General features: G+C 42.0%; 2 protein-coding genes across 5 annotated transcripts; one reads left to right on the plus strand and one right to left on the minus strand.

Moving 5' to 3' along the window:
- Positions 1–21,882: 21,882 nt before the first annotated feature.
- Positions 21,883–94,042, plus strand: LOC139383984 (leukocyte receptor tyrosine kinase). 2 transcript variants are annotated; one of them, XM_071128613.1, is made up of 30 exons: positions 21,883–21,915; positions 22,037–22,110; positions 52,545–52,634; positions 55,646–55,795; positions 56,055–56,283; positions 58,265–58,404; positions 58,511–58,651; positions 64,281–64,430; positions 67,682–67,782; positions 68,082–68,242; positions 68,519–68,613; positions 71,938–72,036; positions 72,299–72,473; positions 73,453–73,603; positions 73,820–73,939; positions 74,330–74,486; positions 74,977–75,159; positions 79,629–79,727; positions 80,331–80,483; positions 80,753–80,866; positions 83,328–83,514; positions 83,682–83,772; positions 89,421–89,485; positions 90,942–91,071; positions 91,242–91,339; positions 91,432–91,524; positions 91,770–91,871; positions 92,017–92,151; positions 92,293–92,383; positions 92,471–94,042. In XM_071128613.1, exons 2-30 carry the CDS (start codon positions 22,056–22,058, stop codon positions 93,500–93,502), a joined length of 4,587 nt encoding a protein of 1,528 aa, XP_070984714.1. In that variant the 5' UTR covers positions 21,883–21,915; positions 22,037–22,055; the 3' UTR covers positions 93,503–94,042. The 2 variants fall into 2 exon arrangements, with proteins under 2 accessions (XP_070984714.1, XP_070984715.1); XM_071128614.1 differs by having other exon boundaries at positions 21,904–22,110; positions 80,756–80,866.
- A 990-nt stretch (positions 94,043–95,032) lies between these two features.
- On the minus strand, positions 95,033–118,800 carry LOC139383450 (inositol-trisphosphate 3-kinase A-like). 3 transcript variants are annotated; one of them, XM_071127996.1, is made up of 7 exons: positions 118,047–118,800; positions 106,706–106,805; positions 101,125–101,338; positions 100,179–100,383; positions 99,854–99,955; positions 97,783–97,854; positions 95,033–96,091 (listed from the first exon to the last, which is right to left on the minus strand). In XM_071127996.1, the coding sequence occupies exons 1-7, from the start codon at positions 118,467–118,469 to the stop codon at positions 95,852–95,854; spliced, it is 1,356 nt and encodes a 451-aa protein (XP_070984097.1). In that variant the 5' UTR covers positions 118,470–118,800; the 3' UTR covers positions 95,033–95,851. The 3 variants fall into 3 exon arrangements, with proteins under 3 accessions (XP_070984097.1, XP_070984098.1, XP_070984100.1); XM_071127999.1 differs by having other exon boundaries at positions 95,035–96,105; positions 118,047–118,737; XM_071127997.1 differs by lacking the exon at positions 97,783–97,854 and having other exon boundaries at positions 118,047–118,762.
- Positions 118,801–144,179: the final 25,379 nt, after the last annotated feature.

Consider the following 144,179-nt stretch of genomic DNA (forward strand, 5'->3'; position numbering starts at 1 on the left):
TTTTTATGGCACCACTCCACCGGGGTCCTCACCTCCTCCCTGTAGGCTGTCTCGTAGTTGCTACCACTGTTGTGTCATCTGCAAACTTGATGATTGAGTTGGAGATGTGTGTCTGCCAATGGACGAGTCTGGTGCCCTGTGTCAGCGGGGGTCATAAAGTCATTATGGTCATAAAGGGAAAATTCGTCAGCCACCCGGGGCAGAAGGCCATGCAAAACGAACTCGCTCACTGGCACCTAGTTTTCAGGTTACATGTCCCTCCCATTTGTCCCCTCCAATTAGGCCTCTCACTCAGACCACTTGTTTTTGCTGAAAAGCTATCCATGGTTACGGAATTGCGCTGACTAAGATGTTTCACTTTAAAATGAAAGCCAAACAAAAAACATTGATTTCAAAGTTCAACAAACCATACAACCCTATGCACAATGACTACTTTAAATCATTTACAAAGAACATATACAAAAAAATAAATTTACTTTGCATTTACTTTGCAGCTATGTATGACACCACACCTTGACTTTGAATTACAGTAAGTAACTTTATTGAATTACAGTAAGTGAAGTGGAATAACACACGGTAACAAAATTGCGCTAACAGAATTTCATCCTGGGTTTCTGATCTGTGCTTCACAGAAATGCATAACTATGGATATTAATGTAATTCTCTTCATGGTGATGTATCCTAAATAGGTACACAAAGGTAGAAATATGCAATATCCTCCTTTGCATATTTGGGTATTAATATATTAATGAGCTCTGCCCCCAAACAATAGTAAATTTGGTTGGTCCTGACCGGACCTGTAACGGCTGTCTTGGGTGGAAGAAGGATCGGCGCAAAGCGCAGCGTGGTAAGTGTTCATGATGATTTATTCAAAACGAACTGAACATTGAAATACAAAACAATAAACGATGTGAACAAAACGAAAAACGAAACAGTACCGTGTGGCCCAAACACTCACACGGAAACAAACACCCACAAACCAAAAGTGAAACCCAGGCTACTTAAGTATGATTCTCAATCGGAGACAACTAACGACACCTGCCTCTGAGAACCATACTAGGCCGAACACAGAAACCAAACATAGAAAAACAAACAGACTGCCCACCCCAACTCACGCCCTGACCATACTAAAACAAAGAATAAAATAACAGAACTATGGTCAGAACGTGACAGGACCAAATTTTAACCAGTCATAGACGTCTCTGTTTCACAAATTTGGTCATCAAAGTACAGCACAATAGAGTACAGTAGAGTATAGTTTAGTATGGTATAGTACTGTACTATAGAGTACAAATACAGTCCATTATAGTGTACTCAAATCTAGTGTGATCTACTGTGTACTGTACTGAACTCTACTCTACAGTACAGGACTGTACTGTACTGAACTCTACTCTACAGTACAGGACTGTACTGTACTGAACTCTACTCTACAGTACAGGACTGTACTGTACTATACTTTTTTTTCTTCTTTTTTTTCGATCTTGCCTCTCCCTAAATAGCAGGAAGCAGCAGATTGTGCTGTCAACTTTCCTGACAGTTCTTGACTATGGTGATACCATTTACTAGATTGCAGCAGCTGCAACTCTTAAACCTTTGGATGCTGTCTACCATAGCACCCTTCGCTTTATCACAGGTGATAGTTTAATACCTTTGTTTACAAAGCTCTACTACACAAGCTTTCCTACTTACCTAACTTTGCTGTTAAAATATAAAAACATGAAATATCAAACCTGTTCACAAGATTGGTTAACTCTTGAGGTTTTCTCGAGTCTCCACTGAAGTAGATGAATGTACTTTTACTTTTAAAGCACCTCATTGCTGGAACCAAATGCAAAATACACTGAGTGTACAAAACATTAAGAACACCTACCTAATATTGCGTTGCCCCCCCCCCCCCCCCCCCACACACACACACATTTTGTTGTGTTACAACCTGAATTAAAAATGTATTACATATTTTTGTTCCACCTTTCTACACACAATAACCCATAATGACAACGTGAAAATAGGTTTTTAGAAATGCATTGAAAATTAAATACAGAAATATCTCATTTGCGTAAGCATTCACACATTACTTTGTCATTACTATGTAGAAGCACCTTGGGCAGCGATTACATTCGTGAGTCTTTCTGGGTTAGTCTCTAAGAGCTTTCCACACCTGGATTGTGCAACATTTCCCCATTTATTATTTTCAAAATTGATAGAAACCCATTTTCAGGTCTTGCCATAAATTTAAGTTGTTTTAAGTCAACTGTAACTCGGCAACTCAGGAACATTCACGGTCTTCTTGGTAAGCAACTCCAGTGTAGATTTGGCCTTGTGTTTTAGTTTATTGTCCTGCTGAAAGGTGAATTCCACTCCCAGTGTCTGAGGGAAAACAGACTGAACCATGTTTTCCTCTAGGACTTTTCCTGCGCTTAGATTCTCGTTTCTTTTTTTATACTGGAAAAACTCCCCAATCCTTAGGAATGATACTCTAATGTATTGGATTGGATTTGCCCCAAACATAACACTTTGTGTTCAGGAAAAAAGTGAATTGCTTTGCCACATTTCTTGCACTATTACTTTAGTGCCTTGTTGTAAACACAATGCATGTTTTGGAATATTTTTCTTCTGTACAGGCTTCCTTCTTTTCACACTATCAATAAGGTTAGTATTGTGGCATAACCACAACTCTGTAACTGTTTTAAAGTCACCATTGGCCTTATGGTGAAATCCCTGAGCGATGTCCTTCCTATCCGGCAACTGAGTAAGGAAGGACGCATGTATCTTTGTAGTGACTGGGTGTGTTGATACACCATCCAAAGTGTAATTAATAACTTTACCGTGCTGAAAGGGATATTCATTATCTATCTTTTTTTTTTTTTTTTTTTACCCATCTACCAATAGGTGCCCTTCTTTGCGAGGCATTGAAAAACCTGTGAAATTCATATCTTGACTGAAGGACCTTGCAGATAGCTCTGTACCCCACACATACAATTACTGAGGTAGACATAAAAAAAATACTGTTAAGCACTATTATTGAACACAGAGTGAGTCCATGCAACTAACTTAGACTTGAAAGGGGTTGAATACTTATTGACTCAAGACTTTTCAGCTTTTCATTTGTAATTCATTTGTAAAAATCTGATAAACATAATTCCACTTTGACCTTATACAATGACAAAACCTCTCAAATTCAGGCTGTAACACAATTTTTGCGGGAAAAAGTCAAGAAGTGTGAATAATTCTGAAGGCACTGTAAATCTGTTTTGTTTTGCCAATTCACCCTCTGAATGGCACACATGCACAATCCATGTCTCAGTTGTCTCATGGCTTAAAAATCATTCTTCAACCTTTCTCCTCCCTTTCATCTACACGGATTAAAGTGGATTTAACAAGTGACATCAATAACGGATAATAGCTCAGTGTACATTAATTGGAGTTTTGGTGCCTCTCGGGCAATTAAATATATTGATTGGGGACCTTTTTATTGAGGAATATAATTGTTTTTCTTGAATATTTCTGTCATGCTGTAATTTACTTGTTTTATATTGTGTTCGATTTTTGATTTGTGTTATCAATGGTGACACCCTGCTTAAATAAAGGTAAAATAAAATAATAATTTAAATAACAATTTTAAAATGTGAAACATTTAAATGTTTTACATTTGAGTCATTTAGCAGACGCTCTTATCCAGAGCGACTTACAGTAGTGAGTGAATACATTTTCATACTCTACTGTGCTGTGCTCTCCAAACTTGTGAAACATAGATGTTTAGATTGTTTGTTTGACGACCTTGTACCTAGCTGGTGTGGATTCCGGTGGGGTACCCCCACCCAGGTAGTGGCAGTGCTGGCAACACTAGCTGCAGTAACCCATGGAGAGTGTTTCACTCTCGGACATTCAAACAGGGGGCATATTATTGTGGCCCTGGTGGCACAAAATCATCAAAGGTCTGACTGCACAGAGATGCTTGGGAAAATGGTCACAACGGGGGACCACGTGTGCATGTTTCAGGGGAAGGGGGTTTATCTGATCTCCATCACCTAGGATGTGACTATGGTTAATTAAATCTCCCCATTTCTGCCCATTTTTGATAAATTTTGCAGGCCTTCTCATACAGCTGTAACTGTATGTGCATTCGTAAATCAAGGCCTTTCTTGAATTGGGCTCTGGGATGGAACAACTGTTGAGCATCTGAGTGTATGGTTGTTGTGTGTGTGTATCCCACAACTGTTGCTAGGGAGTAAAGATGTTAAGGACAATATAGGATGAATCACAATAATTGTTTGCTAAAATAATAATCTCTTGCCAGAATGTAATTTGTATTAACCTATCTGGTCGAAATAATGATGCGCCACTGAAAATATCATAATTTATCAAACCTACAAGCAACACAATACTCTATTACTATGGTGGGAGATTATAAAACACACTACAAACTATCACCCTCATGCGCTTAAGGAAATCATGAATGTCATGGATATATTGGAATTAGTGGATATATGGAGGCTTAAATACCCTGACCTACTGAGATATACATGGTGGAGGCTTAATCAAACTGGTCGTCTTGATTACTTTCTTATGTCATTCACTCTGGCACCAAAAGTAAAAAATAAAATAAAAAAAAAGCTTTATCAGCAACCATCACTCCTGTGTTCCAATGGCATAATTTTAAAAGGCTAATTGATCATTAGAAAACCCTTTTGCAATTATGTTAGCACAGCTGAAAACTGTTGTGCTAATTAAAGAAGCAATAAAACTTTCTTCTGAAACCCATCAGTCTATTCTTGTTCTGAGAAATGAAGGCTCTTCCATGCGAGAAATTGCCAAGAAACTGAAGATCTCGAACAAAAATAAGTGTACTACTCAATTCACAAATCAGTGCAAACTGGCCCTAACCAAAATAGAAAGAGGAGTGGGAGGCCCCGGTGCACAACTGAGCAAGAGGACAAGTACAGTAGTGTCTAGTTTGAGAAACAGACGCCTCACTAGACACTGGACAGAAAACAATAAACACGAAACACAAATAACGCACCGACATGAATAAGAGTCAATAACACCTGAGGAAAGAACCAAGGGGAGTGACAGATATGGAGAAGATAATCAAGGAGGTGATGGAGTCCAGGTGAGTGTGATGAGATGCTGGTGTGCTTGACAATGGTGACAGGTGTGCGGGATAATCATATGACCTAGATAACCTGATGACCTAGAGGCCGGAGAGAGAGTATTCGTGACAAGAACACTATGAAATATCTGGGAAACCAGGTCTGGTATTCATTGCTGACTTTGAAAAGGCCTTTGATAAAGTATGATTGTAATTTATATATAAATACCTGGAATTTTTCCATTTTTGGAGAATCACTTATTAAATAGGTTAAAGTTATGTATAGTAACCCTAGGTGCAAAATAGTAACTAATGGCTACATCTCAGAAAGTTTTAAACTGTCAAGAGGAGTAAAACAAGGTTGTCCACTATCGGCATATATATTTATTATGGCCATGGAAATGTTAGCTGTTAAAATCAGATCCAACAATAATATCAAGGGATTAGAAATCCAGGGCTTAAAAAAAGGTGTCATTGAACGCTGATGGTTCATGTTTTCTTTTAAATTCACAATTAGAATCCCTCCACAGCTTCATAGAGGATCTAGATACTTTTTCTAACCTCTCTGGATTAAAACCAAATTATGATATTGGATCACAAAAAAATAAAACTTTTACATTACTGTGTAGTTTACCAATAAAATGGTCTGACGGGGATGTGGACATACTCGGTATACATATCCAGAAAAAATGAAATGATCTCACTCCAATACATTTTAATAGAAAGTTGGCAAAAATAGACAAGATTTTGCTACCATGGAAAGGAAAATACCTGTCAATTTGTGGAAAAATCACCCTGATTTAACTCTTTAGTCATATCACAGTTAACCTATTTGCTTATAGTTTTCCCAACACATCGCGACCTGTTTTGAAATTATAAGAGCACAAAATATTCTATTTTTTATTTTAAATGGCAAGCCAGACAAAATAAAAGGGCCTATTTATATCATTAATGTGAATTCGGAGGGCAGAAATAATAAAATATTAAAGCATTGGACCTCTCACTAAAGGCATCAGTCATACAACAGTTATACATAAATCCGAACTGGTTCTCTAGTAAATTAGTAAGAATGTCTCACCCCATGTTCAAGAATGGCCTTTTTTCCTTTACTCAGATTACAACCGCTCACGTTTGGTTATTTGAAAACTAAATCATCCACAAAATATTGCTATTTTTTAACAAGCCATAGAAAGTTGGTTGCAATTTCAGTTTAATCCACCTGAAAAGACAGAACAAATAATACAACAAATATTGTGGTTAAACTCGAATAAACCTATTTTAAATGGTATAATCTTTGTGAATGATATCATAAATAGGCCAGGTGGGAGTTATGTCATGCATGTAGCGAACACAGACATATGGACATGTTTGCTCTACCCAAAATTAATTGGGTATTAATTGCAGCATTAACACAAAAATGGAAGAGGATAGTGGAAAGGGGGAAAGGTAAGGAACTTGTCTGTCGGCCCTGCATTAAAGACCAAAATTGGTTAATGAAAATAGTGATAAATAAAAATATATACCAGTTTAATTTAAGGACCAAAGAATCGACAGATGTGCAATATAAATTGCAAAATAGTTGGGAAGAGATTTTCAGTGTACCGATTCCATGGCACATAGTTTATGAATTGACACGCAAAACGACGCCGGATTCAAAACAACCTATTTTTCTATTTAGATTATTATAGACAATTCTTGCAACCAACAGAATGTTATAAATATGGGGATACAACCTTCCCACCTCTGCAGATTTTTCAGCGAGGAGGCAGAGTCATTAGATCATTTATTTTGGCACTGTCCATATGCACCTCGTTTTCGGCCACAGGTTCAGGAATGGCTGAAGAATTGCAACATTTACCTACAGCTAATGCTGGAGATAGCAATACTGGGTGATTTGAAAAGTCAGTCAATCGATCAATAATATAATTATTTTAGCAAAAATGTTTATCTTTAATTTGCAATCTGTAGAAACTATGAGAATAGATAGGTTAAGAACTTTTGTGAAGCATCACAGCACAGTTGAAAAATATACGGCAAATAGAAATCCAATATGGATGATGTTAAGAGATAGATGGGAGGGGTTGAATGGAGCTGAAGGGTGAGACGAATAACAACAAGATATCAAATTAATAACATATAGGGTCTGTAAAATCTATATAGGTTCAGAACTTTTGTGAAATAGCAGAGTGTATCGACAAATTTCCTCTTCTTCAAGGATCGGACCAAAACGCAGCGTGGTAAGTAACCATGTTGTAATAGAAAAACTGAACATGACAGAATACAAAATAACAAAGTGAAATTAAACTAAACAGTCCTGTGTGGCACAAACACTGACACGGGAAACAAACACCCACAAACCAACAGTGTAACCCAGGCTACCTAAATATGGTTCCCAATCAGAGACAATGACTAACACCTGCCTCTGATTGAGAACCATATCAGGCCAAACACAGAAACAGACAAACTAGACATACAACATAGAATGCCCACTCAGATCACACCCTGACCAAACAAAACATATAAACATACAAAGAAAACTATGGTCAGGGGGTGACACACAGTTACAAATATATGGCAAATAGAAATCAAACTGGATGGAAATAAAGAAAGGCCAGGACTAAAAACAAACAAAATATAACTATTGTAAAAATAGATTGTGTCCGTAAAATGTCTATAGTATATACCGTTGAAGTCGGAAGTTAACATACACCTTAGCCAAATACATTTAAATTCAGTATTTCACAATTCCTGACATTTAATCCTAGTAAAAATTCCCTGTCTTAGGTGAGTTAGGATCACCACTTTATTTTAAGAATGTGAAATGTCAGAATAATAGTTGAGATAATTATTTCTTTCAGTTTTTATTTCTTTCATCACATTCCCAGTGGGTCAGAAGTTTACATACACTCAATTAGTATTTGGTAGCATTGCCTTTAAATTGAACTTGGGTCAAACGTTTCAGGTAGCCTTCCACAAGCTCCCCACAGTAAGTTGGGTGAATTTTTGCCCATTCCTCCTGACAGAGCTGGTGTAACTGAGTCATGTGTGTAGGCCTTCTTGCTCGCACACGCTTTTTCAGTTCTGCCCACACATTTTCTATAGGATTGAGGTCAGGGCTTTGTGATGGCCACTCCAATACCTTGACTTTGTTGTCCTTAAGCCATTTTGCCACAACTTTGGAAGTATGCTTGGGGTCATTGTCCATTTGGAAGACCCTTTTGCAACCAAGCTTTAACTCCCTGACTGATGTCTTGATGTTGCTTCAATATATCCACACAATTGTCCCCCCTCATGATGCCATCTATTTTGTGAAGTGCACCAATCCCTCCCCCAGCAAAGCACCTCCACAACATGATGCTGCCACCCTGTGCTTCACGGTTGGGATGGTGTTCTTCGGCTTGCAAGCCTCCCCCTTTATTCTCCAAACATAACGATGGTCATTATTTAATCTTTATTTAACTAGGCAAGTCAGTTAAGAACAATTTTTTATTTTCAATGACGGCCTAGGAACAGTGGGTTAACTGCCTTGTTCAGTGGCATAACAGATTTTTACCTTGTCAGCTCAGGGATTCGATCTTGCAACCTTTCCGTTACTAATCCAACGCTCTAACCACTAACCTCCCTGCTGCCCCATACATTAAAACTGCCGCCAAACAGTTCTATTTTTGTTTCATCAGACCAGAGGACATTTCTCCAAAAAGTACGATCTTTGTCCCCATGTGCAGCTGCAAACCGTAGTCTGGCTTTTTATGCCGGTTTTGGAGCAGTGGCTTCTTACTTGCTGAGCGACCTTTCAGGTTATGCCGATATAGGACTAGTTTTACTGTGGATATGGATACTTTTGTACCTGTTTCCTCCAGCATCTTCACAAGGTCCATTGCTGTTGTTCTAGGATTGATTTGCACTTTTCGCACCAAAGTACGTTCATCTCTTCGGAGACAGAACGCGTCTCCTTACTGAATGGTATGATGGCTGTGGTCCCATGGTGTTTGTACTTGCATACTATTGTTTGTACAGATGAACATGGTATCTTCAGGCGTTTGGAAATTGCTCCCAAGGATGAACCAGACTTGTGGAGGTCTACCATTTATTTTCTGAGGTCTTGGCTGATTTCTTTTTATTTTCCCATGATGTCAAGCAAAGAGGCACTGAGTTTGAAGGTAGGCCTTGAAATACATCCACAGGTACACCTCCCATTGACTCAAATGATGTCAATTAGCCTATCAGAAGCTTCTAAAGCCATGACATAATTTTCTGGAATTTTATAAGCTATTTAAAGGCACAGTCAACTTAGTGTATGTTAACGTCTGACCCACTGGAATTGTGATACAGTGAAATAATCTGTCTGTAAACAATTGTTGGAAAAATTACTTTTGTCACGCACAAAGTAGATGTCCTAACCGACTTGCCAAAACTATAGTTTGTTAAGAAGAAATTTGTAGAGTGGTTGAAAAACGAGTTTTAATGACTCCAACCTAAGTGTATGTAAACTTGCGAATTTAATTCCATAAGCTGGAAGTAGAAGCCTAAGTGTTATTGTTTATTAGCTTACTCCAATGAGGGTAGGGGTTGTAGGGTTTGCTGGGAACAATAAAGGAAAATGTATTTTAAAAAGATGTGTATATCAGTGGAGGCTGGTGACTTGAAAAATTGAGGAGGATGGGAGACATCCACACAAAGTGTGTTTCAAAAATCATCAGAGACTAATTATTTTAACCTAAAGCATTTAATAAAGACATTGATATTACAATAGTAAGGGGAGAGGGAATGAGAGGGCTCCAAAGGTGCAAATTAAAAGTGAGGGTCTGACCTCTACCTGAGATCAGTTTCATTAAGAATGATGAAAAGGTAAGGGCATTCTTTTTTGATACTTCAGTGGTATTGTTAACAAACATTCCCCATAAAGAAAATGAGAATTCAAAACAGGTTCAGCCCGTGATATTGCAGAGTCACTCCACCTCAAGAATTACATTTGGGGAATGGCTCAGCTGACTGGCTATCGTTCAGGCAAATGAGAAATAAGTGCACTCAGGCTATCCGGGAAGGCCAAAGTTAGTTACTTTATGGAGCAGTTCTCTCTCTGTGGGTCTAACCCCAAGAAGTTCTGGAAAATGGTTAATGACCAGGAGAATAAACTCTCCTCCTCACAGCTGCCCATGTCTCTTAGTGTTGGTGATGTGGTTGTTACTGACAACAAGCACATGGCTAAGCTCTTTAATCACCACTTCATTAAGTCAGGATTCCTATTTGAGTCAGCCATGCTTCCTTGCCGGTGAAACATTTCCTCATCTCCCACCCATTTTAATGCGACAATCCCTGATGCTTCTCCCTCTTTTTCCCCTGCCCCGCTACAACATTTATCTCTGGAGAAAGTCACTCAGTCTGAGGTGCTAAAGGAGCTCCTTAAACTTGACCACAAAAAAATATCTGGGTCAGATGGTTTAGACCCTTTCTTCTTTAAGGTTGCTGCCCCTGTCATCGCAAGCCTATCGCCAACATTTTTAACCTGTCTTTCCTTTCTGGGGAGGTTCCCATTGCTTGGAAGGTAGCCACAGTTGATCCTTTGTTTAAAGGGGGAGATCAAGCTGATCCTAACTGTTATAGGCCTATTTCTATATTGCCCTGTTTATCAAAAGTGTTGGAAAAACTTGTCAATAAACAACTGACTAGCTTTCTTGATGTCTATAGTAATCTCTCGGGTATGCAATCTTGTTTCCCCTCAGGTTATGGATGTGTTACTGCAACCTTAAAAGTCCTCAATGATGTCGCCTTTGCCCTTGATTATAAGCAATATTGTGCTGATATTTTTATTAACTTGGCCAAAGCTTTTGATACGGTAGACCATTCCATACTTGTGGGCCGGCTAAGGAGTATTGGTGTCTCTGAGGGGTATTTGGCCTGGTTTGCTAACTTCCTCTCTCAAAGAGTACAGTGTATAAAGTCAGAAATTCTGCTGTCTCAGCCACTGCCTGTCACCAAGGGAGTAGCCCAAGGCTCAATCCTAGGCCTCACGCTCTTCTCAATTTACATCAACAACATAGCTCAGGCAGTAAGAAGCTCTATCATCCATTTATATGCAGATAATACAGTCTTATACTCAGCTGGCCCCTCCTCTGAGTTTGTGTTAAATGCTCTACAACAAAGCTTTCTTAGTGTCCAACAAGCTTTCTCTACCCTTAACCTTGTTCTGAACACCTCCAAAACAAAGGTCATGTGGTTTGGTAAGAAGAATGCCCCTCTTCCCACAGGTGTTATTAATACCTCTGAGGGTTTAGAGCTTGAGGTTGTCACCTCATACAAGTACTTGGGAGTATGGCTAGACGGTACACTGTTCTTCTCTCAGCACATAACAAAGCTGTAGGCTAAAGTTACATCTAGACTTGGTTTCCTCTATCGTAATTGCTCCCCTTTCACCCCATCTGCCAAACTAACCCTGATTCAGACGACCATCCTACCCATGCTAGATTCCAGATACATTATTTATAGATCGGCAGGTAAGGGTGCACTTGAGCGGCTAGATGTTCTTCACCATTCGGCCATCAGATTTGCCTCCAATGCTCCTTATTGGACACATCACAGCACTCTATACTCCTCTCTAAACTGGTAATCTCTGTATACCCTTATAAAACACTCTGAGGCCTCACTCCCCCCCTATCTGAGATATCTACTGCAGCCGTCATTCTCCACATACAAAACATGTTCTGCCAGTCACAATCATGGACACTCTTACTGACAGCTTTGGTTGCTTTGCGTGATGTGCGTGATGTATTGTTGTCTCTACCATCTTGAACTTTGTGCTTTTGAGTGTGCCCGATAATGTTTGTACAATGTTTTGTGCTACATACATTGTGTTGCTACCATGTTGTTATGTTGTGTTACTACCATGCTGTGTTGTCATATGTTGCTGTGTTGTTGTCTTAGGTCTCTCTTTATGTAGTGTTGTGTTGTCTCTCTTGTTGTGATGTGTGTTTTGTCCCATATATATATATATATATATATATATATATATATATATATATATATATATATATATATATATATATATATACTGTATTTATTATTTTGTTTTTAATCCCAGGCCCCCGTCCCCGCAGGAGGCCTTTTGTAGTCCGTCATTGTAAATAAGAATTTGATCTTAACTGACTTGCCTAGTTAAGTAAAGATTAAATAAAATAAACACATCGAACCCCCATAATGCTCTGTGGCACAATCCCAATACAACACACTAGGTTCATTCTCTGATCATACATCTATGATTGGATGGACAACATGTCAGTTCATACTGCAAAAGCTTTGATTGGTTGGAGGACGTCCTCCGGAGGTGGCCATAATTACAATGTACAGTTGAGTCGGAAGTTTACATACACTTAGGTTGGAGTCATTAAAACTATTTTTTTAACCACAACACAAATTTCTTGTTAACAAACTGTAGTTTTCGCAAATTTTTCTAACAATTGTTTACGGAGAGATTATTTCACTTATAATTCACAATCCCAGTGGGTCAGAAGTTTACAGTGCCTTGCGAAAGTATTCAGCCCCCTTGAACTTTGCAACCTTTTGCCACATTTCAGGCTTCAAACATAAAGATATAAAACTGTATTTTTTTGTGAAGAATCAACAACAAGTGGGACACAATCATGAAGTGGAACGACATTTATTGGATATTTCAAACTTTTTTAACAAATCAAAAACTGAAAAATTGGGTGTGCAAAATTATTCAGCCCCCTTAAGTTAATACTTTGTAGCGCCACCTTTTGCTGCGATTACAGCTGTAAGTCGCTTGGGGTATGTCTCTATCAGTTTTGCACATCGAGAGACTGACATTTTTTCCCATTCCTCCTTGCAAAACAGCTCGAGCTCAGTGAGGTTGGATGGAGAGCATTTGTGAACAGCAGTTTTCAGTTCTTTCCACAGATTCTCGATTGGATTCAGGTCTGGACTTTGACTTGGCCATTCTAACACCTGGATATGTTTATTTTTGAACCATTCCATTGTAGATTTTGCTTTATGTTTTGGATCATTGTCTTGTTGGAAGACAAATCTCTGTCCCAGTCTCAGGTCTTTTGAAGACTCCATCAGGTTTTCTTCCAGAATGGTCCTGTATTTGGCTCCATCCATCTTCCCATCAATTTTAACCATCTTCCCTGTCCCTGCTGAAGAAAAGCAGGCCCAAACCATGATGCTGCCACCACCATGTTTGACAGTGGGGATGGTGTGTTCAGAGGGATGAGCTGTGTTGCTTTCACGCCAAACATAACGTTTTGCATTGTTGCCAAAAAGTTCAATTTTGGTTTCATCTGACCAGAGCACATGTTTGGTGTGTCTCCCAGGTGGCTTGTGGCAAACTTTAAACAAAACTTTTTATGGATATCTTTAAGAAATGTCTTTCTTCTTGCCACTCTTCCATAAAGGCCAGATTTGTGCAATATACGACTGATTGTTGTACTATGGACAGAGTCTCCCACCTCAGCTGTAGATCTCTGCAGTTCATCCAGAGTGATCATGGGCCTCTTGGCTGCATCTCTGATCAGTCTTCTCCTTGTATGAGCTGAAAGTTTAGAGGGACGGCCAGGTCTTGGTAGATTTGCAGTGGTCTGATACTCCTTCCATTTCAATATTATCGCTTGCATAGTGCTTCTTGGGATGTTTAAAGCTTGGGAAATCTTTTTGTATCCAAATCCGGCTTTAAACTTCTTCACAACAGTATCTCAGACCTGCCTGGTGTGTTCCTTGTTCTTCATGATGCTCTCTGCGCTTTTAACGGACCTCTGAGACTATCACAGTGCAGGTGCATTTATACGGAGACTTGATTACACACAGGTGGATTGTATTTATCATCATTAGTCATTTAGGTCAACATTGGATCATTCAGAGATCCTCACTGAACTTCTGGAGAGAGTTTGCTGCACTGAAAGTAAAGGGGCTGAATAATTTTGCACGCCCAATTTTTCAGTTTTTGATTTGTTAAAAAAGTTTGAAATATCCAATAAATGTCGTTCCACTTCATGATTGTGTCCCACTTGTTGTTGATTCTTCACAAAAAAAATACAGTTTTATATCTTTATGTTTGAAGCCTGAAATGTGGCAAAAGGTCGCAAAGTTCAAGGGGGCAGAATACTTTCGCAAGGCACTGTACATACACTAAGTTGACTACGCTTTAAACAGCTTTTTTAAACAGCTTTAAACAGCTGACTTCATTTGAGTCAATTGGAGGTGTACCTGAGGATGTATTTCAAGGCCTACCTTCAAACTCAGTGCCTCTTTGCTTGACATCATGAGAACATTGAAAGAAATCAGCCAAGACCTCGGAAAATAAATTGTAGACCTGCACAAGTCTGGTTCATCCTTGGGAGCAATTTCCAAACGCCTGAAGGTACCACGTTCATCTGTACAAACAATAGTACGCAAGTATAAAACCATAGGACCACCTAGCCGTCATACAGCTCAGGAAGGAGATGTGTTCTGTTTCCTTGAGATTAACGTATTTTGGTGTGAAAAGTGCAAGCAGCAGACTAGTAATTAGTATCAAAGTTTTGCTCTTATTCTGTCGGTATCGATAGTCTCAGCGTTTCAACAACCATTACAACCTTAGCTTATACTCAGGTTTACGGTCTCTACTCAAACCTTAGCCCTCTCGGTATTCGAGGTAAGCTGGTCTGACTAGGAAATTCCTCCCGGTGGGGGTTACATTCGTAACAGGAGAAAGGGGCTGTCCCATGATGCCAGATCCATGTCTGTGCTCATGGGGCGGGCCTATGACTTAGTTAAACTCCAAAGGTAATTGGAGTTTCCTTCATTAACTTGTTTGGGATAGGGGGCAGCATTTTCACTTTTGGATGAATAGTGTGCCCAGAGTGATCTGCCTCCTACTCAGTCCAGATGCTAATATATGCATATTATTATTAGTATTGGTTCGAAAACACTCTGAAGTTTCTAAAACTGGTTGAATGATGTCTGTGAGTATAACAGAACTCATGTGGCAGGCAAAAACCTGAGAAAAAATCCAAACAGTAAGTGGGAAGTCTGAGGTTTGTAGTTATTGAACTCACCCCTATCGAATATGGGTTATTTTGCACTTCCTACGGCTTCCACTAGATGTCAACTGTCTTTAGAACGTTGTTTCAGGCTGCTCATGTGAAGGGGGGCCGGATGGGAGCTGTTTGACTAAGGCGTCTGTCTACAGCCTCGTTCTCAGTCACGCGCTTTCACTTGAGAGGTAGCTCTAGTTCCATTGCTTTTCTACAGACAAAGGGAATTCTTTGGTTGGAACATTATTGAACTTTTATGATAAAAACATCCTAAAGATTGATTCTATACTTAGTTTGACAAGTTTCTTCGACCTGTAATATAACGTTTCGTCCGAATGGACCAGATCGCGCTTTTGGATTTGTTTACCAAATGCTCTAACAAAAGAAGCTATTGGACATAAATGATGGACATTATCGAACAAAACAATAATTTATTGTGGAACTGTGATTCCTGGGAGTGCATTCTGATGAAGATCATCAAAGGTAAGTGAATATTTATAATGCTATTTATGAATAATGTTGACTACCCAACATGGCGGATATTTTTCTGGCTGGTTTGGGCTCTGAGCGCCGTTCTCAGATTATGCTTTTTCCGTAAAGTTTTTTTGAAATATGACAGCATTAAGGAGAAGTGTATCTAAAGTTCCATGTATAATAGTTGTATTTTCATCAACATTTATTATGAGTATTTCTGTGAATTCATGTGGCTCTCTGCAATATCAATGCATGTTTTGGAACTACTGAACGTAACACTCCAATGTAAAATAAGATTTTTGGATATAAATATGAACTTTACAGAACAAAACATATATGTATTGTGTAACATGAAGTCCTATGAGTGTCATCTGATGAAGATCATCAAAGGTTAGTGATTAATTTGATCTCTGTTTGTGCTTTTTGTGACTCCTCTCTTTGGCTGGAGAAATGCCTGGGTTTTTCTGTGAGTTGGTGGTGACCTAACATAATCATTTGTTGAGCTTTCGCTGTAAAGCATTTTTTAAATCAGACACTGTGTCTGGATTAATGAGAATTGTATCTTTTAAATGGTGCCTAATACTTGTATGTTTGAGAAATTTGATTTATGAGATTTCTGTTGATTTGTATTTGGCGCCCTGCAATTTCACTGGTTGTTGGCGAGGGGTTCCGGTCCTAGACAGGTTAAACAGTTTAAAATCACATTAAATAATTTCACAAATAGTTTCATCTTTACTCATTCGTTTTATACAACAATTAGATGCAAGCCTCACAACTGAGACTCTTGTATAAACAGAGTTTTGGTATTGTCGCTGTATTGTCTCTCATGAGTTTCACAAACATTAAATGAAATGGACCGGTCATAGCTGGATTTTCCCCCATACCGTGTACACATTCTCCAAAACATGGACATTGTTCAGTTCTCAAGTTCTGTGATGTGGAAGAGGTTCCTTTGTTCTCCTGTGAAACTCACTCTCTCTATATTGTCTGGCCATGAGGAGAGAGACGCCTCTAGGAATTTATGACCTTCATAACAGAGCCTGGGTGTAGGGGGAAGAGAGAGAGGTGGTGAGAGAGGGAGAGGGGGATGGTGCAGAGAGAGGGTGATGGTACTCGCTATCCCCAAAGAGGGCCACGTCATGACACTCAATACTAATTGAGTGTATGTAAACTTCTGACCCACTGGGAATGTGATGAAAGAAAGAAAAGCTGAAATGAATGATTCTCTCAACTATTATTCTGACATTTCACATTCATAAAATAAAGTGGTGATCCTAATTGACCTAAGACAGGGAATTCTTACTAGGATTAAATGTCAGGAATTGTGAAAAACTGAGTTTAAATGTATTTGGCTAAGGTGTATGTAAACTTCCGACTTCAACTGTATGTCTATGGAAATGGTGAGGCCTACCAGCCTCCTAGGTTTTTTATTGAAGTCAATGTAGCCAGAGGATGACGGAAAGTAGCTGTCCTCCGGCTACACCACGGTGCTAATCCAGACAGTGCTGTTGAAGTTATTGTAGACCTTCATTGCAAACACTGTATTTTAACCAATTATTTGGTGACATATGAATATATTTAGTTCAGTTTTATCTAAAGAGGATAACTTTTTTTTACGTTTCACTATTTTTATTTTTATGAAATCCCCTCCCTCCTCTGAGGGGTCTCCACTGGTGTATATGTATATATGTATGCATATTTCTATGTATGTATATGAATGTGTATATGTATGCATGTTTCTATTTATATATGTGGGTATGTTTATTTATTTATGCTGCAGTAGTTTATGAGTTGGGGGGCTAGGGTCAGTCTTATATCTGGAGTATTTCTACTGTCTTATCCGGTGTCCTGTTTGAATTTTTGTATGCTCTCTCTAAATTCTCTTTCTTTCTTTCTTTCTTTCTTTCTCTCTCTCGGAGGACCTGAGCCCTAGGACCATGCCTCAGGACTACCTGGAATGATGACTCCTTGCTGTCCCCAGTCCACCTGGCCGTACTGCTGCTCCAGTTTCAACTGTTCTGCCTGAGGCTATGGAACCCTGACCTGTTCACCAGACGTGCTACCTGTCCCAGACCTGCTGTTTTCAACTCTCTAGAGACAGCAGGAGCGATAGAGGTGCTGACCTGTTGCACCCTCGACCACTACTGTGATTACTATTATTTGACCATGCTGGTCATTTATGAACATTTGAACATCTTGGCCATGTTCTGTTATTAGCTCCACCCGGCACAGCCAGAAGAGGACTGGCCACCCATCATAGCCTGGTTCCTCTCTAAGTTTCTTCCTAGGTTTTTGCCTTTCTAGGGAGTTTTTCATGGCCACCGTGCTTCTACATCTGCATTGCTTGCTGTTTGGGGTGTTAGGCTGGGTTTCTGTACAGCACTTTGAGATATCAGCTGATGTAAGAAGGGCTATATAAATCAATTTGATTCGATTTATGCATGTGTATATATATATATATATATATATATATATATATATATACTCCCCCCTCCAAAAAAAACAACATATAAATATATATATATTTACTCCCCCCCCCCCCCACCCCCCCCCAAAAAAAATATATAAATATATACAGTGCCTTGCAAAAGTATTCGGCTCCCTTGAACTTTGCGACCTTTTGCCACATTTCAGGCTTCAAACATAAAGATATAAAACTGTATTTTTTTGTGAAGAATCAACAACAAGTGGGACACAATCATGAAGTGGAAAGACATTTATTGGATATTTCAAACTTTTTTAACAAATCAAAAACTGAAAAATTGGGCGTGCAAAATTATTCAGCCCCTTTACTTTCAGTGCAGCAAACTCTCTCCAGAAGTTCAGTGAGGATCTCTGAATGATCCAATGTTGACCTAAATGACTAATGATGATAAATACAATCCACCTGTGTGTAATCAAGTCTCCGTATAAATGCACCTGCACTGTGATAGTCTCAGAGGTCCGTTAAAAGCGCAGAGAGCATCATGAAGAACAAGGAACACACCAGGCAGGTCCGAGATACTGTTGTGAAGAAGTTTAAAGCCGGATTTGGATACAAAAAGATTTCCCAAGCTTTAAACATCCCAAGGAGCACTATGCAAGCGATAATATTGAAATGGAAGGAGTATCAGACCACTGCAAATCTACCAAGACCTGGCCGTCCCTCTAAACTTTCAGCTCATACAAGGAGAAGACTGATCAGAGATGCAACCAAGAGGCCCATGATCACCCTGGATGAACTGCAGAGATCTACAGCTGAGGTGGGAGACTCTGTCCATAGGACAACAATCAGTCGTATATTGCACAAATCTGGCCTTTATGGAAGAGTGGGAAGAAGAAAGACATTTCTTAAAGATATCCATAAAAAGTGTTGTTTAAAGTTTGCCACCTGGGAGACATACCAAACATGTGCTCTGGTCAGATGAAACCAAAATTGAACTTTTTGGCAACAATGCAAAACGTTATGTTTGGCGTAAAAGCAACACAGCTGAACACACCATCCCCACTGTCAAACATGGTGGTGGCAGCATCATGGTTTGGGCCTGCTTTTCTTCAGCAGGGACAGGGAAGATGGTTAAAATTGATGGGAAGATGGATGGAGCCAAATACAGGACCATTCTGGAAGAAAACCTGATGGAGTCTGCAAAAGACCTGAGACTGGGACGGAGATTTGTCTTCCAACAAGACAATGATCCAAAACATAAAGCAAAATCTACAATGGAATGGTTCAAAAATAAACATATCCAGGTGTTAGAATGGCCAAGTCAAAGTCCAGACCTGAATCCAATCGAGAATCTGTGGAAAGAACTGAACACTGCTGTTCACAAATGCTCTCCATCCAACCTCACTGAGCTCGAGCTGTTTTGCAAGGAGGAATGGGAAAAAATGTCAGTCTCTCGATGTGGAAAACTGATAGAGACATACCCCAAGCGACTTACAGCTGTAATCGCAGCAAAAGGTGGCGCTACAAAGTATTAACTTAAGGGGGCTGAATAATTTTGCACGCCCAATTTTTCAGTTTTTGATTTGTTAAAAACGTTTGAAATATCCAATAAATGTCGTTCCACTTCATGATTGTGTCCCACTTGTTGTTGATTCTTCACAAAAAAATACAGTTTTATATCTTTATGTTTGAAGCCTGAAATGTGGCAAAAGGTCGCAAAGTTCAAGGGGGCCGAATACTTTTGCAAGGCACTGTATATTTACTCCCCAAAAACATGGGGGATTGGAAGTGAGGCCGACAATTACATTGATGGAAGCGACAATCTATCCGCAATATTAAAGCTGATCCACCCCCTAAAAAAACGGTGTAGTACCACAGTGGTGTGCAGAATGGCATCTCGGAATGCACAGCTCGTCGGTCCTTGTCACGGATGGGCTTTTGCAGCAGACAACCACACAGGGTTCCACTCCTATCAGCTAAAAACACAAAGTATCTCCAGTGGGCACACGATCACCAACAATGGACAATTGAGGTTCCTGTTGCGTCATGCTGATTGCAGTCAGGATTTGGTGAGGCAGAGTCCATGGCCCATCTTGCATGGTGTCAACGGTATGGTGGCGGTGGAGGCGGTGGTGTAATGGTGTGGGGAATGTTTTTCTTGGCACATGTTAGGTCCCTTCATAACAATTGAGCAAGGTTTCCATGCCCGAAGAATTCAGGCTGTTCTGTAGCCAAAGTGGGGTCCGACCCAGTACTACATGGGTTTACCTAATAAACTGGACACTGAGTGCATATATGCCTCAATTAAAAAATATATATATAGACCCTTAGCTTTTATTTGACACAAGATTTGACAAGCTTGTATGAACTTCCTTTTACAAACATATACAATAGATCAAAAGCACTGTGATGTGATTATTAATATACAATATATGCCCATTGCTTTAAAATAGTAATGCACCAACATCATTTGAAAAAATACAGATTAAGCATGCATCGTCTTTACCTCGACGTTACACTCAGACGCCCCTTATTAGCATTATGCTGAGATAGCTGTGGCCTTTGATCTTCACTGATCTTTGTAAACACATCAAAGGCAGGAAACCTCTATTAGCAGGTTATTACGAGGTGACAGGCGTAACCATATCCTGTATTAAAAACACATCAGACACGACACATGGACACTCAACATAGTCAAGTTCTATGTTACAAGAAGAGGAGCACTGGTGAATGAAAAGGAATTAAATATGATACAGTAAAGAAGAAGAATCCAATGGCATAATGGGTTCATGTAGAGGAATGGACTTTTGCACTTTGCAATAGAGACTTTTTCAGGTGTTCAGAAATGTGGGTTTGTGAGACCTAACAGATTACTTCCTATTTATTTGTCTCAAACCGAATCATAATTCGGATGTCTTTCAGTCCAAGAAGGGAAACAGTGAGTTCCTGTGCTTGTAACCTTTAATTTCATAACTAGTACCCACCTTTGGTAAAAATGTATAGTTACAGAGCCTCTCATGATTGAAAACTGCTCAATGAAGTACCCCAAATGCTACTACTCTAGGCTCATCACTGGTTCCTCTTGATACTACAACTGGAATTCAATCACGCAAGTACAGCTAGAAAGCTCTACTGTGGAAAAATCATATAGATTCTGTGAAACAGGCATTGTTTTTCTCTAGCTTTCTCTTGCTTTTCGTGCAAATCAACCTGGCCTCAGAGCATTTCGTATTATTATTGTGTGTAAATCTTGGAAGTTCCATTTAGTATGATATGTTTGTGGATGTCCATCAATAATTTCACATGATATGTTACAAATGACAATTCTTACTATATATTAAGAATTTGCAAAACATACTATATGTTAACTTGCTAATGTTAGCTAGGCTAGGTTTTCTGTTTTAGGGTTAAGTTTAGAAGTTAGGTTAAAGGGTTAATGTTAGGGTTAGGGTGAGCTAAAAGGATTAAGGTTAGGGGAAGGGTTAGCTAACATGCTAAGTAGTTGCTACTTTTTAGCCATTTTGCAAGTAGTTCAAAGTTGCTAATTACAATCATGCTAAAGATGAGATTCAAACTTGCAACCTTAGGGTTACCAAACTTTACATACCGTATCATACTAATTTAAGTATCCTAGATTTACATTTACTATGTTACGTCTATTGTATGAGACCAGGCTGTGCCAACAGTAAAACATGACCATACCAACCGCCATATGCACAAAGCTCTCTGCAAAGCAATAATATACAGCATGTACCAGGGCAGGCTTTAGGACCAAGTTTCTAAGTAAGCAGTGGTAACCCAAAGAGAAGGAGAAGGCATTCATTCGGGAGTGAGTTTGAGTTGGTTCACCAATTCAGACCGAAACGCTGCAGCATCAGCATCGCCACTATTACAGCAAGGTGAAGTAAAAACTACGCTCGCAAAAAGGCTGCACGTCCTTGGGACCTGGTGATCTAAAACTTGTTTTTGGTTGTTTATCATTTGTTAACATTAATAAATAAAAGTGGCAACTCTTTCCAGGATCCTTCCAAAAGGAGCCATGGATTGTATAAGAAGACACACTTTTATTAATATCGCTGTCAGCGTTTTGATAGGTAAGTAGACTATAGTAATTTATTTACAATTTCCTTAGCTATATTGCGGCACTGAGGAGTCAATTTCAGTAATGTTTTTTTTATTTTGAAATCTCTTTAGTTTGGTCTAGATACACAGGAATATACTTCATTCGAAGTTTCAGTATCAGTTCTCCTCACGGTCATGATATGTTCTTCTTCTATGATAGGCATATTAATCAATTCATTTTATTGTGAGATTAATACACATTCCTGACCGAATCATTAAGGTTAACATACTTTTAGAGTCATTTAGAGTCATTCTTGCACCTGGAAAATTCAGAACGACACATTTCCATTTGTTAGGAAAGGTTGTGGCAGTCAACTTGTTTACTCAACGGATTTCTCTAGAGGAATATTGCTATTAATGTGTGATCATAGGTTTTAGGAATAATCGCCTGAGATGGTCAGATAACCATTTTGCGACCTATTGTAGCTTCAGATCAACTGTGATTATTAACATTACTGCCATTGAATAATTCTTTGCTATTTGACATTGTGATTCTTGGCACCCTGAATATTTGGAATGGTGCTGAATTATTTGAAAACAATATTCACATGGATAGTCCATGTTGTCAATATTTCTTTGACTATGCCTCACTGCATTTCCTTAAAGAGTAAGCCTTCATTATCCTTACAGCCATATGCAAATTTTCGCAATCTTCATAATCCATAATGTCTCAATCAAAGAGTTCCTGAGGAACCTGCTTGAATATGTCTGTTTTAACTGTAGTTTACATTTCTGCATATGCTGTACCTGTATAAGCACACGACATTTACACACGCCATCCCACTGATTTCTGAGTAATTATGACTGCACTCCCAGACAAATTTATTACAAATAAAAAACTGAAATACCATTTTATTTTTTTATTTTATTTACTTAAAAGTAATTGTGGCAGTAGAAGCAAATGTGTTCCTAATGCTAAATCATGCATTAGGAGAACACAATTTGTGTTAAATAAATATGACAGGAAAACACTCATGTAAGATTCATGAAGCTCAAATGTAAGTTCAATATGAATAATTTATATAATGTTGTTTTGGCTTGGTTTTAAAACATGTTTTACTTGCATAAAACTCTCAACTTTTTAAATGGAACAATTATATGAAAAACTGTCTTAATCAACAAATTATAGTAGGTGGTTTTGCTCTCCTTTTATAGTGGCTTATTAATTCATGCTTAATGCAATCGCTCTTGCTATATATCACGGCAGAATATTCCTTAGATGAGGAACAGTGAAGTATTTGACATCAAATGTGTTAATTACATCAGAACAAATTAGTAACTACACTGTAATAAAGTGGTATCAGCGGAACCAGAACTATTTTCACAGACCTTTATTACTTGAAATAGTGCAGCTTCACAGATTCTATTATTTTGGTAGTCATCCATGTGCTCATTACAACTGAAAGCATGTCTTGTAGATGGGACCAATCACCATAGTGCATCCAATACATCTTATTGTAATATATTCATTTATTTCCCGAAAATGTATTTCTTGTGATGAACTTTTGGTTTAGTCAAATAGAGGCAGGGAATTCCAAGCATGTATATATTATTTTGATAACAGGTTTATAATTTAATCGGGTCTGAAAGCAACCAAAACAAATGCAGATTTGTAGTGTGCACATTTGTAGATAATCTAGTTTGCACGTTTGACTGTGCTGGCAGCTGCTACCATAGAACTACACAGATTTTCTCAATATTAAAACTTCAAATCACCAGCTTGCCCCTTATAATAAGAAGTTTACCTATCTTGAAATGTTGTCTGTCTTGACTATTTTCAACCTACAGTGGTATCTTAAAAATATCTTAAAATCAGGTTAAATATGTTCAATCTTTGACCTTGATGCAGTACCTTATAAGACAAAGGAGCTAATCGTGGACTACAGGAAAAGAAGGGCCAAGCATGCCCCCAAACACATCGACGGGGCTGTAGTGGAGCATGTCGAGAGTTTCGAGTGACTTGGTGTTCACATCACTAAGGACCTATCATGGTCCAAACACACCAAGACAGTTGTGATAAGGGCACGACAACACCCCCTCAGGTGTCTGAAAAGATTTGACATGGGACCTCAGATCCTCAAAAAGTTCTATAGCTGCACCATCGAGAGCATCCTGACTGGTTGCATCACCGCTTGGTATAGCAACTATTCAGGCATTCCGACCGCAAGGCACTACAGTGTCAGAGGAAGACCACAAATATTGTCAAAGACTCAAGCCACCCAAGTCATCAATCAATCAATCAAATGTATCATCAGCTGATGTCACAAAGGGCTGTACAGAAACCCAGCCTAAAACCCCAAACAGCAAGCAATGCAGATGTAGAAGCACATAGACTGTACTCTCTGCTACCACACGGCAGGCGGTACCAGAGCGCCAAGTCTGGGACCAAAAAGGCTCCTTAACAGATTCTACCACCAAGCCATAAAACTGCTGAACAGTTAATCAATAAAATGCAAATGAATTACTTAAAAATCATACAATATGATTTTCTGGATTTTTGTTTTAGATTCCGTCTCTCACAGTTGAAGTGTACCTATGATAAAAATGACAGACATGCTTTGTAAGTAGGAAAACCTGCAAAACCGGCAGTGTATCAAATACTTGTTCTCCCCACACCGTATAGTGCAATCGGAATGTATTCAGACCCCTTCACTTTTTCCACATTTTGTTATTAAAATATTTTTCCCTGATCAATCTACACACAATACCCCATAATGACAAAGCAAAAACAGGTTTAAAGAAATGTTAGCAAATTTATTTAAAACAAATCTGAAATACCTTATTTACTTAAGTATTCAGATCCTTTGCTACAAGACTCAAAATTGAGCTCAGGTGTATCCTGTTTCCATTTATCCTGTTTTTATTTTTAATTTCACCTTTATTTAACCAGGTAAGCTAGTTGAGAACAAGCTCTCATTTGCAACTGCGACCTGGCCAAGATTAAGCATAGCAATTCGACACATACAACAACAGAGGACACATGGAATGAACATACAGTCAATAATACAGTAGAAAAAAAGAAAACAAAGTCTATATACAGTGAGTTCCAATAAGGTCAACTAAGGGAGTTAAGTCAATAAATAGGCCATGGTGGCGAAGTAATTACATTATGGCAATTAAACACTGGAATGGTAGATGTGCAAAAGATGGATGTGCAAGTAGAGATACTATGGTGCAAAAGGAGCTAAATAAATACATACAGTATGGGAATGAGGTAGATAGATGGGCTGTATACAGATGGGCTATGAACAGGTGCAGTGATCTGTGAGCTGCTCTCACAGCTGGTTCTTAAAGCCAGTGAGGGAGATGGGAATCTCCAGCTTTTTGCAGTTCATTCCAGTCAGTGGCAGCAGAGAACTGGAAGGAAAGGCGACCAAAGGAGGAATTGGCTTTGGGGGTGACCAGTGAGATATACCTGCTGGAGCGTGTGCTACGAGTGGGTGCTGCTATGGTGACCAGCGAGCTGAGATAGGGCAGGGCTTTACCTAGCAGAGACTTGTAGATTGAAAGTCCCCAAGAACACAGTGGCCTCCACCATTCTTAAATGGAACCACCAATACTCTTCCTAGAGCTGGCTGCCTGGCCAAACTGAGCAATTGGGGGAGAATGGCCTTGGTCAGGGAGGTGACCAAAAACCCGATGGTTACTTTGACCAAGCTCCAGGGTTCCTCTGTGGAGATGGGAGAACCTTCCAGAAGGACAACCATCTCTGCAGCACCACCAATCAGGCCTTTATGGTAGAGTGGCCAGACGGAAGCCACTCCTCAGTAAAAGGCACATGACAGCTCGCTTGTAGTTTACCAAAAGGTACCCGAAAGGACTCACAGACCATGAGGAACAAGATTTTCTGGTCTGATGAAACCAAGATTGAACTATTTGGCCTGAATGCCAAGCGTCACGTCTGGAGGAAACCTGTCAACATCTTATGGTGAAGCATCAGCGGCAGGGACTGGGAGACTAGTCAGGTTTGAGAGAAAGATGAACGAAACAAAGTACAGAGAGATCCTTGATGAAAACCTGCTCCAGAGCGCTCAGGACCTCAGACTGGGGTGAAGGTTAATCTTCCAACAGGACAACAACCTTAAACACACAGCCAAGACAATGCAGGAGTGGCTTCGGGACAAGTCTCTGAATGTCCTTGAGTGGCCCAGCCAGAGCCCGGACTTGAACCCTATCTAACATCTCTGGAGAGACCTGAAAATAGCTGTGCAGCGACGCTCCCCATCCAACCTGACAGAGCTTGAGAGGATCCGCAGAGAAGAATGGTAGAAACTCCCAAAATACAATTGTGCCAAGCTTGTAGCATCATACCCAAGAAAACTTGAGGCTGTAATCACTGCCAAGGGTACTTCAGCAAAGTACTGAGTAAATGGTCTGAATACTTATAAATTTCAGTTTTATTTAATTAAAAACCTGTTTTTGCTTTGTTGTAATGAGGTATTGTATGTACATTGATGACAAAAAAATACAATTGAATCCATTTCAGAATAAGCCTGTAAAGTAACAGCATTTTGAAAAAGTCAAGGGGTCTCAATTCTTTCCAAATGCACTGTACTACACTGAAAGTGGTAATCGGTGCCGTTAAAAGATGAGGGAGGACAGAAAAAAAGTGTGAGCATGGTCTTATTTCTATTACAGCATATTTGATGACTGTCATTCATATTTCATGCACCCAGATCAATGTAACATTGAAAGGTTTAGGCTACTACATGATTCTAAAATTCTCCCTGTATCCATCCATGAGGTTGCTACAACCTAACCTCTGAATGAACATCTAAAAAGTAGGTGCACAGGTTGAGAGACATTTGAGTAATCAAGGTGACAAACATAGACACATTCAATACCACCTTGCACAATTTAGCTAAACTAGGGTTTAATCATTAGTCCAACAGTTGCAAACGAAAGCTTCTATTGGACAAATTCAGGTATGTTTATCCCTGTTTCTATCCATTTGCTTCTGTTTTAAGAAATATTTTTTCAACAGAATCAGCAGAATGAATACATCCCTGATCACACGCAAACACAGTTCACTTTCATAGCGGCTACATACAAACAGCTTTCCAAGCCAAACCTTCATATCATATCATCACACTAACCACTACACACAGTCTACATTGTTTCCACCATAATAGCTAACGTCAAGTCAACATAGCTAGTAGAACTAACACGTTAGTAAACCCGCTACAATCATGCAGTACAGTGTATAGTCAGCAAGCAGTTGAGCAGTTACACCGGTGGGCACCGGTGGCAATAAATTCATAAAACCAAAAGCTTACCTTGACTTGGAAGAGTTCCAGTGCTGGATAGCCATAGCCAGCTAGGTAACATAGCATCCCTCTCTGTTTGAGCCGGGTCTTTGAGTATGCTAAACTAGCTAGCTGCATTCGCTAGCTAAGTAAGTGAAAGTGAAAAAATATGAAATATAGCTAGCTCACTCTCTCTTGTTTCTCCTTAATTTTTGAAGAAATTGTTCAAAACTGTTCAACTATTGTCTTTTCTCTCTTTTTGAGTCAATTATTCTCCACATTTTAAGCACTGCAGTGCTAGCTGTACTGTATGCTTTCAAAACAATATTCATTGTCTGATCCTTGGATTGGGTGAACAACGTCAGTTCATGCGGCAAGAGCTCTGATAGGTTGGAGGAGGTCCTCTGGAAGTCGTCATAATTACTGTGTAAGTCTATGGAATGGGGGGCCTCCTAGGTTTTGTGTTGAAATCAATGTACCCAGAGGAGGATGGAAACTAGCTGTCCTCCAGCTACACCATGGTGCTACCCTACAGAGTGCTGTGATGTTGAGACTACTGTAAACCTTCATTGCAATTTAGTATAGTTTTATCAAAAAATGATATTTTTTTACGTTTCACAATTTTTATTTTTAAATTCTCCACACACACACACACACACACACACAAACACACACACACACACACACACACACACACACACACACACACACACACACACACACACACACACACACACACACACACACACACACACACACACACATTCACTATTCTTCACCCTCTTCACATACACTGCTGCTAGTCTGTTTATTATCTATGCATAGTCACACCACCACCTACATGTACATACACTACATTAGCAAAAGTCAAGGATTGGTAGGATAGTCAGTTTGGCAGCATGAGTGAAGGATGATTTGTTGCGAAATAGGAAACCGATTCTAGATGTAATTTTGGATTGGAGATGCTTAATGTGAGTCTGGAAGGAGAGTTTAGGTATTTGTAGTTGTCCACATATTCTAAGTCAGAACCGTCCAGAGTAGTGATGCTAGACGGGTGGGCGGGTGCAGGCAGCGATCGGTTGAAGAGCATGCATTAAGTTTTGCGTGCATTTAAGAGCAGTTGGAGGCCACGGAAGGAGTGTTGTATGGCATTGAAGCTTGTCTGGAGGTTTGTTAACACAGTGTCCAAAGAAGGGCCAGAAGTACACAGAATGGTGTCGTCTGCGTAGAGGTGGATCAGAGAGTCGCCAGCAGCAAGAGCGACATGATTGATGTATACAGAGAAGAGAGTCGGCCTGAGAATTGAACCCTGTGGCAGCCCCATAGAGACTTTGACACACTGAACTCTATCTGAGAAGTAGTTGGTGAACCAGGCGAGGCAGTCATTTGAGAAACCAAGGCTGTTGAGTCTGCCGATAAGAATGTGGGGATTGACAGAGTCGAAGCCTTGGCCAGGTCAATGAATACGGCTGCACAGTATTGTCTTTTTACTATGGCGGCTATGATATCATTTAGGACCTTGAGCATAGCTGAGGTGCACCCATGACCAGATCAGAAATCAGATTGCATAGTGGAGAAGGTACGGTGGGATTCTAAATGGTCGGTGATCTGTTTGTTCACTTTGCTTTCGGAGACCTTAGAAAGGCAGGGTAGAATAGATATAGGTCTGTAGCAGTTTGGGTCTAGTGTCTCCCCCTTTGAAGAGGGGATGACCGCGGCAGCTTTCCAATCTTTAGGGATCTCAGAAAGAGAGGTTGAACAGGCTAGTAATAGGGGTTGCAACAATTGCGGCGGATAATGTTAGAAAGAGAGGGTCCAGATTTTGCAGCTCTTTCAGAACATCAGCTATCTGGATTTGGGTAAAGGAGAAATGGGGGAGGCTTGGGCAAGTTGCTGTGGGGGGTGCATGGCTGTTGACCAGGGTAGGGGTAGCCAGGTGGAAAGCATGGTCAGCCTTAGAAAAATGGTTATTGAAATTCTCAATTATTGTGGATTTATCGGTGGTGACAGTGTTTCCTATCCTCAGTGCAGTGGACAGCTGGGAGGAGGTGCTCTTATTCTCCATGGACTTTACAGTGTCCCAGAACTTTTGGGAGTTTGTGTTACAGGATGCAAATTTCTGTTTCAAAAAGCTAGCCACAGGATCGACTATTCGATGCTAATGCAGTACGCCACAGGATGTTTTTGTGCTGGTCAAGGGCAGTCAGGTCTGGAGTGAACCAAGGGCTGTATCTGTTCTTAGATCTACATTTTTTAAATGGGGCATCCTTATTTAAGATGGTGAGGAAAGCACTTTTAATTAATAACCAGGCATCCTCTACTGACGGAATGAGGTCAATATCCTTCTAGGATACCCATGCCAGGTCGATTAGAAAGGCCTGCTCACTGAAGTGTTTTAGGGAGCTTTTGACAGTGATGGGGGTTGGTCATTTGACCGCGGACCCATTACGGACGCAGGCATTGAGGCAGTGATCGCTGAGATCCTGGTAGAGGTGTATTTAGAGGGCAAGTTGGTCAGGATGATATCTATGAGGGTGCCCTTGTTTACGGATTTAGGGTGGTACCTGATAGGTTCCATGATAATTTGTGTGAGATTGAGGGCATCTTAGATTGTAGGTTGGCCAGGGTTTTCACCATATTCCAGTTTAGGTCACCTCACAGTGCAAACTCTTAATTCACATATGGTGTCTAGGGCACAGCTGGGGGCTGAGGGGGGTCTATAACAAGCGGAAACAGTGAGAGACTTATTTCTGGAAAGGTGGATTTTTAAAAGTAGAAGCTCGAACTGTTTGGGCACAGACCTGGATAGCATGACAGAACTCTGCAGGCTATCTCTGCAGTAGATTGCAACTCCACCCCATTTGACAGTTCTATCTTGGTGGAAAATGTTGTAGTTGGGGATGGAAATTTCAGAATTTTTGGTGGCCTTCCTAAGCCAGGATTCAGACACAGCTAGGACATCAGGGTTGGCAGAGAGTGCTAAAGAAGTGAATAAAACAATCTTAAGGAGGAGGCTTCTGATGTTAACATGCATGAAACCAAGGCTTTTATGGTTACAGAAGTCAACAAATGATAGCGCCTGGGGAATAGGAGTAAAACTAGGAGCTACAGGGCCTGGGTTAACCTCTACATCACCAGAGGAACAGAGGAGGAGTAGGATAAGGGTGCGGTTAAAGGCTATAAGAACTGGTCGTGAAGTGAGTTGGGTACAGAGAATAAAAGGAGCAGATTTCTGGGCGTGGTAGAATAGATTCAAGGCATAATGTACAGACAAGAGTATGGTAAAATGTGAGCACAGTGGAGGTAAACCTAGGCGTTGAGTGACGATGAGAGAGGTTTCATCTCTTGAGGGACAAGTTAAACCAGGTGAGTTCTCCGCATGTGTGTGGGGTGGGATGAAAGAGCTATCCAAGGCATTTTGAGCGGGACTAAAGGCTCTACAGTGAAAAAACAGTAAAACTAGCCAAGACAGCAGTAGACAAGGCATATTAACATTAGAGAGATGCATAAAGCAATCACAGGTGTTGATCAGGAGAGCTAAGACAACAACGGGTAAATGTCGATTAATGCGCAGAATGGGTCAGTTAGGTACATACAGGACCTGAGTTTGAGGCTGGGGCCGACAGGTAAACAAAATGAGGTACCATGTTATTGAAACAGTCCAGGGGGCATCAGCTGTGTAGCTGAGTGATCACAGGGTCAAAAGAGCAGCAATAGGTGAGTCAAGGTGCTGATCGGTAGTCACTATTACGCTAGGCGAGCAGGGGACACAGCGTTCAGAAAAGCTAGCGGGTCGAGGCTAGTAGCTGGTTCTTCGGCGACATCGTAACAGAATAGCCTGTTGAGACCACATCGGGCAATCACGTCGGCAGTCCAGTCGTGATGGATCGGCGAGGCTCCATGCCATCTCCTGATGGAAGTTCCAGTTATAAGAAATAGAAATACAGATCCGTACCACGTTGGGTGAGGCGGGTTGCAGGAAAGTATATTTAGTTCATAGATAGAATGTGAGATTAAGATATATACAAAAAATACCGGCTATTTACACAGGAAAAGACAAAAGACAAAGACAGAGACAGATACACATACACACGTCCTACCTACTGCACCGACATCTTGGGAAAAATTAGGTCAGGGCACTGTGCAGGCCAGTCAAGTTCTTCCACATGTTTTAGACAAACCAATTTCTGTATGGATCTTGCTTTTTACATGGGGGCATTGTCATTCTGAAATAGCAAAGGGCCTTCCCCAAACTGTTGCCACACAGTTGGAAGCACAGAATGTCATTGTATGCTGTCGTGTTAAGATGTCCCTTCACTGGAACTAAAGGGCCTAGACCAAACAATGAAAAACAACCCCAGACCATTATTCCTCCTCCAACAAACTTTACAGTTGGCACTATGCATTGGGGCAAGGTAGCGTTCTCCTGGCATCTGCCAAACCCAGATTCGTCCGTCGGACTGCCAGATGGTGAAGTGTGTTTCATCACTCCAGAGAACGTGTTTCCACTGCTCCAGAGTCCAATGGCGGTGAGTTTTACACCACTCGAGCTGATGCTTGGCATTGCACATGGTAATCTTAGGCTTGTGTGCGACTGCTCGGCCATGGAAACCGATTTCTTGAAGCTCCTGACAAACACTTATTGTGCTGGCGTTGCTTCCAGAGGCAGTTTGGAACTCAAGCTACTCGCTTCGGCACTCGGCGGTCAGGTTCTTTGAGCTTGTGTGGTGTATATCTCTTTGCCACTGAGCCGTTGTTGCTCCTAGATGTTTCCACTTCACAGTAACAGCACGAGTGTGGCTGAAGTGGCCAAATTCACTAATTTGAAGGTGTGTCCACATACTTTTGTATATATAATGTATTACCTCAATTACCTCAACTAACCCGTACGCTTGCACATTGACTCGGTACCGGTATCCATTGTATATAGCCTCGTTATTGTTCATTTATTGTGTTTCTGTTTTTACTTTAGTTTATTGAGCAAATCTTTCTTACTTGCTCTGCATTGTTGGTTAAGTGCTCGTAAGTACGCATTTCACGGTAAGGTCTATTTGGATTGGTTTTACAAAGCAAGAGACATTAAAAGTGAAGCCATGCTTCTCTACTGATTTTATGTATTATTTCCTGGCATTGCTTAGATAGCTCACCAATGGCATTGGTTTTCTGGTGCATAGTTGATTCGCTGCCCTTATTATCCACATAACTGATTAGATAACCTATCCAATGGTCATCACAGTAAAATCACAAAAAACACATATTCCGTAAGGGAAAACAGGACACAGTACTCACTCTGAATTAGCAAATATTGGTATCATTTTCACCGCTGTGGCACAGTCAATTAGTTCTTATTCTAGCGTACTAATGAAAATAGCCCCTCTACAACTTAGTCTGCAGAACATGTTTGAGCATTTGTTGTTCTGCAAGATGACGGAAATGTTTTCCTGTAAATGCCAGTTAACTATTACCAGAATTATGCCTCTTTGTCTAAGTCTAAATAGGCCTGTGCATTGTTTGGGTTTGACTTTTGCTTTTAGTATGATTGAAGAAGCAACTGCGAAAAGTAAGGAAGGAATCGAAACCTGATTTGAGGTTACTTTATGAAAATATAATTGATTCATCAAAATAACCATGTACGACTCAGAGACACTCTCATTGGAATCATTGAGCTATACTGTAGGGCTTTTTGTTCACTGTAGACTTTTCAATAACCAAGGCGAGAAAGGAGGCTTAACTTAATTTGTGTTTTAATAAGAAGAACCGCAATTAACGTCTGTCCCCCCCCCCCTCCAGTAATGCTTAGTATTCTGTCTAGGTGAAATTAACACCAACAGCAGACAGCAAAGGGAATATCTCTATATGTTGTCTTTGAAATCTACTGTCCTTACTTGCTGAAGCTTCACATTTATTTAAATGACTTGTACTCTAACTTAATTTGATTGTTTTGAATTGATATACAAGCTGAATGAATTCAATGCAAGTGCCAGTTACCTTTTTCTTGAAGCAGATCCAATCCATAAAATAATAAACTCATGTTGATGTGACGTCTAGCAGGCATGTTACATGAGTAGAGTGGTACATTGGTTACGCATTTCCTACACGACATGTCTACTGGGGAAAATTGTCTTTATACTATACCACTCAGAGGAGTGTCCCACACTACTGTGTGGGACAAAGTGGCTACAAAGTGGCTTGGGAAAGAGAGTACTGAAGCTAGATCACTCTCTTTACACTACAAAACTATGTGTTGTGGAACTAGTATGTGTCGTCAAACTAGTGTAGTGTAAAGAGGATCTTCTATAGAAGAGCTGTTCAGGCCATTGTGAAAACCTGTCTGTGCTGTCATAGCTGATTCAATATGCTAACTTTATGCTATGGTAATATAGTTAACATTAGGTTGGAGACTGGATTTTGGGGAATGTTGGACTTGGCAAGAATATATAGAGTGCATTGAGAAAGTATTCAGACCCCTTGACTGGGTCTTCCAAATGGACAATGACCCCAAGCATACTTCCAAAGTTGTGGCAAAATGGCTTAACGACAAGGTACAGTATTGGAGTGTCCATCACAAAGCCCTGACCTCAATCCTATAGAACATTTGTGGGCAGAACTGAAAAAGTGTGTGCGAGCCAGGAGGCCTACAAATCTGACTCAGTTACACCAGCTCTGTCAGGAGGAATGGGCCAAAATTCACCCAACTTATTGTGGGAAGCTTTTGGAAGGCTACCTGAAACATTAGACCCAAGTTAAACAATTTCAAGGCAATGCTACCAAATACCAATTGAGTGTATGTAAACTTCGGACCCACTGGGAATGTGATGAAAGAAATAAAAACCGAAATATATAATTCTCTCTACTATTAGTCTGACATTTCACATTCTTAAAATAGTGGTGATCCTAACTGACATAAAACAGGGAATTTTTACTCTGATTAAATGTCAGGAATTGTGAAAAACGGAGTTTAAATTTATTTGGCTAAGGTATATGTAAACCTCCGACTTCAACTGTACATAAGTATTCAGAGCCTTTACTCAGTACTTTGTTGAAGCACCTTTGGCAGCGATTACAGACTTTAGTTTTTTTGCTAATGCCTCAAGCTTAGCACACATGTATTTGGGGTGTTTCTCCCATTCTTCTCTGCAGATCCTCTCAAGCTCTGTCAGGTTGGATGGGTAGCGACACTGAACAGCTATTTTCAGGTGTCTCGAGATGGATTCAAGTCTGGGCTCACTCTGGCTGGTCACTCGAGGACATTCAGAGACTTGTCCCGAAGCCACTCTTGCGATGTCTTGGCTGTGTGCTTAGGGTTGTTGGCCTGTTGGAAGATGAACCTTCGCCCCCGTCTAAGGTCCTGAGCGCTTTGGAGCAGGTTTCCATCAAGGATCTCTCTGTACTTTGTTTCGTTCATCTTTCTCTCAAACCTGACTAGTCTCCCAGTCCCTGCTGCAGAAAAACAACCCCACAGCATGATGCTGCTACCCCCATGCTTCACCATAAGATGTTGCCAGGTTTCCTCCAGACGTGACGCTTGGCATTCAGGCCAAATAGTTCAATCTTGGTTTCATCAGACCAGAGAATCTTGTTCCTCATGGTCTGTGAGTCCTTTCGGTACCTTTTGGCAACCTCCAAGCGAGCTGTCATGTGCCTTTTTCTGGTACCCTTCACCAGATATGTGCCTCGACAAAATCCTGACTCGGAGTGCTGTGGAAAATTCCTTTGACCTTATTGCTTGGTTTTTGCTCTGACATGCACTGTCAACTGTGGGAAATTGTATAGAGACAGGTGTGTTCCTTTCCAAATAATGTACAATCATTGAATTTCCTACAGGTGGACTCCAATCAAGTTGTAGAAACACTTCAAGGACGATCAATGGAAACAGGATGCACCTTATCTCATAGAAAAGTGTCTGATTAGTTTTGTAAATAAGGTATTCCTATTCTTAATTTGTAATACATTTGCAAAAATGTATAAAAACCTGGATTTGCTTTGTCACCATGGGGTATTGTGTTTAGATTGATGTGGATTTAAAAATGTTTTAATTAATTTTAGAATAAGTCTGTAACGTAACAAAATGTGTTCAAGGGTCAAGGGGTATGAATATTTTTCAATTACGCTGTGCTCTATAACCTCCAATACTTTGATTCTCACTTGAATCTGTTTATTATGATGCCATATTAATAGTTTTATTTTTTACTGAATGAATCGTCAATGTAATTGAACAGATGGGCTGTTCATTTAAGTAAGCAGCTAATTGTGAATCCTGTCTCAATTAGCAATTAACGCGGTGTGTGAATATATTTGAATAAAGAGGAAGAGTACGAAAACTCTTTAAAGACTCAAGGACATTTTAGAAAACACAATAATATACTGCAGATGGTGCCTTTGATGCAAATCATTTTGTAGCTTGTTGCTCCTAAAGCTCAATTAGTGGGAAATAATGAGTGATGGCATATTCAGACATGTTCGAATTCTTAAGTAGTGAATGACAACGTTTTACTATCTGATGTGCTTTACATCTGCTAAACACATGGCCCAATATTTTTTTTCTTAACTAGGCAAGTCAGTTAGGAACAAAATCTTATTTATTTTACAATGACTGCCTACCCCAGCCAAACCCTCCACTAACCCGGACGACACTGGGCCAATTGTGCGCCGCCCTATGGGACTCCCGAACATGGCCAGTTGTGATACAGCCTGGGAACGAACCAGGGTCTGTAGTGCCTTAGACTGCTGTGCCACTCAGGAGGCCCGCTATATAACATCTTGTTGGCCAGAAGTAAGAAAGCAATAACAAGACACTAGCTATCACCTCAGATACCAACCATCCAGGACTAGACCAACATAACCAACGAAATCCAAGATATGGAACAAATAACAGCTAAAATCCAATTGAAACCTGACCCCTTTGTAAATACCTGGACCTACTGGACATCATTTTTAAACCAAAAAACAACAGAACACTTCTAAATAACAGACCAAAATAACTAGACAATAGAAGAACGAAAGACAAAACAGGAAGAAGGATAATTCACCAGAGTGAAGATGATGGAAATGTATTTTTCTTAAACAAATATGTATTAAAGTTGTATTAAATTGTATTTTATTAAATAAAGTAGTGCTCCCAATAGGTAAGCATCTGATTTAGTGTACAAAACTGTCCATGGCATGCTTCTGCTCCTTCATAAGCCAGTGATGAGCCATTTCCAGGTGGATAATCAAAACCAGGCTGTGAAAATGTATTTACCCCTTTTAGATATTATTCTAAATGATAAAGACTTTCAACATGTTTTCAGTTAAACAATCCCTAAATGTATGTTAAGTGAATGATTGAAGCAGTTAGATTGCAGGCCTCCCTGAATGGAGTACAGACTGACACGTCTATTAAATGATGACCTTCTGTACCGTAGATTGCATGACTCACTATGGAATTGTTGATTTTAATGCAGAATTTAAAGGTTCTCACCATTTCTAACCAGATGATGCCATCTACAGTGTATATATACAAAAGTATCTGGACAACCCTTCAAATTAGTCGATTTGGTTATTTCAGCCCCACCCGTTGCTGACAGGTGTATAATATCGAGCACACAGCCATGCAATCACCATAGACAAATATTGGCAGTAGGATGGCCTTACTGAAGAGATCAGTGACTTTCAATATGGCACCGTCATAGGATGCCACCTTTCCAAGAAGTCAGTTTGTAAAATGTCTGCCCTGCTAGAGCTGCTTTGGTCAACTGTAAGTGCTGTTATTGTGAAGTGGAAACGTCTAGGAGTGACAACAGCATAGCCACGAAGTGGTAAGACACACAAGCTTAAAGAATGGGACCGCTGAGTGCTGAAGCGATGTCCTCGGTTGCAACACTCTACCGAGTTCCAAACTGAGTCTGGAAGCAACATCAGAACAAGAACTGTTCGTCGGGAGCTTCATGAAATGGGTTTCTATGGCCGAGCAGCCGCACACAAGCCTAAGATCACCATGCGCAATGCGAAGTGTCGGCTAGAGTGGTGTAAAGCTCGCCGCCATTGGACACTGGAGTAGTGGAAACGCGTTCGCTGGAGTGATGAATCACGCTTCACGACTGTTGAAGGAAGAGGACCAAGGTGCAGCGTGGTAAGCGTACATTTTCTCTCTATTTGGAAAATGACGCCGAACAAAACAATAAACACTACAAAAACAAACCGTGAAGCTAAAGGCTCTGTGCCCTAAACAAAGTCAACTTCCCACAACCACAGGTGGGAAAAAGGGCAGCCTAAATATGGTTCTCAATCAGAGACAACGATAGACAGCTGTCCCTGATTGAGAACCCTACCTGGCCAAAACATAGAACTACACAACATAGAACATAGAATACCCACCCCAAATTAAGGCCCTGACCAAACCAAAATAGAAACATAAAAAGGATCTCTAAGGTCTGGGCGTGACAGCTACTTGCCCCAATGCATAGTGTCAACTGTAAAGTTTGGTGGAGGACAAATTATGGTCTGGAGCTTTTTTTTATGGTTCAGGCTTGGCCCTTTAGTTCCAGTGTAGGGAAATCTTAATGCTACAGCATACAATGACATTGTAGACGATTCTGTGCTTCCCTACCTGGCTAAAACATAGAACTACACAACATAGAACATAGAATACCCACCCCAACTCACGCCCTGACCAAACCAAAATAGAGACATAAAAATTATCTGGAGCTTTTTTTCATGGTTCGGGCTTGGCCCTTTAGTTCCAGTGAAGGGAAATCTTAATGCTACAGCATACAATTACATTGTAGACGATTCTGTGGTTTATCGACATCTGTGTGAAAGAATGTTACTGGCCTGCACAAAGCCCTGACCTCAACCCCATCAAACACCTTCGGGATGAATTGGAACGCCGACTGCAAGCCAGGCCTAATCGCCCAACCTCACTAATGCTCTTGTGGCTGAATGGAAGCAAGTCCCCACAGCAATGTTCCAACATCTATTGGGAAGCCTTCCCAGAAGAGTGGAGACTGTTATAGCAGCAAAGGGGGACCAACTCCATATTAATGCCCATGATTTTGGAATGAGATGTTCGACGAGCAGGTGTCCACATACCTTTGGTCATATAATATAATTTGACCAACATTATGCATAGTCTCGGATATCCCCGAACTTGGAGCAGCGTAAACCTATAGGCAACGGCACAAAGTCTGGGGAGAATGTCAGCTTTTCTCTGATATTCAGCAAATAATTCTGGGGAGACTCCTCAACTCTCTCAAGAAGTCACGAGTTTGGGTAGGCGGGTCTGTAAATACAGGTGGGAATTGTGCTCATGTTTAGCTAAGGTAACAAGCGAATACGGCAGTGGTGCTGCAGTGACCCATTTCCGACTCGTCCTCACACCCAAACTTATTCCCGAATTTGTCCAGATGTGTTTTTATCAATCTTGAATCTCTGATGTATGTCATCATAGCATATAGATTTCAATGTGTTAATGGGAAAGCGAGGTTGTGGTGGTTGTGATGGCTCATATTTCCTTCCTGTCCCTCCTGAACAAAGTCCTCTAAAAATGGCCAATTTCCACTGACTAGGGCAAGAACTGAAGATTATATAAAACCTCACTTTACAATGTATTAATGGGAAAGCGAGGTTGTGATGAGGTGAGTGGATGGATGGGGGATAGAGAGGATGTGTGTGTGTGTGTGGGGGGGGGGGGGGGGGGGGGCAGAATGTCTGGATGATGTGGGCTTTTAGTGTAAATGGAAGGACAGGGGTCTGAGGTCTGAGGAACCCCTGAATCTAATTCAAGCCTAGCTGCAAGCAATTAAATTATAAATTGAATTATGGTGTAATTTTTGGGAAATGCCAAAAGCCTGATTCACTGCATATGAATAGGTCCTTAGAAGTGGGGAGGGAGAAGACCAGCATTTTGCTCCAACAACAGACCCTGTATTTTGTTATGGTCTTGCGGTGCGGTAGCCATGTTTTTCCTAGTGGTCAAATAGTCTCTCTGGGTAGAAAAGGATGAGACAAGTTGCAGCACAGACCCTGTCCCCAGTTGTGTTTAGTTTGAAAAACAAAGAGGAACTTATTACAGCTGGAGGCCTGGATATTTCCATCCTGTCTGTGGTCTGTCCAGAGCTAGGGTTCCCCCTGAACAAACGCCTTTGGAAATTGCCAATTTTCACTAGCATGAAACACTGTCGTGGTATTTTGGCTGGCTGATTAACAGAGAGCAGATTCTGCTGAGTTTTACCTCTGGGCTCTTGAGGATATCTGTAATCACAAGAGCCCAGTCTCCTGTGTACTTGATTTTCTGCAGAACCGTTCTCCTCGATGTGTCAGTGGCGTGCGTCAGAGTTCTGGTGGACAGCCCCATACGATATGTCTGGAATGAGCAAGAAAATAAAACCTAAAACACAATTTCCTGTGGTGGGTCATGACCATGTTTTGGAATTCAATGTTCTGTTGTCATAGGTTTGGTTCTCTATGTCTAAAAACATGCTCTAACTTCCTATTAATAGGGCTTGAATTCTTCAGATTGACATCTTCCTCGTCTTTTAGAACAATGAGTTTCAGCAAATATGTTTTTGGTTGACTCCAGAGCTCCTTAAGTCTGTAACCACAGTAAATCTAGTACCAGTCACAGACTAACAGAGTAGACCTAATTAACATAGGCTGACAAGTTAAGTTGCTGGATTTTGTCAGTCTCCCTGCTGTAGTGGAATAAATGAAAAGGGCAATATTCCTCCCTGAATGGATACCAGTCAGGAAGAGCCATATTAACCTGTTTTCATTCCACTAATGTACAGTATAGTGTTTGAAGGAAGTTGACTGCAGGACATAATCCCTTGTTATATTTGATCATTATTACCTCTATACAGGGTAAGGAACAGAACTGCTTCATCTCAGCTCTATTTAATATGACAGGAATGCAAAAGCCTTCAGTTAATGAGGAAAACATTCCTGTTGACAGGCTTGGTGAAGAGCGCGGTGCGGTTTCACTGTCCTGGAACCTAATGAATGTCAAGCACTTCTAATGAAGAGAACAGATGTGTTCAACAGATGTGCTTTCAACACATGTGCTGCTCTGTTTATCCGTGACTCCACTGTCTGTCTCCTCTTCTTCCAAGATACTCCTTAGCCTCTGGAGCTGGTTTGAATTCAAGGTCAAACATAACTGCTTCACTTAGGAGGACACTAATGGCTCTGAGTTAGATCATGCTGTAGATATTATATTGATGCTGAAGCTGTATTGTACGAGTCCCTAAGTATGCGTGGATACACAATATACAGTATCATAACATTTTAGAATAGAAAAGGATTACACTTGGAATCAAATCGATAATCTATTTTTACAAGGGAGCCCAATGTCCAAGAGTTACTTCCTATTTTAAGCTCATGGGAGTCTTATCCCTCCTCGTTTTCGTTAAATGGTGATAAAGTATACCCTTGTGGTTCAATGTGTTTGAAGGAAGTGTGTCGGATCAGCACCAAACTCATTTGTCAGGTTTAAATTTCCTGGCCACATCACTACAGAAATGTTCCTTTGTGAATACTGAAGATTCCATTTGGCAAGCCTTGGTACGTTCATCAAAGTCGTAGTTATTGGCTAAATGAAGACTACTACTTGGACCTTCAGCTAATTCAATCGAGCACAGGCCTAACCGAATGAACAACAATGACGGAATGCGTTATGACATTTTAATAAATGGTTTGGGGAATGGTCTTGTCTCCAAGGGAAGATCCTCGGAGCCAGATGATGTGATGGCAGGTAGCCCTATGCGGGTCTGCTGGTTTCCATCTTTGGAACTCCTTTCCCCCACTGATGACAGGCCTTAAGGTTATTATAGCTGGTGGTGGTGAGGAGGTGGATGGTTGTCGAAAAGTGAGAGAACGAGCGTAGGTGGACATTTTTAAATACATCCCAAGATTTAAGCCCATTGGCTGAGAGAGAGGAAGGTGCTAATTGCAAGAGTGAGCCCGGAGGTTAAACAGCCAGCGTGATGAATGTGCATTATTGTGCCGTGCTTAAAGGCTATGAGGTAAATAGGTGAATGACATTCCACACATGGCTCATAGGAACGAGGAGAAGAAACAAGACGCTATGTTGATGATACATTTGTATTCATTCCCAATACGCCCGTAGAAAAGGAAACAAAGTGAATTATGTTAAGCCTACTGGATGAAGTTAAATGAGCATTCGGACCAGCCTTCCTGATTGAACTTTCTTAAACTAGATTAGAAAAAGGCAAGACTGATGCTCAGAACATTTGTGATATGATTTTGGACTCTTTCTCTACCAGAGCTTTTTTATTTTTGCCTTGATAGTAAATTGAGGCTTTTCTGGCGACTTAGGAAAGATGGTGACGATGAGTGAGTTGTATCACTGTGACAGGCATTCAATGGTCCATTGGAAGAATAGCACCATGGTTTATGCCTTTTAGCGTCAGTAAATTGCCCATGCACTGCCAAAGCTTTATTATTAGGATATCCCTCTGGACATACCCTCTTAGTGGGTACAGCACCAGCTCCTGTACATCCTGCAGAGCTTTTAACACCAACATGTGTGAGACATCTGATATGTTTAGGCGTTTCTGCATGAATAGACAGTGCATGACTTAAGCAGGATGTAAACTGGTGTCAGTTGGGAATGATGCAGACCACTGATTCTAGTTGATGTCCCTTTACAACAAACCATGCCTTAGGATGTGGATTTCATTAAAACAACATTGCAAAAAAATTGCTCCCTTCTAAAGACATTTTCTGTGAATGAGTTAATTTTCCTACAGATGATATCAAGTATTATACGTTTTGGGCACTCCTTTGGTCAGAATACAATTTGGAAATATCTGAAATAGCTCAGTACTGATGTATTACCATATCATAATCCACTATGTACTGGAACCCTTGGAAAGAACAAAAGACTGAAAATATAATGAGGAAAACGCTCCGGTGTGAGAATGTACTGTAAGCTACAGTGTTCCCTGAACTAAATATCTAGTCCATTTTGTGTGACAATTTAAATGTTTTACTGTAGGTGTTTGTTCTGTTTCACAGATCTCAGAGCATGAAAGGTGTGAGGTGAAATGGAACACATGTAAACCATTCAAATCGCTCAAACATACACAAAAGGCTGTTATCAAGAGTAAACATTTCTACCAAGTATGGGGTTTTTGTAGTGCGTGCCCGGTACATCAGGCACTACCTTTTGAAGTTGAACTAAATCCAGGTTTGTGTAATTGAGTTGAAATGCTGTGGAATACCATCTTTGTCTTCAGACCGTGGGGTGTTGTCTTAGATCATGGGGCTATAGTGTAAGTTGACATTACTCTTCCCCAGAGGGGATAAAGCCTTTCGGAAGCAGGCGGATGCTCTTCCAGTGGATGACTCAGCAGGGAACAGAGGATGTAAGAAGACGTTGTTCTGCTGCATGATGTTCTGAGAAGAGGAGTAGAGGAGAGACGGGTCTGCTTAGGAGCGTGTTGGCAGTGTGGAGCCATGGAGCTGGTTGGCTAAGCAGGCCCAGCTGTCACCGTCAAATGTGCTCCGTTGCCTGTGCAGCTGGAGTAGCTTGCACACGACACAGCCTGGACCTGAATCACAGATTCTGCTTTGAGGCTGGGCCTGCACTAGCTAATGAGCCAGATCATCCATTCCTTTCATTTCTGAAGATGACCAGATATCCTGTGGTTGATGATTGAATATATTTTTCTTTTGTTACATTTTTAGAGCCAATCTTAGGGCGTCATCTCAGCTTTGAACCGCACATGTGACGGTAAACAGTCAAACAATCCCTTACTCTGGAAACATCTTTGCTTCATTTGATAGTCAGTAGCTAGCGAAGAAGCCAACGCCCCCAAAGTAAACATCAATTTATGCATTTTAGTGTCTTCAATAAAACATGCCAACTGTTAAATTGAACCAACAATTGCTTTATTTTGAAGCCAAATGGCAAATGGTGTCACTTGTATAGAGAGGAGTAGGCAGGAGGCAGTCGCAGGTTTACTGAATTTATTTAAGCACCATAGATCAAAGCCGGACAAAAACCAAATGCCGTTGTGCTCAAAATATATCTTCATAAACAAAAAGTCACAGGGCGAACCTGTCACGGATCCCTCTGGAACTTTCATTGCGCACACCTAGCCCCTATTCCAACTGATTGTATTTGTATATAAACTTCACAGATCTTCATTGTAAAGTGTTCAATGAACATGCACCTGTGGAACTGTCGTTAAGGCACTATCATCTTACAGACGGTAGAAAATTAAGGTCACAGTTATGAAAACTTAGGACACTAAAGAGGCCTTTCTACTGACTCTGAAAAACACTAAAAAAAGATGCCCAGGGTTCCTGCTCATCTGCGTGAACGTGCCTTAGGCATGCTGCAACGACGCATGAGGACTGCAGATGTGGCCAATAAATTAAAATGTCCGTACTGTAAGATGCCTAAGACAGCACTACAGGGAGACGGGACGGGCAGCTAATCGCCATCGCAGTGGCAGACCACGTGTAACAACACCTGCACAGGATCGGTACATCCGAACATCACACCTGCGTGACAGGTACAGGATGGCAACAACAACTGCCCGAGTTGGAACACCAGGAACACACAATCCCTCCATCAGTGCTCAGACTGTCCACAATAGGCTGAGAGAGGCTGGACTGAGGGCTTGAGGGCCTGTTGTAAGCCAGGCCCTCACCAGACATCACCGGCAACAATGTCACCTATGTGCACAAACCAACCGTTGCTGGACCAGACAGGACTGGCAAAAAGTGCTCTTTGCTGATGAGTCACGGTTTTATCTCACCAGGGGCCGATTCGCGTTTCTCGCTTCTGTTAGTCACGTCTGTGGAACTTGTTCAGTTTATGTCTGTTGTTGAATCTTATGTTCATACAAATATTTACACGTTAACTTCTTGACCATACTTGAGACGCAGACGTCTCAAGTATGCCCCTGGAAATGCAAATGCGCTACGCTAAATGCTAAATGTACTCGTTACAACTCAATCTTTGATCAAAATTCACAAGCAGGGTATTGAATTAAAGCTACACTCGTTGTGAACCTAGCCAGCAAGTCAGATTTTTAAAATGCTTTTCGGCGAAAGCATGAGAAGCTATTATCTGATAGCATGCACCCCCCAAAATGCCAGCACGACACGTAAACAACAGATTTTGCGGTAGCCGGCGCTACCCAAAACGCAGAAATAAAATATAAAACATTCATTACCTTTGACGAGCTTCTTTCTTGGCACTCCTATATGCCCCATAAACATCACTATTGGGTCTTTTTTTCGTTTAAATCGGTCCATATATACCCAAAATAGCTTTGTATGGAAGCTGTGTCATTCAGAAAAAAACATCGTTTTTAAACGCTGCGTAATTTTTTTAAATTAAAAAAGTCGACGATAAACTTTCACAAAACACTTCGAAATCCTTTTGTAATCCAACTTTAGGTATTAGTAAACGTTTATAATCTATCAAAATGATTACAGGGCGATGTATTTTCAATAGGTCTTCGCTTGCAAATCAATGGCTGCTAATGTCTTCATCAACTACATCCGGGTGAAGACTGGGAAAATGGATGCCAGATAGATGGATTTTCCAACAATTAATTCAATTGAAAATGACGACAATGGCGACATCGTGTGGAATTTGTATGAATTGCAGGCAGGTCGATATTAAATTCTGTTCTCTTTTAACAACTCGTGGAAGTGACTTATGGAAATTATTTTTAGCTTTCAGAGAGCAGTTTTTCTTGCGTTTTTCAATGAAACACACGATCTGTTATAGTCACAGCCGTGATTTAACCAGTTTTATAAACTTCAGAGTGTTTTCTATCCACACATACTAATCATATGCATATACTATATTCCTGGCATGAGTAGCAGGACGCTGAAAAGTTGCGCGATTTTTAACAGAATTTTCGAAAAAGGAGGGGGTAGAAGTAAGAGGTTTTAAGTCTTCTGAAAAAAACACAGTTGACAGCGGAGAGGACTTTTCTTTTTTGAGTTTATGTGCCCTTTGTTCACCATGGTGCTGACGATTATTGTTGCTATGTCCGTTGGTGCGTGTAAGTACCTGTGTTGTGTGTTTTGGGCTTTCGTGCCCTTGTGGATTGTGTAGATGATTACGGGTCTTGTCCCGTGAGATAATCATTGTGCCCGTGTGTATTTATTTTATGGTACTCCTGCCTCTTTTGTTTGGATTTCAACCCTGTGTTTTGTGTACGTGTTTGTTTGGTCTTTGTCCCCGTGCCTTTCTACGGCACACCGTAATTTGGGCTAAATAAAAACCCTATTACGTCTGCGTCTGTCTCCCGATCCTTCATGCCAACGTCACAGAATAATCAACCATTAAGGGAGACAGCAGGAATGGCCCGTCCGACGACGCTGCGACAGGGTACTGTCACAGATCCCTCTGGAACTTTCATTGAGCACACCTGGCCCCTATTCCCACTGATTGTATTTGCGTATATGTGCCCTTTGTTCACTATGGTGCTGTCGATTATTGCCGAATGCTTGAGCTGGACAAGAGGGGGAGCCAAAGCAAAGGCTGGTGTGACAGTAACCCCCGCCCCTCCCCCGAGGCGCTGCTCCAGCAGCGGTGCGCTGCCGACCTTGGGGATGACCCCGGAGACGCAGTGCTTGATGGTTGGACGATGCCGCGGTGTTCCATACCTCCTCGGCGCACTGGAACCAATCGTCCACCGCAGGAACCTTGACGATGCCGCAGTGTTCCATACCTCCTCGGCGCACTGGAACCAATCGTCCACCGCAGGAACCTTGATCTCATAGCCTAGAACACACTGAAAGGGTGTGAGGTTAGTGGAGGAGTGACGGAGGGAGATTTGTGCGTATTATTCCCGAGGCAGAAACGCAGCCCACTCCCCTGGCCGGTCCTGACAGTAACTACGAAGGTACCTACCCAGTTCCTGATATACCCTTTCTCCCTGCCCATTTGATTGGGGACGGTACCCTTAGGTGAGGCTGACCATGACCCCCAGTCATTCCATGAAAGCCTTCCAGACACGGGAGGTGAACTGAGGACCAGGGTCAGACACGATGTCCTCCGGGAACCCGTAGTGCAGGAAGACATGAGAAAAGAGTCTCCTCAGTTTGCAGGGCCGTAGGGAGACCAGACAGGCTTTGGAAAACCGGTCCACAACAACCAGGATGGTGGTGTGCCCCTCTGAGGGGGGAAGGTCTGTGACAAAGTCCACGGAGAGATGAGACCAAGGTCATTGTGGAACCGGCAGTGGGTGGAGTTTGCCATAGGGGAGGTGCCTAGGTGTATTGCTTTGTGTGCAGGTCGAGCAGGAAGAGACTTAAACCTGGACGTCCCAGGCCAATGTGGGCGACCAGTACTTGGCGAAGAGCCAGTTGATAGTATGGGCTATACCCAGGTGCCCCAAAAGTGCTGTATGTGCCCAGGGAGGAGACGGCATGTAGATACGCCCCTCGGGACAGTGGTTAGGTGAGGGCTCCTGTCGCAGTGCTCGACGGATGTCCCTGTCCACATTCCACACGACAGGAGCCACAGTGCAGGACAGGGGAATAATGGGTGTCACTTTCTCCCTCCGATCCTCTGTGTCATGCACCCGGGACAATGCATTGGCCTTAATGTTCTTTGATCCCAACCGGTAGGAGAGGGTAAAGTCAACCCTGGCGAAGAATAGGGCCCACCTGGCCTGACGCGGGTTCAGTCTCTTCGCTGCTCGAATGTACTCCAAGTTCTTGTGGTCCTTCCAGACAAGGAATGGGTGTTTATCACCCTCCAGCCAGTGCTGCCATGTGTTCAGCGCCTTCTTGACGACCAACAACTCACGATCCCCCACGTCGTAATTCCGCTCTGCGGGAGACAGCTTTCGTGAGTAGAAGGGGCATGGATGGAGTTTAGGCGGCGATTCAGTGCGATTGGGATAGAACAGCCCCAACTCCAACCTCAGAGGCGTCCACCTCCACGATGAAGGGCAGAGATGGGTCAGGGTGAGCCAGAACAGGTGCGTCAGTAAAACGTTCCTCGAGCGCACGGAAGGCTTCGTTGGCCTCCCCAGTATAGCACAGCTGTCGAGGACCTCCCTTCAGTAGGGAGGTGAGAGGGGCCACCACTGAAACCCCTAATGAAGCGCATGAAATAGTTAGCAAAACCAAGGAAGAGCTGCACCGCCTTGATGTTGGATGGAACAGGCCAGGACAATACTGCACTGACCCTCTGCTCTTCCATCTCCACTCCCGCAGTGGATATCCGATAGCCCAGGAAAGAGATCGCCTGCTGAAAGAATAAGCACTTCTCCGCCTTGGCGTACAGGTGATGCCCTCTCAGCCTCTCCAAAACGGACCTGACAGGAGACTTGTTGCTCGCGTGTAGTGGAGTACACCAAGATGCGTCTATGTACACCACTACCCAGCAACCCAACATGTCTCTAAACACCTTGTTAATAAATGATTGAACCACTGATGTTGCATTTGTCAGGCTGTAGGGCATTACCCTGTATTCGTAGTGCCCGGTGCTGGTGCTGAAGGCGGTCTTCCATTCATCCCCCTTAGCACCGTGCATCTGTTCGATCACAGTAGGTATGAGAGGCAGGGGATAACTGAATTTAACAGTTGCTTTACTCAGTATCCGGTAATCGATACAGGGGCGGAGACCTCCCTCCTTCTTCACACAAAAGAAGTTGGAGGCGGCCGGAGAGGTGGACGGACAAATTAATCTTTAGTCCAGCGCCCCCTGGACATAGGCCTCCATGGCTTCGGTCTTTGCATGTGAGAGAGGGTAGATGTGCCCACGCGGGAGGTTAGAACCAGACAGTAGGTCGATATTGCAGTCCCATGAGCGATGTGGGGGGAAAGCACGTGGCACGAGTCTTTGAAAAGGCCACCTGTAGGTCCCGGTGCTCCATAGGGTTAGGGACGTGGGTGGTTTCCACAGAGGTGGCACAGATTGACACAGAGACACCTCCCCTGAAACCTAAAACTGCACGGTGTGCAGGAGAGTTTAAGGTGGTTGTGAGTAAATGTGAGGGAAATGGGAATCGTGGTCTGGCACACCAGTCCTGTTCCGAGGGGACGGTTGTCTAGGGCAAGGACTGGGATAGGAGTTAAAAAGGGTCTAGAGGAATGCGTAATGATAAGGCCACTGACCGGTCTAGGAAATTGCCTGCAGCACCCGAGTCCACTAGGGCAGGACTCAGTGGGGGGCCAGGATAGTCAGGGAAGGTGACAGGGAGAAGGACGGGCTGGGTGGACAGAGAGGAGCAAGGCACGTCCACGCCTACCTCTGAAGGTGCAGGAGTGCTCTTCTGCCTGTTGCTTAATCACCTGGTTCTCCTTCTGGGACAGGTGTTCCAGGGGTGGTCCCGCAGTAGGAGCAGAGACCCTGTTGATGTTGCTGTTGGCGTCCCTCAGGGTGAAGGTGCGTCGTGCCCACCTCTATGGGCTCAATCTCGCTACAGGTTCCTGGGAGATACCCGAACCCCCGGGATGGGCGGCAAAGGGCATGCAGGAGATTGTCATGGCAATGAGCTGGAACAGCGTGAGGCCCTCATCGCAACAGGCCAGCTCGGTCTGGATGTCCGCCTGTAGTCGGCTAAGGAAAACCGTCAACAGGGCCTGGTCATTCCAGCCAGTGGACGAAGCCACCGTCCGGAAATCCAGAACGTACTCTGACGCTGTTCTGTACCCCTGGCGTATACGGAGGAGACGCTCACCTCCCTCTCAGCCCTCTGTAGGGTGGTTGAAGACGGCACGGAAGCGCTCATAGGACTGCACTTCTGGTCCGTCCCTCTCCCAGATGATGTGCGCTCACTCCAGAGCCCAGCCTGTCAGCACCAAGATCACCAAGGCCACCTTGTCCCTCTCAGAGGCCATCCCGGCATGACGGGCCAGGTGGTGGTCACACTGCAGGAGAAACCCCCTACAATGAGCTTGGGTGCCGTCAAACCCCTTGGGGAGCGGCAGGTGGATATTGCTCATTGGACTAGGTGATGGTGGTGGGGTGGCTGGAACAACCGCGGGGAGCTGGGAAGGTGGTGGTGTAGCCTGTATTTGGCGTACAGCCCGAAGCACCTCGTCCATGGCAGTCCCGAGGCGCTCCAGGCACCAGTTGTGGTGGTGGAGCTTTGCTCATACAGCTGAGAGGTCGGGATGTCCTGCTGCTTCCTGTTTTCTTGGGTCGGTTATTCTGTCACTGGTGTAGAGAGGAGTAGGCAGGAGGCTGTCGCAGGTTTAGAACTACTGAATTTATTTAAGCACCATAGATCAAAGTGGGACGAAACCCAAACTTTGTTGTGCTCAAAATATATGTTCATATACAAAAAGGCCCAGGGCGAACCCAAAGTGCAAAATGTAAAGTACTCAGGAAATAGTAGGAGAGATTCCTCTCAGGAAAACAAGTAACATTTACAATGTCCGACGAAGACAAATGACAGAGGGTGTATATATACAGTGATAGAGTGGGGATTGGAACCAGGTGTGTGTAATGATGACGAGACAAGTACGGGGTGGATGAGTGAAGGGCGTTTGCCGGCAGTAGGTTCGGCAGCAGCTAGAAGGCCGTCGACGCCTAACGCCTGAGCTGCACAGGAGGGGGAGCCAAAGCGAAGGCTGGTGTGACAAACGGCAAATAAGGCATCTAAGCTGAGAAAATATGTTGGTGTTTGCAGTGAAACATCTGTTTTTATACAATATTAAAAATGGCATCGTAACCAATATAGTTACAGCCTACTTCATTTAGTGAGCTGCTTTTTTTTACAATCCAATTTCACAAGCATGGCCATGGCTCATATGTTTTTCTTCAGCATCTGGCAACATACAGACTGTCTATTGTCATGTGAGCTTTTCATACAGGCGTCAATCTTTAGAATGACGCGATACTAGTATTGGCTTATTTTTATTGTCTCTTTTGTCCAGTCTTGTGAGGTTGAGTTATGCTGACCCCCAGTGAAAACCCCTATTCCTGTTAGTGTGTGTTGATCCTAATTGGACCGTGGGGTGTGTCACATGATTTGTCCATTACCCCCAGGGCTCTGATTGTTGGCGTTATGTCCTGTTTCCGGCCCTCTACTCCATTGAGCTAAAACTGTCATGTCGAGTTTATTTTTGTGTGACTTTGTAGTTAAAAATCGTCAATCGTTGTTTTGAATCGGGCTTGTTGTCTATAATGAATCTGTTTATACACATTTGATTTGTTTCAATCACTTCGGCTGAGTTCCTGTTTGGCGAGTCAGAGATGTAAAGCGTGTCGGTAGCCTGGAGCCTTGAGTCAGAGGGATCAGGAAACTTGAGTAGGGCTTTATTCAGGTCTTTGTGTTAGAATTCCTAAGCCTCGAAGGGTTTACTGTAACAGTGCTGATGTTGCACCCTGTTCAGAAAGAACACGATGCATATAAAATAGAGTGTTTGGGAGAGGAGTGCTTTCTGTGGGCTGTGTATGAGGCAACTCTTCATGTTGTTTGCATAGATATTCTTGCTGGTATTCTTATTCTGCTGCCTCTCACTGTGTGAAACTACTGGTAATGTAGGCCTACTGTATATACCTTGGTAAAACAGAGCTCTCACACTTGCAATATTCTCTGCTGCCTGATCTTGTTTATGGCCCTTCTGTGAATAGTTTATTTATATATATATTTTCTTTTTAACACATTCTGAAAACCTAGCTGCCTTGAGATCCCGGATTACCTTGTATGCTTCCTGTGGTAGAAGATTAAAGGGCATTTAAATATGTTTTCCAGAATTTGTTTTTCCAAGTGTTTTATTTGAATGTAAATCTCACTGACCAGGATGTATAAATTCAAGCCTGATCCCCCTCCACCCTCATTTAACTGAGTAAGTGTGGACAAGCCGTAACCAAAGGGATTACTTGATAATTAAGTTCAGCTGATGTTATTGAAATCTAAGGACAGACAGATTCAGGGAGGAGGCATTCCTAACTAATACGATTAAGATACATATCTTAATGTTCAATCCTCTATAAACAAGTGGAGGTTTTATTGCCAAGATTAAAACAGGCCCGAAGACAGGAGGTGGTGATAATAATGTATATAGCAATGCGAGGACTCAATATACTGTATGGCAATCCAGAGAGAAGGTTCTGAGCTGTTCTGTAATGGTTACCTTGTATTGAACTTATTGTCCCGGTTTTTCATGAGAGCTAAATTGGGCTATTAAAAAATAAATGGGTTCCATAAAAATGACTTATTTCAAAACAGAGCTTAATGTAATAGTACCAATAGTTGATCTACTTTGATCCTACTATCCAAAGCAATGTGTGCCCATTTCAAACATGGCAAAGGAGTTTTTAATAACCCTTTTTGGTTATTCTGTAGAACTCAAGCCATGTTGTTAACAGATTGTTAACTTCAGCCCATGTAAACAAATGATCAAATCAAAAAATCAAATCAAATGCATTTGTCACATACACATGGTTAGCAGATGTTAATGCGAGTGTAGCGAAATGCTTGTGCTTCTAGTTCCGACCATGCAGTAATAACCAACGAGTAATCTAACTAACAATTCCAAAACTACTACCTTATAGACACAAGTGTAAGGGGATAAAGAATAAAGAATATGTACATAAAGATATATGAATGAGTGATGGTACCTAACATTCTAAAGTAATGTTAGGTAATTGTGCTCAAGTCAAAATACTATACTGTACCTCTTAAGTTTTGTATTTACAACCTGTTAATAATGCCTTATAAATGTTATGAACCTCGTGTTATTACAGTACAAACTCACCTTTTACAAACATCTTGTTCATATGCGTAGGCGACAACAACTCGTTGTGAACTCAGATGGATCCTTCCCAAAGTTATATGACAAGCAATTATCTTCTGTGGCCTTCACACTCATTATTGAAACTGTAGGACAACAAAAACATCAAGCATTTGGCTACATTCATCTGCTACATTATATTCAACATGTCAGAGTGCAATTTCTATGTAAAGGCCTCGTCAGAGAACACTTGAGTAAGCCACCTATCCTCTGGTGTCGGGACACACAGTCAATAACAGCAATCATCTAACCACTTGTTTCTCTCTCTCGCTCTCTCTCTCTCGCTCTCTCTCTCTCGCTCTCTCGCTCTCGCTCTCTCGCTCTCGCTCTCTCTCTCTCTCTCTCTCTCTCTCTCTCTCTCTCTCTCTCTCTCTCTCTCTCTCTCTCTCTCTCTCTCTCTCTCGCTCTCGCTCTCGCTCTCTCGCTCTCAGTTAGCAGCTCCAGCCATGCTTTATTGGACAAGTCCCTGGAGGAGAACTTCATGTTCCCCCATCGCTTGAGGCCTGAGGACGAGAGCCAAAGTAAGACTATTCACTTAGACACAGCCACAGCAAGCTGTTTGTCATTAGCAGACCAGGAGAAGAATTCATTATTGACTTATTGACATTATTGACACAGTTGCGTAGAATACTCTCCCCTATCGTTAGTGAAATATGCACAGTGTGTACGGAACCCAACTTATTAAGTGTCATTAATGGTCATGTGTGTCAGGGTCATTAAGGCTCAGGTGTCTGTCGTTATTCATTGTTTGCCTTATAGGGCTGCCATTTCTCTTAGGTAGTAAGTAGTTGTCACGCCCTGACCTTAGAGAGCCTTTGTATGTCTCTATTTGGTTTGGTCAGGGTGTGATTTGGGTGGGCATTCTATGTCCTTTATTTGTGTTTCTATGTGTTGGCCGGGTATGGTTCTCAATCAGGGACAGCTGTCTATCGTTGTCTCTGATTGGGAATCATACTTAGGTAGCCCTTTTTCCCTCTTTCAGTGTGGGTAGTTAACTTGGTTTGTGGCACTAATGCACTGTAAGCTTCACGGTTGTGTCTTTCGTTTGTTGTTTTGTTGGCGACATTTTGAATAAAAAGGAAAATGTACGCTCACCACGCTGCACCTTGGTCCACTTCTTTTGACGGCTGTGACAGTAGTATGTGTGGTCTGCAGAGAGTGAATTAAACCATTGAAAGCACTAATCTAATACAGTGTTTGTCACAGCTTTTACAACATTGTAATGTGTTCGTCTTGAAATTTAGTGTAACACAAAAAGCCTCATCTGCCTTGTTTATTCATGTCAAAAGCATGCTTGTATTTATAGTAACCCATCAAACTGCATGCAATAAAAACAATTTTATTACATTTTCAACCTAACCACTTCTATTAGGATATTTCCGCGTCCCAGAAGAGAGGGATGGTGTCACGTCCTGACCTTAGTTCCTTTTTTATGTCTCTATTTTAGTTTGGTCAGGATGTGAGTTGGGGTGGGCATTCTATGTTTTTGTTCTATGTTTTGTATTTCTGCTTTTGGCCTGGTATGGTTCCCAATCAGAGGCAGCTGTCAATCGTTGTCTCTGATTGAGAACCATACTTAGGCAGCCTGTGTTTCCACTATGATTTGTGGGTAGTTGTTTTCTGTCTCTGTGTCTGCACCAGACAGAACTGTTTCGTTTTCGTTCGTTCTCTTATTATTTTTGTTTTTGTGTGTTCAGTTTAATTAAATATTAACATGGACACGTACCACGCTGCATATTGGTCCGATCTTTCATACTCCTCAGAAGAGGAGGAAAGCCGTTACAGATGGCTTTCTTATATTCTTATATATTTTCCTCTTCCAGACTGACATTCCCTTCTGCTGATAATGGAGTTGTTTCAATGTCTGATCGTTCACAAATGACAAGCTTCATCAGACACAAAGCAGCGTTGTTAGTTTGAACTATAAAATGCTTTTGAATTGTTTTGTTGGTGTCTTATTGGAGAAATGCTAGATATCTCCTGCACTACACCTTAGGCAAGTTCAAGCGCAAATGGAATTAGTCTGAAATGGACAATAACAGCTCCAAACACTAAGCAGGGTTTCTAAGGTCATTTTAGTCAATTCTGGTTGATGAGAAGAAACTGTACTGAATATGTACTGACATGAGTAATTTGTGCATGATTGTGTGAGTGTAGCAGACTCCAGACACCAAAGAGTTAATTAAATAGTTAACCAATAGCTACCCAGACTATCTGCATTGACCCCCTTTTACACAACTCTTTTGACTCATCACATACGCTGCTGCTACTGTTATCTATCATATTATCTATCCTGTTGCCTAGTCACTTATATGTACATATCTACCACAATTACCTCGTACCCCTCCACATCGACTCGGTACTGGTACCCCGTGTATATAGCCAGGTTATCGTTACTCATTGTGTATTTATTCCTCATCTTGTTTTATCTCTGCATTGTTGGGAAGGGCCTGTAAATAAGCATTCCACTGTTAGTCTACACCTATTTTTTACAAAGCATGTGGCAAATTTGATTTGGATTTGATTTTTAATGATGGCCTTTTGTTAAGGCTCAGAGATGCTTTATAAAGAGTTTTCAATGTCAAACTAAATAGAAATGTTCTACTGAATATGCTGTATCTGGTTTGGTATCTGCTGTTCTTGGAGGTAGGCAGAGTTGTCTGTTTATTGCCATTATCGGAGTCTGGTAAATGTGCTCTCAGATAATGCATGTCAGAGAGCTCCTTTGGTATGAGTGGAAAATGTCACTGACCCCTGTGAGGTTACCACTTATGTGGATCACTCTGCATTGCTTGTCTGAATGTGTTCAGAATTACAGTAGAAACAGTAATGCCCACAAACTGTGGTATCTGTGCCGAGGATGTGTCAGCAATCATGAGATTATCACTCCAATTCTATGCTGTCGTTGAAGATGAAGTCTATACTGTAGCTAATTTACTGAAACCATAATGTTTCAAATGATAATTGCGCTGGGATTTGGTTCATTTCTGCATATTTCACCCATGGGCATTTGGAGTTTCTTCTTCCCATCTAAGGAACTATTGGTGGAGTGGAGTACACAGTTAAGGAGTTGTGGCGCAGTGGTCTAAGGCACTGCATCTCAATGCTAGAGGTGTCACTACAGACCTGGGATCGATCCCTGGTTTGATCCTGGGCTGTATCACAACTGGCCATGATTGGGAATCCCATAGGGCAATTTGTTCTTTACTGACTTGCTTATTAAAATAAATAAAAATCTCGTCATACTTCTGAAGCAGGATGCCATGTTGGCCTAAATTGGCATCAGATAAGGATAATTATTTCCGTGGGTTGTGTCTCCATTTCATTCATTTGTATAAATACTGTCAACTCATTTGATTACAAATCTATTTCAGATGTAGTTTCCCTCTTGAGTTCCATGTTGACGTCAATGAATACAGTACAATGTTAATGGTATCATACAGTTACAGTGGCCAGTGTTGAGCAAGAATGTGTGACAGGTCCATAGAGTCAGTCTCAGACCTAATGAAACTCTTTATCCTCACTCCTGCAGTTACCTCCTGTGATTTTGAATCGCCTTGCTCCTGGAGCTTCTCCAATCACAGCAGCAGATATGATTGGAGGGTCACATCACCACAGCAACACAGATCCAGCACACAGGCCATGAGACCGGTCAGCGACCATTCGGAGGGGAGCTCTGATGGTAAGGGAGGAAGCACAGTCACAAATTGTGTTTTTTACTCACACTTTTAATGTGGTACTCCTTTTATCTCACAGAGAGCATGGTGTAGTATACTGTATTCAGAGAGACGTAATGGAGTCATTAGATAGATGGTGTTGAGTGCTGGGAAAACAGGCAAGAGAGAAGGGGAACAATTTTAAAATGTTGTTTCGCTCTATAATCAACTATTTTTATTTTTTTTACTTCTGGGAAATTATTGTCTGGTTCCCTCCCTTTCTAGGTCACTTCCTGCTTTTGAGTGCCTCTGCGGCCTCCAGGGCATCTAGAAAGTGTGAATACCACATCACTAGTCCAGTGGTCTACAGTAGTGGTCCACTGTGCCGTCTGCAGCTGGCCCGCTTTGAGTCAGGGCCCACCGCTGGAAACCTCTCAGTCTTAGTGAAACCAGTCGACTCGGCATCTGTCATCAGCACAACAGCTCTCAGTGGCAGAGCCCAAGATGGCACCAGGTCAGCAAGGCCTTATGATTAGATGTTATGCTCATGTTTAGCCATTTGTGTTTCAATTATATGCTTGTTCACTTGAACATTCCACACAACTTTTCAACTATTTCTATTTTGTATGCTTACAGTAGTAGGATTTACTGTACTAGCTCTACACTGCATCCATGTGTAACTCACTTACGGTACCTACGGTACTCTACAATGTATCTTGAGTACGTTCTTAGTGATGAAATCTGGCAGTGAACTCAGAATCCTATACACATCCACCTAATACAGTAGTGAAAGAAAGGGGCCAGCATTGCATTGAAACACTGCTAGTAACTATAAGGTACTCAGTCTGTTGATGGATTGAAGTGGTTGTTTTAAGAAACACATGGATTATTCTGCTATAATGCACTGAAGTGCAGGTCCTTGGGATGCCTAGAGGGACTTGACATACAATAAGCTTTAAGTATGGCATGGAAATACCACTACATCCCTTGACATGGAGAGAGATCATCTTTGTGTAACTATTGTTGGGCAAATGTCCTTAATATTGATCTAATGTTGGGCACAGGCATTCTGGGACCAGATAAAAGCATTTTGCTTCCAAATGCAGACCCTGAAAATGAATTTGGACATAATTGGCCTGGACAGTAGCGTGGAGGGATGGGCTATGTCTATGCAACAAGGTTATACCCTGGCCTCTTTATTTGGAGAGTAATGGAGTGCTTGTCCATTATGAAAAAGGTTTTAACTCACAGACTGTAAGATGGTGAGTACTGGGGATGACAGGTCACCTTAATCTCCACTGGAAGCAAGACATACTGTATAAACAGGGGTGGAAGGGGTGGAAATATAGAAGAAACAGATGGAATGAATGAATAAATGAATGAAAGCTTTCAGCTTGACAAGTTGTTTTTTCACAGAATGTACAGCACTGTGTAATGTTCAGCACTCACCCACCGTAATGTGCAGAGACATTTGAACCTATTAGCTGAGGTAGTAATAGAAGTGAGCTTTTAAGAGCATCTCATTTGGGGGGGGGGGGCTCACGTGAATAGATGGTTGTTGTATGGCAGAGACAGCATAGAGTTAATATGAACAGTGTATACTATATGTTGTCAAGAAAGGATGGAATCTAGACAGTTTGAAATGAATTTTATTTGGGCAAAAGATATACAGAAATGTTTACAATGTGTCGCCAGAGGATAGCACATGATTAATTAAAACACTTGTTTCTAAAGTGATGTAAAAACATACATGATTAGACAAAATGACAAAGAAAGACATTACATTCACATTTCCATCCCAAAAAGTGCCACTGCAGATTGCACTTAAAAATAGTTTGAATGAGCAGATGTTGAGATGGTGGACATAATATGTTACGTTATGCTGACTTCAGTTGAGAGGGAAATGTATAAACCTCCATTTAAAATGTCCTAATATAATCTTTAAGTGTAGTATAATGGTTGCTTGGGTATGAAGATGCAACACATTCCTCCCATAAAAGTGAAGTTGTTTGATGACCAGAGACTGTTTGTGACATAGACAAGGCTGCTTAGATGTTTATTTGAACAGAAAGTCCTTTCAAGATTTTGCTGCCCAGACAAACATGCCACAACCTCACACACACACACACACACACACACACACACACACACACACACACACACACACACACACACACACACACACACACGCACACGCACACACAAGCACACGTTTTGTTCTTCTATCTTCGTGGGGACCTACAGTTTTTTCTCCATTCAAAACCCTAACCCTAACCATTAACCCCATACCCTTACCCTAATTCTAACCCTAAACCTAATCCCTAAGTTTAAAATAGCCTTTGTCCTCATGAAGACGTGGGAAATGTCCCCACAAGGGAGAATGTTCCTTGTTTTACTATCTTTGTGGGGACTTTTGTTGATTTTATGTCCCCACAAGCGTAGAAGAGCCAACCCACACACACATGCACAGTTAACCCTCTCTTTGCTTGGAACAGGGCCCAGTGGGAGGTGCTGGAGACGGTGATTGGAGAGGTGGATGAGCCCTTCCAGGTGACCCTGCTCTACTCCACTTGCCTGGGGAAGGATAGGGGGACTCTGGCTCTCGACTCCCTGGAGCTCATAGACTGTGACATGGGTAAATTCTGAATTACATCTCCGAACGTTAATAGAAACATAAAAATGCTATAATGTTTTTCCGGGAACTAATCTGGAAACTAAATGTGAACTCTTTCTTGTTCCAGGACACCATGAATTACAGCTGGGCACAGACTGTGACGAGATCACTTCTTTCCACTGTGAGCTAGGAGGCTGCATTGACAAGACTAGAGTATGTGACTTCCACAGTGACTGCCCCCTAGGGGAGGATGAGGGATTTATCTGTGGTGAGTCTAAGGCCTTAAAGGGATACTGCGAGATTCTGGCAATTAAGCAGTTTTTCTACTTTTTCTACGCAGAGTCAGATGAAAAGTAGAAAAATGTATTGATTACCAGAATCCCGCAGTATTCCAAAGAGCAGCTTCAACAGTGCAACAACGTCACATGACATTACTGACGTTGAATTCAGGGTCCAGATTTTTCATGGTCATCATGTGGCTAGGACAAATCCTGGGCCCTATGTATGTGTACCTTGCATCTGATCTTTCCAAGAAAGATGTTGTCGAATATGTGTGTATATTTCATCCAAACATCATACTTTGAGAAATCTGAATAAGTTGTGTAACATTCTGAAATTTCAAATAGGCCTTCACCATAATTCATTGCCAGCTTAGATTTTTTTAAATCTTATAAACCTCACCAAAGTAAATCTTATAACGTAGTGATCAGATTATGTTTGAAACAGCTAACCCTAAAGGAAAAATAGTTTCAGCATCTTAAATCACATCGTTTTTGGTTGGGTATTCTCATTGGATTAAATTAATGCAATTAGAAGTGACGAGAGTGATGTGACAAGCCACAAAGACAGAGTGTGGTACCACTGGCAGGGTGCATGCCACCTGCATTAACTGTATTAAAGTTTAAGGCCATGATGAATTGTTAATCCTTTCACTGGAGGCAGTGGATTAGCCAACAGTAAGTGCTCTCCTTCTCTCTACTGTGTGTCTCAGTCAGTTCCTTCTCTCTACTGTGTCTCAGTCAGTTCCTTCTCTCTACTGTGTGTCTCAGTCAGTTCCTTCTCTCTACTGTGTGTCTCAGTCAGTTCCTTCTCTCTACTGTGTGTCTCAGTCAGTTCCTTCTCTCTACTGTGTGTCTCAGTCAGTTCCTTCTCTCTACTGTGTCTCAGTCAGTTCCTTCTCTCTACTGTGTGTCTCAGTCAGTTCCTTCTCTCTACTGTGTGTCTCAGTCAGTTCCTTCTCTCTACTGTGTCTCAGTCAGTTCCTTCTCTCTACTGTGTGTCTCAGTCAGTTCCTTCTCTCTACTGTGTGTCTCAGTCAGTTCCTTCTCTCTACTGTGTGTCTCAGTCAGTTCCTTCTCTCTACTGTGTCTCAGTCAGTTCATTCACTCTACTGTGTGTCAGTCAGTTCCTTCGCTCTACTGTGTGTCTCAGTCAGTTCCTTCTCTCTACTGTGTGTCTCAGTCAGTTCCTTCTCTCTACTGTGTGTCTCAGTCAGTTCCTTCTCTCTACTGTGTCTCAGTCAGTTCCTTCTCTCTACTGTGTGTCTCAGTCAGTTCCTTCTCTCTACTGTGTGTCTCAGTCAGTTCCTTCTCTCCACTGTGTGTCTCAGTCAGTTCCTTCTCTCTACTGTGTGTCTCAGTCAGTTCCTTCTCTCTACTGTGTGTCTCAGTCAGTTCCTTCTCTCTACTGTGTGTCTCAGTCAGTTCCTTCTCTCTACTGTGTGTCTCAGTCAGTTCCTTCTCTCTACTGTGTGTCTCAGTCAGTTCCTTCTCTCTACTGTGTCTCAGTCAGTTCCTTCTCTCTACTGTGTGTCTCAGTCAGTTCCTTCTCTCTACTGTGTGTCTCAGTCAGTTCCTTCTCTCTACTGTGTGTCTCAGTCAGTTCCTTCTCTCTACTGTGTCTCAGTCAGTTCCTTCACTCTACTGTGTGTCAGTCAGTTCCTTCGCTCTACTGTGTGTCTCAGTCAGTTCCTTCTCTCTACTGTGTGTCTCAGTCAGTTCCTTCTCTCTACTGTGTGTCTCAGTCAGTTCCTTCTCTCTACTGTGTCTCAGTCAGTTCCTTCTCTCTACTGTGTGTCTCAGTCAGTTCCTTCTCTCTACTGTGTGTCTCAGTCAGTTCCTTCTCTCTACTGTGTGTCTCAGTCAGTTCCTTCTCTCTACTGTGTGTCTCAGTCAGTTCCTTCTCTCTACTGTGTGTCTCAGTCAGTTCCTTCTCTCTACTGTGTGTCTCAGTCAGTTCCTTCTCTCTACTGTGTCTCAGTCAGTTCCTTCTCTCTACTGTGTGTCTCAGTCAGTTCCTTCTCTCTACTGTGTGTCTCAGTCAGTTCCTTCTCTCTACTGTGTGTCTCAGTCAGTTCCTTCTCTCTACTGTGTCTCAGTCAGTTCCTTCACTCTACTGTGTGTCAGTCAGTTCCTTCGCTCTACTGTGTGTCTCAGTCAGTTCCTTCTCTCTACTGTGTGTCTCAGTCAGTTCCTTCTCTCTACTGTGTGTCTCAGTCAGTTCCTTCTCTCTACTGTGTCTCAGTCAGTTCCTTCTCTCTACTGTGTGTCTCAGTCAGTTCCTTCTCTCTACTGTGTGTCTCAGTCAGTCAGTTCCTTCTCTCTACTGTGTGTCTCAGTCAGTTCCTTCTCTCTACTGTGTGTCTCAGTCAGTTCCTTCTCTCTACTGTGTGTCTCAGTCAGTTCCTTCTCTCTACTGTGTGTCTCAGTCAGTTCCTTCTCTCTACTGTGTGTCTCAGTCAGTTCCTTCTCTCTACTGTGTGTCTCAGTCAGTTCCTTCTCTCTACTGTGTGTCTCAGTCAGTTCCTTCTCTCTACTGTGTGTCTCAGTCAGTTCCTTCGCTCTACTGTGTAACAACCACTAGATGGGCATTGCATTAAGAGACAGAAATGTGGCAAAAGAGTCATTCCACTAAGGCTAATTTTTTTATTTGGACCATTCTCTGTGGGTTTAATACATGTGCTGTTTCTCCAAGACACCACTTGGAACTGAAATACCATTATTAAACTGGCATTTGAATGTAAATGCTCGTTTAAACGGCAGCTTTGTGAATGTATACAAAGGGAATTGATTAGTTAGTGACAACATGAAGGTAGCAGTCAACGCTTGCAGCCCTTGCATCAATGCTCACATCAACACCATTAGTCATAAAAGCCCTCTTAACACTCAATCAGAACACATTCAATGCAAAGAATGGTTCAGACATGGAGAATACAACTTGTACCTCCAGTAGGTAATTAAGAGGCTATTCTCATTGACAAACATTTAAGGAGAGGCAGCATGACAAGATTTCAATTGACATAATATGTACATCAGTGGAGGTTGCTGATGGGAGGACGGCTCATAGTAATGCCTGGAATGGAGTATATGGAATGGTATCAAACATGTGGTTTATACTATTTCATTGACTCCATTCCAGCCATTACTATGAGCCGTCCTCCCCTCAACAGCCTCCACTGATGTACATAAACTTTTCAATGTAGGTTACAGCCTTACTTTTCGTTGTGGCTGGCAATGTGACGTTCTTGTTCTGCAGCTCCAAATTTACCGTAAATATTAGTATCACAGCAGCCACTGGTACTGGCTAGCCAGTAAGCTTGCAGGCTATTCAACAATGCAAGCAACTTTTCCTCTAAAACATATTAGCTAGCTACATTCTTGAATAATGCAGCTAAACCATAGTACACTCTTGAGTAATGCAACAATTCACAAGCACGTGAATTGTGGGTTCATTTTTTTGTTCGTACACGCATTAGCTAAATGTAGTTTGCAAGACAATAAAACAGCTAGCTATCAATGCTAGCTAGTAACGTTAGCATATCAAACATGAATGTTTACCCCTCTCATACGAGTATAAAACTACAGTTTCAGCGTATTAAAGTTACCATAGAACAAAGCGCCCACTGGGCACAAACTGGTTGAATCACCATTGTTTCAACGTCATTTGTCAACGTATTGTGACGTTGAATCTACGTGGGAAATACATTGGATTTGAAAAAAGTATTCAACGTAAACTCTTTTGAGGGTGAAATTTCAACCACAGGATTATGTCATCATGGTAACCAAATGTAAACAGAAAAAACCTTGCATAAAATATGTTTAATTTGTTTAGTTTGTTCAACGTTATATCCACTAACAGAAAAAAAACAACAGGCAGGGCAGCACCTCCTACTGGAGAATTGATCTATCTACAGCTACCCTTTTCTCCTATCCAGGGTTTTAACCAAGCCCTGCTTAGCTATTTGTCATTGACTATTACCAATGTGCCATCGTGAGAATGATTGTTGAAAGAGCTCCACTTAAAAACTACTAGGTTGCTATCAAAGTCATACCAAAGGGAAGGTTTAACAGAGCAAATTTAATGGGACCATACTTTATCGCATACAGCGGCTCCGGAAAGTATTCAGACCCCTTCACTTTTTCCATTTTTTTTTACGCCTTATTCTAAAATGGATTAAATAAATACAAATCCTCAGCAATCTGCACACAATGCCCAATAATGACAAAGCAAAAACAGGTTTTTAGACATTTTTGCAAATGTATTAAAAATGAAAACAGATACTTATTTACATAAGTATTCAGATCCTCTGCTATGAGACTTGAAATTGAGCTCAGGTGCATCTTGTTTCTATTGATCATCCAATCTGCAAATTGATTAGAGTCCACCTTCGGTAAACTTAATTGATTGGACATGATTTGGAAAGGCACACACCTGTCTATATAAGGTCTCACAGTTGACAGTGCATGGCAGAACAAAAAAAAAGCTATGAAGTGGAAAGAATTCTTGACAACCAAACACAATTCAGTATCACTTTTGAAATAAATAAAATAGCCTATTAACTTGTTAACAAATGATATGCTGGCTTCACATTTCCAACTCAACCAAAAATACAAATTAAAGAATGGGATTAAGTCAGTGGCTCAGATGGATCTAACCAAGCAGTATATATATATATATCTAATTTAAAAGTTGATATTTGGTTGTGTTCTCAACCAAACACAATTCAATACTCATGTTGTAATATATTAAATAGCCTAAAGTTAAGGTTATCTAACAAACTAATGTAACATTCAACTTTGAAATTAGTAACACATCTATGGCCATATTTTGAGGTTACTCTAACTATACATTTCTTCTTATGTTATTACTGAATATAAAGCGTGGATGTTCAAGATAGGTCATCACAGGTCAGTAGAGATCTTCACAATTGCTGTTAAATTCTGTGCAGCATCTCAAACTGCATTGATCACTTGCACCATGTACTTTTAATGTAATCTCAACTGCAATCCAGGTCATTTGCATCTGTCTTTAGACGAAGTGCAGCAATAACAGATTAATCTGATATATAAAAAAACTAAATATCTGACATTGTATTCCCATGAACTTTAGTGTGCTTTTAAAGGGATACTTCAGGATTTTGGCAATTAAGCCCTTTATCTACTTCCCCCCCGAGTCAGATGAATTGGTGGATACAGTTTTTATGTCTCTGCGTGCAGTTTTAAGGAAGTCACTAACTAGCGCAATTGCTAACTATCGTTAGCGCAATGACTGAAAGTGCATGGTAGCTGTTAGCATGCTAGTAGATACCATAGTTTACACTACCCTGCTTAGACCTAATAAGACCTATTGAATAGTGTGACCCTGATGAGACGCTGTGGGTTCAGCACAGTAGAATAGCCTTTCTTTTGCATACTCAAGAGACACTACATTCTGAGAAGAAAAGATCATGTGCTGGGAGTGCTCAAATTGGTGTACAAGGTGGTCTTTGAAAAGGGGAGTCTGTGGACCTAGTCACTATGTCCTATGTTTATAATTTTCTAGAAGCTTTCATTTGTATAAACTGTATCTGAATTTATAAGGGTATAGGGTACTGAATGAGCCACTGTGTCCCCTTGCAGACACTCTGCCTTATGGAGCCCACTGTTCCTTTGAGCCTGGGTCCTGTGGCTGGTCAACGTCCAGTGAGCTGTCCTCTTGGAGGAGGGTCAGTGGGGAGGAACTGGAACACAGTAAAGACATGCTGGGGACAGCTCTGCAAAACACCCAAGGTAAATGGTGCAAAACACACCAGGTCACTCAAAGGGTACCAGTCTTTAAATGGCTGGCTAACACTTTATTTGAAGGGGGTATACATGGCACCTTTATCAGGCTAGACATAAATAGAGGTTGGGTATTGCATTGTGCTGTATAAAGTATCAATTTTACTCTAGACTGGTCCTCATCCTGTAAATTGAGTATTGTTTTCAAAACATTGGGAATCTAATGGCTTAGTACAGTGTCGTGTCTTTGGCTATGCCGGTTTAAGTAATATGACATGCTATTCTATAAAATAATTTATCCGTAATTAATATTACCTGTTTGAGCTAATCATGTAAATGTAATTAACTAGAGAGTCGGGCACCACAAAATAATATTTATAGAGCTGTTATCTTCCGAATAAACTCTTAAAGACCTAGTAATATTTTACGTCAATAGCAGTCAATATTAATCGTAATCTTAATTCAGTCTCATCTGAAAGTTGTAAATTCTTGGTTATCTGCACAAACCCTGGCTAACAAGTTGAACCAGCAATACAAAATTGGGTTTAATTATTTATTTACTAAATACCTAACTAATCACACAGAATTACACATACACATAATTAAATCATAACTTGATTACAAATGACGTATTAAAGGAAAACGTCCCTAGCGGGCGAAACAGATATGACAACTTGTTACACAAAAGAAAAGGGGCTGGGTTTGAGTGAAAGAGCGAGACGACTGAGGAACAAAGGGCGAAGCTGTGCTATCGTAAATACAGTATCTTATGCATTCTAAATTACCGCCCATTTGGAAAAGGAAAATGCAATAAATATTTACTCTTGCGCTTCGGTAGGTTGGTGGTAGATGGAAGGCCGTGTTGCCCAACCGAGTCCTTTGAAGAATGTCTCTGGTTGTCAATTGGATACGTTGTAGTAACGTCGTTGTGTGATAGACGGGATACTCTGTCTGTTCCTTCCTAACCCTCGTTTGCAGCGGCTGTTGCTAACTCAACGGCTAGGAGGTATCACTTCCGTAGTGAATAAGAGTTCAAAGTTCATACCATTCGCAACCAAAGCTCTCGCTAATGTTGGCTTCGTTCTGTAGTTATTATCTGAACCATTCTGACATTGGACCGTCATCCTCACGTCCTCGGAACAGGAGGTTATATTGTCATCAAGGCTTTATATAGGAAGGGAGAGGAGGGCGTGTTTGAAAACTTTTATAGCCCATGTCCCTTCACAGGGGCGGGCCACTGATTGAGTAGAGCCCTACCTTACGAAAACCCAAATCTCACATTTTAGAAGCTAAAATCACATTTCATCCCATCACGAATAATTTCATATTCAAACATTTAAATTGAACAACAATTCCATGTGAATCCGATAACTCTGATGTGTAGACTTCCCACTGTAGAGTTTGTCATCTTATCATTGATGAGAATGTCTCAGATGACAACCGAACTGACATCATATTCATTAAGTACCACCGCATATGTTCAATTGGTCGGGTTACCAGAATATAGTTCATTTCCCCCCACCTTCTGATGTTCCCAGAATCTCTATGTTAACCAAGGGTTTGCAAATGTAACATTAGTACGGTAGAGAGAGGAAAAAGGGGGGAAGAGGTATTTATGACTGTCATAAACCTACCCCCAGGCCAACGTCATGACAACAGTATTTCCCAAACTCGATCCTGGGGAACCCAAGGGGTGCACATTTAGTTTTTTGCCCGTAGCACTACACAGATGATTCAAATAACCAACTCATCATTAAACTTTGATTATTTAAATCAGCTATCTAGTGTTAGGGCAAAACCCAAAACCTGCACCCCTTGGGGTACCCCAGAACCGAGTTTGGCAAACACTGGCTTAGTCAGTCAAGTTCCACTGCTTTTCCCCTCTATTCAGGGAATGATTAGACCTGGTACACCAGGTGGGTGCCATTAATTATTAGGAAGAATAGAAAACCAGCAGGCTCCAGACCTCAATGTCACGTTGGTATAAAGGTTTTGGGAGACAGGCGCAGGAATGCGTAATAGTTTTTAAAATTCTACTCAAATGACAGCATTGACAAACATTACACAAAACACAGGGTGAAACGAAAACAAAAGAGCGAGGAGTACCTCAGATAATAACAGACGCGCACAATGATTAACACACGGGACGAAACCCGTAATCATCTGCGCAATCCACAATGACACGAAAGCCAAAACAGACAGCACAGGTACTCACACGAACCAACGGACATTGTAACAATAATCAACAAGACACTGGTAAACCAAGGGCACACTTATTCAATTACTAATCAGTGGGAATAGGGGACAGGTGTGTGTAATGAAAGTACCGGAGGGATCCGTGACACTCGTAGGGTAAATTGAATAATCCTGCCAGCAGGCTCCAGACCTCATAGGGTAAGAGTTGAATAGTCCTGCCAGCAGGCTCCAGACCTCACAGGGTAAGAGTTGAATACTCCTGCCAGCAGGCTCCAGACCTCGCAGGGTAAATGTTGAATACTCCTTCCAGCAGGCTCCAGACCTCGTAGGGTAAGTGCTGAATACTCCTGCCAGCAGGCTCCAGACCTCATAGGGTAAGAGTTGAATACTCCTGCCAGCAGGCGCTAGACCTCGTAGGGTAAGAGTTGAATACTCCTGCCAGCAGGCGCCAGACCTCGTAGGGTAAATGTTGAATACTCCTGCCAGCAGGCTCCAGACCTCGTAGGGTAAGAGTTGAATACTCCTGCCAGCAGGCTCCAGACCTCGTAGGGTAAGTGTTGAATACTCCTGCCAGCAGGCGCCAGACCTCGTAGGGTAAATGTTGAATACTCCTGCCAGCAGGCTCCAGACCTCGTAGGGTAAGAGTTGAATACTCCTGCCAGCAGGCTCCAGACCTCGTAGGGTAAGTGTTGAATACTCCTGCCTTTTGGGGTTATCACTGAATATATTTGAATAACATCCTTTGGAAAGTTTGTAGATGATTTACAATCAGTTATTATACTTAAATACGTTCTATCTAGCCCAGCATGATGTGGTGTGAGGTAAAACGTGCCATGTTTCTGCAGAATTGATTTCCTGTCACTGACTTCTGCATTTCAGTTTATAGCTCCAATTGGTTTCATTCCAAGTTGACAAGCACTGCACCAAGGCAATATATATTGTTTTGCAGATGAGGACTGAAAGGCTGTTCTCTTCAGAGCTCTATCAGTCATGCACTTTTGAGTGGTGTAAAATTATGTCAGTGTTCACTCCCCTCAGTGTTGCGGTTATTGTCTCCCCCCAAGGGCACTTCCTGTTCCTGGCGGTGAGAGGGAACAGTTCCAGTATTAAAGCGTCTGTCCGAAGTTCCTCATTCCCCCGACCGGTCTCTACCATAGCCTGTCAGGTGAGAAAAATAGACATATCTTTCCACCAATGGCTTCCTTGCAATCTCCCCTACTAACTACATGCTCACTGATGACTCACGGATGAGTTCTCACAGAGGACGTTTTAGAAACACCCTCAAAGATGCCAGAATCTCACAACCGTAGCCAAGTCAGGTGGTCACAGCGGGTCTATCATAACAAAGAGCAGTCCTCTAGTACCACACACAGAATTTTAAACATCATACAATTAAGCCATATTCAAGTCTTCAAATGTCATGAAATTCACTGTTCTCGATGTTCTCGATGTCTCTGTCTGCAGTTGCATTTCTCCCTGTATCTCTATGGGGAGTTTAATGGCACCGTGTTGCTGTCGCTAGAGGATAACAGTACTGTTGCATCCCCGTTGGTGTGGGAGAGGTCTGGACAGTGGAAAGACAACTGGCAGGACATCACTCTGCAGCTACCTGCCCTCCTCAATGGGTACAGTGCCTTCATTTACTGCTAAATTACTGACCAGAAGTGTCAAACATACAGCACATAAAAGCTCAAAGTTCATTTCTTGAGTGATTGTAGTTCAGTAATAAATGATGACTGTGTTAGTACAAAATATATTTTTGTAGTATACTGTATAGGAAATGCATGTATGTGAAAGAATTTGATATGTGAAAGAATTTAAGGTACTTTTTGGTACTTAAACTAATATGAAAATAATGCCACTGTGTTTCCCTCCATTCATGGTGATGTGTGTTTACCCAGGTTCCACCTCAAGGTGAAGGCTCTGTGGGGACCAGGCTCCAATGCTGACATCGCCCTAGATGACATCGCCCTGGGGGCAGCATGCTTTGACACAGGTAGCCCTCCATGTAACACAATCTGTACACAAAACAAAGGCAGCTCTCATTATAGAGACTGTAGCATACTGTGTGGCTAGAGTACAGTGGGCAACCATTTGGAGGGCTCCTAGCACGTCATTGAATAATCTCTCAAACAAACAGTGAAAGAGTAAAACTCCCTAAATGTCTTAAGATTACATACTGATTGAGAGGGGCCTCTTTCATAAAGATATAGCTAATAAGATTCCTTAACCCATTACAGTCTAAGCCCAGTACTAAGCTGTATTCAATTGTTTTAAGGAGGTCATACCAAGGATCATTTAGCTATTTGAATGTGTATTTTAAGACCCCTTGAAGAATCAAAAAGGATTTACTACATGGAACAACAGTCCCCAAAAAGGAAGTTTGCTCTGAAGTGTCTGAGAGATTTATCTGAGAGATATAAGAAACATCCGGGAAACATTTGTAAATATATTTATATATTTTTACATTCAACCCCTTATTTTTGGCACTAAACAGTCTCTACATACAATGAGTATACCAAACATTATGGGCACCTTCCTAGTATTGAGTTGCACCCCCCCTTTTGCCCTCAGAATAGCGGCAATTCATCGGGGCACCAACTCAACAAGGTGTCGAAAGCGTTCCACCTGGATGCTGTTCCATGTTGACTCCAATTCTTCCCGCAGTTGTGTCAAGTTGGCTGGATGTCCTTTAGGTGGTAGACACATGGGAAACTGTTGAGCGTAAAAAAAACAGCAGCGTTGCGGTTCTTGACACAAACCGGTGCACCTGGCACCTACTACCATACCCCATTCAAAGGCACTTACTGTAAATCTTGTGTCTTGCCCATTCACCCTCTGAATGGCACACATACACAATCCATGACTCAATTGTCTCAAGGCTTAATAATAATTTTTCAACCTGTCTCCTCCCCTTCATCTACACTGATTGAAGTGGATTTAACAAGTGACATCAATAAGGGATCATAGCTTTCACCTGGATTCACCTGGTCAGTCTAAGTCATGGAAAGAGTAGGTGTTCCTAATGTTTTCTAACACTTTTTTACATTAGTTATTTCTACTGGTACCGGGGGACCTTCACACGAGCAACCGACATGTGCGTGTTCGTGAGAGTCGCACCTTTCCAAATTGTTCGTAGGGCAAATTGTTCCGACGCTACAGATGATTTTGTAAGAAGACCGATTTTCGGGATGTCTCATGGTCTGACATACACCGCTCCAGCTCTGTCACCTTTCAACCCAGATGTGGAGGTGCGACATCGGCGGATCGGTGGATTGAGACGCATCCAATGCAAAAAACAACAACAAATATCTCGAGCTTAAACTGCCACATTTTGATGGGGATTTTTTATTATGCCAATTAGATTTACACAGGGGGCGCGGACATCGACTCTAGGGGGTTAAAGGCCTACTGATGCATCCCCATGAAGTTGCAAATGAGACCTTTTATCAAATCCAATAATATTTTATTGGCCACATTCACATGTTTAGCACATGTTTAGCAGTGTAGCTAAATGCTTGTGTTTCTAACTCCAACAGTGAAGTAATACTAACAATTCACAACAATACACACAATACACACAAACCTAAAAGTAAAAGAATGGAATTAAGGAATATATAATGAGCAATGTCGGAGTGGCATGGTCTAAAATACAGTAGAATAGAATCCAGTACACACATATGAAATTAGTAAATCAAAAATATGTAAACATTATTAAAGTGACTAGTGTTCCATTATTAAAGTGACTAGTGTTCCATTATTAAAGTGACTAGTGTTCCATTATTAAAGTGACTAGTGTTCCATTGTTAAAGTGACTAGTGTTCCATTATTAAAGTGACTAGTGTTCCATTATTAAAGTGACTAGTGTTCCATTATTAAAGTGACTAGTGTTCCATTATTAAAGTGACTAGTGTTCCATTATTAAAGTGACTAGTGTTCCATTATTAAAGTGACTAGTGTTCCATTATTAAAGTGACTAGTGTTCCATTATTAAAGTGACTAGTGTTCCATTATTAAAGTGACTAGTGTTCCATTATTAAAGTGACTAGTGTTCCATTATTAAGTGGCCAGTGATTTCAAAGTCTATGTATATGGGGCAGCAGCCTCTAAGGTGCAGGGTTACGTAACCGGGTGGAAGCCGCCTGGTGATGGCTATTTAACAGTCTGATGGCCTTGAGATAGAAGCTGTTTTTCAGTCTCTTGGTCCCAGCTTTGATGCACCTGTACTGACCTCGCCTTCTGGATGACAGCGGGGTGAACAGGCAGTGGCTCGGGTGGTTGTTGTCCTTGATGATCTTTTTGGCCTTCCTGTGACATCGGGTGCTGTAGATGTCCTCGAGGGCAGGTAGTATGCCCCCGGTGATGCGTTGGGCAGACCGCACCACCCTCTGGAGAGCCCTGCAGCTGATGGAGCATTTCTTATGACTGGAAACAATAGAGCTGTTGAAGCACAGTCAAAGACAGAGAGGAGTCTTAACCGAAGAATGATGCACACAGATGCGATGGCTAACCACGGTTTCCAACCCAGCTGGAGTGCTCCCCAGGAGGCCCAATGATCCACACACTGGCTGATTGGTTCTGAAAGAGGGAAACCGACGTAGAATGCATCTCCCCGGGATTCGAAATCTGCAATCCGACAATAAAATTGTACGCCAACAATGGGTTCCAGTGTCAAGTTATTGTCACGCTCGAGGACACATCTTCTTCGCTCCGTTGATTCTTCTCTACCATGAAACTCTTTGGTCCGAACTCTGGAGAAGCCTGCCAACATTAGTTTAATTTGATAGAAATTGACAATGCGGTTAGGTAAATGTTGGGAGAGAGGCGGGAGGGTTTGCAGAGTCAGTCTGGTGCAAGGCAAATGGTTCTGGTGGCTGCGGGTTGTCGACGCCAGACAGGCACCAGTTGGGCGTGCTATGATCGGCACGCAGATTTATCGGCCCTATTACGTTTTACTGTAGCACATCTCCAGAATTCCACAGCTAATTACAGCTCCTAAGTCATAACCGCCCTTATTGTCTCCTGCTAAGACTTTCACGATGTCCTCCCTCACAATTATTACTTATCTCCTGAAGCCTTTGTCTTTCTCCACAAGTCTGTCTGTCTTTCTTATTCTATCTCCTCAATCCTGCAGCTCATGCCTTTTTATATACTCAACTGGACTGTATCCTGCCCTCACAAAAACACATCTATGCTCTAAATCCTATCTCTGTCTCCGTCTTTGAAGAAACCATAATTAATAGACGTTGTATGAAAGAGAATGCTTTTCTGGTCCGTCTGTAGACTGTAGAGATGAATGTGTCTCTCTCCCTCCTCTCAGATCTCAACTCCCTGCTGCTCGGACACAGATTCCTCCATGAAATGGACTCCATCAGTGAGCTGGATTTCTTCAGCCCCCTCCCAGAGCCCTCTGCCTCAGGTACACTACCAGCTGTTCTAATGGAATATCTTTAGCCTTTCTATGACCAATGGCCTTTGCAATTAGATTTTCGTAGAGCTTTTCCCCTCAATTTGGCAAATTACAACAGGTGCATCCATTAAAGGTGCATCCATTAAAGTAATTTCCTTTGATTTCCTCAGCAGCTACCTCCACTATATGTATGTCTCTCTCCTTTCCATGCAACACAGGGAGTTTGTTTGTTGACTGACATGTGACTCATGTGTCTGTCTCCTCTCCTCAGAGGTGTCCCTGATGACCTGGTGGTTCACATCCTGTGGGGCCAGTGGCCCCCGAGGTCCCACCCAGGCCCAGTGTGACAGCGCATACCGCAACACCAACGTCAGTGTCACAGTGGGCAAGGAGGGTCCGTTCAAAGGAGTGCAGACCTGGAGGGTACCGGCCACCAACAGATACATGTGGGTGCAAATTTTGCTGTTATTCTAATCTTGTAGAAATATGAAAGCTACAGAGAACAACTGTTTTTGCAATCGGAACACTCTTGCGCTAGACTAAACCCTCGGGTAAAGATGCTTGAAACAAGCCCCCTGACCAATGATTGCATCTGCACATCAGTATTGACAGCTGGCAGGAAGCAGCCTTGCCTGAGACATCAGTCAACTGAATGAATACAGGTTAAATACTACCATGTATCACATTCATGTCACGTATCCGCTAGACCTATAGAATATAGGCACGTCTCTGTAGTGTCAAGATTGATTTCCACATCATCCAGGTTAGGAGAGGGGGGTCTTACATGGGATCAGACCGTGTGTGTGTGTGTGTGTGTGTGTGTGTGTGTGTGTGTGTGTGTGTGTGTGTGTGTGTGTGTGTGTGTGTAAGACTGAGGCAGAGTGAGAAGCGTGACTCACCAGCTGGAGGCATAGATTAGTCTGTCTGTGCTCACTGCTCACTCTCTCTTCCTAATCTGGCCCCTGCCAAGCCAAGGCTTTGAACTCATTTATTGTAGTTGCTGGTCTAGTCATGGGGCATTTACAATGAGCTCCATAACACTAGATGATAAAAGGGGTACAGAAAGACAAGAAGTGGGTATCAGTTCTCTGCTCTTCTTTGTTAGCATTGGTATGTTGTTGTCGGGGGGCTCAGCAGAGCTCTGATTACAGTAAAACTACAGAATATTCACCCTGATTTCATCTGATGATACAAGCTGATGATACAAGTCAGTCAGGCAAAGCCTTGGTATTGCAAGTGTTACAGTCTGATTTTGAAGTGCTGCAAACCTTCTGATGCACTATAGAGACCAAACCAACATGGCTTTTTTGCCTCCTTTCTGCAATGCTCACTTTTAATTAATTGAGTAGCCACTGTTATAAGGTCACCCAAGCACCAAAAATGGCCTTCAGTCGTCCCATCACATGTTTACTGTGCCCTCCTCAGGATCTCAGCCTATGGAGCTGCAGGTGGCAAAGGAGCAAAGAACCACAACAAGCGTTCCCACGGTGTCTTCATCTCAGCTATCTTCCCTCTGGAGAAGGGAGACATCGTCTATATACTGGTGGGACATCAAGGGGAGGATGCCTGTCCAGGGGTGAGTGTTAGAAGGGAGAGTTAGGCCACCTCAGGTGATATTATGGATGGATCACCTGCTCTTCAAAGTGTTTAGTTTTCTTTCAACGTTTGATTACTTCCTGGTACCTCGGGTGCCATCCAGAGAGTATTTTCCTCCTGATGGTAGGAAAATATCATTTCAGACTAGCAGCCACTCTCTCTCTCTGATCTGACCATATCCATTTGTTCTCTGTAGAGAAATCCTCTGACACAGAAGATCTGCCTGGGGGAATCCTCAGTGATAGAAGATGAGTTCACTGGTGATGATTGGGCAGGTGGTGGAGGAGGCGGCGGAGGAGCCACCTATATTTACAACGTAAGAGTCCCTAAAAGGAGTCCCTAATCTCAACATAACTTGATTCAACTCTTTTCCGCCTTTACCTCATCTACACAAAATGAAAGCCATGATGGTGTCCATCGGAAGCAGATGTACTGTAGCTGCTAGATATGAACCGATGTATAAGCTGCAAAAAAGTTCTGAGGGAATTCTAAAATATCATTTATCATGGTCTTTCTCTACAGATGTAGTTACAAGCAGTTGAGGTCAGAGGTTATGTTAACTGGTTTGTATCACAAGAGCCCTTTAACCTAGAAGTTGTATGTCTTTGTAACGCTGGACTGGCCCCTAAGTTGCATGATGGACTATGACAGAGGGTAGAGGGGTGCTCTAAAAGCTTTTACTGTGATTGACTGTGACCCCTGCCAGATGGAGGGTGGAGTACTGGTGCCTCTACTCATAGCAGCTGGTGGTGGAGGTAAAGCCTACCTGGAGGACCCAGAGAGCAGCTTGGACCAGATCCCTCTGGAGCAGTATGAGAATGACACGGTGGCCGCCAGCTCCAACGGCAAGACTGGGGCAGCAGGTTGGTAGGGTTGCCTTTACCTCACCCCCTCCATGTGGCCCTTCCCCTGATTCTCTTCACAGAGCTGACGATCTGCTCCCTGAAAACATATGGCTTTCATTCCTCTGACTGCTAAAGCTCCTACTTGAGTGTCTTCAGGAGACAGGACAAGAGTGTGTCAGAGAAAGGGCAGGAGTGCATGTGTTTGTATCAAGAAGCTGGCCCTGTGTCTGGACTGGTTATCCATTGGGTCTGCTTATAATCTTGGTTGCAGCCTTTTGACTTATACAACTGTTGAAAAGGGAGAAACGGCATGCTGTATATGGCAGTACCATGTCAGTGTTCTTGGAAAAGCTTCATGGAACATTCCCAGTAAATCACATTTGACCAGCAGGGTCTTATGGAGCAATTATCGACACATCTTATGCAAACATTGATGGAAGAAGTGTTTAGAGAGCGTGATGGCTAAATGAGGGGTGTGTGTGCGTGCCTGCGTGTGTGTGTGTTGCAGGGGGAGGTGGAGGTTGGAAGGACTCCTCCAGCCACTTGTGGGCAGGGAAGTCTCTCCTGGAGGGGGCCGAGGGGGGTTCCTCCTGTCCCCAAGCCTTATCCAAACTGTCCTGGGCCACCTTCGGGGGGTTTGGAGGGGGAGGGGGAGCCTGCACTGCTGGAGGAGGAGGCGGTGGATACAGAGGTAAGCACACACAAACACACACACACACACACATAATAATAATACTAATATTTATTTACTGCTTTCCTATGTGTTGTACTATACTGTTATTATAGGATGAATCTGACAAGATATTTATGCTGGAGAATTTCCATTGGCCCCAAGGAAATGGGCACATTGATAACATTCACTGCTTTTCTGTCTTTATCTAGTATGATTTACTAGTTGTGGATTGGTGACATAACTCACAGGCCGTTCTGAATGTAATATTATGAGACAGTTTAAAGAATGTTCTACTTCATTGATTGATAAGATTGGGTGTTCCACTTGGCTCCTCTGCAAAACATGATTGAGAGGAGATGGGTCGTTCCATGAAAGAATGCCTTTGATATTTTAAGTAGATGTTGTGCACCAATATTGCATTTTGTCTTTTGTTATATTAAATGAGGTCTCATTTAATATAGACCACATAGAGAATTCAATAAATTCCGATTTTTTAAATGAATAAAGACTTGTTTCATCCCTTACGGATAAACCACATGATTTCACATGTGAAATGTCCATGCTTGGCCTGTGTGAAATCATGTAAAACTAAGTGTTTTTTGGAACACTTCACGTGATGATATTTCACATGAAGTTTCACTTGGATTTTTACATGTGATCACATAACCTTTATATTTTTTGACATGAGATTTCACAGGTGATGTCCTGCAAACAAAAATGAGTAGTTAGGATACACACACAAACTGTATAGTGGCAAGAAAACGTATGTGAACCCTTTGGAAATACCTAGATTTCTGCATGAGTTGGTCATACAATTTGATCTGATCTTCATCTCGGTCACAACAATTGACAAGAACAGTCTGCTTTAACTAATAACACACAAACAATTATATGTTCTCACGTCTTTATTGAACACACCGTGTAAACATTCACAGTGCAGGGTGGGGAAAGTATGTGACACCCTTGGATTTAATAACTGGTTGACCCTCCTTTGGAAGCAATAACCTCAACCAAACTTTTTCTGTAGTTGCTGATCAGACCTGCACAATGGTCAGGAGGAATTTTGGACCATTCCTCTTTACAAAACTGTTTCAGTTCAGCAATATTCTTAGGATGTCTGGTGTGAACTGCTTTCTTGAGGTCATGCCACAGCATCTAAATCGGGTTGAGGTCAGGACTCTGACTGGGCCACTCCAGAAGACATATTTTCTTCTGTTGAAGCCATTCTTCTGTTGATTTACTTCTGTGTTTTGGGACGTTGTCCTGTTGCATCACCCAACTTCTGTTGAGCAAAGCAGCCCCAAACCATGATGCTCCATCCACCATACTTTACAGTTGGGATGAGGTTTTGAGGTGGTGTGCCTTTTTTTCTCCTCACATAGTGTTGTGTGTTCCTTCCCAAACAACTCAACTGTAGTTTCATCTGTCCACAGAATATTTTGCCAGCAGCGCTGTGGAACATCCAGGTGCACTTTTTCTTTGGACAGCAGTGGCTTCTTCCGTGGTGTCCTCCCATGAACATCCTTCTTGTTTAGTGTTTTACGTATCGTAGACTCGTCAACAGAGATGTTGGCATGTTTCAGAGATTTCTGTAAGTCTTTAGCTGACACTCTAGGATTCTTCTTAACCTCATTGAGCATTCCGTGCTGTGCTCTTGCAATCATCTTTGCAGGACGGCCACTCCTAGGGAGAGTAGCAACAGTGCTGAACCTACTCGATTTATAGACAATTTGTCTTACCGTAGACTGATGAACATCAAGGCTTTTAGAGATACTTTTGTAGCCCTTTCCAGCTTTATACAAGTCAACAATTCTTAATATTAAGGTCTTCTGAGACCTCTTTGTTCAAGGCATGGTTCACATCAGGCAATGCTTCTTGTGAATAGCAAACTCACATTTTACGAGTGTTTTTTATAGGGCAAGGCAGCTCTAACCAACATCTCCAATCTCGTCTCATTGATTGGAATCCAGGTTAGCTGACTCCTGACTCCAATTAGCTTTTGGAGAAATGATTAGCCAAGGGGTTCACATACTTTTTCCAACATACACTATGAATGTTTAAAATATGTATTCTATATATACAAGAAAAATACACTAATTTGTTTAAGCATACTATGTTTGTCTATTGTTGTGACTTAGATGAAGATCAGATCAAATTTGATGACCAATTTATGCAGAATCCAGGTAATTCCAAAAGGTTCACATACTTTTTCTTGCCACTGTATATCGTTTAACATAGTGTTTTCAATACTTGACACACTTTGACATACATGATTACATTGTGTATGTTTATTTAAACAGAATAATATGACCCACCAACATTAGACAACTATACAGAAAACCCCTCAAATTTCACCATATCGGGTGAACTGTTCAGAAATCACAGCCCTTTTTGTACATAGTCCCCCGATTTTGGGGGACCAAAAGTATTTGTACAAATTCACTTATATGTGTATTAGAGTTGTAAGTTAAGTTAAGAATTTGGTCCCATATTCATAGCACGCAATGACTACATCAAGCTTGTGACTCTACAAACTTGTTGGATGCATTTGCTGTTTGTTTTGGTTGTGTTTCAGATTATTTTGTGCCCAATACAAATGAATGGTAAATAATGCATTGTGTCATTTGGAGTCAATTTTATTGTGAATAAGTATAGAATATGTTTCTAAACACTTCTACATTAATGTCGATGCTTCCATAATTGTGGATAATCCTGAATGAATTGTGAATAATGATGAGTCAGAAAGTTACAGATGCACAAATATCATACCCCCCCCCCCAAAAAAACTATATTGTAATGGTGAGAGGTTAGCATGTCTTGGGGGTATGATATTTGTGCGATTCATTCAGGATTATCCGTAATGCTAAATGTAGAGATTTATTATAATTAATGAATGTGTAGAGGAATGCTACAGACTTTGTGACGCAGCAGAAAAATCAGCGTACCCCAAATCCAGAGGTTGTGAGTTGAAATCCCAGGTGGGGCCATATTGAAACGTCAGTACTAAGTGATCATGTCAAATGTTATCATATTGTCATTGATTAAAGACTTGTTGCACTATTTTATCTGAACAGCATCCCACTTACTTTAAAATCTCCATATCATTTCATTCCCTACAACAACAAAAACACGTGAAATTTGCAGTTTCACATGTGAAATAGCTGTTTTCACATGTTGAGCTGAAATGTTCACATGTAAACAAAAAGAGACTTGTTAGGTCAGTTGTTCATATGTGGAACCATATGTTCACATGTATTACATTAAGAGATCACATGTTAAAACCACCTTTTCACATGTGAGGAGAATAACATGTTTTCACCTCACATGTAAATTGCAGAAAATCTAACTAATTGTATTTTCACACGTGGAAAATGTTTTACATGTGAAAATTGAATTTCCACTTCCACGTGCAAAACATTCACGTGAAAATGTAACTTGCACATGTGGAATTGCATTTTCACATGTGGAAAAACTTGAAATGTTGCATTCCTGTTCCACATTTATTTCACATGAGATCATGTTTTCACATGTGTACTTTCATATTATCACATGTTGCTTTTACTTGTTGTCACATGTTATCACATTACCTTCACATAAGATCACGTGTTTTTTCTGTAAGGGACTTCTAGGAAGATTTTAACACACCTAATCCCAATATTTCAACAACAAAAAAATCAGTGTCATTGTAAAGCCCAGTTAATTTTGTTATTTTGACAAAGTAATTTCTGAAGAATATTATTTATTAAATGTTAAACTACATGATCAAAAGTATATGGACACCTAATTTGAAGGCTTGTCCACATACTTTTGGTGATGTAGTGTATGTCATTCTCATTGAAAGCAAGTCTAAAAAGCGGTAGATCTGTTCTATATGCACTATTTCTATGTTTTTGTGTCTTTTACTTTGATGTTTTGTACACCAGTTTCAAACAGCTGAAACTACAAAATGTTTGATTATGGAAAATATATTTCACAGTTTAGATGCTAAAATGATTCTCTCCGCTATACTTGCTTGTTTTGTCACATAAACTGAAATTAGGCCAACTATTGGATTTTTACATTCAATACCCTCTGTCACAAGGGGCTTTATGGCTGATTTGATAATTAACCTGTTATGGTCAACGCTGTTACTTTATTTGGTACTTAATAGACATTTACTATCGTATTTAAAAAAATTTAACCTCTTGAGATGGGAAACGTTTTTATGAAGTTGAACGTGTTCTTTATGAAAAAAATGTTAAAACCAAATTACACTTTTCAAAAGGCACCGAATTGGTTGAATGATCAAGATATGAACAGATTGATTGAGAGACATTTGATTTCTTTCAGCATCGTTAATATACCATACATACCCATCCCTCTACCCAGACCTTTTTTGTTCAAAAGGAAGATTTTTCACTTGTTAGCAGATGAACAGGCAATAATAAGCCATTATTATTAGCTCAAACATGCACTTATCTTTAATATCGTGTTTAATCTAAATCAAGGAGGCGATGCCGCGCTGACTGATGACATCACAGCGGGCGGTCAGGATGGCATCTCCTTTGTTCATCCCATGGGGGAGATATTTCTCCAGCCGCTGGCAGGTAAGGCTTTCTCCTACTACATCAGTGTCACTGGGAGCCAGGAGAGCGCAAGGAAAGAGCCCTGGCCGAAACAGAGATCTGTGTGTCTCTATCACCTGACTGATTCAGCGGGAGAAGTAGGGAAGGGCGCCTCAATCCTCAGACACCGGTGACCTAATTGATAGCCTCACGGATCTTGTTGATCCTGGCACCATGCTGTCTTCTCTTTAGCGGCTGAAAAACAGGCAGCCAATCAATTCTTTACGGCATGACAATGTCATTTGTGGCCAAAGCATGTGCTGCCAATGCTGCCCGGGAATACAAAGCAGTCCTCTTTGTAGTGAAAGACGTGACAAAAACACTAACTAAAACAGATCAATTGATCCATGGTCATGCAGTATCGACATTACAGTGAAAACATGATTAGGTTTAGTTGACCATAGCTAAGAATTTAACTCCAGTGTTTGACGATGTTATGAAGAAGAGATACAAAGAACTCAGATTGTTAAACGTCTTCTCTTTTTAGTCATACATATGGCTAGGTTGACCGGTGCTTGTGCTACAGCATTGTTCTTGTGAGACTCATGTGGTGATGTAATGTCCTCTGTCATCCTCTCCACTCAGCCATGGAGAGCCATGGAGAATGTGAGATCAAGGTGCAGCTCAATTGCAGTCACTGCCAGACCCAGAGCTGCAAACGAGACGAGGACACTCGACTCATCCTCTGCCTCTGTCACAACGAGGAGGTGCTGGCCAGTGACAATGTCACCTGCACAGGTAACTTCTGTACTTTCATGGAAATACCCTCATTTACTGGATGTGTTTTGGGATCATGAATGAAAAATGTTAAAAATGAGTCCTTGAGAATTTCTGCCAATCTGTTTCTTATTAAATGGCACACTCATCAAATAAAATACACGGAGGAATGGAATGGAAGGTTGTTAACGACCTCACTAGTATTCCCATTGTCTTTGAAACATTCTTAGAATCTTAGTGGTTCTCCATCTTTCCCTGCTAACCCTGACCTCTGACCCCCCCCCCCCCAGCAGCCCCTCAGGGCCTCACCCCAAAAGGCCAGCTGTCCCTGTCCCTCATCCTGGCCGTGGTGGCATCTATCGTGGTGACGGGCATCGTCCTGACCTGCGCCAGCCTCACCATCAGTAAGAAACTCTTCCAGTTCTGTGTGGACTCTGTGCCCTCCACCTTTCACCGCCTGTGAGCTGTGAGCTTCTCTCCATGCCGACGATACTGTATTTAACTTTCAGAATGAAAGCATCCTGAAAAAGCAGGACGCTTAGCATTTTAAACCAAGCTGTGGTTTAATGTGTTCTATTTGAGGGAAATGTGACATTGGATGAGAGTGAATGGCAGAAGTCCACGATTCAACACAGCAGTCAAAAACCAGCAAGATACTTAATTGTAGAGAAAGGCAGAGCTTGAATATGAAATAACTCAGAGGCTTGACAGAAAGAGTACACAAGGTGGCCTTTTAGGAATTTAGGCTTATCATTTTCCACAGTGACAATAATGGGTTTGTCTTGCAAGCCCTTGGGCATTATCTTTATTTCAGATTTCAAGCCTGGTGGAGACTAGACATATTTGAACTGTGATACACATCATTTTTGGAGGGGCTTAAGGGATTACAGTGAGACTAACCACCGTTCACTCTTGCACTATTTCAGACCACACAATCGAAGACATTTATGTTGGAGTGAAGAGGTTAGCGAAGTATTCAGTTGGTTGTGTAGCACATTGGGATTGATGGTCCTAATTGTGTGCAATAACATATACTGTATATCTATCTATTCATGCTTCAAAGGGCGCATTGGACATATCTCCAGTAACAATTCTTACCCTCTACTGTATACTTGTTTTATAATCACATTTAAGGTGATACATGGCTTCACCGCTTAATGCTAATGATTGCACAATTACCCTGCTAAAAGGAATGATTAGGGAATTAGGAAAAGGACTGATATGAACCTTTAAATTGTACCTTTGATTATTCTGCTTTGAGGATTGAAAGAGAGAATAATAATCGATTCTCCTAATATTAGTGTCTAACTTTGTCTTGCCAATAGGCAATGATCAAAATCATATTGAATGCTGCTACCGTGTTATGTGTGTACTTAATGCATGCAAACCATGTTTTTTTTTAACCAATTGTCTTATTATTTTTTTGGGGGGGCTAGAAATGTAGGACAGTGAGGGATTATCTGATGTTTCTTTTTGCACTGCCCCCTTTCTGACGCCCGTGTGCTGCGGTAAGAGCGGAGGTCAGCTCTGTACGTGTGCTGCGGTAAGAGCGGAGGTCAGCTCTGTACGTGTGCTGCGGTAAGAGCGGAGGTCAGCTCTGTACGTGTGCTGCGGTAAGAGCGGAGGTCAGCTCTGTACGTGTGCTGCGGTAAGAGCGGAGGTCAGCTCTGTACGTGTGCTGCGGTAAGAGCGGAGGTCAGCTCTGTACGTGGAAGACTTATTTTCCGGGCAGTGCTGATTTTAAAGGAGTGTCTAACCATGGAGTGTCTTACCATGGCAGAATGTCAACTTTTAAGCTTTAAAAGCACTATGGTGGTGACTCATCACTATGCATATGCCCTGTCAGGATCCAAGCATTACTGCTTTTCTGCGAAATGATCTTCTCTAATCCCCTATACCTCTCTCATATAGTGTACATCTCTCAACCGTGGAGGAGTTAATACTACCAATAACAATAAAGTGTCGGGATATGAACGATTAACTATGTGATTACTGTTGTCCGTGAAGGCAACAAACCATCCCTCTATGTTAGTACAGATATTTAGAGTTTGACTTGTGCACGAACTGTAACACACTGTGCCATGACTGAAGTGTAACTGTACTTTTCCCCCCCCCCAATGCTAAATAAATAAAACCCGTAATTAACACAAAGTTTCACCGTGAAGTGAAAGTCCCTTTGGGTATGACCACAGAACGTTCCCATGAGCCTCAGAGGAAGTGATGTCAGAGCTATCAATTCAGAAAACATACTGTACAGTGTCAGTAAATAGTTTCCCTATATCCTAAACACGCAACATGCGTAACACACAACATACAACACATACACACTCAACCCAACACAAAATCCTTAGCCCTGGGCCAGATGGTTTATGCAGCCCCACAGCGGCCCATGGAGAGAGCCCTTCCAGGGTGGAGACAGACCTCAGACACTTAACAGTGTCTCTTCACCTGAGCTCTCCCCCATGTAGGTTGGTAGTCTGTCCACGGGCCCCCCACTCCTCCCCCGAGTGTCGCGTCTGTCTGCACCTGCAGCTCGACATCACAGCAGAGGGCACCTCTCACCTCCACGCATCGCCCCCCAGGGCCCCCACCCAGCCCTCCAGGCAGACTACCAACCTGCATCGAGGCCGCGGGCCGCCTCCACGGAGGGTGAGTCCTCGGTCCTCAACTCACAGACTGTTAGCTAGTCACTGATTGGACCAGGGCCAGAGGCCAGAGGTTAGAGGACAGACAGACATCAGGGTAGTGTGTCTAATGCAGCGCTAGTGGGATGTTGTCTCTGATAGTTACAGTATAGCAACAGTTTGAAGCCGAGGGCTGTATCACAGTGACCAACCCCATCTTCCTGGTCTCTCTACCCTACAGTATACTACCGTAAGAAGAACCAGCTGCATGCGGTCAGGCTGCGTCTCCAGAGTCCAGAGTACAAGCTGAGTAAGATCCGGTCATCCACCATCATGACAGACTACAACCCAAACTACTGCTTTGCTGGCAAGGCTGCTTCACTGAGCGAGCTGAAGGAAGTACCACGCAAGAACATCACCCTCCTCAGGTAGTCCACACACACAGAGAGGCTGACACAGCAGAGATCTATAAGCTATTAAGTGCATTACATGATAATTTATTTGTAGTAGTGTGCTATGTTCAAGTCACTTCAGGTTTTGACTGGACTCTGGAATTAAGCTCTTTGTCATCTGTCTGGCTTGTGTGTGTTTGCAGGGCGTTGGGCCATGGAGCATTTGGGGAGGTGTATGAGGGCCAGGTTCTAGGGATGAATGGCGAGAACACAGCCATGCAAGTGGCCATAAAGGTCAGTTCCTCTTCCTCCGTCTCCGTTACTCGTCCATGACTTGAAGCACATTAGCACATAGCAGTTGAAATGAAGTAATTGCTTTTGGCAGTGCATATGACTGAATGTCTTAAAAACAGGAGTAGAGAGAAGATGGTTAATATTGGTAACCTTTTGACCAAAAATATATTCCTCTATGGTAGTTTTCCTTGACATTTTCTTCATGATATGTACTGCTGGTCTGTTGCATTGAGAACTGTCTGGATGTCGACAATAACAAGGTCCCCTTTTTGCCTCTGTGTTGTAAGCAACAATGACGTGCAGACCTGTAATCGAACAAAGGAGATTGTGCTTGTGACCTTTAAATATACTTCAACACTGATCTAAATGTCATTCTATTAGTCTCTCTGTTTCGCTGTGACACAACATGTCTGTACGTATTGCTTCTGCTTGGAAAAATGCATGATGCAAGTCAAACAATGCGCGATTACGTGATCATTTAAGAGTAGGGTTAAAATCAGTGGAGGCTGCTGAAGGGGAGGAAGGCTCATAATAATGGCTGGAACGGAGCAAATGCAATGGCATCAAACACATGGAAGCCATGGAAACCATATGTTAGATGTATTTGATAACGTTACACTTATTCCGCTCCAGCTATTACCACAATCCAGCCCTCTCCAATTAGGGGAAATGTAACATAATTGCATCACACATACCATAGACGTTGACATTAATGAATGAATTAATTCAGCTACATATATTAATGAATTCATTGATTTTCTGAGAAAACATGGTGTGAAACTCAATCAATAAAATGTATTATGAAGCCCTTCGTACATCAGCTGATATATCAAAGTGCTGTACAGAAACCCAGCCTAAAACCCCAAACAGCAAGCAATGCAGGTGTAGAAGCACGGTGGCTAGGAAAAACTCCCTAGAAAGGCAGGAACCTAGGAAGAAACCTAGAAAGGAACCAGGCTCTGAGGGGTGGCCAGTCCTCTTCTGGCTGTGCCGGTGGAGATTATAAGAGTACAGTTGTGGCCAAAAGTTTTGAGAATGACACAAATATTAATTTCTACAAAGTTGGCTGCTTCAGTGTCTTTAGATATTTTTGTCAGATGTTACTATGGAATACTGAAGTATAATTACAAGCATTTCATACGTGTCAAAGGCTTTTATTGACAATTACATGAAGTTGATGCAAAGAGTCAATATTTGCAGTGTTGACGCTTCTTTTTCAAGACCTCTACAATCTGCCCTGGCAAGCTGTCAATTAACTTCTGATGGCAGCCCATTCTTGCATAATCCATGCTTGGATTTTGTCAGAATTTGTGGGGTTTTGTTTGTCCACCTGCCTCTTGAGGATTGACCACAAGTTCTCAATGGGATTAAGGTCTGGGGAGTTTCCTGCCCCAAAATATCGATGTTTTGTTCCCCGAGCCATTTATTGCTTTTGCCTTATGGCAAGGTGCTCCATTATGCTGGAAAAGGCATTGTTCGTCACCAAACTGTTCCTGGATGGTTGGGAGAAGTTGCTCTCAGAGGATGTGTTGGTACCATTCTTAATTCATGGCTGTGTTCTTAGGCAAAATTGTGAGTGAGCCCACTTCCTTGGCTGAGAAGCAACCCCACACATGAATGGTCTCAGCATGCTTTACTGTTGGCATAACACAGGACTGATGGTAGCGCTCACCTTGTCTTCTCCGGACAAGCTTTTTTCCGGATGCCCCAAACAATCAGAAAGGGGATTCATCAGAGAAAATGACTTTTCCCCAGTTCTCAGCAGTCCAATCCCTATACCTTTTTGCAGAATATCAGTCTGTCCCTGATGTTTTTCCTGGAGAGAAGTGTCTTCTTTGCTGCCCTTCTTGACACCAGGCCATCCTCCAAAAGTCTTTGCCTCACTGTGTGTGCAGATGCACTCACACCTGCCTGCTGCATTCCTGAGCAAGCTCTGTACTGGTGGTGCCCCGATCCCGCAGCTGAATCAACTTTAGGAGACGGTCCTGGCGCTTGCTGGACTTTCTTGCGTGCCTTGAAGCCTTCTTCACAACAATTGAACTGCTCTCCTTGAAGTTCTTGATGATCTGATAAATGGTTGATTTAGGTGCAATCTTACTAAAAAAGCCATATCCTTTTTTGCGTGTTTTTTTTTTGCAGAAATATCCTTGCCTGTGAAGCCCTTTTTGTGCAAGCAATGATGACGGCACGTGTTTCCTTGCAGGTAACCATGGTTGACAGAGGAAGAACAATGATTCCAAGCACCACCCTCTTTTTGAAGCTTCCAGTCTGTTATTCGAACTCAATCAGCATGACAGAGTGATCTCCAGCCTTGTCCTCGTCAACACTCACACCTGTGTAAACAAGAGAATCACTGACATGATGTCAGCTGGTCCTTTTGTGGCAGGACTGAAATGTTTTTTGGGGGATTCAGCTCATTTGCATGGCAAAGAGGGACTTTCCAATTATTTGCTCTCTTCCAATTAATCACTCTTCATAACATTCTAGAGTATATGCAAATTGCCATCATACAAACTGAGGCAGCAGACTTTGTGAAAATTAATATTTGTGTCATTCTCAAAACTTTTGGCCATGACTGTACATGTACAGTTGAAGTCGGAAGTTTACATCAGAGTCATTAAAACTCGTTTTTCAACCACTCAACACATTTCTTGTTAACAAACTATAGTTCTGGCAAGTCGGTTAGGACATCTACTTTGTGCATGACAAAAGTAATTTTTCCAACAATTTTGTACAGGCAGATTATTTCACTTATAATTCGCTGTATCACAATTCCAGTGGGTCAGAAATGTCCATACATTATATTGACTGTGCCTTTAAACAGCTCGGAAAATTGCAGAAAATTATGTCATGGCTTTAGAAGCTTCTGATTGACTCAAATTATGTCAATTAGCCTATGGGAGGTGTACCTGTGGATGTATTTCTAGGCCTACCTTCAAACTCAGTGCCTCTTTGCTTGACGTCATGGGAAAATCAAATTAAATCTGCCAAGACCTCAGAAAATAATCGTAGACCTCCACAAGTCTGGTTCATCCTTGGGAGCAATTTCCAAACGCCTGAAGGTACTTCATTACTGCCACTTTTAGTGAGTTTGGTGCACATCCGGAGGACAGGGAGCCATTTATTATATTCAACATAGGAGGGCTAAGTACAGGAAATAGCTCTTTCAGTAGTTTAGTAGGAAGAGGTTATATTAGGCAGCTGGAAGGTTTAGAGTCCATTACTATTGCTGTGGAATGTGTCGAGAAATACAGGATTAAAAAACCTGAGTCTCTAAATTGATCCAAGGTCCTGGCAGTTCTGTGCAGACTGAGGACAACTGGGTTTTGGAGAAATACACATATTCAAAGAGGAGACTGCAATTATCTTTCTAATGCTCATGATCTTTTTGTCAAAGAAGTTCATGAATTCATCACTGCTGAAGTGAAGGCCATTATCACTTGGGGAATGCTTGTTTTTAGTTTGCGTTGCGTCAGTATTTGAATTTTTCTCAATCAATTTTGAGAAGTAGGCTGATCGAGCAGCAGTGAGGGCTTTTTCGATAATGTTCGTCCAAGCTAGTCGGAAGACTTCCAATTTGGTGGACCTCCATTTCCATTCCAATTTTCTGGAAGCTTGTTTCAGGGCTCCGGTATTTTGTGTATACCAGGGAGCTAGTTTCTTGTAACAAATATTTTTGTGTTTTCAGTGACATGACTAGATCTAGGATATTACACAAAGTTAAGTTTAGATCCTAGGTTAGGTGGTTAACTGATTTTTGTACGCTGACGTCCTTGGGTAGGTGGAGTCTGAAAGGGCATCTAGGAATCTTTGCGTTATCAGAGAATCTATAGGGTGGCTCTTGTTAATCCTTGGTTGTGGTCTGGGCAAATAAAATGGTGGTCCAATAGTTCAAGATTATGAGGAAAAACATTTAGATACACTATCTATTCCACAGGATAAAACTAGATCCAGGGTATGATTGTGACATTGCGTAGGTCCCGAGACATGTTGCACAAAACCCACTGAGTCGATGGCTCTGAAAGCCTTTTGTAGTGTCTGTGGACTATTATGACTACGAGGCCCGATAGGAATTCAGGGAACTCGGTGAGGAACGCTGTATACGGCACAGGAGGCCTGTAAACAGTAGCTATAAAAAGTAATTGAGAAGTCTGCATAGATTTCATGACTAGAACCTCAAAAGTCAAAGACGCAGTCATTTTTTTCCCCCCTGTAAATTGAAATTTGCTGCCATAAATGTTAGCAATACCTCTGCCTTTTGCGGGATGCGCAATGGATATGGTCATTCGAGGAACCAGAAGGAGAGGCTTCATTTTACACAGTCAATTAATCAGGCTTGAGCCAAACACCTCAAGTTTATGATTCATTGACTATGACTGCCTTGGAAGTGAGGGATCTAACATTAAGTAGTCCTATTTTGAGATTAGGTATTTTCACTCTCTTTCAATAATCACAGGAATGGAAGAGGTCTTTATTCCAGGGAGATTGCTAAGGCGAACACTGCCATATTTAGTTTTGCCAGACCTAGATTGAGGCACATACCCAGTCTCAATGGAGAACATTGAGCTGACTGTGCTATCTTTTGTGAGGGACAGAAATACGTTTTCAACCAGTGATTCATTTGTGAGTCTGCTGTAGAGCTCATCACTCCCCTTTTACTGGGAGGGGGCCAGAGACAATTACTCAATGCCAATATATATTTCTAGTTAAATTACACGCTGAAGTTATGTTGCACTTAATGACCTCTGACTGTTTCAGCCTAATTTGTGCTGATGTGGATAACAGTATCCCTATACCATCTACACTCACCAGTTTTAACCTCAGCCAGCACCATCTTCAGATTAGCCTTTATCTCAGTAGCCCTGTAAACAATGTATGCTGAACAAAAATATAAACGCAACATACAGTTGATAGAAGGAGTAACATACAGTTCATAGAAGGAAATCAGTGAGTTTAAATAACTTCATTAGGCCCTCAAAAATGGATGTCACATGACTGGGCAGGGGCACAGCTATGGGTGGGTCTGGGAGGCAGGCCCACCCACTTGGGAGGCAGACCCACTCACCGGGGACCAGGCTGAGCCAATCAGAATTTTTTTTTTTTCTCCAGAAAAAGGGCTTTATTACAGACAGAAATACTCCTCAGCAGTCCCCCTCAGACAATCCCGCAGGTGAAGAAGCTAGATGTGGAGGACCTGGGCTGGTGTAATTACACATGGTCTGCGGTTGTGAGGCCGGTTTGATGTACTGCCAAATTCTCTAAAACGACGTTGGAGGCAGCTTATGGTAGAGAAATGAACATGACATTCTCTGACATCAGCTCTGTTGGACATTCCTGCAGTCAGCATGCCAATTGCACGCTCCCTCAAAACTTGAGACGTCTGTGGCATTGTGTTGTGACATAACTGCACATTTTAGAGTGGCCTTTTGATTGTCCCCAGCACAAGGTGCACCTGTGTAAGGATCATGCTGTTTAATCAACTTCTTAATATGCCACACCTGTCAGGTGGATTGATTACCTTGGCAAAGGAGAAATGCTCACTAACAGGGCTGTAAACAAATTTGTGCCATTGGGTGTGTCTCTCACTGCTCTGCTCTGAATAGGACCTGATTGGCCTGACTGCCTATTGTTACCTCTCTGCTCCACAGACTCTTCCGGAGATCTGCTCCGAACAGGACGAGATGGATTTCCTGATGGAGGCCCTGATTATGAGGTGCATTGGGCTGGAACACACAGCCCCATCCACTTCCTCCTGCACACACACACACACACACACACACACACACACACACACACACACACACACACACACACACACACAAAGGATGCATACTGTAACATAGCGTACCATGAGGCAGGTGGATGAGACCCAAACACTGTCATGCCATCACTTAGCGCTCAGCAGGCTAGTCTGCTGCCATGTTTTGTGTGCTGCTTGTTTGGTTAACCAGCTCCCCAGCTGTTTATCATAGTGAGTCAGGTAATTCATCCCTATCGAGGAGACAGCAGCTGGTTGCCAGAAGAACCTTGTCTCTCCTCCAAATGGAGCTCTGCTGAAAGCATTAAAAAGCATATCTGTCGAGCAGATGCTGTCGGGCTAAAGCAGGCACAACAGAGTACATAATAAGCAGCTTGGGGTAAATTGGGACCCGGAGTGTTTCCTGGCCATGAAATAACCCTAGACATACAGATGTAAACACAGACGCATTAATGTAGACGCCCCCACACAACATCACACACACTTTTGTAACAATCCGTGCTTAATTTGTAAATCGGGAGGTGTCGTAAACAAAAAATGAGTGTGTGAGTTGGGGAGCTCAGAGGTACCGGAACCTGTATAATAAAGCCTGGCTTGCATGTAATCACATTTTATTTGCGTGGTGACATAGAGCAGTAGAGTAGAGGCACTTCCAGAAGTTGCACACACGGGGAACATTTTTAGTAGCCTAGGGTCTGGGGGAAAATGTGGCCTTTCAATAAACAAATTCCATGCAATTGACAAATTGCAACTGACAGCTTTGCAGAGCGTTCTCGACTTGTAGGCTATGTCTCGTTAATGGGCTACTATACACAATCCACAGCTAGGCTATTTATTTTTCATTTTTAAAGAAGCTATTGATCCTCTGTGGCTAAATTAGTAGGCTACTCTAAATTATTTCATTTATTTCTGGACAGACAGCAGTAATTCTATAACTTTTTCAAATGTATTTGAATTAATCAGGGGTGCTCCAGCTCCTCCAGAACCCTTCGCGCGGTTGTGATTATATATGGAAATAAATTAAGTACAACGCTGGAGAGCGGAGAGTTGCAGGCTCATGTCTATCAGAGCAGGGAGAGGGATCATAGAAAATGAATCTAATTCTAGTTCTGTGAGCGATGAAGCCGTGCTTCTCACACAGCCACACGTTGGTCTCAAACATAATGTTGCTCAAACCATAAACCCAGGCCGGCTGTACCCCAATCAACTCTTAGAATATTAGGTAAGGGCTGAAAATCTACTTTTTTATATTACGTTTATTTTTTGCCAAGAGGTACCGGATCCGGCCAAATAGTTTCAGGAATGAAACGGTCCAAAACGGAATGGTGCCGGATCCTGTGTACCCTGAAGCTATTACAGCTGTCTGGCCTGAGGCAGTGTATTCACCACCACTGTCCTTGTGTGTCAACAGTAAGTTCAGCCACCAGAACATAGTGCGCTGCATCGGGGTGAGTCTGCAGATCCTGCCCCGCTTCATCCTCCTTGAGCTGATGACTGGAGGAGATATGAAGAGCTTCCTGAGACAGAACAGACCCAAAACGGTCAGTAGCTTCCTGAGACAGAACAGAACAGAAACAAAACGATCATTAGCTCCCTTAGACAGAACCGACCCAAAACGGTCAGAAGCGGAGTGTCTCTCAACTGTTAAACAGCCCTGTAGGTCTGTGTAGGTAAAAGCCAGCAGTAATGGTTTTGTATGGTGTCTTTTCAGAGTCAGAGCTCCTCCCTCACCATGCTGGAGCTGTTACACGTGGCCAGAGACATCGCCTTCGGCTGCCGTTACTTGGAGGAGAACCACTTCATCCACAGGTTACTATGTCCTCCTACCACAACCTAAGCATGACCTTTTTGTATACGGTATTCATATTACATAAAGAGGTATTCAATGTTGTGTGTTTCAGAGACATAGCTGCCAGGAATTGTTTGCTGACCTGCCCTGGGCCAGACAGAGTGGCTAAGATAGGGGACTTTGGAATGGCACGTGATATATACAGGTACACTTAAACCACTAGTACTATCTGTCCCGATAGCACGCTCGGCATCTACCAAGCCTCTTGATCTTCATGACATGAGCCGTTTAATTTCTCCATTGTTTTTTTCCTAGTTGAAATCTCAATGTATCTGTGGGATCAGTCTGGTCTCGCTCCATGCAGTGATGAAGACTCAAGAGTACTATTCCCATTGAGTTATATACCTAGAGGAGTTTGAGACGCTAACCATGACTCATTCTCCTCCATAGGGCCAGCTACTACAGAAAGGGCGGCCGTGCCATGCTGCCCGTCAAGTGGATGCCGCCAGAGGCCTTCATGGAGGGCATCTTCACCTGCAAAACTGACACCTGGTAACCCGTTTACTCTTCTACATGATCCAAAGTTGATGTATCCAAAGTTGAATGAGTGGTATAAGTACATACGGCCAGTGTAAATGGGACAGCAACTGATTTCTCTTAGCAACTTTTTAAACTGAGCTCTGTTCTCCCTCTGCAGGTCGTTTGGAGTACTGCTCTGGGAGATTTTCTCTCTTGGCTACATGCCTTACCCCTGCAAGACCAACCAAGAGGTTCTGGAGTTTGTGACGAGTGGGGGGAGGATGGACCCCCCGAAGAGCTGTCCCGGGCCTGTGTGAGTAGATCAGATTGAGCTGATGGAGAGTTGACTCTTGGTGGGAATTTATAATGCATTTACTGTTGTTGCAAGGCCTATATGCAATTTCAGACTTAAATCCATGATATTGAGTTTTTTTTTCTCCCTTCCCTTCTGTAGTTACCGGATCATGACTCAGTGCTGGCAGCACTGCCCTGAACACAGACCCAACTTCTCCACCATTCTGGAGAGGATCAACTACTGCACTCAGGTACTGACCCACTGGCAGCCTGGGATGCATTTCCTTTATAACACACCATTTTATATTTACCATTTATATTCTCGATCTCCCACCCAGGACCCTGATGTGATCAACACACCCCTGCCTGTGGAGTATGGCCCCACAATAGAGGAGGACTTGAGCACTGTGATCTGCCCTGACACCTCAGGCAGTCTGACCCCTCTGCTGGTGGCCCCCTCCCAGGAGGTCTCTCCCCAGCTCAGCAGCCTGGGTCTTGGCATTGGTCCCACCCCACTGCCCCAACCACACAAGCCCCGTCTGCTGCTACATAGGCCCCAGCAGCTGCCTCAGGAGGTGGCCTCATACCGTGAGGCCCTGGAGCCCTGCTGGGCTGAGCCTGTCCCTGCTCCAGGGGTCTGCCCTGGGGCCTGGCTCCAACCTGAGCCCCTCCTCCAGCCCTGCTCCAGGAACAGCTCCTTCTCAGGCAGCCAGAGGCTCAAAAACAAGACCAAGAACCTGTGGAACCCAACCTATGGCTCTTGGGTGCTGGAGAGCTTTGGTCAGGGGAAGACAGCACTGTCTCATACCCAGTCCATGCCCCTGTCCAGCAGCTGCTCTGCCCTCCAGGCAGCACCCCCTACCTCCGAGTGCACCGACTCTGGGTGCGATGGCAGCCTCGGCCTCCCTGCCCCCAGCAGCCTGTGCTCCTCATCCCCCTCCTCGTCCTGCCAGACCCTTTCTGCTCCCCAGGGTGCACCCAGCCTCAGCCTGGTGTCCTCCCGGAAGGGCCCAGCAGGAGGCGCCAGTGGGGGCCAGGCCGTGGACCTGGCTAAGCTGCAGAGCTTCCCCTGTGGCAATGTCAACTATGCCTACGACGAGCAGAGCTACGAGGTGGAGAGACTGCCCCTGGTGGTGCCCAAAAGCCCAGAGCCCTGCCCCAGCACCAGCTGTGCCCCCAGCGGCTCTTTCTCCTCCTGCTCAGGGGCAGGCCTGGGTGCAGCCTCCTCTTGTATGCCCAAACTGCTACTGAAGCGCCACGCCAGCTATGGACACGAGGATGTGAGGAAGCACACCAAACCTGAGAAACCCACCCGGGACAGAGACTCAGGCTTCTCCCTGTCGGAGGACCTGAGCGTCACCCCTGTCTAACTGTGGCTCCTGGGGGGGAACTGGAACAGACCGCACAGATCAATGGCCACGCACAGGAACACACTACTGGAGACGGCAGCCATTTTGACCAAATAATTTTCACTCCCTTTTGTCTATTCATTGTTTTATTTTATACAGTTTTGGTGCAACTGATGCATTCTAGTTAGCGTAGGCAATGAGAGAATTATATGAAAGGCACAGTAGCAGGAAAACACAACAGTTTACAGACCGGAAGAGATGCTGCATTGCCAGGAGACAGGTGGTATGTTCTCTTCCTGATGTGGAATATGACACATCCCATGAAGGATGTCACTGGCACAGAAGCACATCCAAGCCTCAGTGGATTTCTAGGCCCTTGCTGGATTCATCTGCGCTGTGTGTGTCTCCTCTGCTTCGGGGCTCTTTTGTTAGTCCATTCCTTTCTTCTCTGTTTCTACCATTACCTTTTTTATCCCAACAACAATCCTCTACCCTTGAGCCCATAACATGCTCTCCATCCAGGGAGAGCACTACAGCTTGACCCTGTGCGCCTCTCAACGGTGCGTCGTGTGTGTGTGTGTGTGTGTGTGTGTGTGTGTGTGTGTGGGGGTGTTTGGTTCGTCACTGAAACTATGGATAATAAAGTTGTATTGTAGGTTTACACTGGAATGAATGACTGGGATTGACTGCTAAATCAATACTGTGAAGACATAAGAATCTCTGGTTTCCCTATGCAGGTGATGGTAAGGCAGAAAGGAGAATTACAATGTGCGAGGATGCTATGACGGGTACAGTCTAGACTAGTGTAGGAGCTCCTTGCGATAATTATAATGACTTGTCACCTACAAGGTGCATGACCAATGTCATCTCGTTTAGTATTGTCAGTTATTTTGTAGATAGTGTTTAAATGTAGTAATTGCCACACTTATTGTCTTAATACTATTGTCTACTAATGCTTTACCCTCTCTATGTGCATTTAATCAAACGGTGGCTATTCTCACTTTTTACTGAGGGTTTTAGAGAAACATACAGCAGATCATGTGGTAGGAATTCCTGTGTCCATACTACTGAATTTCACCTTGGCAACACCAAAATATTATATACTATTATTTGACATTGGAATTCCTTAAACTGGACTAACTTCGTACATTTGTAGCAATTCTACTTCATTTCTAAAAAGTGTATTTATGTTTGTACTGTACCTCCTATACCCAGCAGGGGACAGCATCCTCATATGAAATACCAAATAGTTGAGGGCTTGTTTGCCATTTACCTTTTTGATTTCTCAGTATTTATGTTATGAGCTGCAGTTAAAGTGGTACGGTTGCTGATGTACATGTTAGCTTATTACACTGAAATAAACATTGTTTACTGGATATTTTAGGTTACGATAATGTCCTGTGTTTCCAATGATGTAGGCTACAGTCAAACACAGTGACACTTTGTGGACAAGCCTTGAAGCCTATATATTCATTAGTGAAGAAACCCCCCCTTCACCTGACTCTACCTGGTAAAATACAATCTTCCCCAACCAAAATAAAAAAATAGTAAAACAGTCTGAAAACTTTTATTTTCAACATTTCCGCAGACATTAGTTTCATATCCAAAGTTATGGGCCTCTACACAGAAGAACAAACACTATAAACTTGTATCTCTCTGCCCCAAACAAATGAACTATTTCATGTGTTTTATAATACAGCATTACAGATGTCTACTTTAACATATGAAATCCCGATACACAACCATCGCTAACCCATTCACGCAAAGCAATAGCGTTTTTCTGAGGTTAGTCTCGTGGACTATCAAAATACAATACTAGAAAAGACTCATTTTAAATTCATCTTTCACCATGATATGATCCTAAATACAAACTGCTGTGTGTAACTGTATTAGAATAAAGTATGCCCGATGTCTTAAATAACGTTTGAAACCAAAAAAAAAGACATGCTTGATTATCAAATACTTCAATCGATCATATCTAATGATACCTTGGAATACGGAGCGTGTTAGATTTCTATGCAATACTGTCCCTTACGTTAGCAGTAAGGTAATGCCTTTTCTAGAATGTACAGGCTTTACAATATCAAGTTTCTGTATATTCATTAGTTCAACAGGCACAGATATGCTAAAAAAAAAAACCTTCCTCTTACCTCCATGCTGCAATAGCTTCAACAATACTTACTCAGCGATACAATTGGTTGTGCTGAATACAGTGGGTAGGTAAGCTGTAAGTGTGATTCATACAGTAGGTATACTTTCTGACAGAGGACCCTTGAGAGACTAGAATACCGCCCAGGGTCCTCTAACTGCTAGAATGATGTAAAATCCATCTCCCTTCCGGGTGGCCATAGCTAAGAGGCACTCACTGGTTCACTCACTAGTCAATTGACTAGTTCCTTCACTATTGCATTCATTGGTCAAAGAGCCCAGTGTCCTCATCAGGTTGTCCAGACCCAACATGTATCCGTCCTCTCGGTTGCCCTCCTGCCAGGGTATGCAGTGGTCCAGAGTCTGTCCTTCAGGTAACCCTGTGGTCTTACCAAAGTCAATGAGCCAAACCTCAGCTCGCTCAGTGTGGTCGTGGATGAAGAGGAGGGAGCTCCCAATCACCTTGGAGAAAAAGACTAGTACTCATTACAATATAATCATTGATATTGTTCACTGGTATGCCTCACAAAAGCTCTTCGATGTGTTTAATATATACAGTCGTGGCCAAAAGTTGAGAATGACACAAATATTAATTTCTACAAAGTTTGCTGCTTCAGTGTCTTTAGAGATTTGTCAGATGTTACTATGGAATACTGAAGTATAATTACAAGCATTTCACAAGTGTCAAAGGCTTTTATTGACAATTACATAAAGTTGATGCAAAGAGTCCATATTTGCAGTGTTGACCCTTCTTTTTCAAGACCTCTGCAATCTGCCCTGGCATGATGCCAATTAACTTATGGGCCACATCCTGACTGATGGCAGCCCATTCTTGCATAATCAATGCTTGGAGTTTGTCAGAATTTGTGGGGTTTTGTTTGTCCACCTGCCTCTTGAGGATTGACCACAAGTTCTCAATGGGATTAAGGTCTGGGGAGTTCTGGCCACGGACCCAAAATATCGATGTTTTGTTCCCCGAGCCACTTAGTTATCACTTTTGCCTTATGGCAAGGTGCTCCATTATGCTGGAAAAGGCATTGTTCACCACCAAACTGTTCCTGGATGGTTGGGAGAAGTTGCTCTCAGAGGATGTGTTGGTACCATTCTTAATTCATGGCTGTGTTCTTAGGCAAAATTGTGAGTGAGTCCACTCCCTTGGCTGAGAAGCTACCCCACACATGAATGGCCTCAGGATGCTTTACTGTTGGCATGACACTGGACTGATGGTAGTGCTCGCCTTGTCTTCTCCGGACAAGCTTTTTTCCGGATGCCCCAAACAATCGGAAAGGGGATTCATCAGAGAAAATGACTTTTCCCCAGTCCTCAGCAGAATATCAGTCTGTCTCTGATGTTTTTCCTGGAGAGAAGTGTCTTCTTTGCTGCCCTTCTTGACATCAGGCCATCCTCCAAAAGTCTTCGCCTCACTGTGTGTGCAGATGCACTCACACCTGCCTGCTGCCATTCCTGAGCAAGCTCTGTACTGGTGGTGCCCCGATCCCGCAGCTGAATCAACTTTAGGAGACGGTCCTGGCGCTTGCTGGACTTTCTTGGGCGCCCTGAAGCCTTCTTCACAACAATTGAACCACTCTCCTTGAATTTCATGATGATCCGATAAATGGTTGATTTAGGGTGAAATCTTACTGGCAGCAATATCCCTGCCTGTGAAGCCCTTTTTGTGCAAAGCAATGGTGACGGCACGTGTTTCCTTGCAGGTAACCATGGTTGACAGAGAAAGAACAATGATTCCATACACCATCCTCCTTTTGAAGCTTCCATTCTGTTATTCGAATTCAATCATGACAGAGTGATCTCCAGCCTCGTCCTTGTCAACACTCACACCTGTGTTAACTAGAGAATCACTGACATGATGTCAGCTGGTCCTTTTGTGGCAGGGCTGAAATGCAGTGGAAATGTTTTTGGGGGATTCAGTTCATTTGCATGGCAAAGAGGGACTTTGCAATTCATTGCAATTAATCTGATCACTCTTCATAACATTCTGGGGTATATGCAGATTGCCATCATACAAACTGAGGCAGCAGACTTTGAAAATTAATATTTGTGTCATTCTCAAAACTTTTGGCCACGACTGTAAAATGTGATGAACAAATTTCAATAGAAAACACGTGCTGATGAACTAAAGCTCCTCTATTCACCTCATGTCTCTTGAAGAATTCAGATGACTTCAGGGCTTGTTGAATTTTTGCTAGTTTGCTGAGGTATGAATTCTGTATGAGAGGGAGAGAATAGGGGGCAATGTGATAATTCTGGCTGTTGAGTAGAGACTTGGGAGCCTCCCTTCCTAATCCATTAAATTAAGAGGTTATGTGTACAGGTAGCTCAATTCCATTTGCCATCTGTCGTTCCAACAGGATCTACTATAGTGCTTATTGCCATGTGGGTTTCTCATCCTATCCAAATATTTACCAATGTGTGTGTATTACTTTTCATGTGATCTTACACGAGACAGGTAAACCAATTTCTTTGACTGTTCAAGTATGGCCTTTACATGAGAAAAGGTACAGTGCCTTGCGAAAGTATTCGGCCCCCTTGAACTTTGCGACCTTTTGCCACATTTCAGGCTTCAAACATAAAGACATAAAACTGTATTTTTTTGTGAAGAATCAACAACAAGTGGGACACAATTATGAAGTGGAACGACATTTATTGGATATTTCAAACTTTTTTAACAAATCAAAAACTGAAAAATTGGGCGTGCAAAATTATTCAGCCCCTTTACTTTCAGTGCAACAAACTCTCTCCAGAAGTTCAGTGAGGATCTCTGAATGATCCAATGTTGACCTAAATGACTAATGATGATAAATACAATCCACCTGTGTGTAATCAAATGCACCTGCACTGTGATAGTCTCAGAGGTCCGTCAAAAGCGCAAAGAGCATCATGAAGAACAAGGAACACACCAGGCAGGTCCGAGATACTGTTGTGAAGAAGTTTAAAGCCGGATTTGGATACAAAAAGATTTCCCAAGCTTTAAACATCCCAAGGAGCACTGTGCAAGCGATAATATTGAAATGGTAGATTTGCAGTGGTCTGATACTCCTTCCAAGACCTGGCCGTCCCTCTAAACTTTCAGCTCATACAAGGAGAAGACTGATCAGAGATGCAGCCAAGAGGCCCATGATCACTCTGGATGAACTGCAGAGATCTACAGCTGAGGTGGGAGACTCTGTCCATAGGACAACAATCAGTCGTATATTGCACAAATCTGGCCTTTATGGAAGAGTGGCAAGAAGAAAGCCATTTCTTAAAGATATCCATAAAAAGTGTTGTTTAAAGTTTGCCACAAGCCACCTGGGAGACACACCAAACATGTGGAAGAAGGTGCTCTGGTCAGATGAAACCAAAATTGAACTTTTTGGCAACAATGCAAAACGTTATGTTTGGCGTAAAAGCAACACAGCTCATCACCCTGAATACACCATCCCCACTGTCAAACATGGTGGTGGCAGCATCATGGTTTGGGCCTGCTTTTCTTCAGCAGGGACAGGGAAGATGGTTAAAATTGATGGGAAGATGGATGGAGCCAAATACAGGACCATTCTGGAAGAAAACCTGATGGAGTCTGCAAAAGACCTGAGACTGGGACGGAGATTTGTCTTCCAACAAGACAATGATCCAAAACATAAAGCAAAATCTACAATGGAATGGTTCAAAAATAAACATATCCAGGTGTTAGAATGGCCAGGTCAAAGTCCAGACCTGAATCCAATCGAGAATCTGTGGAAAGAACTGAAAACTGCTGTTCACAAATGCTCTCCATCCAACCTCACTGAGCTCGAGCTGTTTTGCAAGGAGGAATGGGAAAAAATGTCAGTCTCTCGATGTGCAAAACTGATAGAGACATACCCCAAGCGACTTACAGCTGTAATCGCAGCAAAAGGTGGCGCTACAAAGTATTAACTTAAGGGGGCTGAATAATTTTGCACGCCCAATTTTTCAGTTTGTGATTTGTTAAAAAAGTTTGAAATATCCAATAAATGTCGTTCCACTTCATGATTGTGTCCCACTTGTTGTTGATTCTTCACAAAAAATACAGTTTTATATCTTTGTTTGAAGCCTGAAATGTGGCAAAAGGTCACAAAGTTCAAGGGGGCCGAATACTTTCGCAAGGCACTGTATGTCTCCATTTGTCTATGAATCAGCAGAACATGCAAATTAATGCGGCTGTAACACCATAACAGGTATGACTCGTTGCTGTCAACCTACTATGATGTTTGTATTGCCTCCGGAAAAGTCCCTGAAGACCTGTGTGACATCCGCCTTAGACCGGGTCTTCTTGAAATCCGTATGACATGTACCGTCAGCTTTCTGTGAGAAGGAACAGACAACATGACTAAATTGAATATGTAGTGAACTACAAATAAAAAAACTTATGAGCAACATTAACCATTAAAAATTGGTTAATGGGGACGGGGGGGGGGGGGGGACAAGAAAAACCTTTTCTGGTTTAAATGGGAAAGGATCTCTATGGTGGCATTTTGAGTGAAAACTGACCAAATTCCTTCTTTTATGTTGACACACTGGTACTTGCCTTGATGCCCTCGATGCGGAACCCCAGGGTGTGTGTGGAGCTGAGGGTCTCTCTCCACTGCATGTAGCAGGGTTTGGTGACGGCCCTCTGGAGGTGCTCCTGTGGGCTGGGGGCCTCACTGTCCACCTCCAGCATCTTGTCATACAGATCCCTACGGAGCTTAGGCCGCTCTCGGGCTCGCACCAGCTCCTCCTCCAGATACGTCCTGAGAGGAAAACAACAGAACGAGACACACTGAGCGGCGTATGACACGGTTTACAATCCTCACAGCTAAGTGACTTGTCATTGTCTTGTCGTGTATGATGAGAGTGGAGTTGGTGTGGTGGCACTACAGACAAGGCAAGGCATTGCAAAGTCTTACTTGGTAGACAAAAAGAGAAGCAAAGTCAATGTAGGAAGGTCAGTTTCATTCTGCTAATGGAACTTCCTCTGTATAAAAGGAGGAAGTCAGGAGGAGACTCCAGGGTACACAGCCTGATTGTTAGTTTAACTGTGTGACAGGGTGTGTTAGCTGACAGTGAGAGAGCTTGGGTAATGAATTGGATTGTATGTTTGTCAGAAGGGAGTCTCCAGGGCAAACCTGTGCCTGCAACCCCCCCTGTGTGCGTTTGTACGTGGTTCTTTGTCTATGTACAGGAAACGTGAGGGCCTCTGTGTGACATGACACCCCCACCAACTGTGGCAGGAAATCCTCACAGAAACAGTTTTTTTTTTTTATCAAGTGAAAAATAAACAAGTTTACAGTGTGTATGTTCTGCTATCAGGAGCACTGAAGTGTAAGATGGAAAATGCTCTCTGATACTGCTAAATTATATTACTCCAACCGTGACTCGTTTGCCATTTTCTCAACATTGCTTAATACCTCCTTTCACCCAACCCTCCTAAAGGGCCAGACATGTAGTATTCTGCACATTATTATGGAACAGACCTACTGCTGCTACCTTACCTCACTCCCATCTTGCAGTCCATAACACTGGGTTCATCAAAGTTGACCAGTAGATCAGTCATATGTAGGAAGGGCTCCCCATCCCTCTCCACCACCCCATGGTATCCTGGCACAAAGCCCTGGAGCACGTCACCCTGCAACCTCTCAAAGCACAGCTTCTCATTCTCTGAGAACTTCTTCAGAATGGTGCCTTTGCCGCCAGCTTTGAAATTACCTGGAAAAGAGCAGCACAGACACACTGACATTCCACAGCAAACCACTCATGACTGACAGTTTATATTGACATTTTAGGGGGGGGAATAAGACATATGACTTAGTGACTTCTGAACGTATTCACACCCCTAGACCTTTTCCACATTTTTGTGTTACAGCCTAAATATAAAAATGTATTAAAATGAGAGTGACTAACTACAAACAATACCCCCGTAATGTCAAAGTGGAATTATGTTTTTAGAAATTTGTACAAATTCATTTAAAATGAAAGCTGAAATGTCTTTAGTCAATATGTATTCAAGCCCTTTGTTATAGCAAGCATAAATACATTCAGGAGTGAAGATTTGCTTAACAAGTCACATTATAAGTTGCATGGACTCACTCTGTGCACAATAATAGTGTTTAACATGATTTTTGAAAGACTACCTCATCTCTGTACCCCACACACACACATACAGATAATTGTAAAGTCCCTCAGTCGAGCAGTGGACTTCAAACAGATTCAACCAAAGACCAGGGAGGTTTTCCAATACCTCGCAAAGAAGGGCACCTATTGGTATTTTTTTGTATATAATAATTCATCATTCATTATTATTATAATAAATGTCATTTAGCAGACGCTTTTATCCAAAGTGAATAACAATCATGCATACACGTTTATATGTGTGAGTAGACACGGGAATTGAACTCACAATCCTGGCGTCACAAGCTCCATGCTCTATCAACTGAGCCATACAGGACCACAAAAATGCAGACATTGAATATTTCTTTAAGCATGAAAAAGTTATTAATTACACCTTGTGTAATTACACCCAGCAATCACTACAAAAGATACAGGCGTCCTTCCTAACTCAGTTGTCGTAGAGGAAGGAAACCACCATGGTCGGCAAAGCAGCAAGCCAAAGCCCTACTAGCCTACTCTAAACCAGCTAGCACTATAACCCACAGTCACAAACAAAACCTTTGCTAGCAGAGGAAAAAGCAGAGAGCAGAGGCCTACTCAATGAGATTGACGAATGGGGCCCACACAATGGCAAAAGAGTCGAGGCTGGGTTACCAGAGCCAGGGAAAGAGGCGCTTCAGGGGAGAGGCCGTAGCGAAGTGGTCACCAACCTTTTCGGAGTCAAGACCACTTCTGCAGTCAAAAAGCATGCAGAGTTCTACCGCTCATAATATTTTCTAAACAGGACTTAAAATGTAACATATACCTAATAAAAACAGTTCTGTAGGAATGAGGTTTGTGCACTAGGCCCAAACCTAAAGCATATTGGCTGTGGGCCTGGCTTGCCAATATTCTTATCAGACCATATTATATTTCAAAACTCGAGATTTGATAACAATTAGATCTGTTGGTGTAGCACTTGCAAGGAACAGCTGAGCATAAATTGAAATTATTAACTTTGTTCCTGGACTGATGGTACCTGCATCCAATGGTAATGGTGCTTTTATGACAACTGGGACCCGGGGGGGCGGGGTCAAATCGTGGCGTCAATGATCTTCAGGACGGAAAGTCGGAGCTCTAGAGTTTCCAACTTGGAATTCTGAGTTGAATGACCGTTCAAACTATTGTTCCCAGTCAGATCTCATTTTTGCCAGAGTTCCCAGTTGTCTTGATCAGCAGAGGGAAGGAGAGAGCAGCAGAGGTTCCGCCTCTCACCGTCCCTGCTCTCTCCTTCCTTTTCTCCAGTGAGACTGAGCAGAAAGAGGGGACACGGTCTTCCAACTGATGGCGAAACTAATCTGTCTCAAGCACAAATTCATGCTGTTCCTATGACCAGAGAAAGTCCTCATTATTAAAAAAAGACAACAAACTGCTAATAATAAGTCATATGCAGGGCTATCGATAGACTTGGCTACTCATTCATCGCAGCGGGAGAAGTAGGAAGAGGCCCGTTTTATAATAGTGTCGAATAAAAGCAGACATGAACTTACTCATAAAAACAGCAGCTCTTTGATGTGTTCTTTGAGTCTCTCTGGTCATGGTTTTAAAACTTATGAAACCTCATGTAGGCTAGCATCAAACTCTGTGGCCGGGGAAGCTGTAGACAAAGTGATTTGAGCTATCCAAATTGGCCGGCGCAGTAGGCACACTCAATTTAACCACAGGTCTCCCGGACTGCCTGGTAGGCGGAGTTTGTCTTTTCAGAGAAAATAAATTGTTCAAAAATGGGAACACTTTGCCTGCTTCTGAATCAAGTGCAACTACCAACAACAGCGCAACTCGCACACAAAAAAAAAAGGAGTGTAAGCCTTTATCGTCAGTGACCGCTGCCATAGAACTTACCGGCAAATAATCAGGGGGAGGCGGAAGCCATACCCGGCAGCGAGAGTCAGAGGGTAATCTGATAGGAGGCCAGGAGTGAACCAGCAGGCCAGCGATCAGAGGAAGAACCCTGGCAGGTGGAAGTCACAGCAGCACAGTCCAGACTCAAATCCAATTTATGCTTGATCCGAAAATATGATTGGAGGCTTTGTATGGCGGGTGTGACAATTGCAGAGCCGCCAGAGGCACGCAGAGGCCCAATCAAGCTCCGTACCACATCGCTGTGTGCCTCTCACATTTTTGCAACAATGTGGAGGACTCCATATTGGCATGATTGGTTGATGGTGGGTGGGGACGGGAGGTCCTGTATAAAACACAAACTCAGTGTTTTAGGTAGTCGTTGTGGAATTGTTAGATATTGCTGCACTGTCGGAACTAGAGGCACAAGCATGTCGCTACACTCGCAATAACATCTGCTAACCATGTGTATGTGACCAATATAATTGTATTTTATTTGACAACAGCTCTGTGAAGCGCAAAAAGTACATTTGCGCTGACTTCTGCACCGTCTGTATCAGCAGTAAATGCTGTACAGCCACTGCAGACCACAGATTGACCATGCAGAACCTTTTCAGAGGTAGACTAACAGCTAACGAGCTCTAATAAAGCAAGGTTGTAAAAGTCCAGCATGCAAAGCAAGTGGACAAAAGCAGGCTGAAAAGTAGACAAAAAAACAGAACAATGAAGAACTAACAAATCGAAGTTAACAAGTCAACACTGTTAGGAGAAACATGTACCAGGGACAAGCGGCAGTCTAGCACGAAGACAAAAAAATACTTAGGCCCTGAAATGACATCACACAGTTACAGAGATCTAATGGCTGTGATAGGAGAACTGAGGATGGATCAACATTGTAGTTAGTCCACAATACTAACCTAAATGACAGTGAAAAGAAGGGAGCCTGTAAAGAATACAAATATTCAACAATAAGGCACTCAAGTAAAACTGCAAAAAAAAAATGTGTAAAAGTAACTTCATGCCCTGAATACAAAGTGTTATGTTTGGGGCAAATCCAAAACAACACATCACTGAGTACCACTCATCATATTTTCAAGCATGGAGGTGGCTGCATAATGTTATGGGTATGCTCGTCATCGGCAAGGACTACGGAGTTGTTTTAGGATCGAAAGAAACAAAAGAGAGCTAAGCACCTAGAGGAAAACCTGGTTCGGTCTGCTTTCCACCAGACACTAGGAGACAATTTCACCTTTCAGCAGGACAATAACCTAAAACACAAGGCCAAATATACACTGGAGTTGCTTACGAAGACAACATTGAATGTTCCTGAGTGGCTTTATTTTCAAGTCGATTTAAGCCAAAACTCTAGTAAGACTTAAATGGCTGTCTAGCAATGATAAAGAACCAACTTGACAGAGCTTGAAGAATTTGAAATAGAATCATGTGCAAATATTGTACAATGCAGGTGTGCAAAGCTCTTAAAAGATTTACCCAGAAAGACTTACAGCTGTAATCACTACCAAAGCTGATTCTAACATGGATTAAGTCCGGGGTGGGAATACTTATGTAAATTATATATTTCTGTATTTAATTTTTAATACATTTGCAAACATTTCTAAAAACATGTTTTCACTTTGTCATTATGGGATATTGTGTGTAGATGAGTGGAAACAATACATTGAATCCATTTTATGCTGTAACAACAAATGTGTAATAAGTCAAGGAGTATAAATATTTTGTGAATGCACTGTATTTAAGATCATCTTTTAAGAGGTAGCACGTTTTTAGTTATTGTCAGAAGATGGGCAGAGACTCTGCTGTCCTAGCTTCAGGTGGAAGCTCGTTCCACCATTTGAGTGCCAGGACAGAGAGGAGCTTGGACTGGGCTGAGCAGGAGCGGACCTTCTGTAAGGTGGGAGGACCAAGAGACCAGAGGGGGCAGAACGGAGTGCTCGGGTTGGGTGTAGGGTTTGAGTATAGCTAGGTAGAGGAGCAGTTCCCTTTGTTGCTCCATAGGTAAGCACCTTGATTTTGTAATGGATGCGAGCTTCGACTGGAAGCCAGTGGGGTGTGCGGAGGTACGGGGTGACATGGTAGAACTTGGGATGGTTGAACATCAGGCAGGCTGCGGAGATCTGGATAAGTTGCAGGGGTTTTATGGCACAAGCAGGGAGCCCAGCCAACAGCGAGTTGCAGCAGTCCAGATGGGAGATGACAAGTGCCTGGATTAGGACCTGAGCCATTTCCTGTGTGAAGTACTAGGGTCGTACTCTACGGATGTTGTAGAGCATGAACTGCTTTGATGTATGCAAAGAACGCTGTTGTCCAGGATCACGCCAAGGTTCTTTGCATTCTGGGAGGAAGACACCGTAGAGTTAGTCAACCGTGATGGAGAGGTCTTGGAGCGGGCAGGCCTTCTTGTTGAGGTTGAGCTTGAGGTGGTGGGCCAATATCCAAACTGAGATGTCTGCCTGGCATACAGAGATGCCTGTCGCCACCTGGGTGTCAAAAGGGGGAAGTAGAAAAGTAATCGAGTGTCATCCGTGATAGGAGAGATCATGTGAGGATGTGACGGAGCCAAGTGACTTGGTGTATAGAGAGAAGAGGGCCTAGGACAGAGCCCTGGGGGACACCAGTAGTGAGAGGACATGGTGCAGAGATCCTCTCCACGTCACCTGGTAGGAGCGGCCAGCCAGGTAGGATGCAAACCAAGAGTGTGGAGATCCTGAGATGCCCAGCCCTGAGAGGGTGGAGAGGAGGATCTGATGGTTTATAGTGTTGAAGGCAACGGACAGATCTAGGAGGATGAGGAGAGATAGTTAGAGTCAGCTTTGGTAGTGCGGAGAGCCTCCGTGACAGAGAGGAGAGCGGTCTCGGCTGAGTAACCCGTCTTGAAGCTGGTTAGGGTCAAAAAGATTGTTTCAGATGGAATTTGCAGTTGTGTGTGACTAATAGCATACAGTAAGTAGTCTGTGTCTCGTGTGCTTTATTTTGTGTGGAATGTGCACAGTATGTATAATTAGTGATTGGTTCGTGGTACGCTGCTCTGATCAGTGAGGGGTCATGACCATGATGACTGTGCTTTACCTTTGTGTCCAGCTAGTTGAACCCAGGACAGGTTTCTTCTCTGGGAGCCAACAAAAGGCCAGTTGACGACGATATTCTTTAGCGTCCACCAGGGAATGCTCTGAGGAAAGAAGACCAAGCACAGTAACAGTCAGGTTTACCTCGTTGGAGTATCTGGTTCATTATCAACCAGGCAGAGTCACTGTCCTCCTCAAGCCAGCGCTCACCAGTCGGGTGGACGTCAATTAAGTTGTATAACGATAATGATCATGATTTGACTCAAATACGACGGACAGCTGTCATAATCACTTGGCCACTGTGACTTTGGTTATTTGCTTCAATGTATCTAAGTCACTAACCGTAGCTTCATACCCTTATCGCGGCTCAACTCGAATTCAAACCTCAAATCTAACCCTAGCTTCATGGCCCCGTTCTTGCTCAACCCTAAACCTTAATCCTTCACGTGATGAATTGTTGTCTCTCCCTTTCTGCCTGTTTGTGCTGTTGTCTGTGTCCAAAAATGTTTGTACCCTGTTTGTGCAGCTACCGTGTTGTCATGTTGTGCTGCTGCCATGCTGTGTTGTCTTTGGTCTCTCTTTATGTAGTGTTGTCTCTTGTTGTAATGTGTGTGTGTTTTATCCCACATTTTTATTTTGAATCCCGTCCCTTTTGGTAGGCCATCATTGTAAATAAGAATTTGTTCTTAACCGACTTGCCTAGTTAAATAAATAAAAACCTAGCCATTACCCCTAACCCATTACTTGAAACACTAACCTTGGCCTCATCTGCAAACATATTTGTTTCTTTGCTATAGATTGTCATTTCTGTGGAACTTACAAATTTCACTACCAGCTGTTGTGTATGGTCACACCTGATTGGCTTTCTGTTTCCATGTGATTTGCATTAAGACAGTCATTGAGATCTTGTTCAACGAGATGTGGATGATTCAGGCAGAGATGTGACAACTTTGGTTCTCTATCTGTGATGAGACGTTGAGTGAGTCACACAGAATGTTCACAGCAGAACTGCTACACAGTCTTAGCACTGGCTTGATGACACAGAGGTGAGACATTATTTTATTACACTCTAAAAGGAAACATTTCCACACCAATCCGGTTTAAGACCTGGACATGGCACCGTTTCAGCTGATGTGTTAAATTGCTTTGATTATAAAAATCATTATGCTGCCTTCTTTATAGGCCGAACACTGTTGACCATCCCAAGGTTGAATGACATAGGCCTGGATCAGGCTTCTTGCGTGTGGTTTGAGTATTATCTGTCAGACAAGACACAGTGTGTGATTTCTAAATGGTGTTAAGTCTAGTTTTCGAGATATATGTTTTTATAATGTTCAGCTGTATGCAGACGACACGTATCTATGGCATTGCCCCAACTGACGACCAGGCTGTGTAAGAGCTGCAATCTGGCCTGGTTGCCTTACAGAATTCTCCGGTAGGGTTAAAACGTATACTTAATGCGGGCAAGACCAAATATATGTTGTTCTCTTATTCTCGTAAAGTTTTGGGGGCTGGACTACATATTTATGGGGGCTGGACTACATATTTATTCATTCGATGGTTCTCCCGTTGATCGGGTCACCACCTATAAATATCTGGGCATTTGGATTGACAAAGATTTCATGTTTTAAAAAATATATATATACAGATGTGCTAGTTAAAAATATTTAAAGTGGGCTTATTCTTCAGAAATAGATATTGCCTCTCCCTAAGTAGCAGGAAGCAGATTGTTTACAAAGCTCGACTACACAAGCTTCCAACTTACCTAACTGTGCTACTAAAGTATAAAAGAATGAGCTACCAAAACATCCCTGCGAATGGATTAACTCGAGGTCCCTCTAGTCTCGACCAATTTAGGTAAATCCTCCTCTAGTTTCAGGGATCCCCTGAATAAATACAAGTAAAACCATATATGTTTGTAAAGTACTGAGATACAGTGCATTCGGAAAGTGTTCAGACGCCTTGACTTTTTCCACTTTGTTACATTACAGCCTCATTCTAAACAGGATTAAATCATTTCCCCCCTCAATTTACACAAAATACCAAATGTATTAAAAATGTATTCTTATTTACATAAGAGTACATACCCTTTGCTATGAGACTCCAAATTGAGCTCAGATGCATCCTGTTTCCATTGATCATCCTTGAGATGTTTCTATAACTTAATTGGAGTCCATCTGTGGTAAATTCAATTGATTGGACATGATTTGGAAAGGCACACACCTGTCTATATAAAGGTCCCATAGTTGACAGTGCATGTCAGAGCAAAAACCAAGCCATGAGGTCAAAGGAATTGTCCGTAGAGACAGGATTGTGTCGAGGCACAGATCTGGGGAAGGGTATCAAAAGATGTCTGCAGCATTGAAGATCCCCAAGAACACAGTGGCCTCAATCATTCTTAAAATGGAAGAAGTTTGGAAGCACCAAGAATATTCCTAGAGCTGACCAGGAAGATAACCAAGAACCCAATGGTCACTTGGACAGAGCTCCAGAGTTCCTCTGTGGAGATGGGAGAACCTTCCAAAAGGACAAACATCTCTGCAGCACTCCACCAAACAGGCCTTTATGATATAGTGGCCAGACGGAAGCCACTCCTCAGTAGAAGGCACATGACAGCCCACTTGGAGTTTGACAAAAGGCACCTAAAGACTGACCGCGAGAAGAAAAAAATATTGGGTCTGATGAAACTCTTTGGCCTGAATGCCAAGCGTCACGTCTGGAGGAAACCTGGCATCATCCCTACGGTGAAGCATGGTGGTGGCAGCATCATGCTGTGAGGATGTTTTTTCAGCGGCAGGGACTGGGAGACTAGTCAGGATCTAGATCCTTGATGAAAACCTACTCCAGAGCGCTCAGGACCTCAGACTGGGGTGAAGGTTCACCTTCCAATAGGACAACAACCCTAAGCACACAGCCAAGACAATGCAGCAGTGGCTGCGGGACAAGTCTCTGAATGTCCAGAGTGGCCCAGCCTGAGCCCGGACTTGAACCCTCTGGAGGGTTCTGGAGAGACCTGAAAATAGCTGAGCAGCAACGCTCCCCATCCAAACTGACAGAGCTTGAGAGGATCTGCAGAGAAGAGTGGGAGAAAATCCCCAAATACAGGTGTGCTAAGCTTGTAGCATCATACCCAAGAAGACTCAAGGCTGTACTTGGTGCTTCAACAAAGTACTGAATAAAGGGTCTGAATACTTATGTAAATGTGAAATTTCCGTTTTTTTATTGAGAAAATCTAAACTTTATTCTTTGTCATCATGCGGTATTGTGTGTAGATTGAGGGGGGAAACAACAATTTAATCAATTTTAGAGTAAGACTGTACTGTAACAAAACGTGGAAAAAGTCAAGGGGCCTGAATACTTTCCGAAGTCCAGTGGACACTGACAATTTAGGGTAAGCAATGAAACAGAGGTCGGAGGTCACAATGCAGTATGCTGAGATTGCAGTAAAAGGAAGTGAAGCCCTAGTCATTGGCCGCAGTGAAAGAACACTAACTCATTCTATTGATTGTCACCAAAGCCCCATATACTACCCACCATTGCGACCTGTACGCTCTCGTTGGCTGGCCCTCGCTTCATACTCGTCGCCAAACCCACTGGCTCCATGTGATCTACAAGACCCTGCTAGGTAAAGTCCCCCCTTATCTCAGCTCGCTGGTCACCATTGCATCTCCCACCTGTAGCACACGCTCCAGCAGGTATATCTCTCTAGTCACCCCCAAAACCAATTCTTTCTTTGGCCGCCTCTCCTTCCAGTTCTCTGCTGCCAATGACTGGAACGAACTACAAAAATCTCTGAAACTGGAAACACTCGTCTCCCTCACTAGCTTTAAGCACCAACTGTCAGAGCAGCTCACAGATTACTGCACCTGTACATAGCCCACCTATAATTTAGCCCAAACAACTACCTCTTTCCCTACTGTATTTTATTTATTTTGCTCCTTTGAACCCCCATTATTTTTATTTCTACTTTGCACATTCTCCCATTGCAAATCTACCATTCCAGTGTTTTACTTGCTATATTGTATCTACTTTGCCACCATGGCCTTTTTGCCTTTACCTCCCTTATCTCACCTCATTTGCTCACATCGTATATAGACTTGTTTATACTGTATTATTGACTGTATGTTTGTTTTACTCCATGTGTAACTCTGTGTCGTTGTATGTGTCGAACTGCTTTGCTTTATCTTGGCCAGGTCGCAATTGTAAATGAGAACTTGTTCTCAACTTGCCTACCTGGTTAAATAAAGGTGAAATAAAAAAATAAATAAAAAAATTGTTTACACTGGAAACAAATAACAGAACTCACAGACAGGAACTCTGAAATGTCAAGTGACACTTGCTGGTGTTGTTTATGTGGCATATGAAATGCCCTTTGTTGGTTTAGCCAGCTATGTGGGTGTCATATGTCCACACAGGCCTTCAACTCTCTCGCAAAGACATCATTGCCAACAGTGTACAGTGACATATTAAATGAACATGTATTTAATAAAGCCATGTCATCTGTCAAGACAAGGAGATATGAACACAGTCCTTTCATTTGTGGCTACACACAATTCTATAGATGTAATGTACAGTGCCTTGCGAAAGTATTCGGCCCCCTTGAACTTTGCGACCTTTTGCCACATTTCAGGCTTCAAACATAAAGATATAAAACTGTATTTTTTTGTGAAGAATCAACAACAAGTGGGACACAATCATGAAGTGGAACGACATTTATTGGATATTTCAAACTTTTTGAACAACTCAAAAACTAAAAAATTGGGCGTGCAAAATTATTCAGCCCCCTGAAGTTAATACTTTGTAGCGCCACCTTTTGCTGCGATTACAGCTGTAAGTTGCTTGGGGTATGTCTCTATCAGTTTTGCACATCGAGAGACTGACATTTTTTCCCATTCCTCCTTGCAAAACAGCTCGAGCTCAGTGAGGTTGGATGGAGAGCATTTGTGAACAGCAGTTTTCAGTTCTTTCCACAGATTCTCGATTGGATTCAGGTCTGGACTTTGACTTGGCCATTCTAACACCTGGATATGTTTATTTGTGAACCATTCCATTGTAGATTTTGCTTTATGTTTTGGATCATTGTCTTGTTGGAAGACAAATCTCCGTCCCAGTCTCAGGTCTTTTGCAGACTCCATCAGGTTGTCTTCCAGAATTTGGCTCCATCCATCTTCCCATCAATTTTAACCATCTTCCCTGTCCCTTCTGAAGAAAAGCAGGCCCAAACCATGATGCTGCCACCACCATGTTTGACAGTGGGGATGGTGTGTTCAGCTGTGTTGCTTTTACGCCAAACATAACGTTTTGCATTGTTGCCAAAAAGTTCAATTTTGGTTTCATCTGACCAGAGCACCTTCTTCCACATGTTTGGTGTGTCTCCCAGGTGGCTTGTGGCAAACTTTAAACAACACTTTTTATGGATATCTTTAAGAAATGGCTTTCTTCTTGCCACTCTTCCATAAAGGCCAGATTTGTGCAATATATGACTGATTGTTGTCCTATGGACAGAGTCTCCCACCTCAGCTGTAGATCTCTGCAGTTCATCCAGAGTGATCATGGGCCTCTTGGCTGCATCTCTGATCAGTCTTCTCCTTGTATGAGCTGAAAGTTTAGAGGGACGGCCAGGTCTTGGTAGATTTGCAGTGGTCTGATACTCCTTCCATTTCAATATTATCGCTTGCACAGTGCTCCTTGGGATGTTTAAAGCTTGGGAAATCTTTTTGTATCCAAATCCGGCTTTAAACTTCTTCACAACAGTATCTCAGACCTGCCTGGTGTGTTCCTTGTTCTTCATGATGCTCTCTGCGCTTTTGACGGACCTCTGAGACTATCACAGTGCAGGTGCATTTATATGGAGACTTGATTGCACACAGGTGGATTGTATTTATCATCATTAGTCATTTAGGTCAACATTGGATCATTCAGAGATCCTCACGGAACTTCTGGAGAGAGTTTGCTGCACTGAAAGTAAAGGGGCTGAATAATTTTGCACGCCCAATTTTTCAGTTTTTGATTTGTTAAAAAAGTTTGAAATATCCAATAAATGTCGTTCCACTTCATGATTGTGTCCCACTTGTTGTTGATTCTTCACAAAAAAATACAGTTTTATATCTTTATGTTTGAAGCCTGAAATGTGGCAAAAGGTCGCAAAGTTCAAGGGGGCCGAATACTTTCGCAAGGCACTGTAAAAGCTAGTCTGAATTTCAACATTGTAGTAGGTATTTCAATTCATTCAAAAAAAGATTGCAACATTTCCATGACCGTATGGGGCACACTCTCACACAAACTACAATCACTTCATGTTTGTGAACATTGTTGCTTCTTTAACCCTTTATTAATACATTCCTGTTGAGTTCTGGGACACATCTCTATGTAAAGCCGTGCCTAGTGTGGTTGTCAGACTGATGGAAAATAATGCTCCTGGGATCAGCTGCAAATAAAGCCCACTACACTTTGACTTGACCAATTATAAATGACATAACAGCCAACAAGAACTGGAACAAGGGAGTGACAATACTGAATGATTCACTCAAGCTGTTCATTTTCCTTGCAACAGTTTCTCAACCTGGCAGATTTGAATATGAGCAATCATTAACATACCATTTTTTTATTTTTTTATTTTACAAATTGTTAGCGCCAATTGATGTGATGACAATGTTCATTCCTCTTTTTCACTACAAGTAATTGTCATAGGGGAGGGTGGGGTAAGTTCAGCCAAAGGGGTAAACCATACACAAAATTAATAATTTGTCCAAATATTTAGGAAGACGTCATAATTTCATGGAGTCTGTGAAGGAAGAAACCACATTGAAAAAGTGGTAAGCAAGTTAGGTAATTTTTTAAAGATTGTCACCAAGTCAAATGAATTTATTGTGTTAGAAGCATCATGAAAGCTCCATCTAAACCAAAGAAGATCATTTTAAGAATGTTCTATACATCAGTGGGGGTCTCAATAAGCTTCAAAATTAGGTCCTAAACCTAGCATGACAAGCATAATTATACAGTTAAAGTCAGAAGTTTACATACACCTTAGCCAAATACATTTAAACTTGGTTTTTCACAATTCCTGACATTTAATCCTTGTAAGAATTCCCTATCTTAAATCAGTTAGGATGACCACTTCATTTAAGAATGTGAAATGTCAGAATAATAGTAGAGTGAAGGATATATTTCAGCTTTTATTTCCTTCGTCACATTCCCAGTGGGTCAGAAGTTTACATACACTCAATTAGTATTTGGTAGCATTGCCTTTAAATTGTTTAACTTGGGTCAAATGTTTTGGGTAGCCTTCCACAAGGTTCCCACTATAAGTTGGGTGAATTTTGGCCCATTCCTCCTGACAGAGCTGGTGTACCCGAGTCAGGTTTGTAGGCCTCCTTGCTCACACGCTTTTTCAGTTCTGCCCACAAATTTTCTACAAAATTTAGGTCAGGGCTTGTGATGGACACTCCAATACCTTGACTTTGTTGTCCTTAAGCCCTTTTGCTTTGGAAGTGCGCTTTGGGTCATTGTCCATTTGGAAAACACATTTGCGACCAAGCTTTAACTTCCTGACTAATGTCATTGAGATGTGGCTTCAATATATCCACAATTTTCCTACCTCATGATGCCATCTATTTTGTGAAGTGCACCAGTCCCTCCTGCAGCAAAGCAACCCCACAACATAATGCTACAACCCACATGCTTCACAGTTGGGATGGTGTTCTTCGGCTTACAAGCCTCCCCCTTTTTCCTCCAAACATAACGATGGTCATTATGGCCAAACAGTTCTATTTTTGTTTCATCAGACCAGAGGACATTTCTCCAAAAAGTATGATGTTTGTCCCCATGTGCAGTTGCGATCTGTAGTCTGGCTTTTTTATGGTGGTTTTGGAGCAGTGGCTTCTTTCTTGCTGAGCAGCCTTTCAGGTTATGTCAATATAGGACTTGTTTTACTGTGAATATAGATACTTTTGTACGTGTTTCCTCTAGCATCTTCACAAGGTCCCTTGCTGTTGTTCTGGGATTGATTTGCACTTTTCGCACCAAAGTACGTTCATCTCTAGGAGGCAGAACGCGTCTCCTTCCTGAGCGGTATGACAGCTGGGTGGTCCCATGGTGTTTATACTTGCATACTATTGTTTGTACAGATGAACATTGTACCTTCAGACGTTTGGAAATTGCTCCCAAGGATGAACCAGACTTGTGGAGGTCTTGGCTGATTTCTTCTGAGTTTCCCATGATGTCAAGCAAAGAGGCACTGAGTTTGAAGGTAGGCCTTGAAATACATCCACAGGTACACCTCCAATTGACTCAAATTATGTCAATTAGCCTATCAGAAGCTTCTAAAGCCATGACATCATTTTCTGAAATTTTCCAAGCTGTTTTAAAGGCGCAGTTAACTTAGTGTATGTAAACTTCTGACCCAATGGAATTATGATACAGTGAATTATAAGTGAAATAATTTGTCTGTCAACAATTGTTGGAAAATTACTTGTGTCATGCACAAAGTAGATGCCATAACCGACTTGCCAAAACTATAGTTCGTTAACAAGAAATTTGTGGAGTGTTTGAAAACGAGTTTTAATGACTCCAACTTAAGTGTATGTAAACTTCCGACTTCAACTGTAGCTGTGTGGGCTAATATAGTCAAAATGTTTGCCTTGGGGTAAGTTGAGCCAATGGCAAGTTGAGCAAATTGAAGTGTTGTCTTCCCAGGCGTAATGCAAGGAATTATTGCTGGTATATGAGCTAACAACAGGGCCTATGTTAAAAGTGTTAGATAGCTTGTCTATGTTTTCAAACTGTAATTTTTCCATGGCCTCTGATTATTTCCAGGGATACACAACATCTTGAAATATATGTAGATATCTTTGTTAGAAAGAATACTATATTTCCCTTGACGGAGTAATGCTAAAGGGTAAAAAAATAAAAATAATCTACTTACCTCACTCTCCCCTACTGGAAAAACACAGAATGGGTAACCTAGTGTACAAAGTAGTAGTTTTCTTTCTGTGTTGAAAGGGCAATAACTAAATGTCAATGTGGCTCAAATGTGTACATAAGTCATAAGACTATGGGGGTGTCTTGTAATGTAAGTGTGGGGGCTGACTGGAGACTTCATCTACCATTTAAAAAGGTTAGCGAGGTAATGAAATCTCTATTTTCATAACGGGGAGGAACCTTTTCCATGACCATTTTTTGTTTTCAATAACTGGAAAGAGCAATAAAACGGTTGAGTATGAGAGCTTTCAAGTGGCCTGTCATACTGACCTGGCCCAGTTGGAGAGCACTGTGAACCACTATGCAGTGTACACAGCCCAGCCATCCCTTCCTGCAGGGCCAGGCAATGTGTATGCAGTGTGTTTAAAGGAAGCTGACAGCTAAGAGCCTTCTATGGAGATGGCTGAGCTCTGACGAGTTACACAGAGGCACAGATCTCCTTTGTCAGAGACAAAGTCAAATATGGCTTTTGACAAGTAGATTATTATTCACTTCGATCAGAATTTTCACCCAGTGGTGTAGAGAAACAGAGAGGCCTTAGAAGTCAAACATTGAATTATGTTTTTACATTCACAAGTGACATTGTTTGGCAACTTTGTTGGATCATCATATTAGGTATTCACATCTACTTTTAAATTTGAGGATCTAAAACTACTGTATTGTCCTGACAAACACAACTGTGCCATTATTTTATACAGCAAGTCATCAATCAAGCGTGTTGAAGTCAAATACAACACCATCCTCAGCCCTCCTAAATTATACTGTAGGCCAGGCAAACAGCAGCGCCTGTATTATGTGCTATAAGACGTGGCTAAAACAAAATGGCTGCTTCAGACCAGGGTCCATCAGACATGAAGGAAGTTAACTCAATTAAGATTGGGGGGTAAACTAAATCCTTTCCACTTCTGTGTTGTCTCACAGAAGTGCACCGCAAAAGAGGAAATGACCTTTAAGATGGCTAACTATAGGCCTATCTGACATGATCCCAATCAAGACTAAATAAACCATTCGAAGAGTGTCTGTAATTACCCAAGTGATCAGCGCTAACTGATCACTTGGCTGTTGATTAGATACGAAAATGTCCTGTTTTTCACTCAGTGATTCATCGTTACTGCACTATAAATGAGAAAACATTATAAAGACCCTCAAAAACAACTGATTATACCAGTATCACATGTACTGTATGTTGCTTAATGGTCTTGTGTATGAAATGGTTTCTAACAGATGAATTAATACATTAAGGAAAGGATGTTTAGTAAATACATCAGAAAGCTCACATCCATGAAAGATGAACTATGCAGAAATCGCTCCGCCATTTCTTGGTTGCTAAAATTCTAGTTCACATGACAAAACAAGCAAGTATAGTGTAGAGAATCATTCTACCATTTAAACCACTGTGAAATATATGTGTGTGCAAAGCTGTCATCAAGGCAAAAGGGTGGCTACTTTGAAGAATCTCAAATATATTTGGATTTGTTTAACACTTTTTTGGTTTCTACATGATTCCATGTGTGTTATTTCATAGTTTTGATGTATTCACTATTATTATACAATGTAGAAAATAGTAAACAATTAAGAAAAACCCTGGAATGAGTAGGTGTGTCCAAACCTTGGATTGGTACTGTACAGTACATAGGGGAAGAATAAATCTAGCCCTATGACAGGACAGAGTTCTCAGTCATAATATCAAAATGACTGCCAGATCTGAGATATACTAGTAGACTAAACATTTCTAGCCTGTATCTATGGGTAACAGCGTTGACAAAAGTAATAGACTGCAAAAACGAAAGTTAAGAACGGGAACCATAGAAAATGTGCAAATAGAACAGAGCTACCGCTTCTTAGACTTGCTGTCAATGAATTTTGTCAGGTCGCTCCAAAATTGTAAATATTGCAGCTTTAACAGGGTTGGCCTTAAAATGAGGTACATATGTAAATGAATCACTAATCACATGAAATAAAAATAATCTTCAGAAATAACTGTCAGTACTTGAGCTTAACTACATGACGGTGAAAACCTGGATACATTTGGAGTTAAGTGGGTTAAAATCTTCCTAGAAGTCACAGAGGGTGCCTGGAATGCAATGAAAATGCAGAATTTTGGCACTTGTTTTTTGTTGCCACAAGTCTTCATTTAAAAAAGGCTGATTTATTTAATTCTCCATGTGGTCTATATTAAAGGTTACAAAGTTTCTCAACCCAGCTTTATTAAAGGGCAATTCATTCATTTACTATAACAGGCTTTTAAAATTCTATATTGGTGCACAATCTCATTAAAATATGAAAAGGGACCCAAAGGCACTATTTTTGTGGAACGACCCAATAACAATAAGACTTTAATTGAATAAAGAATAGTCTGTACTCACTTCTCCCGTGTGCTCACACAAATGTTCTAATGTGATATTCCCCTTGCTCTTTTTCTCGTTGTCACTCAGAATGTCATCCTCTGACTCTATGGAGGAACCTGTTGAGGAGATAGAGGAGTTTGACATATTCCGTCGCAGAGGACCGTCCACATCAGCCCAGTCCTCCTGTTCCATCTCCTGCGAGCAGCCTCCATCTGGGGTAATTGTCACCTGTGGTACACGGCGCACCTCCATCATACTAGATTGCGCTAGAACGGCGTTAACCTCAGGCAACCTAACTTCTGTCATCTGGCACAGTTCATCGCAATTCTCAGATGCTTTGCAGCTTGTTCTGCGCTCTTTACAAAACCCTTCACCAATCCCAGCGCCAGACAGCCCTGCCTCCTTGGAGGTCTTTCGCCTCTTCTCCCTCTCCTTCGGCATTCGACTGATGAACGTGCGGGAGTGTGCACAACCGACACCGTGTAATCCAAAATTGTAGGGCGCTACAATTTAATTTTACCGCACTCCGTCAAACGTGGTTATCTCAATTACAGTACTATTTTTGAGTGCAACTTTCAGTGTATTTTCCAATACTGCAATAGGTGTTCTTCTGTTTAGGCTATTGTCCGGCATAGAGAGATATTTCGGGCGGTACAATGTGCTGGTGTTTTGGGGAACCCCACTCCACGGCGCACACCGCGTCGAAACACAAACTTATCTTCCGCATTGATTGTGCCTCTCTTCTTCTTCTTCTTCTTCTTCTTCTTCTTCTATGGGGTTTAACGGCGGTTGGCATCGAATTTGTTGCATTACCGCCACCTACTAGGCTGGAGTACAACTCCCTTATACTTTGCTTGAAAAATAAAAATGGACTAAATAAATATCATTCCATCTAACACTATACTCACTAACTTCACAATTATTTAAAATAAAATGAACACCACCCTACTCCACTATTCTTTCTCCTGATCCTGGTGCATACCTCGGTCTCCGATACTTCACCCTCATTCACTTCCATTTCTCCTCCTGTCTTAACAAACCATCTCCCTTTTATCCACCATTTTTATCCGACTCAAGCTCACCCTCTTCGACCCTCTCTCTCTTAGACCTCCTCTCCCTCTCTTTTTCCCTCCATTCCTCCTCTTTCTTCCAAGTATACGTCTCCTTTTGATAAAACTGCACTACTCCTGCCAACCATCTTTTTTTTCTTTATTTTCACCTTTATTTATCCAGGTAGGCCAGTTGAGAACAAGTTCTCATTTACAACTGTGACCTGGCCAAGATAAAGCAGAGCAGTGCGACAAAAACAACAGCGCAAAGTTACACATGGGATAAACAAACGTACAATAGAAAAATCTGTATACAGTGTGTGCAAAATGAAGTAAGGAGGTAATGCAATAAATAGGCCAATAGTAGCGAAGTAATTACAATTGAGCAATTTTTCACTGGAGTGATATATGTGTCGATGAGGATGTGCAAGTAGAAATACTGGTGTGCAAAAGAGCAGAAAAACAAAAACAAATATGGGGATGAGGTAGGTAGTTGGTTGGATGGGCTGTTTACAGATGGGCTGTGTACAGCTGCAGCGATCGGTAAGCTGCTCTGACAGCTGACGCTTAAAGTTAGTGAGGGAGATATGAGTCTATAACTTCAGTGATTTTTGCAATTCGTTCCAGTCATTGGCAGAAGAGAACTGGAAGGAAAGGCGGCCAAAGGGGGTGTTGACTTTGGGGATGACCAGTGAAATATACCTGCTGGAGCGCGTGCTACGGGTGGGTGTTGCTATGGTGACCAGTGAGCTGAGATAAGGCGGAGATTTACTTGGCAAAGACTTATAGATGACCTGGAGCCAGTGGGTGTGGCAACGAATATGTAGCTAGTACCAGCCAACGAGAGCATACAGGTCGCAGTGGTGGGTAGTATATGGGGAGTATATGGGGCTTTGGTGACAAAACGTATGGCACTGTGATAGACTGCATCCAATTTGCTGAGTAGAGTGTTGGAGGCTATTTTGTAAATGACATCCCCGAAGTCAAGGATCGGTAGGGTAGTCAGTTTTACTAGGGTATGTTTGGCAGCATGAGATAAGGAGGCTTTGTTGTGAAATAGGAAGCCAATTCTAGATTTAACTTTGGATTGGAGATGCTTAATGTGAGTCTGGAAGGAGAGTTTACAGTCTAGCCAGACACCTAGGTATTTATAGTTGTCCAAATATTCTAAGTCAGAACCGTCCAGAGTAGTGATGCTAGTCGGGTGGGCGGGTGCGGGCAGTGATCGGTTGAAGAGCATGCATTTAGTTTTACCAGCATTTACAGTGCCTTGCGAAAGTATTCGGCCCCCTTGAACTTTGCGACCTTTTGCCACATTTCAGGCTTCAAACATAAAGATATAAAACTGTATTTTTTTGTGAAGAATCAACAACAAGTGGGACACAATCATGAAGTGGAACGACATTTATTGGATATTTCAAACTTTTTTAACAAATCAAAAACTGAAAAATTGGGCGTGCAAACTTATTCAGCCCCCTTAAGTTAATAGTTTGTAGCGCCACCTTTTGCTGCGATTACAGCTGTAAGTCGCTTGGGATATGTCTCTATCAGTTTTGCACATCGAGAGACTGAAATTTTTTCCCATTCCTCCTTGCAAAACAGCTCGAGCTCAGTGAGGTTGGATGGAGAGCATTTGTGAACAGCAGTTTTCAGTTCTTTCCACAGATTTTCGATTGGATTCAAGTCTGGACTTTGACTTGGCCATTCTAACACCTGGATATGTTTATTTTTTAACCATTCCATTGTAGATTTTGCTTTATGTTTTGGATCATTGTCTTGTTGGAAGACAAATCTCCGTCCCAGTCTCAGGTCTTTTGCAGACTCCATCAGGTTTTCTTCCAGAATGGTCCTGTATTTGGCTCCATCCATCTTCCCATCAATTTTAACCATCTTCCCTGTCCCAGCTGAAGAAAAGCAGGCCCAAACCATGATGCTGCCACCACCATGTTTGACAGTGGGGATGGTGTGTTGCTTTTACGCCAAACATAACGTTTTGCATTGTTGCCAAAAAGTTCAATTTTGGTTTCATCTGACCAGAGCACCTTCTTCCACGTTTGGTGTGTCTCCCAGGTGGCTTGTGGCAAACTTTAACCAACACTTTTTATGGATATCTTTAAGAAATGGCTTTCTTCTTGCCACTCTTCCATAAAGGCCAGATTTGTGCAATATACGACTGATTGTTGTCCTATGGACAGAGTCTCCCACCTCAGCTGTAGATCTCTGCAGTTCATCCAGAGTGATCATGGGCCTCTTGGCTGCATCTCTGATCAGTCTTCTCCTTGTATGAGCTGAAAGTTTAGAGGGACGGCCAGGTCTTGGTAGATTTGCAGTGGTCTGATACTCCTTCCATTTCAATATTATCGCTTGCACAGTGCTCCTTGGGATGTTTAAAGCTTTGGAAATCTTTTTGTATCCAAATCCGGCTTTAAACTTCTTCACAACAGTATCTCGGACCTGCCTGGTGTGTTCCTTGTTCTTCATGATGCTCTCTGCGCTTTTAACGGACCTCTGAGACTATCACAGTGCAGGTGCATTTATACGGAGACTTGATTACACACAGGTGGATTGTATTTATCATCATTAGTCATTTAGGTCAACATTGGATCATTCAGAGATCCTCACTGAACTTCTGGAGAGAGTTTGCTGCACTGAAAGTAAAGGGGCTGAATAATTTTGCACGCCCAATAATTCAGTTTTTGATTTGTTAAAAAAGTTTGAAATATCCAATAAATGTCGTTCCACTTCATGATTGTGTCCCACTTGTTGTTGATTCTTCACAAAAAAATACAGTTTTATATCTTTATGTTTGAAGCCTGAAATGTGGCAAAAGGTCGCAAAGTTCAAGGGGGCCGAATACTTTCGCAAGGCACTGTAAGAGCAGTTGGAGGCCACGGAAGGAGAGTTGTATGGTGTTGAAGCTCGTTTTGAGGTTTGTTAACACAGTGTCCAAAGAAGGGCCAGATGTATACAGAATAGTGTCATTGATATATACAGAGAGAAGAGTCGGCCCGAGAATTGAACCCTGTGGCACCCCCATAGAGACTGCCAGAGGTCCGGACAACAGACCCTCCAATTTGACACACTGAACTCTATCTGAGAAGTAGTTAGTGAACCAGGCGAGGCAATCAATACGGTGATTGACAGAGTCGAAAGCCTTGGCCAGGTCGATGAAGACGACTGCACAGTACTGTCTTTTATCGATGGCGGTTATGATATCGTTTAGGACCTTGAGCGTGGCTGAGGTGCACACGTGACCAGCTCGGAAACTAGATTGCATAGCGGAGAAGGTACAGTGGGACTCGAAATGGTTGGTGATCTGTTTGTTCAACTGGCTTTCAAAGACTTTAGAAAGGCAGGGCTGTATGGATATAGGTCTGTAACAGTTTGGGTCTAGAGTATCTTCCCTTTTGAAGAGGGGGATGACCGCGGCCTCTTTAGGAATCTCAGACAATACGAAAGAAAGTTTGACCAGACTAGTAATAGGGGTTGCAACAATGGCAGCGGATAATTTTAGGAAGAGAGGGTCCAGATTGTCTAGCCCAGCTGATTTGTAGGGATCCAGATTTTGCAGCTCTTTCAGAGCATCAGCTGTACCAGACACACCTACTCATTCAAGGGTTTTTCTTTATTTTGACTTTTTCTACATTGTAGAATAATAGTGAAGACATCAAAACTATGAAATAACACATATGGAATCATGTAATAACCAAAACCGTGTAAAAAAAAATCTAAATATATTTTATATTAGAGATGTTTTAAAGTAGCCAACCTCTGCCTTGATGACAGCTTTGCACACTCTTGGAGTTTAAAAAAGGCAATTTTTCCTCAGACCGTACAAAGGAAGATAGATTCATGCAATACTTTTATTATAATGGAGATCTTTTCACCCCTACCCTTGTCCACAGTGGTCTGTGAGCCCACACCCTTGTGGCTACTTTACAATGTTTGGAAAGTTTCTAAAACTGCATTTCGAAAGCTCTGGTATGTCATAGGAGTGAGGGTAAATGGTAGGCATGTTATCTGCTATCCATTTTATGTTCTAATTATTATTTTGGGTAAAGAGGAGGGTCACCTCTAGGAGCAATAATGGCTCAGCCGCGAAGTGGTAGGTCAAACAAGCTCACAGAACACGACCGTTGAAGCACATAGCACACAGCACATAGCGCGTAAAAATAGTCACTACCGAGTTCCAAACTGCCTCTGGAAGCAATGTCAGCAAAACAACTGTTCGCTGGGAGATTCTTGAAATGGGTTTCCATGGCCGTGCAGCCGCGCTCACACAAGCCTAAGATCACTATACGCAATGCCATGCTTCGGCTGGAGTGGTGTAAAGCTCGCTGTCATAGGAGCAGTGGAAACGCGTTTTCTGGAGTGATGAATCACGCTTCACCATCTGGCAGTCCCGACAGACAAATCTGGGTTTAGCACATGCTTGGAGAACGCTACCTGCCCCAATGCATAATGCCAACTGTAGAGTTTGGTGGAGGAGGAATAATGTATCTGGGGCGTTTTTTTGTGTGTGTGTTTTTTTTTTTGTTCCAGTGAAGGGAAATCTTAACAATACAGCATACAATGACATTCTAGACGATTGTGTGCTTCCAACTTTGTGGCAACAGTTTGGGGAAGGTCCTTTCCTGTTTCAGCATGACAATTCCCCCTTGCACAACGCAAGGTCCATACAGAAATGGTTTGTTGAAATCTGTATGGAAAAACTTGACTGACCTGCACAGTGACCTGACCTCAACCCCATCCAACACCTTTGGGATGAAATGGAACGCTGCCTGCGAGCCAGGACTAATCGCCCAACATCAGTGCCCAACCTCACTAATGCCCTTGTGGCAGAATGGAAGAAAGACATTTGTGTTTAGTGAGTCTGACACATCAGAGGCAGTAGGGTTGACCAGGGATGTTCTCTTAATAAGTGTGTGAATTGGACCATTTTCCTGTCCTGCTAAACATTCAAAATGTAAAGAGTACTTCTGGGTGTCAGGGAAAATGTTTGGAGTAAAAAGTATGTAATTTTTTTTAGGATGTAGTAAAAGTTGTCAAAATAGAAATAGTTGTCACGGCCGAAGACCAAAGCGCAGCGTGGTGAGCGTACATATCTTTATTATTATGTCAACAAGAAACGACCGTGAAGCTTCCAAGGGCTAGAGTGCCCCTAACAAAGTCAACTTCCCACAATGACAAAAGGGGGAAAGGCTGCCTAAGTATGATTCCCAATCAGAGACAACGATAGACAGATGTCCCTGATTGAGAACCATACCCAGCCAAAACATAGAAATACAAAAACATAGAAAATAGAACATAGTATGCCACCCAAATCACACCCTGACCAAACCAAAATAGAGACATAAAAAGGATCTCTAAGGTCCGGGCGTGACAATAGTAAAGTAAAGTGCATATACAAAAAAACTAGTAGTACTTTAAAGTATTTTTACACCATTGGAAATTGTCACATAATACTACAAATGAAGAAACACCTATATGTAATGTATGTTCTAGTATCTTGAAAGTGTGGTTTAGTATCTAAAAGAAATGTAATTACATATACTATCTCGACATTTTGATTTCCATATCCTGAAATCTCGAAACTTTTAGATAGTATAGATACTATAAATCTCGAAATTTAAAGATCAACTCATCAAAAAAAGAAACGTTCTCTCACTGTCAACTGAGTTTATTTTCAGCAAACTTAACATGTGTAAATATTTGTATGAACATAAGATTCAACAACTGAGACATAAAATGAACAAGTTTCACAGACTTGACAATCGGAAATGGAATAATGTGTCCCTGAACAAAGGGGGGTTCAAATCAAAAGTAACAGTCAGTATCTGGTGTGGCCACCAGCTGCAATAAGTACTGCAGTGCATCTCCTCCTCGTGGACTGCACCAGATTTGCCAGTTCTTGCTGTGAGATGTTACCCCACTCTACCACCAAGGCACCTGCAAGTTCCCGGACATTTCTGGGGGGAATGGCCCTAGCCCTCACCCTCTGATCTAACAGGTCCCAGATGTGCTCAATGGGATTGAGATCCAGGCTCTTCGCTGGCCATGGCAGAACACTGACATTCCTGTCTGGCAGGAAATCACACACAGAACAAGCAGTATGACTGGTGGCATTGACATGCTGGAGGGTCATGTCAGGATGAGCCTGCAGGAAGGGTACCACATGAGGGAGCGAGTATGTCTTCCCAGTAACGCACAGTGCTAAGATTGCCTGCAATGACAACAAGCTCAGTCCGATGATGCTGTGACACAACGTCCCCAGACCATGACGGACCCTCCACCTCCAAATCGATCCCGCTCAAGAGTACAGGCCTTGGTGTAACGCTCATTCCTTCGGCAATAAACGCAAATCCATCCATCACCCCTGGTGAGACCAAACCGAGACTCGTCAGCGAAGAGCACTTTTTGCCAGTCCTGTCTGGTCCAGCGAAGGTGGGTTTGTGCCCATAGGCGACGTTGTTATTGGTGATGTCTGGTGAGGACCTGCCTTAAACAGGCCTACACGCCCTCAGTCCAGCCTCTCTCAGCCTATTGCAGACAGTCTGAGCACTGATGGATTGTGTGTTCCTGGTATAATTCGGGCAGTTGTTGTTGCCATCCTGTACCTGTCCCACAGGTGTGATGTTCGGATGTACCGATCCTGTGCAGGTGTTGTTACACGTGGTCTGACACTGCGATGACGATCAGCTGTCCGTCCTGTCTCCCTGTAGTGCTGTCTTAGGCACTACAGTACAGACATTGCAAGGTCTCACAGTACAGACATTGCAATTTAATGCCCTGTCCACATCTGCAGTCATCATCCCTCCTTGCAGCATGCCTAAGGCATGTTCACGCAGATGAGCAGGGACCCTGGGCATCTTTCTTTTGGTGTTTTCAGAGTCAGTAGAAAGGCCTCTTTAGTGTCCTAAGTTTTCATAACTGTGACCTTAATTGCCTACCGTCTGTAAGATGTTAGTGTCTTAACGACCGTTCCACAGGTGCATGTTCATTAATTGTTTATGGTTCATTGAACAAGTATGGGAAACAGTGTTTAAACCCTTTACAATGAAGATCTGTGAAGTTATTTGAATTTTTACGAAATATCTAAGAAAGACAGGGTCCTGATAAAGGGACATTTCTTTTTTTGCTGAGTTTACTCTAAAAAATGTGTAGATACTATCAGAATATTTCGAGACATAGGATATGTTTCTTCATTTGTAGAATTGTGTGGTGATTTCCATCTATTTATGTGGTAGAGATCAGCACAGCAAAAACCTTCCAGGTAAGACATGCTATAGTCCAGGTATTCCCAAACTGGGGTACGCGCAATGCCGTCGGGGGTACGCCATATAAAAATGTGATGAATACAAATAAAAACAATTTTTTAACACTTTTTCTTCACATTTTCAAACAGTCCATTTATATTTTCCAACGGGGCTATACATTTGGGTGAGGTTCTCACATGAGTAGCCTTGTATTGCTGTCAAAAATAAAATGAAACCATCTAGTGTTCAGCGAAATAACAACAAAAGGTCAAATACAGGTAGCCTAATTACTCTCATTAAACGTTACTCTCTCGCGGGAATTCCACTAGCCAAACATAGCTGCTGCTCATGTTGGTATCTGTACTGATGTCGCAAAAGCCATGCCAGGGAGACAGTGCAGTGGTAAAGCACGTGCAAGCAGTTGCACCCGACACCACTTGGGTACGTTACAGCATCCACTGAGAGACTCTTGCTGCCAAGGGAATGCCTGACAGCTTGAAAGACATTTTGGACACTACTGTGAAAATGGTTAACTTTGTTAAAGCAAGGCCCCTGAACTCTCGTGTATTTTCTGCACAATGCAATGATATGGGCAGCGACCATGAAACGCTTTTACAACATACAGAACTGCGCTGGTTATCAAGGGGCAAAGCATTGACACATTTTTTAAAATTGAGAGACGAGCTTAATTGTCACTTGTCTGACCGCTTGCACGATGACGAGTTTCTCACACGACTGGCCTATCTGGGTGATGTTTTTTCTCACTTGAATGATCTGAATCTAGGATTACAGGGACTCTCCGCAACTATATTCAATGTGCGGGACAAAATTGAGGCTATGATTAAGAAGTTGGAGCTCTTCTCTGTCTGCATTAACAAGGACAACACACAGGTCTTTCCATCATTGTATGATTTTTTTGTGTGCAAATGAACTCAAGCTTACGGACAATGTCAAATGTGATATAGAGAATCACCTGAGTGAGTTGGGTGAGCAATTACGCAGGTACTTTCCCGAAAGAGATGACACAAACAACTGGATTCGTTATCCCTTTCATGCCCTGCCTCCAGTCCACTTGCCGATATCTGAACAAGAGAGTCTCATCGAAATTGCAACAAGTGGTTCTGTGAAAATTGAATTTAATCAGAAACCAATGACATATTTCTGGATTGGCATGCACTCAGAGTATCCTGCCTTGGCAAATCACGCTGTTAAGACACTGATGCCTTTTGCAAACACGTACCTATGTGAGTGTGGATTCTCGGCCCTCACTAGCATGAAAACTAAATACAGGCATAGACTGTGTGTGGAAAATGATTTAAGGCTGTGACTCTCTCCAATACAACCCAACATCGAAAAGTTATGTGCATCCTTTCAAGCACACCCTTCTCATTAACCTGTGGTGAGTTATTCACAATTTTCAATTAACAAATAAGATTTTCTATGTAAGATGGTTAAATAAAGAGCAAAATGATTGATTATTATAATATTATTATTTGTGCCCTGGTCCTATAAGAGCTCTTTGTCACTTCCCACGAGCCAGGTTGTGACAAAAACTCACACTCAATCTTATGTTTAATAAATGTATCCGTATAGTGTGTGTGTCGCAGGCTTACAATGATGGCAAAAAACAACATTTGAGAGTGCGCTGACCCTGGTGCTAGATGGGGTACGCAGCTGGAGGTTGAATGTTTGAAGGGGTACGGGACTATGAAATGTTTGGGAACCACTGCTATAGTCAATTAGGCTAGAAAATGTTTCTGCGTGTGTGTGTGTGTGTGTGTGCGTGCGCGTGTGTGTGTGTGTGTGTCCTGTTTTGGACAATAAATATAAAGATGTATATGTTATCTGACTGAGTTCATAATATTGTGGTTCTTTTTATGATAGAGTGGGTTATTCTTTTCCATGGCTTAGCTGTTATTGTGTTGTAATAATATGTGTAATTAGAGGAGGGGTACCTACTTATTCCATATTAAGACCCCCGTGTCTATTGTTCTACATTGTTCTACAGGCAATGGACAATATCGTTGACGACTGCGTCCGCCGTGGATTCACAAACAATGGACTGTCGGTGTTTTTGGAGGAATCACACAACATAACAAGAAGTATTCGGACCCCCGAAGAGAGTTCTAAGTAGGAAGCCGCTCTGGCGGGTTAAAAACCAAACAGATCATGCAGAGGTGCTCTCTTTCATGCAAAAGCAGCTTCAAACGTCAGGTCGACAACATGACTACTGGTGGATGCACCAAAATTGCTGAAAGGCCGGAATAGTTACCAACAAGGAAACTGTCCGTCAACGTCGGTGTCAACCAGCGAGCAAGGAAGCGCCTAAGAAGGCGAGTATTTAACGGTCGTGGCACAAATTATGTTTGGCACGGGGATGGTTATGACAAGTTTAAACCTTACGGAATATGTACAGTATCAGTGGATGCATTGAAGGGTTTTCGCATAAAATGATATTGCTTAGAAGCCTGCAAGACAAAACAATGACCCTTGGATCATCGCTGGGTATTTCAAGGATGTTGGGAGCGACAGTGACGATGCCCCCATAGATTGAGGATTGATCATGGAACTGAAAACACCCATGTCTGTGTCACTCTGTGGATGAGGTTGGAACAGACTGTGTCACTTTGGGCCCCAGCACTGGAAATGAAAAAGAGGAGATGGGCAGTTTGCAGACACTTTCCTGGACACATTTCTCATCTTTCCAAAACACAATACAGATAAAAACATCTCTCATATAGTGAGTTGAGTAGTCTGGACTTAGTAAGCTTGTCATTGTACTGTGTGTATTCCATTGCATGTGCAAATAAACTCAGTGTCACACCCTGATCTGTTTCACCTGTCTTGTGTTTGTCTCCACTCCCTCTAGTGGTAGCCCATTTTCCCCATTATCCCCTGTGCATTTATACCTGTGTTTTCCGTTTGTCTGTTGCCAGTTCGTCTCGTCAAGCCTACCTGCGGTTTTCCCGTATTCCTGTTTTTCTCTCTGGTCCCTGTTCTCTAGCTTTCCCGGTTTTTGACCATTCTGCCTGCCCTGACCCTGAGCCTGCCTGCCGTTCTGTACCTTGTGACCCTTCCCTGGATTACTGACCTCTGCCTGCCCTTGACCTGTTGTTTGCCTGCCACCTGTTCTTGTGATAAACTTGTGTTAATTCAAACTGTCTGCATCTGGGTCTTATCCTGAGGTCTGATACTCTAATTGAATTTGAGTATAATTTTTTCCCAATTTTATGTGTCAATAATATTGTCTCCTGGTAACCAACTTTTTAAGCTCTCTTAAGAAATGTGTCAAGTCAGTGTCCACTAATATGCAAGCTCTGTGGAATCCCATATTTTCCACTGAGTAACATTATTTCCTTTGTCTCAAGGAGGACCTGGATCAGGTGGTTTATGCATGGAACAACCACCGAATAAGGCCATCCCACAACGCTCGGGCTCCCAATGGTCAGCCAATAAGAATGTATGCTTTCCCCAACCTGTACTGAGCCCAGACCACTTACAATGTGTGGACCCTACAGAAGCTGATTTCATGAAATAGGATTCATTATTTTATGAGAAAGCACATACTTAGACAATAGGGCTTTGTTTAAATATGCTATTTAAAAAAAGTATATATTCTTGTACGTTGTGGACAATTCTCTGACCTGATGTATGTTCTGAAATGCAAGCAAAACAAATTAATTATTTAAATTTCAACATTGTTTCTTGATTGTATCTTGAAGGGAGGGGGTTGGATGGTAGTGTAGTGTCTTTGCCTATGCCGGATTAAGTGATATGACATGCTATTCTATAAAGAAATTTCTCTGTAATTAATATTACCTGATTAAGCTAATCAGGTAAATGTAATTAACTAGAAAGTCGGGGCACCATGAAAGAATGTTTAAAGACCTCTTCCGAATAAACTCTTAAAGACCTAGTAATCTTTTACATCAGTAGCAGTCAATATTTAATCTTCACTTTATTCAGTCTCATCTGAAAGTTGTAAATTCTTGGTTATCTTCACAACCCCTGGCTAACAAGTTGAATCAGCAATACAAAATTTGGTTTAATTATTTGTTTACTAAATACCTAAATAATCACACAGAATTACATCTACACAGAATGGATCATACATTGATTACACATTATATCATAAAGGAAAACGTCCCTAGCGGAAGGAACAGATATGACGGCTGGTTACACAAAGAAAGGGGGTTGGGTTTTGAATGAAAGAGCGGGAAGACTGAGGAACAAAACGATTTGTGTCTCTACCGGCCCATAGGCGGCTATGCTATCGTAAATACAGTATCTTATGCATTCTAAATAACCGCACATTTGAAAAAGGAAAATGCAATAAATATTTACTCTGAGCTGCGCTTCGGTAGATTTGTCGTAGATAGAAAGCGGGGTGGTCCAGCATGGATCTCTGGTCCTCTGAAAAAATGTCTAGTGGTGAACTGGAGCGTGGTAGAATGGATACTCTGTCCGTCATCTCCTAGCCCACGTCTACAGTTGCTGCACTAACGCAGAGGCTAGGAGGTATCACTTCTTTAGTGAATAAGAGTTCAAAATTTATACCAAGTTGCCATACTTTAAGCTCATGCTATATTCTGGCTGGTTTAGTCGAAATTCAGCCTTTCAGCGTGTGGATCAACATCTTCACGTTGAAATTCGATGCTAATTTTGTTATGTTCTTGTCGTTCAACCAGAGCTCACGTTGAGATTGGCTTAGTTTTGGAAGGTGACCTCGTCCTTTTTAACGCGGGGACCGACCGCAAGTCCACACGTCCTTGGAACAGGAGGCTGAATTTTCATCAACAGGTTTATATAGTGGTGAAAGAAGGGCGTGTTTCATAGTTTACAACCAAAGTCTGTTCACTTGGGCGGGGCCTCTGAGTGAGCAGAGTTTCTCTATGACAAACCGTTCTCTCATTTAAGAAGGTCAAATTACATTTAATCTTTTCACAAATAGTTAAATATTTAAACATTTAAATTGCACAACAATTCCATGTGAATCTGACAACTAGAATGTATCGACTTTCCAAGATACAGTTTATGTCATCCTGTCATCAGTAGTAATGTCTCAGACAACAACTGATCTGACATCATATTCATTAAGTAGCAACACATATTTTCAACTGGTTGGATTACCGAAATAGGGTTCCGTTTCCCACCTTTTGATGCTCCCAGACTCTCTATGTTAACAAAGGGAGTTTCAATAGTCACATTGGTAGAGTAGAGAGAGGAAAAAGGGGAAAGGTATTTATGGGGGTCATAAACCTCCCTTTAAATGAGGATTACACTGAAAATAAGACAAGGATTAAATAAAACATGTACCCAGCTACTGGTTCAATCTCCCAAACCAATATGCTGGGTTTATGTCAAAACCCAACACACTGGGTTGTTTTAACCCAGAAATATGGTCTAATTTACTAGCTGCTGGGTCAAGCGCTCAACCCCAGGTGCTGGGTTAGATGCATAACCCAACCCCACTGGGTTAAATTAACCCAATGCTTTGTTAATCCAATATTGGTTGTCGAAATGACCCAAATTTGGTTATTTTTATTAACCCAGCATTTAGTTTGTGTAACAAATTCATTTTGGAAAAATGATATGAATTGCCATTTTAGGCATAACTCAATTTCTACCTTTTTTAAGATGGCAAAATAAAATGTTTTCAGTAATTGTTTCACTCAAAAAGGCAATAGTTCTGAACTGGGTTTGATTTCGTAAAAAAATCTATATATATTTTATATTTTGTTTATTATCTTCTAAACTTCCAATGTTTGAAAGATATTGCTAAGTTATCACTTGGCTCATGTATAAAATTGTATAGTTGCTTATTTAAATAATTAACCAAGAAGTCGGGGCACCACGGGAAAATATTGTTTAAAGAGTTACTATTTCCCAAATTTAACTCTCTGTATTCTGAACATCGTAATTTCTTGTGGCCTGCACGAGCCCTATTTTAATGATGAATCAGCAATACACAAATTGGCTCAATTATTTATTTACTAACTAATTAAACAATTAAAGAATACACAAATGCTTCAGAGGTTGTCGGTGTTCTCGTCCTAGGCTACATACGTTTCCAGCTGCAGACTGATAACGCGATGTCTAGGATTTGCTTCTTCTGTAGTGATCGATAGTTTCAGAGTTTATAACCATTTTGCAACATCTGGCTCGCGCCTTAGTCTGCTTGCTCTATAGAGCGGTAGATTTCTCAACCATTCGTAACGTATTCAGCTGGCGCTGCATGTAACTGGTCTCATATGTAAATTCTTCAGCGCATCCTTGTAAACACTAGGGGAAAAGGGCTTTCCATTATGGTTTGCATAATCTCTGTGCTCACGTGGGCGTGGTTACTGACTTGGTAAACTTTACATTAATTTTTTTTCTCTCATTTATAAGACTAAAAACACATTTCTATCTTTTCAAAAGTATTCTTATACTTAATCGTTCATTTTATACAATATTCAGACGCAAACCTCATAATTGAGAATTGTAGACAAACAGAGATAGCGTCTTTCATGATGTCACAATATCAAAACTAATTCGACATGAGGGTTCTTTAAATCTCAACTTACCATTTCCACATTCTCAAAAATATAAATAGCGTTTAATTCTCCAATTATAGGGAGGTAGGAGTTTTGTTCTATTAAGGTCCCTCCCTCCATACTGCTTGGCAAGGGAAGGGGGTCTTCAGACCTTTGACTAGCCGGCACCCCGATCTCCATCTTAGGACTGGCTAGTCACGACACCGTATAAAAATATCACATTATTTATTGGGGAAATATCCAGTCTTTGCTCTTTTCTTCATTACCATGCTGATGATTTCAAGTTGTATTGCATTTATTTTTCTCTTAAGACATTAAATACATGTTTAGTATATTTACTACATTTTAATGTTTTAGTAGATTTCTCTGAGATTTGGTTTATGTAGATACAATATTTCAATGTTAACACAGTAACCAAAACCTGATACAATTAGCATATTCACGGAGTTTGCAGCAAATTTGCAGCAAACAGAATGTTTGCCACAAATTTACCAGAATTGTTTGCCAGAAGTTCACAAGTTGCTGCAAATTTACCACAACTGTTTGCCACAAAACTAATTTGCATGTGAAAATATGAGCATTCTGCAAATTTGTGACAAATTGGCCAAACGGTTTGTCACAACTGTTTGCCAGAAGCCTGTTTTTTTTGGTGAGGGTTTACATACCCTGTACTCTTGAAGAATAGGCTATAACTTATGAGCTTAGTTCAACTTTCGTACCTCATCAGAACCCAAAATATAAGCTTATTTTATTTCAATGTTTGTAAACAAAGTAAACGTTAGCCAACACTGTATAGCCTCAAAACATGGTTAAAACTATAATGTTGATGTCATGGATAGTCAGTCCTTGCATCCATAGCTATGTCTATGAATTTGAGAGTGGTTACATTTCTCCAGCCCCATCCCTCAACTTTCTACCAAAACAGTGCTGGGAGAACGCTTTGTTATTGTTTCAACTGCTGATTTCAACTGAGATGTGATATGAGAATAATAAGGACACAGAGTGACATCACAACAGCCACAATGTCCCTTTAAATACCAGAATAGGCATAATAGAACTGTATGCTCTCACATTTACTTTATGAACCTAAAGGAGATCCTTTCTTCAATAACATGAGTTTAAAAGTGTCAAACTTTGGGTGATGTCACGGGTCCCCCTGAAACTTTCATTGCGCACACCTGGCCCCTGTTCCCACTGATTGTTATTTGTATATATGTGCCCTTTGTTCACCATGGTGCGGTCGATTATTGTTCCAATGTCTGTTGGTGTGTGAGAGTACCTGTGCTGTGTGTTTTGGGCTTTCGTGCCCTTGTGGATTGCGCAGATGATCACCGGTCTCGTCCCGTGTGTTAATCATTGTGCGCTAGTGTTATTTATTCAAGGTACTCCTCACCCTTTTATTTGGGTTTCAACTAGAGGTCGACCGATTCTGATTTTTCAACGCCGATACCGATTATTGGAGGACCAAAAAAAAGCCGATACCGATTAATCAGCCAATTTTTATATATATATTTGTAATAATGACAATTACAACAATACTGAATGAACAATGAACACTTTTATTTTAACTTAATATAATACATTAATAAAATCTATTTAGTCTAAAATAAATAATGAAACATGCTCAATTTGATTTAAATTATGCAAAAACAGCGTTGGAGAAGAAAGTAAAAGTGCAATATGTGCCATGTAAAAAAGCTAACATTTAAGTTCCTTGCTTAGAACATGTGAAAGCTGGTGGTTCAATATTCCTAGTTCTTCAATATTCCCAGTTAAGAAGTTATAGGTTGTAGTTATTATAGGAATTATGACGCGTTGACTATTTCTCTCTATACCATTTGTATTTAATATAACTTTGACATTTGGATGTTCTTATAGGCACTATAGTATTGTCAGCCTAATCTTGGGAGTTGAGAGGCTTGAAGTCATAAACAGCACTGTTCTTCAAGCATTGCTAAGAGCTGCTGGCAAACTCAGTAAAGTTTGAATGAATGCTTACGAGCCTGCTGCTGCCTACCACTGCTCAGTCAGACTACTCTATCAAACCGACAGGACTTCAAGGTCAGGCACTCCCCTTCAGTTATGTACTTCTAGAAGTTATCCACAAGGTCAGATCTCACTGCTCGTTACAATATTGCTGGAGCCATTTTCACATGTAGTTATCTCTCCATTTTCCATCCGACTGAATAATGCGGCCTACACTTTGCCAATACTTTTCCCCCGAAGTCGTGTCGAAGAAATGGCTCCTTCAATGTACAATCCGGTACATTGGTTGTAAAACTCCTCCCAGAACTCAGCTAAACAGTCCCCCAGAATTCCTCCCTCGTTAGTGGCCTGTTCGTTCAAAAACTAGGGGTTCAACAAGGGCTCTTCTAAGATCCTCAAAGTTCATCAAAGAACCTTAGGGTTCTTGGCACTGAAAAGGTTCTTCCAAGAACCCCATAGGAGTGGGGGTCATCGAGGAACCTCCTTAGTTGGTGGGGGTTCTTGAGTTGTGGGCGTATTCTGCCCAGGGGAGCTGTTCTGACCAAGACGCCGGAACGTAACTGCCCAACTGAAACATTTGGATTTTAATTTGAAAGATAGCAGGTGCAGGCACAGTGGCCGGTGGATCGAGGCGGAGATGGTGAACCTGTTCTGTGAGGTTGGAGACTTGGGTGGCCAGGGTCTCAACGGCATGTCGAGCAGCAGACACTTCCTGCTCGTGTCTGCCTAGCATCGCTCCCTGGATCCCGACGGCTGAGTGGAGAGGATCCGAAGTCGCTGGGTCCATTCTTGGTCGGATTCTTCTGTTATGGTGAGTGAATGAGGACCCAAAAGCGAACTAACTTAAACAGAGCTTCTTTAATAACCAAACATAGGTAGGCTCAGATAGACCGGCAGATTCCGACAGGACAGGACAAGGTTACAGCAAACATGACGATAGTCTGGCTCAGGCATGAAACACAACAAACAAGAATAACAGAGGGAGACAGGGTGAAGGGAAAGGACAGAGACAAGACACAACATGACAGTACATGACAAATGCGGCCTACACTTTGCCAATACTTTTCCCCCGAAGTCGTGTCGAAGAAATGGCTCCTTCAATGTACAATCCGGTACATTGGTTGTAAAACTCCTCCCAGAACTCAGCTAAACAGTCCCCCAGAATTCCTCCCTCGTTAGTGGCCTGTTCGTTCAAAAACTAGGGGTTGAAACAAGAACCCCATAGGAGTGGGGGTCATCGAGGAACCTCCTTAGTTGGTGGGGGTTCTTGCCGGAACGTAACTGCCCAACTGAAACATTTGGATTTTAATTTGAAAGATAGCAGGTGCAGGCACATAACTGAAACATTTAAAGATCTCCTCAATTTAGGGTAAGTTTTGTCCCTTGTACAATCTAAATTCATATTGTTTTATGATACCATCTATCTTTTCATATTTGTTCAAATCTTTCTAAAATAGAAAATGGACACAATTCAGTTGATATCAATCAACAAAGAGTTAAGAATATGTAGGCTATAAGAATATATTGAAGGCTAGCTGTATTGGGTGCAGATGACTGAACTGCTCACTCTTATGTCTGTGTCTGCAGGTATACAGACAAGGAGGCATACGTTATACAGATGTTATACAGATCACATCTACCATCCTTCTCCTTTACCTCTTTAATGAATATCCCATAGGCCTCTACAATATGGACAATGTATGTGTAGGAAAACCATTATCCCAAAAGTTTTTGGCATGATGACTCCTTTCTGTCCCCAGTCCACCTGGCCGTGCTGCTGCTCCAGTTTCAACTGTTCTGCCTGTGATTATTATTATTTGACCATCTTGGCCATGTTTTGTTATAATCTCCACCCGGCACAGCCAGAAGAGGACTGGCCACCCCTCATAGCCTGGTTCCTCTCTTATTTTCTTCCTAGGTTTTGTTCTTTCTAGGGAGTTTTTCCTAACCATCGTGCTTCTACACCTGCATTGCTTGCTGTTTGGGGTTTTAGGCTGGGTTTCTGTACAGCGCTTTGAGATATCAGCTGATGTACGAAGGGCTATATAAATACATTTTATTTGATTTGCACTTCACAAAATAGATGGCATCATGAGGAAAGACAATTATGTGGATATATTGAAGCAACATCTCAAGACATCAGTCAGGAAGTTAAAGCTTGGTGGCAAATGGGTCTTCCAAATGGACAATGACCCCAAGCACACTTCCAAAGTTGTGGCAAAATGGCTTAAGGACAGCAAAGTCAAGGTATTGGAGTCACCATCACAAAGCCCTCACCAGCTCTGTCAGGAGGAATGGGCCAAAATGTACCCAACTTATTGTGGGAAGCCTGTGGAAGGCTACCCGAAACGTTTGACCCAAGTTAAACAATTAAAAGGCAATGCTACCAATTACTAATTGAGTGTATGTAAACTAGGAATGTGATGAAAGAAGTAAAAGCTGAAATAAATCATTCTCTCCACTATTATTCTGACATTTCACATTCATAAAATAAAGCGGTGATCCTAACTGACCTAAGACAGGGAATTTTTACTCTGATTAAATGTCAGGAATTATGAAAAATTTAGTTTAAATGTATTTGGCTGTATGTAAACTTACGACTTCAACTGTATAAGTACAGTATGTAATTTGACCCATTCAAAATGTATTGAATGAATTCTTCTTGTGATTAGGATCAGCACTGCTATCAGCAGTAGCTTTATTACAGGTAAACAACACTACAGTATCTCAACATTTTTAGAAATGATTTCAACATTTTTAGATAGTATCTCAACATTTTTAGATACTAAGTCAACATTTTGAGATAATATCTAAAAATGTCGAGATATTATTTCAAAATGTTAAGATACTATATATATATATAAACATTTCAAGATGCTATGTAAATATAAATGGATACTAACTCAACATTTCCAGATAATAGAATATACATATAGGATATGTTTCTTCATTTGTAGCATTATGTGGCGATCTCCATCTATTCACGTGGCAGAGATCAGCACAGCAGGGCCACCAGCAAACGTGTGGTGGGCTGGCATTTGCCCCAACATTTCTGATTCGTTTCATAAAACAAATAATGACACAAAAGCGTTGAAATGAGGGACAATGTACTGTTGTTTGCACTGACTTGCCTCATGATTCATTTGTCAACTAGTGCACAATTAATCTGCGCTTCAGTCTGATCAGCTTTAGCCACCTGATAACCACAGCGACAAATATCCTAGAGAAGCCTAAGCGCTCTGATCCCCTCTGGCCAGCGGAAACGAAGTGGTAACGTATGACTAACCTATGTATTTATAGCTTAAATTATTAATTTGTATTAAGATAAAATGTGAATGTGATCAAATTTGGTTTATATTCCAAATTCGGGTGACTAGGCTACCAAGGCCTTATCAGGCCAAACGCTTTGACTGTAATTAATCAATCAACACAATAGTGAAGACAAACTGTGTAAGTAACTTTTTAATTATCGATGCGAAGGCCTACACGTGCAACTCAGCCCTGTTAGTTCCATTGCCCAATCGTGGTAGTTATTTTTAAACCATAAGACCTGATTAGAAAAATCTGGTCCCATCATAGCCCATATGAAAACTGTTTTACAGCTGATTTATTACTATGCCATACCCTCTAACTAGGGTCCGGAGTATTACCTGGTTAGCTTAGTCCAGTGGTATTTAAACCTCTCCCAGACTTTTTACAATTTTGTTTTTGTCCTGAACTAGTTCATCTGATTCACCTAATCAAGGGTTAGTTGACTTAGGTGTGCTAGTTCTGGAATAGGTCAAATACATGAACCAGGTGTGGGTCCCCGAGGAGATTTTTGAGAACATGGAAATAAATCATTCTGGGCCCCAGGAAAACAATCCAATTTAAAACACTTCAGTCCCCCAGACATGTTTTAAATATACCAAATATAGCATTATTTCATTTCGTAACATGACTATTTCCAATTTGAGTGTGAGAACATAAAGAGCCTATAAATGCAGTTTTATACTCTGTAAAAAAGCATAGCATATATATGGATTCATAGCCTACTAATGTTTTCACACATTATAAAATGTGTGTTCTCATGTTATAAAGTAATTCAAAGTGCTTTTAAGAAGTGTAGGCTACTTGAATGGTATGATTCAATAAATAATTGTTTTAATTTAATCTAGACTGGGAAAAATCTATTTGACTTCTCCCACATGGTGATCTCTGATGTCACCTACAAAGGAAAATGGCCTCGATAACAGCATTTTCGTATATCAGGAATCAAGGTAATACCCAAGTGCAGACTGTGTTAAGTAACAATGTTTATTGTAACAACAGGGGCAGACAAACGACAGGTCAAGGCAGGCAGAGGTCGATAATCCAGAGCAGAGGCCAAGGTACAGGATGGCAGGCAGGCTCAGAGACAGGCAGTGGTCAGGCGGGCGAGGACAGGTAAAGGTCAAAGACCAGGAGGCCGAGGAAAAATAGAGACTAGGGAAAACCAGAAGCTGAAACAAACCCCTGGTAGGCTTGAACAAACAAGACAAACTGGCAACAGACAGACAACCCAGGTATAACTACACAGGGGATAATGGGGAAGATGGGCGACACCTGGAGGGGGGTGGAGACAAGCACAAGGACAGGTGAAACAGATCAGGGCGTGACATTTTCAGATGTTAAATGAAATTACTTTTTTTTTTTAACTATCTATTAATATAGTTTTTGAACACCATAATTTATTTACTTGCTTGATAGCTGTACTTTTAGTTTATGGTTGACACAGCTTATTGGCCATTAGCCAATTGTGCGTTTCTCAACATCTTCAAAGCACGTGAATGCATCCAACTGGTATTTACGACTTCACAACTGATAAATTCTCACTCAATAGACGAGTTTCCCACTAGCAACTCCCAGTTGGAGGGCTGTTCAAATAGATTTTTCCCAGTCATATATGGTAAACAAAGAGAATGATCAAGATATCATCTTTACAGACTGAGGACGCAAAACATTACGAACACCTTCCTAATATTCTGTCCTCAGAACAGCCTCAATTCATAGTGGGCATGGACTCTACAAGTGGTCGAATGCGTTCCACATGGATGCTGGCCGATGTTAACTTCAATGCTTCCAACAGTTGTGTCACGGTGGCTGCATGTTCTTTGGGTGGTGAACCATTCTTTGGGTGCTAGACCACAGGAAACTGTTGAGCATGAAAAACCCAGCAATGTTACAGTTCTTGACACACTCAAACCGGTGTGCCTGGCACATACTACCATGCCCTGTTCAAAGGCACTTAAAATATTTTGTCTTGCCTATTCACCCTCTGAATGGCACACACACACAATTAATGTCTCACTGGTCTCAAGGCTTAAAATCCTTCCTTAACTGATTGAAGTGGATTTAACAGGTGACGTGGATAAAAGTGGCTTTAACAGGTGAAAGCTCTGATCAATAAGGGATCAGAGCTTTCACCTGGATTCACCTGGTCAGACTGTCATAGAAAGAGCAGTTCCTAATGTTTCGTACACTCAGTGTATATTATGACGTCTGTAAGTGGATAGGGAGCAGCATTGATGTCATCTCCATTTTGAAGTAGTCAATTTTCTTCTTCTACTACTACTATGAGTTAGCAAACACACTGAAATGGAGCATACTGCCATCTAGAGTGTGTTGTTTGAACAGGTATAAAGCCAAGGATGGCAATTTACTGCCATCTGCAGTTATGAAATGTTTGCTCGCGAGTATAATTCCTAAGTATAATAACCCACTTCCCATAGGAAGTCCAACCCAGTTGACTACTTTAATTTGGTGAAGACCTTAATGGCACTGTCCATGCAAAAGGTCAAATAGGGGGTGCTTATATTTATCCTGTTTCACTGCATGTACAAGTGACTAACCTGTACAAGTGTGATGTGTGAAATGGTCATGTTTTTTTTTGCATATCCCAACTCCCCCTCAGACACCCTTGGAGAGTGGTGGTATATTCTTACTTCCCACTTGGTTATGAACGCAGCACAATTGACCACCAGAGGAAGTGGCTAGTTAGATTGCAACTCTAAATATTATATTGCTGATAGTTGTGTAATTGATTAACCTAACAGTACATTTAACGATCTGATTGTTCAGTGGGCCAGGTGTAAATGTTCCGCCCTACCTATTCATTCAACCAGTTTGAATACAATAGAAGCCATCCACCCTTAGTGTGTGAAGTCTTGAGGGTGCCGACAGCGTTGCTGACAAAGTTGTATAATATGTTCCTTCTGATATTAGATGAAGTAATCCAAAATGTAATCAGCGTTTTTTAATGATGTAACTGTAATCCGATTGCACATTTTTTTTAAAGTAATCAGGGCTACTTCCAGGCTACTTCATTTTTTTATCAGATTCCGTCATCCCTGTTACATGTAATCTATTACATGTAACCTGACTGTGCATGAGCAGTAGAGAGCCAGAACCAGTTCCAGCTGTTGTAGTTGTGAACTGAACAAGCTCATCATTTCTGTTATGATGAACAAAATCAAGAGTGGTTCAAACCTCTCAATTAATGGCCCAATTCAGCTGTTTTGATCTCAATATCAAATCATTTCTGGGTGACAATTAAGTATCTAAATGTGATTGTTTTCAATTAAACTGATAAAAAAAAGCTTCTCGGCGAAGAGAAATTTCTCAAGCAAGAATTTTGCTAGGACCGTCTCGGAGTGGTCTGAGTACGAAGGGGAAAAGGAAATCTAGCTGTTATTGGCAGAGAGGTTTGGAACTCTCTTTCTCTGTTACGGCTTTCATTTGTGGAATGACCGGACCAAGGTGCAGCGTGGTAGGCGTACATCGTTCTTTTTATTGATGACACCAAAAGCAAAATAACAACGACAAAAAATGAAAGGGCACAGTTCTGCAAGGCAAAATAAACTGTACAGAAAACAAGATTCCACAAAACCCAAAAGGAAAATGACAACCTATATATGATCCCCAATCAGAGACAACGATAGACAGCTGCCTCTGATTGGGAACCAAACTCAGCCAAAAACACAAAGAAATAGAAAACATAGATTTTCCCACCCGAGTCACACCCTGACCAAACCAAACATAGAGAATAATAAGGATCTCTAAGGTCAGGGCGTGACATTCTCATTGGTCTATTAACTAATTTACTGCCTGGTGATGTCACTAGCAGTGACGATTTTAGCATGTAGGTGAGGCAAACTCAAAAATATTTTTTTAGATGCATGCCAGCAAAGTCACTACACAACACTGAACAATATATTAATTGCACTATAACAGTGACAAAAAGGTGGGCCTACAGAAAGCTGTCCCAACAGCAGAGCTTTCCTTTCAGTACCATGGAGTGAATCCTTACCACCACCACACCTGGCTATCAGCGTAGCCTTGTCTGGCAGCAAAACAGTTCATCCAGCCTCATTTCCTACCTTTTTAAAAACAAATAGCCGATATGTCTGACTTGCTTTAACAAATGTGGTTACTACTGACTACTTGTGGATTTGTGTAAGTAAATAAGAACCGCATTCTCCTTCAATAATAACAAACGCTAAAATGAGGTTTGAACCATACTCAAATATTATTACATTTATGTTCGGTAAATTCATAATGTTTATTCTTATACACCGACAGAAATTCAAATAATATAATGAGTTCAAATAAATTCAACAAGATGTTGAGGCCTTAACTTTACTCTTCTTTAAGTCTGCAGAGAGAGAGAGGGAGAGAGAGAGAGCGAGAGAGACTCAGTTAGCCTACCATTAAATATTTTATTAGGCCTATGTGCTCGAAAAAAGGAAAGAAAATACAATCATGAGGATCCACTTTTATATACAATGTAATGACGCACAGACAGCACATTGCGCAAACACAACAACCATCGTAATACCAACTGGAATTACTTGGGTCTATTACTGAACTTTTTGTTGAAAACAAATATGTGAATGGAAGAGACTGTCACTGGCAGACATGGTTACAGACCCAATGTAATGAGTCTGTGTGTAGCTGGTGCAGATGAGTCAGGCGCAGCACAGCAGATATGAGTAATGAAAGCAATTTACTCAACAAAATAAAACAATACACATCAAATAAACCAAGGCCACTATAACGGACCGCAATACAATAAACAATCACTCACAAACAACAACAATTACTCACAATTACTCACAAACAAACATGGGGGAACAGAGGGTTAAATAATGAACAAGTAATTGGGGAATTAAGACAAAGACAAAACAAATGGAAAATGAAAAGTGGATCGGCAATGGCTAGAAGGCCGGTGACGCCGAACGCCGCCCGAACAAGGAGAGGGACCGACTTCGGCGGAACTCGTGACACCCAACAACATTATGTATCGTCTCTTCCTCGTCAAGAAAAGCATATGAGCTAATTATAATACACAAAGTAAGCAAAACAATGAAATCATTCCAACATTGACAAAATGATGAATAAGATACTCATGAGATAGACTTGTATAAGCAATAACCCTATAACAATTGAGATGTACAATCTATAGCATAAATGAATGATGAGTGGATAACAGGCAGTCAGTAATTTCAATTAAGACATTAATGAGCGAGCTAAGATGGATGTAGTCAATATAACTCTTTGTTCAGCACTTTTGAAATGTACAGCGACATAATTCAGAACATGGGACATTCTTACAGTATTCTCCCTGTACACCAAGTCAGAACCCTAGGATAAATAAAGGGGGCATATAAGGAGACAAAGAAAGCTCTTACAATTTTAGATGATGACATTTCTCTAAAACAGACTATAGGCTACATGTGCACCACCAAGTCAGAACAGTAGGCTAAGTTCTAACAACTTACTATACAACATACACTAAGTATTACTTTCTTAGCTATAGTATACATATCTCCCTGGCATATTACATAATTTAAGCAGTGGCATACTGTCACTCGGGTGGGCATTCTAATTTCTTTATTTCTATGTGGTATGGTTCCAAATCAGAGGCAGCTGTCTATCGTTGTCTCTGATTGGGGATCATATATAAGTTGTCCTTTTTCTTTTGGGTTTTGTGGGTAGTTGTTTTCTGTTTAGTGTCTGCACCTGACAGGACTGTTTTGGTTTTCCCGCTTTGTTAGTTTGTTCGAGTGTTTTGAGTAATACATTTATCATGAACACTTACCACGCTGCGCTTTGGTCCATGCCTTCCGACGAGAGACGTGACACATACAATACATTTTTGGACATTTTTGTGCTGTGCTCACTTGAACAGGAAGATGGCGCGCCGGTCCATCTTGTGGGCAGATGTTGTCATCAAATTTTGTCATCAGAGTCTGGCGTTCTCTGGATTTATGGTGCTATCAAGAAAACTGGGAACTCTGAAAAAAA

This window comes from Oncorhynchus clarkii, chromosome 25 (assembly GCF_045791955.1).
Source record: "Oncorhynchus clarkii lewisi isolate Uvic-CL-2024 chromosome 25, UVic_Ocla_1.0, whole genome shotgun sequence".
Classification (NCBI taxonomy): domain Eukaryota; kingdom Metazoa; phylum Chordata; class Actinopteri; order Salmoniformes; family Salmonidae; genus Oncorhynchus; species Oncorhynchus clarkii.

Bases quoted from the DNA above. Each gene is read 5' to 3' on its own strand.
- LOC139383450 (XM_071127996.1), bottom strand. From the start codon at position 118,469: ATGCCGAAGGAGAGGGAGAAGAGGCGAAAGACCTCCAAGGAGGCAGGG. The intron at 106,806-118,046 runs GTGAGTACAGAC...TTCTTTCCTCAG, and splicing joins TGTGTGAGCACACGGGAGAA to AGCATTCCCTGGTGGACGCT. The intron at 100,384-101,124 runs GTAAGGTAGCAG...TTTTCCTCTCAG, and splicing joins GACTGCAAGATGGGAGTGAG to GACGTATCTGGAGGAGGAGC.
- LOC139383984 (XM_071128613.1), top strand. From the start codon at position 22,056: ATGGATTGTATAAGAAGACACACTTTTATTAATATCGCTGTCAGCGTT. The intron at 72,037-72,298 runs GTACACTACCAG...TCCTCTCCTCAG, and splicing joins CCCAGAGCCCTCTGCCTCAG to AGGTGTCCCTGATGACCTGG. The intron at 72,474-73,452 runs GTGGGTGCAAAT...TGCCCTCCTCAG, and splicing joins CCGGCCACCAACAGATACAT to GATCTCAGCCTATGGAGCTG.